General features: G+C 41.1%; 6 protein-coding genes across 15 annotated transcripts in view; 1 reads left to right on the forward strand and 5 right to left on the reverse strand.

Moving 5' to 3' along the window:
• Window positions 1-5,015, reverse strand: part of srrm3 (serine/arginine repetitive matrix 3) — a 72,229-nt gene extending 67,214 nt beyond the window's left edge. Inside the window, exon 1 of one of the 2 annotated variants that reach the window (XM_071460353.1) lies at window positions 4,831-5,015. The gene's annotated coding sequence lies outside the window, so the exon portion shown is untranslated. The remainder of the gene's footprint in view (window positions 1-4,830) is intronic. The other variant, XM_071460354.1, reaches the window with a different exon arrangement.
• A 649-nt stretch (window positions 5,016-5,664) lies between these two features.
• Window positions 5,665-25,939, reverse strand: LOC139607471 (carbohydrate-responsive element-binding protein). The gene is made up of 17 exons (XM_071460352.1): window positions 25,414-25,939; window positions 23,712-23,818; window positions 23,388-23,470; window positions 23,142-23,231; window positions 22,431-22,472; window positions 18,069-18,243; window positions 16,441-16,521; window positions 12,971-13,122; window positions 12,239-12,854; window positions 12,051-12,124; window positions 10,808-11,078; window positions 9,523-9,638; window positions 9,199-9,321; window positions 8,853-8,980; window positions 8,262-8,385; window positions 6,476-6,605; window positions 5,665-6,378 (listed from the first exon to the last, which is right to left on the reverse strand). The coding sequence occupies exons 1-17, from the start codon at window positions 25,758-25,760 to the stop codon at window positions 6,224-6,226; spliced, it is 2,814 nt and encodes a 937-aa protein (XP_071316453.1). The 5' UTR covers window positions 25,761-25,939; the 3' UTR covers window positions 5,665-6,223.
• Window positions 25,940-27,361: 1,422 nt separating this feature from the next.
• Window positions 27,362-30,530, reverse strand: c1qbp (complement component 1, q subcomponent binding protein). The gene is made up of 6 exons (XM_071461119.1): window positions 29,605-30,530; window positions 28,942-29,092; window positions 28,750-28,840; window positions 28,535-28,630; window positions 28,278-28,403; window positions 27,362-28,183 (listed from the first exon to the last, which is right to left on the reverse strand). The coding sequence occupies exons 1-6, from the start codon at window positions 29,855-29,857 to the stop codon at window positions 28,034-28,036; spliced, it is 867 nt and encodes a 288-aa protein (XP_071317220.1). The 5' UTR covers window positions 29,858-30,530; the 3' UTR covers window positions 27,362-28,033.
• A 1,012-nt stretch (window positions 30,531-31,542) lies between these two features.
• On the reverse strand, window positions 31,543-38,994 carry dhx33 (DEAH (Asp-Glu-Ala-His) box polypeptide 33). Its single transcript, XM_071461109.1, has 12 exons — window positions 38,623-38,994; window positions 38,187-38,347; window positions 37,502-37,729; window positions 37,117-37,287; window positions 36,636-36,821; window positions 36,367-36,478; window positions 35,100-35,259; window positions 34,753-34,841; window positions 34,536-34,663; window positions 34,158-34,361; window positions 33,957-34,043; window positions 31,543-33,060 (listed from the first exon to the last, which is right to left on the reverse strand). The coding sequence occupies exons 1-12, from the start codon at window positions 38,831-38,833 to the stop codon at window positions 32,752-32,754; spliced, it is 2,046 nt and encodes a 681-aa protein (XP_071317210.1). The 5' UTR covers window positions 38,834-38,994; the 3' UTR covers window positions 31,543-32,751.
• A 4,369-nt stretch (window positions 38,995-43,363) lies between these two features.
• p2rx1 (purinergic receptor P2X, ligand-gated ion channel, 1) lies at window positions 43,364-56,878 on the forward strand. 4 transcript variants are annotated; one of them, XM_071460401.1, is made up of 14 exons: window positions 43,364-43,858; window positions 47,769-47,913; window positions 51,160-51,231; window positions 51,612-51,669; window positions 52,950-53,037; window positions 53,229-53,309; window positions 53,763-53,904; window positions 54,096-54,241; window positions 55,113-55,203; window positions 55,307-55,372; window positions 55,476-55,571; window positions 55,941-56,030; window positions 56,175-56,219; window positions 56,314-56,878. In XM_071460401.1, exons 1-14 carry the CDS (start codon window positions 43,722-43,724, stop codon window positions 56,317-56,319), a joined length of 1,263 nt encoding a protein of 420 aa, XP_071316502.1. In that variant the 5' UTR covers window positions 43,364-43,721; the 3' UTR covers window positions 56,320-56,878. The 4 variants fall into 4 exon arrangements, with proteins under 4 accessions (XP_071316502.1, XP_071316501.1, XP_071316505.1 ...); XM_071460400.1 differs by having other exon boundaries at window positions 43,365-43,858; window positions 51,612-51,681; XM_071460404.1 differs by lacking the exon at window positions 55,941-56,030 and having other exon boundaries at window positions 43,369-43,858.
• Window positions 56,879-56,946: 68 nt separating this feature from the next.
• Window positions 56,947-121,613, reverse strand: camkk1a (calcium/calmodulin-dependent protein kinase kinase 1, alpha a). Of its 6 annotated transcripts, XM_071460397.1 has the most exons (18): window positions 121,007-121,613; window positions 106,380-106,455; window positions 96,376-96,829; window positions 88,974-89,021; window positions 86,547-86,600; window positions 83,155-83,206; window positions 81,718-81,851; window positions 77,017-77,053; window positions 76,609-76,630; window positions 74,525-74,613; window positions 71,668-71,867; window positions 70,238-70,291; window positions 69,863-69,936; window positions 66,737-66,824; window positions 64,285-64,413; window positions 63,058-63,161; window positions 61,850-61,897; window positions 56,947-61,460 (listed from the first exon to the last, which is right to left on the reverse strand). In XM_071460397.1, exons 3-18 carry the CDS (start codon window positions 96,706-96,708, stop codon window positions 61,388-61,390), a joined length of 1,539 nt encoding a protein of 512 aa, XP_071316498.1. In that variant the 5' UTR covers window positions 96,709-96,829; window positions 106,380-106,455; window positions 121,007-121,613; the 3' UTR covers window positions 56,947-61,387. The 6 variants fall into 6 exon arrangements, with proteins under 6 accessions (XP_071316498.1, XP_071316495.1, XP_071316496.1 ...); XM_071460394.1 differs by lacking the exon at window positions 106,380-106,455 and having other exon boundaries at window positions 121,007-121,612; XM_071460395.1 differs by lacking the exons at window positions 106,380-106,455; window positions 121,007-121,613 and adding an exon at window positions 108,835-108,980.
• Between the last annotated feature and the right edge of the window lie 283 nt (window positions 121,614-121,896).

The raw sequence follows: 121,896 nt of genomic DNA on the forward strand, positions 1-121,896 counted from the left end.
TCACCTCTGAATGTCAAGTGTAATTTCAAGAGGACGTGAGAGGAGGACGGGCTCTAAAAAGATGTGCTGAGCCTAATCATGGCATCTTTATCCCCGCAGAGGAAATTCACAGTCTGATTTAGTTATCGAAATGACTCTGTCATTAAACCAGCCTGCTCCAGTATTTTTTGTGGGTTTTTTGGATGCAGTGCAAATGGTAGAAAAAAAATTACAATCTCCCGCTGAGTTGAGTATTAGAAATACACAAAACAAAAAACTAAAACATACGATGATACACGTGCTCCTGCTGCAAGGTAGTGAGAAACATGATGGAAAATCAAAAGCAAACACCAAGAAGAATCAGCCACAGAGAGAGTGTGTGCTCTTGTTTGTGTGTGTCCTCAAAGGAGCGGGATTAAAAATGGATGCGCTTTAACATGGGAAGAGCAGTGTGCTGTTTTGTCAGGCTGAGTGCTGTAACACAAGCCCCGCTGCAAAGCCAGCAGCCGGGGTGGGGTGGGGTGGGGTGGGGTGGGGTGGGGGTGCTTTTGGGGATAATTCATCTCAGGTAACCTTAATGGAAGAGGGGAAGGTGCTGCTTTCTGCCTGTGAGAGGGCCGCTGCAGGTTCTGATGACGGCAACAACACACCACAACAACAGCAACAGCACAGAGCTCATAACAGCTTGTCAAGGACCGCAGCCGGTGGAGAGTGCGCTGGGTATCGATCTGTATCAGACCAGGGTCTCACAGCAGCTGCTAATAATTCAAGTACAAGATGGCTGGAGGTTACAGCATCAGGATATCTCCAGTGCTGTCTGATAGGATAGGAGGTGAAACTGTAAATGAACTTTCAACTAAACAACTGTGATTATTTCAACTGTTTACTGATTTGTTCTATTTTCACATCTGCAAAGATGTCAATCCCTCTTTTTGTACGAATAAAACATAACACCCACTTAATTTATCTAACTCAGACTTCTTAAGCCTCATGTAAACTTCAGATAAACATTTTTACAGATATGTGGACTTTGTCTTTTAAAGGCCAGAATGAACAGGAGGAACGATTACAGCGACCAAAACCTGTTTTAATTATTTATATGTGCATCTGCATCTTTTGTTATAAGACTTAAAACATACAATGAATCTGAGCTACAGGAAGTAATAACATAAAAGATTTATAACATTACAACTGGTTGTGACTGGAATAAATTAAATGATCTCAAAATGCTACACAGATTTTACAACATGGCTACAGGACTTCCTTCATGCTGTAAAAGGCAGGCCTGTGTATATTTGAGTTTTGTTTGATTTTCTCTACATCTGTATTTGTTCATTTTGTCTTAGTTACAGTAAAGAGGGAGCATAGCAGGGATGTTGACTGTGAAAAACACACTTAACTGCTTTGTTTATGCATCTGTAAGAGATCATTTACAGCTAGTCATTATCGTAGCCATCAATCATGAGCACACTGTGATTAAATAATGAGAAAATAGAGAGCTGCAAAACGGTGACAATGGTAAAAAAATATTAATATGGTAAATTTAAGCTTCTTATTAGCACTAAATGTCTCAAATATCTTTGTTCTGAATGTTAAAGGGATCTAATTTGCCCCTGGTGGTGTGAGGTCTAGTTCAGTCTCCTACTCTGACCACCATGATAACTTTGCTTCCAAAATAAAAGACAACTTCCTGGATGATTCGCTTTCTCCATAATAAAATGACACAGCAGTAAAACTTATCTCTTTACCAAGAAACACTCCCAAAGTGCATTTGGATTTGAGACAAGAAGACAGAAAGATGAGCCTTTTAAATGAGACATGAGGGAATCACCCCCTGCAGTGATATGGTACAGCCCGGCTGCACTGTGGCCCTTACCCAGCCGGATGAACTGCAGTTCCAAGTAGAATCAGCAGGTAACGTTTCAGCGTGATTTTCCTATTTCTTAAGCGTCCAAGTCGATTTGGCTTGGATTGCTTTGAATGAGCAGAGACACCCCTGCTGTGCTCCAACTTTGCAGCAATTTGTATATTTATTTTAACACACTCTCAGACCGCACTGTGAGCTTTGACACATGGTACTTGTCCGAAACACTTGAGCCTGATAAGAACTCTAACCTTTCCATTCTCCCTGTGGCACCCGTGCAACTGCCCCCCTCTCTGCCTCCCACCCCCGTCCCCGTGGCTTCACCAGCAGCAGCTTCGCCCTTCAGGAGAGCTGAAGAAGAAGGAAGTAGGACAGGAGGAGGAGCAGTGTGTGTCTGCCAGCGGGATGAGAGGAGAGCGCAGGGAGGCATGCACTGACAGTGGCTGCATGTGGCGAGGAGGGATAGCGAGGAGAACCACTGGGGGGGGGGGGGTTGTATCACTGCTCATCTTGGAACAATGTGACTGTAGAGGAGGCAGGAGACAGATGCTTTGTGGAGAGAGACAGACGGCAGAGGAAGATAGAGCGAGAGTGACTGACATTCCTCTCACACCTCTATGAGCAGACACATCCTAATACAAGCTAATCCCTCTATCAGCCTCTTACCTCACCTGGGCCTATCTCGCCAACAGCAGCGCCGAGACAAAATGGAAGACTGCTTCCTCAAGATACACTCAGAATCTGAGTTTGGCCAGACAAGCGCTGTGATGCTCCAGTCCCAGGCAGCTGAGTCTTTGGTCAGAGCCGTCACTGTCCTGTCACTCACACGGCTCCTGCTGACGCCTCCTTTTTAACCGAGCAGCTTGTCACAAACTGAGCTCTGACCACTGCTTCGTGGGGAGTTCATAAGAACCGAGCCAAGCAGTCATTTGCTACGTCGGCATGGACCGCGTGAGGCATTTGAATGAATTTTGTCACACCGCTGTCTATCATAGACTAATTTGAAGAAGCATAATGAACGGTGAGTTTTTCTCATAAATTAGAGCTGCAGCTAAAAATTATTTCCATTATCGATTAATCTGCTGATTATTTTCTCTTTTAATCAGTTAATCATTTGGTTTATACATCATCGCAAAATAGTGAGATTTCCATCACAATTCCCCAAAACTCAAGGTGATGTCTTCAAAATTTCTAGTTCTGTCTGGCAAACTCCAACATCCACACATATTTTATTTACAGTTTTATAAAACAGAGAAAAACAGAAAATCACATTTGAGAAGCTGGAAACATCAAACGACTGAAATGATAAATTAATTATCAAAGAATTGCTGATTAATTTTTTGTCAGTCAAGGATTTATTGACTAATAATTTTAGCTCTAGCATCATCATTTTGTGTCACAACATAATATTTAGTGAAAATATTAGGAGACAGGTCAGCAATACAAATATCACTTTACTTTCCCTAAAGGGATTTACTGTGTATTATAAGATATAATGCATTTTTTTTTTTACCTCCTGCATCATTACTTCTGTAAGATGCAAATACTATATTTCATATATAATATTTCACGTGTGTTTACACAACCTGGAAATACTGCAGAAACCACTGTGAAACCTTAAAATGTGATCTACATGTTTATGATTCTACCTTTGAGAACAGCATTAATCTGAGGATGCAACTAACAGACTCCTTAATTATCAGTTAATCTGCCTATTATGTTCTTGATTAATTACTAAATTTATTCAGTATCTTCTAATGACTTGTTCTGTCCAAATTACAGTTCACAATCACGGATGACAAAAACAAATGAAAAATCAAATCCTCACATTTCAGAAGCTGGAACCAGCAAATGTTTGGCTTTTTTTTTTTTTTTTCGTTTAAAATGTTTGTCTGAAATCATCACCAGATTATGAAATTAGTTTCTCATAAATTTTCTGTCTGTTCAATTAATCAGCTAATTGCTGCAGCTCCACATTTATCCCTATAAGATCTGTTCTTTTACTTCATCCAGAAGCTGTCAGTCTAACATTTCCTCAGTGCACACTGTTGTGCATCAGGAAATATTTGTGAGCAGTTCACAGTCTGCTCGGCTACCAGCACTGGATGAGAGGACTCACAAAATGTTAATAAAGTGCTACCAAGTGAAGCCTGTCAGCTGCCTCAGTTATAAACAGAGGATCAACTTCCCAGTTCCCCAGCGCCGGTGAGTCAATAAAAAAGCGGGTGTGAGTGTAGTGTAATTTTAAAGGATTTACTTTTCGTGCCTTTTAAAGGACAAACGCGGCCTCAATGATACAAAACAGGACAGGACCACACAACTCTTCAGGCTCTGTCCATTATAACAACAACTCACAAAGTGTTCAGCACAAAGGAACTAACGATCCAGCTCTAAACCAAAGTCCGTTCAAATTTCTGCCTCTTTTAGCAGGTCTCGTTTCATATAATGCACAGCCACACGCCAGACAAAGCTCGGTGTGCGTTATTATATTCACCGCCCTGTGTGTCGCTGGGTAATTCCGCAAATGACCACGGTGTGTAAACTGGGTGGAGGCTGGTTTCACCACACGATACGCCCTTCAGTTCACAACAGCAGCAGCGCTCTCACAGTGACGGAGATGTGAAATGCCCCGCGGCTAACGCTGGGGCAAACGAAGAAACGGCAGCTGCCGGCCGGGCTGCAGCGACGGGTACCGACGAGTTAAAAAACACCACCATCTGCAAAGCGAGAGGAGGCTGCCCAGCAAAAACACGGTCCCCGACCTGCTCTGTGGCCGAGGTGCCCCTCTGTATCTGTAGCGAGCGACCCCCGGGGTGGGAAAAGAGGCGCAAACAGCAGAGGAAGGAAACGTAAACACGGACTCTTCACGGTTTAAGAGTATTTACGGAGCAGGAGGGGAAGCGGGGCTTGCTCCTCTCCGGTGATGCCCGTTATTACCCCTGCCTCCACCAACTTGATCCTATCTGAGCTTCTTCGGAAACTCTTACCTTTTTCTGCAGTCCTCTGCCTCGTTGTCGTGGGCGTTTCTGGTGGGTATCGTCGGCTAGTTTTCGGTATTTTCAGTATTTGGGACCCGTGTCGGTGCTGGTGCTGATGCTGAGCTGCGTCCTCAGCTCCTCTTCGGTGTAAGCTAGCCCGCTGCCTCTGCTCGGCTTGTGGTGCTGAAGTGGACAGCGCACCGAGGAGCTCTGGGAACAAAAACCCCACAGTGCGCTTCTCCGCCGCGGCCTGCGGCTCAGCGCCCCCTGCGGGACCGGAGGAGCGGCCGCGGCACAGGGTCAGGAGCACCGGCAGAGCGCCACCTAGTGTGGTGTTTGCACTGTTTCTGTGTCAAGGACTGTGACCTAAACATGGGCCTCTGCTTGTATGGCACAACGGGTTAGCTCACTTTCTTATCTGGAAATCACATCCCTAACATGCTGCTGTCACTGAGGCCATTTTGACAGGTTCCAGCAGGAGAAGCACAGGTGTGAGTCATTTAATAATACTTCATAATTGCTGTGGCTGTCCCTCTGTCATGGTTTAGTGGCACAATAGAACTGGAGGTTTGTAAATGTTATTAGTAAAGCATCTGTGCTTGTTTCCATGTAGGTTTGTATATACAGTCATTGGTTTGTACATAATTCAGCGTTCACTGATTCTAACTTCTAAGTCAAATAACATGTTAGTTGTTAGAGTTTGGTACTAAACTGCACAACTGACCGACTGAAATGTCCAATCAAAGCAGCCATCCTTATTCACACATAATAAGTGGGTGGTAGCATATTATAATGAGCCCTGGTGGCCTGCAGACTCCACTTTGAGAGCCAATAAACTTCATATTCTAAATATTCTTTTATTTTTTCCTAATACTTGCTCTGGTGTGTGGTACCCAGTGGAGCTGAGGATATTTGTGAGTTGCATATTACATATTGCACCGAGTAAAGGTCAATAATTGAGGGCAATAATACACAGAAAAGATAACCTGAGACGTCAAAGTAATTGAGAATAAATGCAGTTGTCAACTGATGGTACCAAATTATTTAAACGGAAAATTGAGCCATTCATCATAGTCACATTCACTGACGTGTCCTTACACTCATCTGAACTTCTGCTCTGACAAAGAAAAACAATTTTGAGGCTGAGAAATACTGTAATCACAAGTACATATTACAGCTATGTTATACCTTAATCAGAATTTATGCACATCACATACGTATCCTATGATTTTTGGGTGTAGTGGAATACATTCTTTTTGCAGCTGGTGAGTTTTATTGGAATATGATTGTGACCAGAATAGTGTTGAGTCTTTTTTTTAAATCACTCCAGACTGCCTTCTGACGTGGTCTCCGTGCATGGTGTTGGACTTCAGTTAAGTTCCTCTGAGTCTGCTCTTCAGGGTCACATGGGGTGGACTGCGCCGGGCTGTAAGGAGTTGTCCGGGGCAGCAGCGGGGTCACCCTGGGTGACAGCGAGGGTGGCCTGCTCCGGCAGTAGGCTGGGGTCTGTCAGGATGGCTGTGGTGGTACTCAGGAGACGGAGTGAGCGCAGAACCACTGAGGGGACAGATAATGTGAAATGACAATGGGAAACACACAATATTATCAAACAGTGGGGAGTTGTAAAAATAAGAACCAGCTACACTGGACTCACTGGGTCTCAGGGCAGGCAGGGAGCAGTGTTGGTCCAGCCAGGACAGAGTGGATCGACACAGGTCCTCTACACTGGCAGTGGACACCATCCCGTTATAGGACTCAAACAGCGGCTCGATGATGATACTGAACTGACACTGAGCTCAGGAAAGATGTCTGTCTCATCAAACATATGACACATGAGCTCATACATTTTCTTCACCAAAGTGTTCTATAGTGTTTAAAAGATAAAGCTGGTGTTATTCTAGAGTATATCCCCCAAAAAAGAACAAAGCCGGGGCGACCCAGTAGCCAAGTGGTTGGGGCATGTACCACAAGAGGTACGCTAGATGCTCTTAGCAGGCAGTCACCGCTAGATGCTCTCTCTACCCCCTTTCCTGTCAGTCTCCACTGTCCTGTCAAATAATAAAGGCACAAAAAGCCCCCCCCCCCCCCCCCCCGCCAAAAAAAAGAACAAAGCCAAGTCCATCTCTCAATTATTTCCGACTTCACTGTCGATGGCACGCTGTCGATGGCACTCAAGCCAGAATTCATTAGCTTTTACTGCAGACATAAATATATAGTTTTAATTTTTAAAAGGCTTAGTAATTTCCTATAGCAGCTGGTCATTGCAGCTTTTAACAAATGTCACTCAAACAGAAGGAAACAGCAAATTAGTTTGGGACTATTTTCAGCTGTGAATTGATACATGCTAATGAATATTTACAGCAGCAGAAAAGTGTTTGTGTTCGGCTCAAAGTAAACTACAGTGCCCATGTTTGTGGTATTAAAGGAACATATCCAGTGCAAGTGTGGTTCAATGATGTTTGTTTAAAGATGTGTACACTGGAGCTGAAATACAGATCACGCATTGGATGCACTTACAGTACTTGTTATTGAAATCAATATATTGTCAGTTTTGGTCTTTTGTGTTACTTGTTAACAGTAAGAACAATAATAAGTGGCATTAAACTAGTGAAATAAATAAATAAAATTAGCGGACAAATATCTGGTAAAAGTTGTGATCTTGAGTCTATGCAAAGAGAAAATATCCTCATGGGAAACCTTCTTAATTAAGAATACTATCAGACCAGATAAAGATAAAAGCAATCTCTAGCGGTACCAAAGAAAATACCTTAATATTCATGGAGATGAAACACCCTCAAGGTGCTTTTATGCAACACACAAATATGATAAAATCCTTATCTTCTTATCTCGCCTGGAAGATAAGGGCAGCGGATTAGGTGATCATTAATGAGCTCATGTATTAAATTTACATACAATGCTTTTTTTTATGCAACACACAGATATTAGTTTTTTCTGTCTGATTACACTGACAGCCCCGAGATTAATTATGGACTTTTTCTGAATTAAAACTTAAACTTGTTAAACTTAAATCTGTACAAAACCCTGGTTTGGAAATTTACCCTGTGCACTGGACCAAAGACAAAATTTCAGAGGATGCTTTTCCTGCCATACTTTAAAAACACTATCCTTATCAGTATCTGTCCAGATTGGCAGAATGCTTGGTGTAATAAGCTCATTTGGATTCAAAGAAAAAGGTTTTGGGAGCAAAAAATAATTTGAAATTCCTCCAATGTTTGAAGAAGCCAACTGAGGCTGCAGCCAAATACTGTACTGAAACACGACGAACAACCCCACACAGGAATAGATGGGCACATTTAGCGCACAACACTTAATTATACTCGGCTAATTTTTTAATGCAAAGTAAGTACGTTTTTAAAATCACGTCTGTGGCAGTGTGATGTTTTAATCAACCTTTGGCAGATTTACATTCATAAGGATACGATCCAGAACTTCCAGTTCTGCAGAGTTTGTGCCTGGACGTACTCTCTGAACTTCTGCCTCATGTGGTCAAAGCGCTGCCGTGTGATGGGCACTCCGGTGGCTGGAAGCTGCTGCTGGCACGCACTGCATGGACAGAAACACTGAGTCAACAGTCCCCACACCACAACTGACAGCAAGCATTTTATAATCCATTTGTAGATCGACTGTAGTACTGTTGTACTTCAATTTACTGCAATTAGATTACAATAAGGATAAAGTTACAATATGGATCTGAGCATCTTGCAATTGATTTACCATTTACAGAAAATAGAGGACATCTCTTGAATTTCACTATCAGCTTCTTCAGCAGTAGAAGAGATTTAATTTGCCATACAATCACCTGATCACCACTTTACATTGAATAAAAATGATGCACAGGTGTGAACAAGTGTTTATCCTGCTCCACTGATGATAAAACATCTCTCTGTACTGAATACAAAGTGTTCTTCATCACTGCAGGATATCCAACCAGTCCTAGTGGAAATGCTTACACTCACACACACGCATACACACACACACACACACAGCATGTAGAAGGCTAAAGGTCTCACTTGATGGCAGAGTTGAGGATCTGGATTTCCTCTCGGAGTCTCTGAGCCTCCTCGTGCAGCTGAGCTCTCTCCTGCTGCATCTTACTGATGTACTCCGTCGTCTTCTGCAGTGTGGTGGCTTTGCTGATCTGTGCCAGCAGACAGAGGGATTACTGCGTCAGCCAAACACCACAATTATGATATATATTCCTAATAATAATAATAATGCAAGAAGGGCCCCGCATTATCATATTATCATTAATGATAATGATAATATGTGTCTTTCTGTACATTTCCATGTGAAAGACTCTGCCTCCACCTTCCAGCACATCTCTCTGTGGTGCAGCGGCACATCTTTTCACAGTACCTTTATGCTTGGCTGAGAGCTGAGTGTTGTCACAAGGTTATGTAAAGTGTCAAATCCCAGTTTGATGTTGAAACGCCTCTTCTGCTCTGCTGAGATGTGAGTTATCCTCCTGGTCTCTGTTTGCTGTAGATAACACAGCTTAGAAATGTGTTTGTCACACTGAGAGTGACCTGCTGGGTCAACAATCAGTTTTCTATACTTTTCACATATTTACATTCAACAAGGACTTTATGTATTAATATTGAAGTAAAAAAAAAAACAAAACTCAATGCCATGCTGCACTGTTTAAAACCACAGACTGAATGAGACAGTATGATGTCCTACCTTACTTGATTCTATCTTTCCATGTCCCGAGAAGCCGGACTGTGGGGACTCAGGGTTGGAGGCTTTGTCTAAAGGGTTTGGTGGTGATGTTCGGCCTGGATGTTCTGGAAAATTCACTAGAATAAACAAATATAACAACATTTACTTCAAATATTTGCAGGTAAATGTCCTTATACACAAATCACAAATTTTCATGTACTGCTAAAAAAAAAAATCTCTCCAGAACAACAATGTGATTTGGATTAAATCAATCATGTAAACTGTGGGTGTGGATGTTGACTTCTACCACAAGCTTTATTTGACATAACCTTTTTTTTTCTTTTTTTTTCCTTGATTCACTTGCAAATTATGAGAATGTGAAGAAAAAGCTCAAATCCTCGATTGGCTGAAACTTGCTATCATTTAAACTAGACACCATGCTGTGTGCTGTGTGATAATTATGCAGCTCTAAAAGTGACAAAAGGTGGTAAATGGTTTCCAGACAAGTCGCAAAGAAACAGAAAGCTTTTTTTTATTTCCCTTGAACCTCTATCAGTTGTTAAGAAAACAGAAAAAAAGCGTTTTATTTTTCTCTTAACCACTAACTACTGATATTTTACTCTTCTATTCATCTATTCATCTCTATTCATCATGTATTACCCATCTTCCCCATTAAGCTTTGGGCATTTTCCTCACCACCTCTTCAAAGCACAAAGCTTCGTATTTTCTATAAAGTACAAAGCTTTGTATTTGCTACAACACTCAATTTGAATGAATTAACTGTTCACAACTGAATATGTTCACAGTTATACCTGATTACCTTTCATTTTCTGAGCTGCACAAAAAAACAGAAGCATTGTCCTAATTAAGAAAAATGGCCTTTTAATAATACATTTAGTAATAATTATTTTCATTTATGTTATGGGACTGCCCTCTTTAAAAATGAATCATAATTAAATCTGTGGAGCTTATGTAACAACACTTATTCTTATTTTTTAAATTACTTTGAGTATAAAACAATTACTTATGTTGTCCATGTTGCACAATAAACATCTGTATTCTTGCTGCACGCCATTTATTTACATGAACAGCTGCTACAAACTCTCATGTACTGACTTTTGCCAGCACCATAGAGAGTTGGCTAAAGCACTAGGACTAGATACATGGACCATTTGTCTGCTTTCACATCACCTGGTTACTTAACATGTCAACATCCCTGAAATGTCCCACAGTGTATTTCTAGACAAGATGTGACACCTAAGTGCATTTGTAAAAAGTGATTCACTAGTGTTTGCTGAGGGTCTACCAGTTAAGGTGTTCCTGTCCGTGCCGTACAGCTGTACAGGAGATAGTTTCTCAGTCTTCGGAATGAGGAGGGTTGTGCCGGGATGTGTGGAGCCGTGGGAGAGTAGGGTCGACACTGCCAAGCCTCTGGAGGTGCTCGCTTGGGGTCCGCTGTGAGCCAGGGTGGCACTCTGGCTGTGCAGAGGCGTCAACACTGGGATCCCTGCAGGCCAGCCAGCCCCATGCTGCAGCTGCGATGAAGCTCCTCCAACGTGTGTGCTGCTGCTCGACGGCTAAACAACACACAGCCTCTGCTTAGAATGGCTTCTCACATAAAAATCATTTAATTAATACATCTTTTTGTTTTGTGTCTATAATTCTTTCACTGGAAAAAGCATTAATATTAATGATAAAGTTTGACAGAACCCTTCAGACAACTATGAGAAGACTTCATATATGTTAATGAACTACACTGTATGTTTCTGTAATTTCAGCCTGCATCCATTCAGGCTGGTTGAACAGCAGAGGTCACTGGAGCCCATTGAATCAAGTTTTTGCAATTATCAAGCTTGTTATGTTTATCTTCAACAATCTAAGTAAAGCTTTAAATTACTACCAGAAAATCAGTGCAAAGCTTTTTAAACCTGGTCTTTGCTGTCCCACAGCAAAGTCTTCTGACCTGATTCAAACCTCACGTATAGCGAGATCTAGATCCCTGTCAGACAAAATAACAACTAACTGATACCAAATAGATTTATTTAGGATGAGGGAGGGGTAGGGCTGTGGTAAAAGGACTGTCAAAAACAATCACAAATAGAGATCATTTAAAATCTATTTATATATAAATAATCTATTGTACTTATCTATATTTCACAGCTACAGAAATAATGTGTCATTTTCTGTTTTGTGAAGTTTGGGGTCCTAGAGACTCCAGATCCTCTTTAACAGTTCAAACAATATACCTAACTTTTTTAACTGTTCTATAGTTAATGATGTTTCCTGATTTGATGACAATTGCTCATAAACATGATGATGCCTGCAGCTGTAGCTTCATATTTACTGTTCAGACATGAGAGTGGTATCAGTCTTCTCCTATAACTCTTTACAAGAAAGCAAACATCCCAAAACGTCAAACTATTATTTAAAGTTAAAACCATGTGTTTAAGTAAATCAGTTATTCATTGTTGTGATGCTGTGCCAGAACAGTTACTGTATCAACACTTGTTATTATATTATAGTATTGTTAAACTAAAGGACAGACTCACCGCAGAGCTGGGAGATGTTGACCTCTGACCTTTGGTTGACCCTAGAGTAGTATCAAATCCCAGTGTTGGCTTTCCTGAAAGCACAAAAAACAATAGTCTTTTTTTCTGACCCCTCTCATTTCTTCTGATTAATAACTGATGTTATTATGTTATTATTATGGACAGAACGAGGGAGAGAACTGACTCACGTTCGCGGGCGCTGGAGGAGAGCAGTTTAGCAAGGCAGCTGGTGGATGTTGGGGCAGTGGGCTGGGGGCCAGACAGAGCTACAGAGGCACTAACTGTCCTCACCCCTCCTGTCTTCTGCTTGTGTTTCCCTCTGACCCCCGTGACAGCCACCTGCTCCGGGACTGAGAAGCAGTGGGGCGCGGTGACAGAGGGCAGCGTTGCCTGGACGAGGTCGGACACGGCAGCAGGGTAACTGAGAGAGTGGAAGGGAATCTGGGGGTACGTGTCCCCTGTGTGCGGGAAGCCGTGAGCCTGGTGCACAGAGCCCTGGGACCCCACGGTGGAGGCGGTGTGGGTAATGACAGTGGAGGTCACGCTGGTCGTTGTGTAGTAACCGAGCTTGGGGCATGGCAGCGGGTAGAGAAAAGGAACACTAGCAGAGGCCGGCTGCTCGATGCCGGTGGTGGTGAATGCTACGGAAACGGGTGGATCAGGGAACGACTGATGTCCATATGGCATGGCTCCTGATATGATGCTGGATGTGTGGTATTCACTGCAGTCCTGGCCTGGCCTGGTCTGGTCTGGCCGGGGATTGGATGAGGAGGGCTGAGGCAAACTGTCAGATGACAGATTGGGCTGGAAAAGAAAGTTTCAGTCTATTTTACTGATTAAAAAATAGTGCTATTAGCTGCTAATGAAACTCTTCAGCAGCGATACATCTTACAAGCAGCAGCTGTTAGCAGCAGCAGTACCTGAGCCAGCTGGCTGTCGATAAGTAGCTGAGGAGCTGTTACCACGGGGGAGGGGACTGGAGCGAACACCGTGCTGGATGAGCTCTCAAAATAACCACAGTCAGGAAAACCAGTCTCCTCTGAGGGCTGGCCCCTGTAGTTCATAAAGACATCTGAGAAAACCACACACACTGTTAATCAAACTGTTGGTAAGAAAGACACTCGGAGCACAGCTGGAGGGATGGAAATTACTAAAGGTCTCAGACTTTATGGGGAGTCCTGGTGTGAGTTTGAGCCGACACAACAAAATATTCCTTCTAACATGAAAAGTAAAAGTACGATGACATCACCTCACAAGATACTGGAAATCTACTTCCTTTCTCTTATATAACCAATTTATATTATCATTCAGATGTAAATCTCTCGTCATAAATCAAAAGTTACAAAAACAAGAAAAGGCCATGAAAATGTTTACATTGGAATTAACTCATAAATATATTCACATTGCTTTTTTGCTAAGGTACAACAGAGCCCTGCTTTTACTGGGCTCTGTTGAAATCATGTAATCTATTGCAGTAGTTCCCAAAGTGCGGTTTGGGGACTCCCTGAGGTCCTTGAAGGGGTCCCTTGTGGTTCCCAGCAAAAAGGGGAATCATTTATTTTCACTATTGTTCCATCCGGAAGTAACACAATGACAGAATGTACGACTGTTTTGTTTATGGGTTTCAAACACTTGGGGGGTCTGTGGTCTAATTTGTGTCAGTTTAGGGTCCTTGATGTGAAAAAGTTTGAGAACCACTGATCCACTGTATGTTCTCCAGAAGAACCTGTGCAGTGACCAAGTGACATTCACTACGAACATTAGATTGAAATTTTATAATTACAGTCATTTAACTTCAGAGTAAAAACAATGGTCAGGAGTCAAGTGTGCAGAGACTAGAAATAAAATACACTAAAATAACTGCTGTGGATGAACACTAGATCCAAAGCCTACTGGAGTTTTTTTTTTTCAGAATTAATCTTAACTTCAGTCTTTTGAAGAATTCTGTTGTCAAATCAAAGCTGATTATCAAATGCAGTAAAGTTCTTAAAAAAACTATTACTGTCAGTCTGCAGTTTAATATCATCATTGCTTCATTTTAGAAATTTAAACAACAAAACAGAGAATAATAGCACTGAGTCAAGACATCACAACAAGTCACCCTCCTATCTCCCGTGGAGCTCGCTGTATGTGCTGGACACTCACAGTATTTGCTTTTATATCTGCCAGGTCACATATTTTTGGAGCCACGCTGCTGACTGACTGTGGCAGGCTGCCATCTGTGATTAAAAACAGTCTTTCCACATCTGACGTTACTCAGTGTAAACCAAGTTTTGACCAGCTGACCAGAAAAATGCTAACTCACTTGCTTCAATCAATGAGAAATTGATCCAATCTTTCTGGAACCGAACACCGACCACGAACATGGACAGTATTCAGAATCCAGCACGAGACAAGCATTGTAAACACTGCACAACGTGTTGCACAATCTGCAAATACATACCAGTGTGTCTGTGTTTTCATCTCAGTAAGGAGAAACTAGTGGCACAGCGTGCTGACGAGTGATCAGACCAGTGATCTGTTTTTCCATTTAAGAGGAGCACTGAGGAAGACTCTGAATACATTTGATTCATGGCAGTGTCACTCTGACAGACACTCACCAGCTCCCCAGACCTTGTGACCAAACAAGAGGCAGACAGCTGATCCCTCAGGACACTGCCAATGTTGTGTCCTGAAGTTACACACACGCGCACACACACACACTTATTACAACAGTGGGCAGCAGGTTGTTTGTGAGTTACAAAGGCTGACTTGTAGCCAGAGGGCTGCTGGATTGCTTCACTAAAAGTAGCACACAGGCCAAAACAACCGCAGTCATTGTGCCCCTGAGCAAGGAACTAAACTCCAACCTGCTTCCTCCCTCCTGCACGGAGCTCGTCTGCCGTCTGTGTCTCGCTGCAGGCTAGCTGTTTGCTCTCAAGACGAACAGCCCCAGGCAAAAAACTCCCTGCCTCTCCTCTCCTTAGTATTATCCCTGTTAATACTTGTTGATACGTCTGAGGGAGGAATCAACAAGTATTAAAACTTATTCAGATTTGCTCAGCATTTTCTCAAGGACTTACTTTACATAGATGTTTACTTAACCCTGCACTGACTGATAGTTTTGCCCCCTGGTGGCAGCAGAAACAAAATGTAAACAAAACACTCAGATGTTATCACCTTTAAGTTGTTGCGTTAGCTAACAGCTGCCTATTCAGACATCCAGCAGATACAAAGCAACATTAGCATTGATCTGTAGTTGCATTTCTACCCAGCTGAAGAATGCTAGTCCAATATTCACTCTCCTTTTAGCTCTGTTTTTGGTCACCACCAACTCCTGAGGGAAATTTCCGCTAAGTGTTCCACTGCGTGCACCAGCTAGTTGCTAAATATGTTGTTTGCTGCTGAGCAGGCAGTGTACAGTGAGTTGTTAGTATTTTTTGCTGCCTGCTGCGGCTAAAAACAATGCTATGAGATGAGGGCCCAAAAACCAAGACAATAAGCTGAGAGTCACTATGAAACTCAGAAGAGGGGAACTGCATCATTATTAGTTAATTCTCTGTGGGTTTACCACTGCAAGCAACCCCTTTCATATGACACATTGTCATTTGATGCATTGTTAATACAAAAATATTGATAACAATCACTTGAATCAATAATCATATTCACTTGCAGGAATCTGTGTTCAGGTTAAAACCAAAAACTTTCAGCAAACTAAGTCAGGCTACGTTTCTTCTGTAGGACTTTAAACAAACCTCATCCAGAGGTCGTCTTGGAGAAGGAAACTCCACCATCTCCCAGCCCGTCGCTCTGCTTTATCCACTGCCTTATAGGTGGTTTCAGAGCCAAGTGTCATGGTTGAATACATCCTCTTCCACTTCCCCATTCTCCCAGCTCAAACCTGCCTTTGACCCCCCTTTAACCTCTGACGACCAAATAATAAACTGCAGACACAGCACATAAACAAAGGAGTGTCTTTCAAGAACAGATTTTTTTGATGCAACGCCCACAGGAGACATATAAAAATACAATATAAGAAATATCTTATGAAGTCATTTACTTTGATTTAAAGGTTTAATACCAGAATAAAATTCTCTTAATTTTGACTTTTTTGCAGTATGAGTGGGAAAAAAAAGAAAAAGTCCCTAGAGTTGTGGCTCTGCGTAAAGTCACAATATTTGAGTCTTTCAGTTCAAATGTTTTCTATGTGCTATAAAATATATTGATAATATATTACACTGAATCAAGTGCACATGTATCACACTGTTATCAAATAATTAACTATGCTGGACAAAGATGAGCAGCTGAAACCTGAAGATAAGAAGCTAAGTCAATGGGAAATATTGATCTGCTGCCATACAATGACAGACAGAAAGACAGACGGACGGACGGACGGACAGGTAGAGAGTACCTGGTATATCCATGAAATCCTCCAAATTGGGCTGCAGCGGAGTCAGGCCTGGCTGGATTATATCAGCATTGCTAGTGTACGCTGAGGAGGAAGAGAACACAATAAAGATACGAGTGAGTGCATCCGTCAGTGCGCCTTGCTGTGTGCGTGTTTTTTGAGAGGTCATCTTTCATCACTGGGAATTTCCTTATTTGTAGGGTGGGTTCCTCTGGCTGACTTGCTGAACCACGTGACCATCAGCTGTAGCAAGTGATGAAAATGTGGCACACAAGACCTTAAATCCCCTGAAAAAGTCTTTTCTATGAGATTAAAGGCTCATTCAGTTTCTTGCTGAGAGTTCAATGATTGAAACCGCTCCATTTAATGTCGATTGTGTTGAAATAGACTCTGTTTGTTCATCATTATAACATAGATGATCTGATCATATTCAAAGACTAATTAATACATAAATGTAAATAATTCGAAAAGGGTTCACTCACTTTTTCCTGCCAGTGTAAATCTACAACCAACAGCTGGTTAGCATAGCTTAATTAGCATAAAGACAGGAAGTGGAGAGAAACAGATGGACTAGTCTTCCTACCAGTGCCTCTAAAGATCACAAATTATTAATCCATACAAAAATTAATGTGTAAAAACAAAAATTAGTAGTATCATGGGAAGTTATTTGTGGCCTATTTGTTGGCTATGTGTTGACAGTGACTTCCTGGAGTCGTGGTGAGGTTATCAGCTAACAGTAGTCACTACAACCGGCTGGGAGATTGTCTTAAGCTTTCTTTGAGCTTGCTGCTGGTAGGTGGAGATTGTTGGACTGTTTCCCCTCCGTTCCCAGTCTCTCTGCTAAACTAAGATAACCTCTCCTGCCTGTAATCTTATATCGAATGGACAGATATGACAGTGGTATCGATTATCTCCACAAGAAAACAAATAAGTCTATTTCCCTAAATGACAACCGTTCCTTAAAAAAGTCATGACTAAATAAGCAACAACCCAGTTCATAGCTATTAAAAAAATCCATGGCTGTTATTTATTAAATCTTCAGGACTGTACTGGTGCGATTTGATCAAATTTGATTTAGAAAAACACAAACCCAGGGAAAAACCCACAATACAGATGTGTATCATGGGAAAAACACATAACTGTTCACACTTGGGCAGAAAATGTTCTTCATGTGAAACCCCATTGTTTATGATGAGACACTGAAATTTGGAAAACTGGTTTTCAGGAGATTTAAAACATTACGTATGACATATAACCAAAGACCAACTTATTATATTAGATAATATATTATATTCACACATATACAGCTGACCTGTCCTTAAGTTTATCCTATAGGCTCCTGCTCAATGCAGAGATAGTGTAAAGCTGACTTTATGAATTTTGAATGAATTTGATAAAAAAGAATGAAAATAAAATACAGTAGGTAGGTACAGATTAATCTACAGCCAAACTATGCATCCACATGATAAATGAAGACATGTTTTTATTTTGTCATGCAGCCCAGAGGTCACCAGTTGTTCATTCTTACCATCAATCATTTTTAATAATTTGATGCTGCATTTCTGATTTGAGATCAGTGCAAATTCACAGCTGAAAGTCAATCTGCCAACTTCAGAGTGTGGACTACTCACTGTTGTGTCGGTCAGTGGCCCAGGGACACGGCTTCTGCGTCATGGTGAACAGGGTGTCGGAGATGTCGGACAGAAGGCAGTCCAGGTCAAACATGTGGGCCTCCCCCGGTGCAGCTTCAGGCTGCTGGTACATCTGATTGGACCATTTCTCCAGCTTGGCCTGGCAGATCTGACCCTGGAGCGTATCAGCCAGAGATCAAAACATTTTACAGGACCAACTTCTATGAAGTGACATACTGAGTCAATCTCTGATCTAGCCGTTGGAGGGCTCCCTACAAACAGGACTGAAAAGGCCTGAATGTGAAATGATGCGTTGACAGCATTTGGTTCTCCTCACCTGTATACGTCCAGTGTTTAGAGTTCTATAGAAACACCACCAAAAATGCTACATAATATGCTAGTCATGTGCAAAATTAATGGATCCCTTAAAAATACAACTCACTAAAATACAAATATCAAAACAACTAACAAACAAATTACACCCACTTACACATAAATAAAATTACACAGCCATTATAGCTCCTCCATTATCATATCACGACAGCCAGAAACATAATGTCAAAGTTTTCCAAGTGTCCATTCTCATCTTGAAACCCAGTAAAAAAAAACTCACAGAACCTGAAGCTCTAGCCCCTGGTCTTTTCCCTCTGTTTGAGATGCTTTGCTTCACCCTGATCCTCTTGTCTTCACCCTCCACTTCCTCGTCTGAGGCCACATTTATAGGGAAGCCCAGATTGAGCCGGAAACTGTTTTCATTACGTCTAAGCATACGACATGCCCCCTTGTAATTTATTTATTTACTTCTCCATTTGTTTTCTTTGAGGAAGACTATAACTGAGTACAAGGAGAAATGAGGTAAGATTGTTGTGTGCATATGCGCGCGCGTGTGTGTGAGTGTGTGTGTGTGTGTGTGTGTGTGTGTGTGTGTGGTTACAGTGCATGATGAAAAAGCACTTTGACATATTGTTCAAAAACACTAGCCCCTTACAGGTTATCATTATGCCGGCTTTGTTCACTTCGTTATTTTGATGTCTCATCATTTCAATAAGAGCAGCAGCCTTTTGTCCCTGACCTAATTCTAGCAGTCACATTCACGTGCAGGCAAACAGGAAGACCTGAGGCCCGAACAACACAAACTGCTGTTGCCTTGCTGAAGAAAAAAATATACATGCATATGAGGCCTCCAAATTTCTCACTTCCGATGGGCATCATTTACCTTTTTCGAGGGCTTTCCTGCAACGAGATGGCTCATTGCATTAAATTTAATGATTTAATGTGAGATGAGATGACAGTGACAAGATGAAATTAAAGGTCCCATATTTGACACTTTTCCAGTGTTTTATTTTCAGTGTTGACATCCATAAGAAGACACCTCAGTGTAGTTTTACATCTCCTCTCTCAGGTTTCTCGTGGAGCTCTAGTAACAACAGGTCAGAGAGCCAATCAGAAGAGAAGCTCTGGGCCTCTCTTCTGATCAAATAAAAATATAGCAGATTTCAGGTGAACACTCACAGAAACCAAATCCTGCAAGGTTGGATGGTGGGGCCAGGTGGGCGGGGCTTGGGGCAGGGCTGAGAGCTGACAGCTCCTTTTAAGGCTCAGTCTCTGAATATGTTTATTTCTCTTTGGACTGAGCTTTGATACTTTCACAGTATTAATATAGAACCTAGACCTTCTTTATAATCAAAAAAAGACATGTGGGGCCTTTAAATCACATAGGCAGAAATGAAATAACATGAGGTTTTAATGTCTCCACCCATCTAGACTACTGTAACGTATTATTTGATCAGACTGCCCCAGAATTCAACCATCTCCAGCTTGTACAAAGCACAGCACTGAGGGTTCTGAAGGGAACCAGGAAATATGAGAAAACTATTCTCACCCACTTGTTACCTGTCATGTTCAGAGTTGATTTTATCTTGCCCCATCCTACATCGTTGACGTTACTCCTTAGGATATTGCGTATAGTCTCAGATCTGCTGAGCAGCTATTGCTGTTGCTGCCGAGGACGAGGGCAGAACAAACAACCACAACCCTGGAGCAGCCTTCCACTGGGAACTAGACAATCAACCACAGAGTCCTCTTCTATAAATCTCTTTTAAAGACTAAACTTCATGAAAACCTTTTCATTAATGTTTTTTCTCTCTTATATTTCTTTATATGCCTATCTATCTATTTTTCTAACTTGTAAATTTAGACGTTGCGGTGGCGTTAGATGAAAGTGAGCAAAAGACCAAAGACAATATAATTCATCCTGAGGGGACATGAATGCTGCTGAGACATTTCACTCAAAACTACAAATGTCAGCATCATGCTCATGTCAGAGGAGAAGTCAGGTGGTCACTAAAGATATTAGCACACCATATACTGTATATGTGCCAGATTTTGTGCCGATCTATCTTGCAAATGTCGAGATGCACACAGTGGCCACTTTATTGAGAACCCCTGCACAGTCTATTACAATCTAATAAAACTATCATAATGCCTAATCTTTATGATGCCTATAATAGTCAGCTTTTGTTGACACTGTGTTAATTCAATTATGTTTTATCATTAAGGTCATAGATAGTGATGTTATTGTACATATACAGAGGTGTTTCTAATATATTATATTCAGTATAATATAGTAAAACACTAAATTTCACTATGAACTCAGCAATAAATAGATAATAGAATGTACACTTCACACTTTTCCATCAATGTCGCCAGAAACTGGACATTATAAACATAAAGATTCAATCCATGCCAGAGCTTTTATAATGAATTTCAACTGATTGCACAGGTGTCCCTAATAAAGTGGCCACTGAGTGTACACTGTGCAAATACAACCGACAGTGACCTGCTGGTGGCACCAGATAAAAAGTCAGGGGATCTGTATTCATCCCCCGTGAACCATGAATGTCTGGACAAAATATCCTGACAACACAACCAAGAGTTGTTGAGATATTTCAGTCTGGATCAATGAGGTGGATCGACCCTTCAGCCAACACTGGCATCAACAGAGCCGTGCTGCTAACCTGGCTACAAACCAATAGTAATATTCCATCATTATCAAAGTACAAACTTCTCATTGGTTGCTCAGTCCACTCCCCCTGTGAAGCACAGCTTTCCTGCTCAGGCCTTTATTTATGACTTGATTCAGCAGCCTGGCAGGACTTTGTTTCACTCTTAAAATGACTGACCGAGTGAGAATATGAGGACTGACAGTGTAATTTGTTATGTAATAGAGTCTATAATAGATTTGCACACAAAATGTTTTTGTAATATGATTCCTGGTGTGAGTTGATGAAGCTGCACAAATCCGACTGTTAAAGATTCTATGAGAATAAGACTGATGCTAAAATTATATAGCCAGTTAAATTTCAAATGAGTCTTTGAGAGCTGGAAACTGTTATCAAGTATATCATATAAGCAAACATTACAACAACAACCTGTTACTGAGGTTGTTGTTTTTCAGCCACAATAATCTGTCAAAGGCGAGATAACACTTTGGGAACAACGAGCATAAAAAGCTGGTTTAGTGATCTTTGACCTGTCAGCTAGGTGCTGATATGTGTCCTTTTAAGTCTCACACACTACAGTAAACAATCTGCCCTACAGACAGACACTCAGATACAGTCTTATCATCGCAGTGGTCTACAGTTTGACCTCAGTTAAAGTGTGAGCTTCCAGTGACACAGAAAATCTGAATAAAACAGATTAATGGTGATGACAAAGGTGAAAGATGGGATAGTGGGACGGTCTGTGAATACTATCATGAATGAGGTGCTTCCCCAGAGTCTCTTCTTCTCTTTGCCTTTCTCCTCTTCCCCTGATCTTTTGTTTGTTTCTGCTACTGTGACGTCATGCTCGCTGTTGGAAGTAGGTCAGATTTGATTAAATGACATTAAATTCTGCAGCTATTTCACTTGAATAAGGATAAAGCCTGAAGAGATGTTAGAAGTATTGTCGCCACAGGCCGCATGCGTCAGTTGCCCACAAAAGTTGTTCTGCACATTTGATTTGTTTTTTTGTTTTTTTGTTTTTTTCATCCTCTCTCCCTCTCTAGTTAACCAGGGGAGGCTACATCTACGTGCTAAAAATAGCCACTTGGAGGACTTTGATGATGTTGAACAGCATTCAGAAGTAAACAATGCTACCAGGTCACCACCAACACAACACACACACACACACGCACACACACACACACACACACACAGAGGGCTGGGTCAATTAGCCAACTTCAGTGTTCAAGAGTCAAAATCAATGTTTCTCTTCATTAGTGTGTTTCTAAACCACACAGAAAGAGACAGACATTATATTAATAATATAATATAATATAATATAATATAATATAATATAAGCAGGACTGTTTTTTCCTACCTCTTGTAGCATTGATAGAATATCATCTTTCTTTTTCTGAAGCTGAAAAGAACAAAGAGAAACAGTTTGATCTGAAAATAAGTAAGGTAAAGAGTCGTGCTAGCAGCAGGTACTGTTTACCATGTTCTCCATTTTAATTCAGTGTTTTAGCATGCTAACATTTGATACTTAGCACATAAAAAATCAGCACAAACGCAAAGTGCAGCCGAGGCTGATGATGTCATTAGTTTTGCAGGTATTTGATCATAAACCAAAATATTTGATAATTTATCCTGAGGGGAGCATGAGTGTTTGTACCAAATCTGGTCCAAATTTCACAGCAATCCATCTAAAATAGTTACTGAGACATTACACCCAACACCATAAATGCCAACCTTGTGGTGAATCCAAAGGAATTATAAACTAGGATAAGATAAAACAGGATATATCATCAGGTATCCAATAATGTCTGTTCAAAGTTTTGTCCTAATTCATTTGGGAGATGTAGAAAGGATAAGTGAAAATTTGGCGCTATAGGAAAATCTTCAAAGGCCGTAGGCTTTATTGTCTGGGGACCTTGAATGTCTGTATCAGGTTTTATGTCAATCCAACCAATAGGTGTTGAGACATTTCAGTTTGGACCAACCATGTCCATCCACAGAGCTGCACTGCTAGCATGGTTAAAATATACAAGCAATGAAAGCGTGTGCTGTTTAAAAACTGAGCTCTCACCCTCTTCTTATAGTAAATCCTCCACTTGTGATACTCCTTGATCACCACCTCAATCCTTCTCTTCCAGTAGCTGCCCTCTAATACAATCGCCTGTTGACACAAAGCAGGAATCCAAAGCATGAGACAAATCACACACACGTCATCTTAACTCAGTAATACAGACAACAATATGTCATTAGGTGTCAGGTAAATTTGAAATAATGGGTGGTTCTTTGATTAAAAATGAATTTAACACAAATGACTCACTTCAGGCTTTCGATGAGCATCAGCCTCTGAGCCCTCCAGTGGGGTGACAAACCCACACACTGAGTTCTTCCTCTTCTCCACATCTAAACACAGCAGGCACAGAGCAACAAAATCAACAGCTACATAGCTGTTTGTACTGAAAAAAAAGGCTTTGGATTTACTCTGCTGCCTTCATGAAGGCAGCTACAAAAAGTAAAGTCCTGTTCAACTCTTCATTTATGTTTGGTCACTTAGTTTATTATTCCAGTTTCTCGCTGCATTTCCCAGTAATGCCCTTCTTCATCCTGAGTGGAGAGATGTGAGTGAGAGGAGCGGTGGACTCACACTGAATGAACCAAGCTCTCCAGATGGCATTGTTCAGACGGATCTTATCCCTCCACAGCAGCCGCAGACCCTTAAAAGACTTCCACTTTGGTGAGACTATCTTACCACTGCAACAGAAAAGAAGCAATCGGTTTGAAACTGTGTTGTCAAAATGTAAATATATATGATTTGTTTATGAAAGATGGGGAATGTTTAATGCACTGGTTTTTTTTCTTATGTTAAAAACAAGGCAGACAGAAGTGACAAGATACACAAGGAACCAGAGGAAAAAACAATCAGTGGGCTCACTGCCACCTCTGCTGGAAACCTGTCCTGATTTTGACTAATGGTGCCCAATCAGCTTATTCACTGCCTGACTGTTTGCGCTTTTTCCCCGTGCCCCTCAGCCTGCTGAGTGCTGAGAAGAGGCCTCACAATGTGAAGTGTTTGGGGAGTTGCTAGGAAGCCAGAGGGAATTATTTTCAACATGCTTTTAATGGAGTGACATCGCTGCATGTCAGACACCCCACGACAGCAGCGACAGCACATTACTGAGAACACCTGTCAGGAGAACACCTCATTAACAGCAGTCTGGTTAATGACAAATAGCTGTTCACACCTACCTACCTGCTCCATATAACGCTCTGTATACAGTAGGCTACATGAGAAGCTCTTGGGTTGATCAAAAAAAAAAACAACTCTTTGCTGCAATGACATATACTTTAAATTTTTCATGTCATTAATGTAGAAGTCCTTAAGCTAAATGTTGGTGTTGTGGTCTGATTTTACTGGTAACTGTCGTTCCCTCAGGGCTTATTGTGCAACAGTCACAAAACTATATTAAAAACAAATACAAAACTGGCACAAAGGGAATCATAGGGAAAACATTTTCTTTGGGTCAAAGGTTGATGGCAACTCTTTAAAACAGATGTTTTCTCAAGCACACGGAGAAGATGTTCCTGCAGGAGCAGGTGTTTCCTTTGTGAGGTTTGCTCCAGAAATCTGTGATTTTGTCTTGACACAAATCAAAACAAGGCATGAGCTACAGCCCTGATGTCAAACACCAGCTTAACATCACTTGTTTTTCGAGGAATAAAGCTAAACTGTAAATTAGCATGTTATATCTTTCCATTTAGAATGTGCAATCACATGCATTAAGAAAGGTTTATCCTGAAACCAGCGCTGTGTTCAGTCAAAGCAACGCTTTAAATAAATCAGGGGCATCATTTCAGGATCTTCTCTCCTTTCCCTCAGTTACACTGTAATCTGTCCTGCGCAGCCAACTGGAATCAAAGTCCAGTCTTCAGTGAAGACTTTCCAAGCTGTTGCACAAGAGTCTGCAAAACGGCTCTTTTCAACACATCCACTCATTAACAAAACCTTAACTTCACCTCAACAGTTTTAAAAGCTGAAACCTGTTGAAACATTTGCCAGTAGTTTAACATGGAGCTCTCTCTGTCTCAAAAATACATGCAGATTATGAACAGAGGGGATCAGTGCAGGGGAAAGCACATAGTTTTATCAATTATAGGCTGCAGGCTCATTTTCCAAAATACATGCTGTGAGCTTCAAGTGCGGCTCCCAACTTGTTTACAGACATTCTCTTACAAGTGAAAAGCATTCACCAGAAGCGAAGGGGGCGGTCAAAGAGGCCGAATCTGCAAATTATAAAGCAGCTATACTGAGCAGAGGTGGGGTTTCCACTGTCTCTGACAAGACCCACCTGTAGGCCAGGGACATGCACTCAAACAGGCGGGTCAGAGTGGGGTCGATGCTCAGGCTCCCGGAGCTGAGCGGGCCGTACCGGTAAGTCTGGCACCAGGTCCTGTTCACCGTGTCAAAGTCATATCTCAGAGACCCGCCGCTTTTCCTCCTGCGCGTCACCGAGTCGCTGTGGGGCGACGACACCATGAAGTGTCCGCTGTGGATCACCTGGGCGCAGGGGAAGGAGCCGGCGGACGGCCCGGTACCGGCCACCCGAGCAGGCTCCCCCTCCGGTTCAAAGTCCGAGTCTGAGGAGTCCTGGATCTGGCTCTGTCCGGCTGAGCAAACTCCCCCTTTCCCCGCCATGCTGCGTTTTCATTCAGTATTGACTTCTCCCCCAACGCACGGTGAACTCTCCTCAGATGACTCCTCCCCTGCTTTCTTCAGATGTCCCAGTGTTTCTTCAAACGGCCGCTGCCTGCTCACATCTGGCGGCTGCTGAGGCACCACTGTCTGCCTCAACACACACCTCTCCTCACAATGTGTGCGCACTGTTGTGTAACAGCATACTATCATTGTGTCAACTGGCTCAGGACGCTAATTATTAATAGACCAATACCAGTGGGAAGAAAATCATTTTTAAATAATACAGTGAGCTTTATACAGACTATGCTATATATTAAGTCGGCCTATTTTAATTTCCAATTAAATACTCTAAAAGGGAATGGATCATTTAAAGTATGTGTAAGCTATTCCCACCTAACATACCATTTAAACATTCAATGAGCCAGATGTGCAAAATAATTGAATACATTAACTCAAATATTGTACATTTCAGACAGAAATACTGCAAACTAAACTTGGTACTCCGCTAAACTCATTTCAGAGCTGTAGGTACTTTTCTGATTAGGATTCTACATATAAAACAAATGATAAGTTCATAAAATGTGATATATTGTGATAAATTAAACTATCCAACAGTAAATATGAATATATAATCCACTGATGTATACAGTGATGTGTACAAGTTTTTGAGACTTCAAACAGTCCTGCAACAGATGGTCGGGCCCCCACAGAGACCTGGTCTCCATGTTATGGAGTCAGTCTGGAGACAGTCTCCTGTCCCTTCCTGTCATGAAGGGAACAGCTTCTGATCTAGGTTTTTTTCTGTGCACTACACTTTGGATGAAGTTAACTGATAAATAAAAACTATTCATGTATTAGTTTACAAAGCGTAGTGCCATTTAGTGCTAAAGATGTCTGCAGTGTTGTGTATTATACATGTAACACTGACTAGTTCCATGTTGCATGAGCACTGTCACAGATTATTCTTATGCACTCTTAAGTAAATTTAGATATTTTAGTAAATAAAATCTATTTAAGACTCGGCGACATCAACATGCTTAACTCTATTAACTGTTAATAACTGAAATGTTTCAGGTCGCTCAACAACTGAAGCTGTGGGGTAGATGCACAGTTGGCTATAATTCATATACTGTTACATGAAAACGTGTTAACCTGGCCACAGCTCAGTCACTTTAGGTATGATTTTTATTACTGACCTGGACATTTTATCCAATAGTAACAAGAAACTCACCTATTTTCAGAAGTCACAGAAGCTTTGACAGTTGAATGGATCAATTTTTATTTTGAGTTTTATCAAAGATTAACAGAGAAAAGGCTGCAAATTGAATATTTTTACTGGAATTGCTTAAATATCTTAACAAAGGCCAACACAGCAGATTCCCATCTTATCTGTAAACACATAGAAATAATCTTGCTCCCTTGTTTTCCTTTGGGACTTGAAACCTAGAAATGTGAAAACTGTGATGGAAAGATTCACAGAAGGTGCCGATCGGTTTCAGTAAGCTGCCTGGTTCTAATCAATGTCATGTGGCCACCTCTCCAGCGTCACTAATGGTCTGATTTACTTGGCATTAAAAAAAAAAACCCATAAAATCTTCCACTCTTATCAAACTGTTTTAATGGACATTGAACTTCCATCCTCTCAACATACAATGACATATGCCATTCAAATGCAGACTTCATGTGTTGTAGTCTGACAGAGTCAAATCAATATTGGTCAACATGAACTCCCTCAACGAGCCGGCTGGAAGTCAGACTCAGAGCAGGATTGCCAGAAGCTGTCACACACATGTAAATGAGGAGTGATTTTGTAAACCGTTTTGTTTTGGGTGTTTTTGTTTTGAATTCACATCATGACAAATTCGCCCTTTATTGCTTTAAAGGAAAGTGAACATTCATAAGTGCTGACTGGACCATACCGACACACTGCAGTTAAGACAGGACTCTAAAATTGAGGGAAATTTCTTATAATGACGGTTTCTTCACATTGTTATTACCTACGTTATTTATGGCCTTTACATATTTAATTTAACCTATCTTGTTTAAGTTACAGAAAAATAAAGTTACATTTTACCAAAGGAAACACATTTCAGCCAAGTCTTTGTGACAGTTGCTGGCAACAAGGCTCACTGTCACGGACACTATCATCAGTCTCTTTCATGTGCTGAACACATCAATCACTCAGTGCTTGCTTTAGTCTTACTGTATCATCACTTCTTCAGCTTTGTCAGGCTTTGTACTGAAGAAAAGCAAAATTTTGCTTCTATCTAACATTAGTTACACTTGACAAAGCCTTGGAGGTCTTCCAGGAATTTGATGTACTCTTGATGCTCAATGGCAGTGCTCAGCTCCGTCAGTTCATCAGCAAAGGTGTTGTCGACCCCGCGGTCAGCCAGGAAGTCCATCAAGTGGTCATACAGAGCCTGAAAAACAACACAGCAAAGATTTAGTCATCAGTTATCTCTCATCAAGTGAATCAAATACTTATTATTTTTTGTTTCCCGTCTCAAGCCTCACCCAGTCCAGAGAGTCTGTGTTGAGTGTATAGCTGGTCTCCTTCCACTCTACATCTCCCTCAGGCTGGAAGCTGACCTCACGGATGGCGAAGATGTCGCTCTCCTCCTCTCCTTCACCGTGACTCATCTACAAAGGCAAATTCAGGTTTGCATTGTTACTTCACAACTTGGCTATCTCAGAGGAAGGTCTGCTGCCGACAACATCATCACACATCTGAAGTGTTCATTTCTGTATGATTGAACGCGGTTAAAACTTACCTCATCCTCAGGAAAATGGCAGTCAAACACCAGGGAATGTTTTGCAGCCTGTTTTGTGACTTCAACAACAAAGTTGGGTGTTGACACAATTTCTGGCTGTAAAGAAAGATATTATAATTATATTTAATGGTCAAATGTGAACGTTACTAGCTATAATTAGTCCGTTTTGTATGTACATAAACAATCAGGTGAATAACTGGTTTGTTGTGGCTCACCTCTTCCTCTGCTGACTTCTGCTGACCTTGCTCTACCTCTTCCTCAAAGTTAGGAGGAATGCTGTTGTTGACGTTGAATGTGACAGAGATTCTGTGTAAAAGAGGACACATCAAAAGCTCATTTAGTTTCCACTAACCATTTTCCCTACAGTCTTTGGACAGTGGTGGCATCACCAGCTGCTGCAGCCTTACTTTTCTCCAGAAACACTTCTTGTGAGTTTAGCCTCTGTGCCGTTCATCTCCAGCTCCCATCCTCCAGACATCTTAGGGAGGGTTTTGCTTTTCTGGATCTTCCTTTCTTCTTTGATTTCATCGTTCAGGAAATCACCAAAGGCTTTGTCACCTGTTTGAAGCATAACTCGGGTTATGTGACTTGATCACAGCACACCACCACAGAGCACACATGAGGCTGCTGAACTTTAGTGAGATTTCTTTAGTTCATTTTACAGACAGAAACTGAACCACATGTTAATCACGGGATGGTGATTCACTTAGTTTTATTCAATTTCATATTCTAACACAATCCACACAAAATTAGTTCTTCGTTTTTTTTCTACTTACAATCACTGACTGAATCTGTCAAGGTGAATGCTAACTGTTTAAAGCTATAGGATGCTATCACTACCAGCTTAACTTATCACAGGCATAAGACCTTATTTAGTTGTGTTTATTGATTAAATGTATTTATAATTGAAAAAAGGGTAATATTTTATTGAACTGAGGTTTAATGTAGAAGTAAGGTCTTGTCTGTACTGCTCCACAGCTTGTTGCTCTCTCGCCATGCAGTATTACCTCACACTACTGTAGCTAGCTTAGCTTAGCTTAGCTTGCCTTGTCTTCTACATCAAACGTTACCTTCTGTGTGCAGTCCTCCACATCCACACGACACCGAGGGGTGAGACACCTTTGAACTGAACAGTTTTGGCCTGTACCCTGACGAGGCTCCGCTGCTGTTCAGCATCCACAGAGACCGGGTGAAGGGCCGAGTTGTAGCCGAACATGGAGAGCGCAGAGTCGGGCAGCTGAGCGGCAGGGCTCGGGCTGTGGACGTGGTGGCTGAGGACAAGCGGACAGCGGCTCCCACCGTGCGGACTACCGACTTTAGCATATTAGAAATATTAACGTGTGTAACGACAGAATAAATGAGTCTGACAGCACCCGCCTACCGACCGGCTCCCTGTTACTGCTGCTGGAAGATCACAGAAACACACGTGTGGAAGGACACATTGACCTATAGTAACTACGACCTTTGAACCGGAAGTAATACTTTAAAAAGCAATTAAATAAAAATATTTGACTTGTATCATTCAAATTCCCAAATACGATATAGTTTTATATCATGTGAATAATTAATCTAAACTAATAAAGAAATATATTTTAAAGAAGAAAAGAAAGATATGCGTGGCTTTATTCAGGCAGTCAAGCTGCAGTGCGGAGCTTTGACCTCAGTATCGACTAGAAGGTTACAGCTTTTACATCTGCCCATGACACAACACCGCTTTTATATGGCCCCAACATTTAATAGAAAGTAAATACAGCATCTGTCCACAAGAGACGAATAGACACGGAAGTCTACATTAGGTCAGCATCATCACAACGAGGACCTGCTGTCAATGTCTGATAATGGTCCCTGATCCACAGGACCTGCTGTACTTTCACATCCAGGACTCACATCAGTTTCTGGGCTGTAGTGGACACTGAGGGGGGAGGGTTGCAGCGGAAACTTGTGTGTCTCAGTGTAATGAGGTGAATCAGTTGCATCATTTACACATGATCGTCCTGCTGCCAGAAGATGGAGCTGTTTTCCAACAAGTAATTCAGGACTGCACTGTTTCACTGCATCTACTGCATGGCTGGTCCCAGGGTGCTAATTTACCTGTTCCTGCATCCACTGCTCCTGCAGTTTAACACGTGGATGTGTTTTTTTAGCCAGTCATGGTTCAATATACAACTCACACAAATGTGATGTGGAAACATGAAGCCACCAGGTCACAAACACTGAGACTTTTCAATGAAGTAGGAGACATCTTGTGTCCAGTAGTTTAACTTCTAAAATGAACAATATGTGTTTATAGTTATTATGGCAAAGAGCAGTGGATGTCAATTTTCAATCAGTTATTTGATTTTTTTTTCTGAAAAGCAGAAAAAAATTATTATTCCAATCAGAGTATTTCTGTATTTCTTAAAACGTGTCTAGAATAGGTTATCTGTCTTAATAACACAAATAAGCACCATACATTGTATAAGTTGTCAACAGCATGGTGCTAAGTGACAGCCACTGGTAAAACTCTCAATAAGTTACTGTTACTTAGTGTAACTCATCAATGGCACTGCACTTAAATACAAACTATCATTTTCAAATATGTCTGAAACTGACTTGAACTCGGCCTTATGTTTTCTGTATAATCCAGAGGACTGGTCAACACTATGGTTTAAAAGCTTTCAGGTCTTTGACAAACACTCACACATCTGTGGGACTTTTACTGCCATGACCAAGCAGGGGAAAATTCCCATGTGCCTCTTTGAATCGTTACTCTCCATTTGTAGACTTCTGCTCTGAGGCAGTGGGTTTACTGTTTATTGGAAATGATAACAACTGTTATGTAAGACTGTAACAAATCATGTCAAATATGGTCATAATAAACTCATCAAAGGCATGCAATTCATCTTATGAAGTTTATAGCAGTACATGCAGATCTTAAACATCTACTTTCCTCATGGGCAGCATGATCTGTAAGAGTCACTGAACACAACCCGTATGTGACAGAGAGTCCGATGATTCTATACAGGAACTCCAGATGCATTTGGTGTTTAATATTTTGTAAAATTACAAATAGTTTATGTCATTTATTCAGGTTACAGTATATATTGTACAATCCTGAGTCCAGTATAAAAAAGACAAGAGGAGCATCCAACCTATTCCTCAACATGGTGTGATTTACATTCTACAAAGTATGAAAAGACCTGATAATCTCCATGCATTGCATACATTTGTTGTCATCATACACCTGTGGTTAGCCTGTGCAGAGTCTGCATTGGGATCTGTGCGACACAACAACAACAAAGAATAGAACCTGGAGAATAAGGCATGCTGCTTCTCCTGACGTGCATGTATTTGGGAAAGTGGTGATACAGTCGTAGATGTGAAAAAAGGTCATGCACGCTCTAACAAGACAAGTTCTGCGTGTAGAGTGAATAAAACCATGTCACTGTGACATGTGAAAACCTCAGATTTTAATTCTAGCTTTGGTGTTTTTCGTGTTTTCTTGTGATTACTTAATGTAATAGATTAAGACAAAGCTACTGTCCTCAAACATAGAAAACCCTTTCAGACCACTTTGTATAAACCCAAAACTACATAGTGGTAAAGTTTCAGAGGAGATTCCTTCTCTTAGCCTCTTAAAGGCTGAAAATATTCTGCAGGCAGAAATCAGTTAACTTGTCAGCATTATTCAAAAAAGAACAAAGAACCAGTCCACATTAGCTTTCTGAATTAACTTGATGGGAACAATTAACAATCAAGCACAAGAGTTTGTTAAAATAATTTGATTTTGACGACAAAATGAACAGATAAATCATATCAGACCGAGACATTGCTTATTATATAAAGAACTGTGCTCCAGTGAGGTTATCTGTGCTGTTAAAATGCATGCAAATGTTGAAAGAACTGAAGAAGAAATAACCTCCTTTTTAGGTGTGAAACATGTGGCCTGAAAGACAGATGAAAAATCAGGCTGTGGAAAGAGTTTATAAAATCTGAATACAGTCTGGAGGAGGTCAAAGTTGTGAGGCCTCAGTTTGCAGATTTCTGCTGCAGTGACACACGCCAGATGCTTGTCAACTGGGAGGTAGTGAAATTTACTGCAAGTTTACTGCACAGAAAATCTTCTTTTCTGATCTGCAACAAGTGTCTTTATCCAAAGTCACCTTTGCAAAGAGAATCCATGTTTCCAGTATTGTTGTCACTGGGTGATTTGATGGAGGTGTCCTGTTTCTCTGTTGTTAGCTCTTGGTGGGGTGGAGTTTGCGGCCAAAGTACTCTGGTGCTGCATCCAGCAGCCAGTCGGCATCCACCAGACAGAGGTCTCTCATGTAGCAGCGGGAGGTGTGCAGCAGCTCATTGAAGACCACATACTCCGGCTTGCCCTGGAAAAGGACAGAGGAGGGGTGGATGGCCACAGGCTGGTGGGTGTCCAGAGCTAAGTAGCTGCCGTCAGGTTGTAGCTCTGCAGCGTTGACAAACATCCCGTGGGCAAGGCAGCGGCGAACGTTTCCTGTCTCTGCCCCGCAGGACTCCAGCTTCACATTCAGCTGGTAAAACAAAAAAATAATTTAGTTATCAATACGAATAAGGAAATAGCTCAAATGAGACGCAGTCTCTGCTACTATGACGTTAGGCCTGAGTACACAACCAAGTCATGTGGACACGCTTTGACTTCGGTCAACATGATACCGGGCAAAACTAAACTAACTGTAAATACTGTTGGGGAACGGCAGCCAAACTGGTCTTGGGAGTGCCCAGTGCGGGGTGTGTGTGTGTGTGTGTGGTTTGTGAGCGACAGTGTGGCTGCGCTCAGGATTGAACGGAGGCATGTTAGCAGTAAAATGTGAATGTAACGTGTCAGTGTGCATTTTGTGAGATAACAAATGTTTGAGCTCCTCAAGAACCAAGAAACTTTTGTAACAGTGAGCCTGTTGATTCTGTACAGGAACCAGGAACCCAGATGCATTTAGTGTTTCATGTTCTATCACAAATAGTTCATGTCATTTATTCAGGTTACAGTCAATACCGTACAATCCTGAGTCCAGTATAAAAAAACAAGAACAGAGATTATGTTGTTTTTATTCCATTCGTTCTTCCTCTGTGTCCAAACCTAGTTCCTACATTGCCCACAATGCAATTCGACTGCTGACAGTTCAGTCTGTGGTTTGGCCATTTCACATTTGTATTGGAACCTCTCCACGATCTGGATATAGACTCAAACACTCACCTGAGATAACAGAGGCCATTAAGTGTTATCTGCATTTATGAGCCTCATATTATTTATTTTCATAGAATAGATGGAGAATCTTGTGCACAGGTGTATTATGTAGAATATTTCATTAATAAATGTGATGTTAATGTCAGGTGACATCTCCCAGCCCTACACAGGACATTCACATTCACACAGTGCAGTCTGTGGTCACAGGGATTGACAGATGTGTACCTTTAGGCAGATTTCTTTGAGTTGCGCCAGCACCTCCTTCACCAGACCCATGTTTCTGCTGTTGACAAAGTTCTCCCGACACCACTCCTGTAACAGCAGACATTACACTGCATTATAAAACAACTCATAACATAGCATCTGATTTCTGGGTTCTGCATAGTCACATATGTTTTCTTCCTCTACTCATCCAGACATACTCACCTTATTACCGCTGACTTTCTTGAACGCTCTGTAAATGTTGAGGAGCGTCATGTGGTCTCCTTCGCTGGAGGTGAACTTCTTGCGCGCTGCGAGCACCTCTTCCCGCCGGGCTGGAGGGTTATACAGCACAGTGTCCACTGACAGCAGAGACACAATGCTCAAAATCTCCTCAGAACAGGAGTAATCCGGGGACAACAGGATGGTCTGTGAGACGCAGCGAACAAGGCAGGAGGTGTTAAACCAGAGTCTGTCTGGGTTACAAGCATGTGGACTATGTGGCGCTGCGGGCAACAGGCTGTCACTTTATGTCACCTGTAAATAATATACAAAAATATCCGAGCAGGACCCCAGTATCTGTCAGTGTAAAGCACCGTTTACCTTGGCGTATCTCGGCTCCAGAGGGAAGCTTGCCATCTTCTTTCCCAGAGCAGTGAGGAAGACCTGCCCCTCCTTCTTCTCCACAGCTCCCAGCAGCTCTAAATGCTCCACAGCAGAGCGAACGGCCTCTGGGATAAACACAACAGCACACTATGACCTACCAACCCTCCCCGAATGACCAGAGGAGCACAGTGATTCATGATCAGGAGCATCTTACCTGGAGAGGGCCTGGACATGAAATCAAAATTCATCACATCTGGAATCCCTAGAGCCATTAACTGCAGCATCACACCAGCTAAGTTACACCTGCAGTGCGCGTGCACACACACACACACGCACGCACGCACACACGCACGCACGCACACACACACACGCACGCACGCACGCACGCACGCACGCGCGCACGCACGCGCACACACAGAGGAGAAAAAACAACAGACAAAGAGTCCAATCAATCACACTGACCTAAATGCATCAACATGCAGGAGAGAGGAGACTCAGACTCCTGCACATCAGCGCACACTGTACTGAGATTTATGAACGGGACCAAACACAGCGTCCTACCTCTGGATCTCAGGCACAGTCATGGGGATGAGGTTATCAAACTCCTGCTCGGTGTACAGACGATAGCAGGAGCCAGAGTCCTCCCTGCCGGCCCGGCCCGCTCGCTGCCACGCCTGCGCTTTAGAGACCCTCTGCACTGCCAGCACCTCCAAACCGCTGTCTGAGAGTCACACAACACATGTACAATCAGACGACAACAAAAATACACAAGATATTGTTTGTGTTATTATTATAACTCATTCTTGCTGTTATGGTTTGGACTACAGATAATAGAGGGAAATAGTTATAATCTTGAGAAGAGTGAGTAAATTAATTATATTAATTATTATATGAATTTAATTATCACCAGATAATTAGAAAAATAAGAACATTTTAACGATAGTATGAAATTTTAACACCTTGATTCTTGAAAGAATGGCAGCAATTAGTATCACTTTTTTAGAGACACTACTGTCAGTGTTGGAAGAAGAATTCCGATACTTTACTTCAGTAAAACTACCAATACCAAAGTGAAATTCACTAAGAAAAGAAAAGTCCTTCATTTGGAATCATACTTCAGTAAAACAACTTAAGTCAACAAGTGGCATCAGCTAAAAGAACCTAAAGTGTCACAGTAAAAGTGCTGGTTCTCCTCTGTCACTGATATATTATGATATAAGACATTATTAGATTGTGTAAGTAGCATTCTGTTGTTGTAGCTGCTCAACGTGGAGTTTGTGTGAACTAGTTTACAGATATTTTAGTCCAGTGTTTCCATAACCAATGGTTGGGCCCCTGCAAAGGGTCAAAAGATCAATCTAAGGGGTCATGAGAGGATTTGGAGAAGAAAAAACAAAGTTAAAATCCCTTTTAGGACGAAATGAGAAGTTTAGAGAGGAAATGTCTCTGTGGTGGAACTGCTGACAACTCATGGACATCTAACATGTGAGCCCACACTTTTTGTAAGAGGGGCACAAGCCAAAAAGGTTGGCAACCACAGGTTTAATCTTTAACTAGGTGTTGCATGTTATGATGTTATCATGTGCTTTTATGTAAAATATTAATCTGAAAAGTAACTGTCAGATAAATGTAGTGAAGAAGTGTTATATTTTCCTTCTGAACTGTAGTGAAGTAGAAATATAAAGTTGGATAAACTGTAAAATAAAGTACCTCAAAAATTACACTTAAATACGTTTAAATAGGTTTCATCATACATCAATAGAGTGCTGTTACATTTAATACTGAAATGACAGGTGTGCAGTGTGCAGTGTGCAGTGTGTGTACTCACCTGGATTGAAACGTTTGGCCTTCACCATCCCTGTGTCTATGACATATTTGATCCCAGAAATTGTAACTGACGTCTCAGCAATGTTGGTTGAGAGGATAACTTTCCTACTACCCTGCACAAAGATAAGATAACATTATATAAACAATGATATGCTAGAGCTTTACAATGACAAGAAAGCTAGTCACTATTAACTGGCTCTTCTTTTTTGAAGAAGCTAAAACAAATAACAGAAACACAGTTGAGAACAACCGTACAAGGATTTCCTTTACCTTGGGAGCTGGCTGGAAGACCCTGAGTTGCTGTGCCGGGGGCAGCGACGCGTACAAAGGGATAACTACCATGGGACCACAGCCGTCAGGCAGATGCTTGGCGATGTCTCGACATGTCCTCGCCAGAGCCTCGATTTCCTCCTGACCCGTCATGAAGACTAAGATATCGTGGGACGGAGGTGCCTCCTGTATGCACACAACAAGACCGTGCTCTACTCCAGTGTCAGGAAGAATCATCACAGTCAATGTTCTGCACCCAGGGAGCTGTTTACTCACAGCTCTGTGTTCCTTATATTGTTAAATGAAAGACTTTCCATTGTCTTTGGAAACACAACTTATTCAATAATAAAAATCTGATTTGTCAGGGTCCATTGTATTCAACTGAAATAAAAAAATACACTATATATTAGAAGAAGTAAGACATTACTAACCCAGTACAAGTAAAGTTTTGGTTTAGTTGAAGGTAAATGTTAAAGATTACCTGATGGATCTGGAAGACAGACACGAGTGCAGCCTGCAGGTAGTCCGACTGGGGCTGCTTGGTGTAGTAGATCTGAATGGGATGCTGCCTCCCCTCCAGGTACAGTACAGGTGATTTGTTGAAGTACTCAGAGAACAAATCTACATCCATCGTGGCTGACATCACTATGACCTGCAAGGGTTACAAAAAAATAGATTAAAAAATATATATATATAAAAAAACATATGCTTAAGCAGATCAACACAGTAGACGCAGAGAATGAGCTTACAGGAATTAATGTAGAGGAAGCTTTTGCATCTCAGCAGCAGTGAAGGGATTAGCCCAGTGTTTGCTACGAATGTTAAATATCTCATTGAAGCCACAGCAGCTACAACTGTCCTCCTACCTTCAGAGGAATCTTATTAAGTTCTCTGCGCCTGCGCTGAGCAGTCTTAACCACGCCGAACAGCACATCAGTGTGCACGGTGCGCTCGTGAGCCTCATCCAAGACCACCACAGTGTAGCGCAGCAGTAAGGGGTCTCCGATGGCCTCGCGCAGTAGCATGCCATCTGTCATGAACTTCAGCTTTGTCTCATGGGAGGTGACATCCTCGAAACGCACCGTGTAACCAACCTGAAAAAGAAGTTTGACTCATTTACTCTCAACAGCACAGATGTCAGCTCAGACATCTGTGCCAGGAATGTAACGTGTTGATGATAGCAATGAGAAAAATGAATTCTAGATATTATTCTACCTCTTCAACAGATACAACTCCTGTGGCTCAGGATATCAGTAATCAGAAGGTCAGTGGTTTCAGTCCATGTGTCAAAGTGTCCTTGGATAAGATCCCGAACCCCTAATTACCTCTGATGGCTGTTCCATCAGTGTATGAGTGTGTGTACGGGTGTGATGTATGTGTGGGTCAATGTGGCAAGTACAGTAAGGCACTTTGAGTGGTCTCCAAGACTAGAAAAGCATTATAGCGCTTATGTAGTGCTCTTCTAGTCTTAGAGACGATTCAAAGTGCACCATGTGTCTTGCCATTAACAAGCCTAAGAAGTCATGTGGGAGACGTGTCTCCTGTGCTTACCAGCTTGCCAAGCTGAGTCCTCTTCTCCTCTGCCACCCTTCCTGCCAGTGAGATGGCAGCGACTCGACGGGGCTGAGTGATGGCAATGATGCCCTGTCGTCCGATGCCGGCCTCATACAGATACTGTGGGATCTGAGTGGTCTTCCCAGAGCCAGTCTCACCTGATGAATGAGAGAGAAAGGGCCAAGTTAGGCATGGTGGGAGTAACACACTGCAAAATGCAAAGTGGAAAATACACAAAAATATTTCAGACATTTACAGAGGCTTATTGCTGTAAATCAGAAAAGTATTCAAAATCACAAACCGAACACAATATTGCAATATAAGAGCTGACAAGATAACTCATTTTTAGAGTGGATTCTCCCTTTAACTGGAGTTACACAGCGGCGGCTAACGCTGTAGCAGCATTAGCTAACAGTAGCAGTGAGCGCTTTACCTATCAGAATAGCATTGTGAAGCTGTCTCAGTTGGTTCAGCAGCTGAGGTTTCGCCTGGTAGATTGGGAGCTGTTTCCTCTGGACTTCTATCGGAGTGGCTGCATTTCCCTTTCTAGGCAGCAGCATTCCAGGTTTATTCTTATCGAGACGGAAAAAAACTGACCCCGGCTTGAATTTTTTAGCCGGAGGAGGGTCGGGGTCGTGGGGCATGGTCTAGAAAAAGTGACTCTGATAGCAGAACCTTTTCGGCTTTTTCTTCAGGCTCAATTAACGTCAAAAAGAAAGAAAAAAGTTAACTTCGTGCTCCCTGACAGACACGCAAGCGTCACTGCAGATGTTTTGCTCTCTCTGCAAAAACGTCCCCACGTTGTAAAACCAACTCGGCGCATATGTTTGACGTCACTGAGTGGAGGTAAAATTTAACCCGCGTCAAGACTGTCAGGTTCACTCTGACTCAACCCACGGATTACATTCATGATTTCATCATTTTCTCATGGTGCATAATGTCCCGGGCGCACCCTTTGATTGCATTGTAATTAAAAAAAAATATTTTCTTAAGATTTCTCATTTGTCTTAACCAATATATATGGAAGATTAATAATGATGAATAAAAACTAAATAAACAAAAAGATAAAGTGAAATACAACATGCTTTGTGATATGTATTGCCTTTATTGTGTGCATTTAGTGTGTTATAATGAAAACTAAACTTACTTTAAAAGGACATTTAAGCATTTTGTCTTTAAGAACTGGAAATAAAAAAAAAAGTTTTTTCTTGGGACAAAAATTTCAATCGAAATGAAATCGCTACACTTAAAGTGAAGAGGTGTATTGAATTTCATTGTGCCAACTCTAAATCTAAGTCATTTGAGGAGCTGCAAAGGAGTTTTTTTCTTCTTTGAAAAGGACTTAGATCTACATTGTCAATCCAAAATGAAATACAATGCCCTATTGTTATAATTATGAGTTACCGTTGACGTCAACCTCCGAGTTGTAACTGAAAAACCCAGACATAGCCGACCAGAACTGGCTAATTCATGAGCGCAAACATGTATGGACATTTCACAACCACAGTGGCCCCTAAAAGAGAGAAAGCACAAGCATTAAGGGAAACACACTCAAAATACAAAAATGCCACAAACAGATACAAGAGAGAAAGCACAAACTGGACACATGAGCCAAATCCAGAAATCCTCCAAACTGTTTTGTCTCGGCAAGCCCTTTGGTAATTTGCCACTGGCCCTGATGTCAGTGTAATTCCTGGAAGATAAAATGTGTTCTCAGAGTTGATACTTGTTGCTACCAGCTGTCTGAAAGTAATGCTGAATGTTTTATTGCATAGTTTAACAACAGCACTGGTTCTGTGGACTTTGTGTTCTAATATACAGATATATTGCCACATTCAAACACAAATATATCTATATTTAAACCTAAATAAACAGAGGCATTGTGGTCTACGTTAAATTTTTACTTTATTTTGTGATGTATACACACACACACACACACACACACACACACACACACACACACACACACAAAGTCAGTTTAGAAATAGGTCTAGCTGTACGGTTTTTATCCAAATCAAGCCCACCATCCAGGGAAACCTCTGGTGTAGTAATTTTTATTGAGTGTGTTTCCCGGTTTGTGTTTGTATGCGTTTTGGTATGTGTTGCACATTTCCCTTAACGTTTGTAATGTTAAGAGATAGATTGTAAAACAAGAAACATACACTTTTCTTTTCGGATGAATTTTTGACAAGCATTGACAGTTAGTTTTAGTTACTTAGCTTACAATAAACATTGAGTTGTTTCATGGAGGAGGATAAGCTAAAGCTATTAGATGTCAAGGCAGATATCTAGAATTACCAGAAGGGCTGAACGTGGTGTCAAAACAAAGTTGCAGTGACATCAGACTGTCAGTTGTCCTCATCCTTGTTGTTTGTAGCATTATTCTATCCTCCTCCATTAAACCACTCAGTGTTTACTGTAAGCTATAGCTAGCTAACTTATTTACATGTACATGTTACACTCTGTCTTTTTAATTTAATTATGACAAAATAAAATAAAAAATCTTCAACTTTTGGACCCTAATAAAAGTTTCTGATAATGCCTTTGATGCTGGATTAAGTATATTGAAAGCGTGGAAGTAGATAGAATAATGTAGCTGGAGAAAATTGTGAAATTTATATAAATTATAACACATTATGATCGATCATACAGTCACTATATGATTCCACCAAAAATCAATAAACTATGATTTTAAATTGTTGCCTGGCCCTACTAATAATCATAATGCCTGTAAGATTTCCACTTAAACATGCAATAACAACATGGACTAGCTATTTCTGACAATAGTTTGTGGATACCAAAATCATTAACATTTGTTTTTAGTTGTTGCTGGACAAACTAAAAACTAAAAACCTTTCAAATGTTTTCAGGAAACACTGTTGTTACTGTATTAGGGAATAAAATTTCAATTGTCTGGAAAATCTCTTATTTGATGTCATATTTAAAGCTATTATTTAAGAATAGGTGCTCCTCTTTAATTATTAGCAATTAGTCATATTATTATCACCCTCTCCTGCCTCTGGTCGGGGTGTCAACAGTTCTGATTTTAAACAAAAGGATTAACATCTGGAGGTGGGAGGAAGCGCGTCCTCAGACAACTCAGGGCAACACCTACCTACATCGCATCATACAGGCATGACCTGCCCTTTGAGGAAGTTCACTTTTAAAGGTCTTCTCAGCAAGCACCAACATGCCAAGAACAAAATGTGTCAATACACAGGAAATTATGCAAATTATGAGCGATGCAGAAGAATTGAGTCATGAGTGAAGTTATGTGATTTGCATATTGTTTGGTCAGGCCAGGCTTATAAAGCAATAACCAATGTTTATGATTTCTTCCTTTGGGAAATGAACTTCTTGGTACTTCTTAGGGAGAAAGTTCACATCCTGATTGGATTGTCTGAGTTTACATGTTGCTGTGGATGAACGCAGAGCGTGTTCAGTATACCTACTGCTGGAAGTCTTGATAGAAGCATATCAATATATAATAACAAAATCCTCCCCCAAACCTCCACATGGTTTTACTGATGGTGTTTTTTTTGTGTAGTACAGGTTTGCTTGTGACAAAATAAAGGCCTGTATGACTCTGTTGCATTTGTCCTCCACTGACCACAGTTTCTGCACATTTTGTAATTATTTGATGTCCCTTTTCCTCCATGCAGAAGCTGCACCTGCCACTGCAATAACCTCAGTAACCTTCACTTCTTCATTACAGATTAGAGATCCTCTTTTAGGCATAATCAGAGACAGTCATGGACAAACTGCCCGTCTGACGCTGCACAGCATAGATAACGTGGAAATAAATTAAGCTGATCTCCAACTTCATTACTGTATCTAATAGTCTGTCAACATCAACCAAGACATCAACCTGAGGCTTAAACTCACCACTTTGGTCTGGGCTAAAATATCTTAACGATCTTATAGATTTCAAATTGTTTTAGTGAAAGTTTTTTCAGTGAAACATCTCCACAACTAATGACTAATCACATTCCCATCAGCCCCAGCTGTACTGTGTCTTTAGTGCTAATATGCAAATGTTAGCATTATAATCTAAGATGGTGAATATGGTAAAGGCAGCTCAAATCACTGCTGTGCACAACAATAATATTAATAATAATAACTTTATTTGTAGCCTCACAGTGCAGCCTCACAGAGCTGCTGGCATGGCTGTCGACTCTGAGGCAGAAAGTGTTCATTGATTAGCCTATAGCTGCATCTCAAATCACTCCCTGTTTACTACGTAGTGCACTACATTTACTGTCTGCTGTTTCAAGTTAGTGCAGAAAAAGTGTGTAAACGTATCCACTACAAAAGCCTGCTGCCCTATAAAGTTGAATGAACTGCTGATAGTAACGACACAAAACGATGTGTAAGTGTAAGTGTGTGAAATCTTAATTTAATATTCACGATAGAGTATTAGTACTATTGAGGGTCCATCAGTGAATAAGCGACTAACATATTTTTTTTTGTTCCCTGCTATAATCCTACTAAAGTCTCGGCTTGGCCATTTTGTGACAATTTCCAATGTATATTCCTATCTCTGTTGGAATAGGCTTAACCAGATTTAGATTTGGATTTTATACACGATTCCAAAATATGATGTCCTATTCCCTAATCTCTGGAGATTAGAAAGCGCTGCACACAAGTGAGAAAAACATTTTTCAGATGGAAAACCTTTTATGTAATATTCTTAATGTTTCAACCTATTCATACTGAAATGAGCTGGTTCACTTTTATTATAATTAGGCATTTGCCACTTCCTTTCCTCCAAGAGTGAAGATTATAAATGCAAAGCGCCTCACAGTATATGAAAGGGGAGAGTGAATTGTTGAGTGGGGTGAGAGACCTAAATTGTGCCCCCCACACACAAAATGATGATAAAACGTAAGACGGCTTAATGTCTGCAAATGGTGACATGAGAGTAGGCAAACAAGCTAAACTGAGGCATAAGCACTGTGTGTTTATATCGAGCTTATGTGCCGTCTATCTCTGCCTAGCATGCAGGAAGAGAGTGTCAGTGGAGATGATAAGGTTTGATTGCACACACACACACACACACACACACACGGAGGAAGAGGTCCGGTGCTTGTGTGGCAGCTGTTGAGCTATTTGAACTTGAAGGGAATTCCACAAATGTCCACATTTAGTGTGTAAGAAAAGAGAGGAGAGGGGTGCAATGAAAAGTCAGAGGCTGCAGCGATGAGGTGAATGGGAGGGTGCACAGATGACTGGAGAGAGAGTGACCCCGTGAAGAGAGAGAGGAAGAGAGAGAGAGAGAGAGAGAGAGAGAGAGAGAGAGAGGGAGAGAGAGAGAGAGATAAAGCAGCAGGGGAAGGAGGAAGTCCAACACTACAGGACTTCTCATGAAACGGCTCAGACGTCACTTATGAGAGGAGGCAGAGGACCCTCGCCAACAGTGAGGAACGAGGCAGAGGCGACCAGGGGGAGAACAGGAATTGGAGTCTGGGTGCTTATATGCAATTGGGGTGAAGAGAGAGACCCTCCTCTCTGTGGGTCAGCCGATGAGAGAAGATGAAGAGCCAAATCACCAACGCACTCTCTGACTTCTTCTTTGAGTATGAGACCCCGCGCCAGGTGCTGGTGAGGAACAGGAGGGTGGGAGTGGTGTGCCGTCTGATCCAGCTGGGGGTCCTGGCTTACATCATCGGGTAAGAAACACACATTCACCCTTTTTTTTTTGGGCAACAGTCATTTGTTTGTGGAGAGGATTTGCATTGTCTTACATGTTCCAGCTTGCTTGGAGGGACAGAGTCTGTGCAGACACGACCCCTCAGTTTGACCCTGCAAATTCCAGCAACTTCTGGTCAGGTTGTTTAGAGTGACAAAACGCTGACATCTTCATTTTGCACTGCATTATAAAAACATCTGATAAACGTGAAGAGATCTTATTTGACTTTGGGATGGTGCCACCTTTGATCAGGATACATACAGTAACTTACAGCAAACAGACACTGCAAACCATAAATAAATCAAGTATTGACTGAGTGATGGCAGAATGTGCAAGATTATCAACCTACGATATTATCTGCCCTTCTCAAGTTGAGACAAAAAGCAGCATGCTTGTTAGGTTACGCACAATGACTCACTCACTCCGGACACTCAGCACACTTGCTTTGACATGTTCAAGTCATTCACTGGAAAGTCACTCTCAGGGAGGGAGAGCTATTTTATCTCACTCCACAGCACAGCATCTTTTTTTTTTTTTTTTTGCATGTGTTTGTGTGTGTGTGTACATGTGTGTGTGTCTGCACCTCTGAGCAGCAGAACCTGAGGAGCTGTGTGTGATGAACACGCTCAGGCATATGCTAACACAGATAACAATCAACTGCTGCCCAATTCACTGCCAAACAGCACAGAGACGTGTTACCTTCTGCTGGTGATGTTGATGGTGACCAAAAATGTAACAGAGAAAGACAAATTTAAGAACATCTTCTCTTGCTAATGGCAAGGTTATAAAAAAAAAGAAGAAAAAAAAAAGGGAGAACAGCTTGCTGATTTAAACTGATTTGAAATGGTCCACTGCTGATTTATCTTTGTGGTTCACAGTGTTTTAATCTTAACAATCTCCAGACTCAGAAAAAGTTTGTTATGATAATTTCTTTAATTTTTCAAACTGTGCTGCGATAACTGTGAAATATCCTTTTAGTTTGAACTGTGCACTGATAAAAAGAAGCAAGGGATGAGCTGCGGTGTGTCTCTAATGTGCGCTCTCTTCTCTTATCAAGGCTCTCTGTGCATGACAGAGCTGCCTCCCCTGCCTCCTGACCCCCATCACCTGCCTTTTTCAGCCATCAGGCCACATTAAGGTTGGGCAGTGATGGGCATGAGAGGAGATATGATTATAAAGCTGTCCAGATTCTCCTCTTTGGGATTGAAGCAGACAGGTGGGAGCAGCACTCAGGCTGTGTCCCTAAAGGCACCGAACCAGTGAAGCAGTGAATCCCTGGTTGTCTTGTCTGGAATTTTACATTTCATTTCAACCACAGACTTGTCACATATACATGTATTATTTTACTTTTTTGTAATTTAAGTCAGTAAATAATAGAAATGGGTTGAAGTTTTTGTACACTAATTTTATGGTCATATTTTTGTGCTTTCACTCTGTCAACATTTCTCCTCATTTATGAATGAATCCATGGCCAGGCACAGTTTGGGAGCACACATACCACACTAAAATGGCATGTTAATGGTTTTGAAAATATTCTATATATATATTGAAAATAAAGTCAAAAAGCAGTGAATAATTTAATAGAGATGAGCTTGTTTTTTTACTTAATTCCCAGATTGTCATCTTTCAAGTTGACTAAAAAAACACAGTGATTAGCTAGAGGTTGGTTTTTTGTCATTTTAATTTGTGTTCACTAAACGAATATTAATCTCAGCGCCACATTATGGTGGAAAGAAAAAGCCCTCCGCACATCAAGGAGCCTGCTCACTGCCTCCCCATTCTCCTTCTGTCGGAGCAGATACACATCTCACTTAGACTGCTGTTTCTGAACATCCCTCCATTATTTCATGCTCATGGGTTTCTATATTCTCTTAATGTGCTCTATTTTTCCACTTTCCCTTCAGTGTACGCTCCAACTTACATAATTTGATTTGCTTAACTGATAGAAGTTGTGGCTTTTAGCTCATTGTGCACCTTATTTCGCTCTGCTGTTTGAAAGATGTCTCTGTTCACCTGTTGCTGTAAGGTGCTTTCATTGTGCACAGACAAATGAACGCGTGCTGCAACACATGCTGCCCTGTAGACTTTCTGCCAGGGGATAATTGCTTTTCACACCCTACAGTATATAAAATAGTTCTCTCCCTGTCTCTCTCTCTCTCTCTGTGTGCGTGTGTGTATGTGTGTGCGTGCGTGCGTGTGTGCGTGCGTGCATGCCTGTGTGTGTACATACATTATCTGTCCAGTGCATACCAGCTGTTACCCATACCTCCTGGCCACACACACAGATTGAGCAACACAATGAGAAGCTTCACTCTGCAGAAATCAAAAAGTACTGCACCCGACTCTGAAGCTGGTTTTCTACTTGATGACAATCCTTTTATGTGGTGAAGGATTCAGGCATTTGTTCTTAATTTAGTCAACTCGACATTACTGCAGTTTTTTACCAGAACAAAACTGGCCTATTTGATATTTGGTGTATGAAGCAAAAAAAAAAAAACAGAAGTTCTGCTGTAGAACTTTGTCTTTGTTGAGATGGAAGAAATACTATTCAGTTATAAATTGCCAAAACAGATGCATTAATGTGTAAGCTTCATGTTACTTTTCAAGCTGCTCAAGGTGAACTTAGTATTAACCACTTTATATACTAATAGATAGTTTAGGCCAATGGTTCCCAGTTTAGGTGTTGGTCCAAGGTTCACAAGATTAATCTGAGGGGTCATGAGTTTATTAATGGGGTAGAAAAAAGGGGGAAAAATGTTTGTATTCATGTTTTTAAAGGAGCTATTTGTAAGTGTTGCTATTGCTACATAGTCAAAGTTAGCATTAGCAGCTGTTTACTTAGCAATCCTGCCGAGACCTTCAGCCATCGTTATGTTTACAATACCAATTCACCCTCTGGGTCACGTCAGGGCAGACTGGACGCTACAGTAACTCAGTAGTGGAAAGTGACAAGACAGACCAACAAGGCCAGGCCTAGCTGGTTAGCAGTAGCAAAACTTACACTTGCTCTAATCTTTGCTTTTTTGTGAAATACAGGATAATTTGACCGCCCTCAACTCTCAAGTTATTTATTTAAATGAAAGAAATGAGAGAAGCAAAAGACTTGGACCCAGTGATTTAATATTTACCAATAAATTGTATTGTATTCTTATGACTGTTTTTGTATGTTTCATGTTTTTTATATTTATGAAAAGTAGCTATACCCGTTAAACAAATACAGTGGAGTAAGAAGTAAAATATTTCCCTCTTTAATGAGAAATGTAGTACCTTAAAATAGACATACAGTGGGATCCAAAAGCCTGAGAGAGCAACTGATCATTATCAAAATTGGGAGTAATTACAGTAAATGACCTTAATATAATCAACATTATTGAGAGAGGAGAGAATGGTTTACATCTGTTTGCACTGATAAACATGCAAGATGACATTCAGATTACTTAGAAATGCTATCTGGTGATCTGTGCATCATCTGTGAAATTTGCACAGTAGCTCTACTGACCACAGCTGCGATCACAAACAGCTATTTTCTTGCTTAATTGACGTGAAACAGTTTACTGCAATCCTCTGACTATGTTGCCCAATATATTTTGAAACTGGTAAGTTGTCACTTTGAAAAAAATGATATAAAATGATAATGTCTGCACTCAGAGATTCAATATGTCCAGTTTATCCTAGTGATGATGGAGTACAACCACCATGATGTTGCATAACCACAATCACATGCACACGTGTCCCTCTGAGGTGTGCTGCTGGCATGTGGAATAGTTGTGCAGAAAGTCAACATCACCCATATACATGCCCTTGCCTGTGGGGTTAGATGCTTGGCTGGGGTGGAGTGGGAGTGTGAGGTGCTGACAGGCCTGACAGGATGCTTTGTGTGTCCCATACAGGTGGGTTTTCATCTACGAGAAAGGGTACCAGTCCACAGACACAGCAGTCAGCTCCGTCTTCACCAAAATGAAAGGTGTGGGCTACACCAATGTGACTGGCAGGGAGAGAGTTTGGGATGTGGCCGACTACGTCTTCCCTCCACAGGTAGGTGACTGGTTGGCTGAAGCCTTTCATGCCTGCAGGAACATTTAATATGTGCCCATCACATGACTCCTAATGGTCAAGCATTTGTTTTGCACCTGATAAAAAGTCACTGACCATTGGTGGGATTTTGCTGGATCTGGGGCAGAGTCAGATGCCGTGAAGTCAACTTGCACAGTCCATGATTCAAACTGTCAGAGTGATTAAACGTCACGCTGAGTCAGACAAGCAACATCACAACGCTTTGCTTCCTGAAGAATCCTGGTCACTGGTCAGATTCTGACAAAGTTCAAGGTTTGGTCACATATTTAAAACATCTGTGTTGGCTTGATTTTATGTCAGATCCAATAGCTGACGTAAGTAGGAATGGCATATACACAGGCTGAAAGTTACTGCAGGTTTTGACCCTCATGATAATATGGCTTTGTCAACATCAAGGTGTCCCTGCGCTTTCCAAAAGTCATTTCGTGAATCTTGCAAAGAACTGAGCAAACAATCTTCCAAAAGGGACACTGATCAAATATATTTCTTTGTTTACCTAAAATGTTGCTGCATCCTGTTATCTGTGGGAAAGAAATAAAGAATACACAATGAATGTTGTCATTGTTTGCTTTGAGGTGTGGGTGTGGGCCTTGTTTAATTCGGAGTGGGTTTAGCACATGGTTTGGGATGATAAACCCAACCAAGATGAAAAGTACACTTTGGTATGATGACTCACACTTTGATCAGGTAGGTATCTTTATTCTGAAATTCATCCCTTTGTCTGTGGAAATTCCCCTGATGGTGGTTGTTTTGCTTATTCAGTTTATCACTTTAATGGATGTTTTTTTGTGGTAGTGGTTTATTTTGAGAGAAATTTAATCTAATAGGCCATATTTCATGTTCTGAACATGGCCTGTGTGACAATTTGTTCCTTTGTACCTGAAACTGTGTTCAGTCAGAGGTTAGGACTAGTTGGATATGCGATACCACTGATTTCCTTTCCAATCCGATACCAGGTAAGACCCAAGCTGGTACCATCGAAACCAATACGATACCGATACTTTGTACAAAAGGTTAATATGTTCAGAGAAGGGAAATGATAAGTAGGCTATAACCATTTCAAATAAGACATCAGACTACTCTTTCTTATTCTCTAATAATAAAGAAGCATACATTAAGTGTACCATTTGGGACTTTCAAAAGATCAAAAGAAGATGTTCTACAGACCAAGAAACTCACAAGTTTCTGTTAATGAACGCTTCACCATCTGAATCAGGCTCCCTGGAAAACGCTTAATAACTGTGGCAAGCATGCTCTCCTGTTAGCATTGTTAGCATAGCTGAGCAGCTAACCTAAGACTAATTCATTTGCTGGCTAATTTGCTGGTGAACAAGCTAGGTAGCAAGCCATATATGGTGAGCGCAGTCACTGATATGTGGTAGTTAGAGCGAACAAATGAACAAAATAACACCAGACTTTCCAACACCTCAAAAAGCAGAAGCACAGACATTCTGTAAGTCAATTAACCGCAAGCCATATTAATTGTTCGATATTTGCATTAAAGAAAAACAAATCCTCCCAAAGGCACCGACACCACAAACATGGCCGAGAGGTCACGTTCAGTAACTCTGAGGTGACATTGAGTCCTGTGATTACATCTCAGGTGTTTGACAGGTTTTGTGGTGTTGCCACAGCACCTCGCAGTCTTCACACACACATCACAAACTGCTTGTTCTCAGATGTCATGGAGCAATAGTTCATTGGTATTTACTTTGTGGCAGAGTTAGATGAGAACATTCGTACCTCTCTCACGTGTGTGCAGCTGTAGCCAGCAGCTGATTAGCTTAGCTTAGCACAAAGACTGGAAGCAGGGGGAAACAGCTAGCCTGACTCTGTTTTATGGGCTGTTAATGCCAGAGACACACTGGACGCATGGCGCGTGCGTCTCGGCTGCTGTTGCTGATCTGCATCAGAAAAAAGGATGTTTGTCCACATCGGCTGCATGTCCATGCTCCATCGCTGCTACTGCCAGCTCGGACTCTTGCAGAATACTTGATTGTTGGATTTCCCTTCATTTTCACTTAATTTCTGATTTATTTTGATAGAAAATGCCTCTAAAATGCCACTGTCTCCACTTGCAGCTGCTAAAATGGTTCAAAAATATAAATATTTGTACAGATTTTTTTTTTTTTTATGTCTATGACATGTTCAGATTCAGCCTAGACAAGAAATATTTTTGGTTCATTATGAAACTGTGACAGGACTTGTTCGACTGTGGCAGAGTAGGTGCATTCACACTGTTAAATGAATGTATCCACATGTGGCCCAGTGTTTCTATTAGGGGGCGTTCAGGGGCTGCAGTATTGCCAACTGAGTGCATTTCTAACTAGATTTAGACTTTAAAAGGAACCTAGTGATAGATCTAGTCACTTTTTGGACAAACCTTATAGAAGAGAGTCCGCAGTAATGCCCCCTCTCTGTATCTACTCTGTTCAGTCAGTCATAATTTCACATGTAAATACAGCTTAAATCACAGCACAGTCTTTAATGTCTTTAATTAATGTAGCAGAGCAGAGCAGCAGCTTGGAAATGGCTTGGACGTGACTGCTGGTTAACATGTAGTCCCAACTTGTTCTTGTCTGACAACAGAAACAGAAAAACGTGTAAATGAGGACAGCTTTATTGAGGATTCAGCTGTATTAAAATACTGTATGTGTGAGCACAGAGAGGAGGAAGGAAGCAAACAGATAAAGGGCTGAAACCAGCTGACACTAGGCTGAACGCAAATGGGAAATGATGATGTCAGTTCTTTACAACGGTTCCACAACAGATTTCATCAATGTCCTCAGTTTCAAACATTGACCATGTGATATGTGTTAACTTAGTCTTGTTTTTGCTTCAGACAGAGCAAGGCTACTAGTTTTTATGCTAAGCTAACAGTCTCCTGGCTCTAGGTCAATACTTATCTACCATACAGATATGAGCGTGGCATCAATTTTCTCACCGTGGCTCAGAAAAAAAGCCCATTTTCCAAAATTAGCTATTCATTAAAGTTGTATACTTTTGGGGATGAACAAGATTTTGTTTGAATGTGTTTATGATATCAGCAGGGTCATCAGTGGAAACAGCTGATTAATGTTTGACAGGCTGCCTACTATAAACCTTACATGTTGTATATCAGCCGCTGCATTGTGTTGTGCCATTATAAGACATAACTAAATAAAATGAAATATATAACATGTTCCTTCTCTTAATCCTTAACCTTAGGGAGACTCATCTTTTGTGGTGATGACAAACTACATCATAACTGAAGGCCAGAGTATTGGAAAGTGTCCTGAGGTATGTGAAAATGCTCCCACTTGTTTCGTTTCATCTCTCCATCTCACTGATTTTCTCTTCCTCTATGTTTTCGCCTTCTCCCTCTAACTTATACACTTCCATAAATAGTAAAACAAAACGGAAACTGAGTCTCATTCCAAGACTGTTTGTGTAATTGGGTAATTGTGAAGCTGTCAAATTACAGAAAAAATGTCTTTTTAAACTTAATGGCTTCAAGATGACATAAACATGGTTTCTGTATCATGCTGAATATCAAAATAAATGCGAGACTTTATTTTCACTTTGTCGTTTTGTTTTCATGTTTAAATTGTCCTAGTTTCTTCACATCCACATTCCATACTTGTATACACACACTGACCCCGGTCTCTTGTTCACGACAGCTCAAAGGAAAGCACAACTGCAGCTCAGATGCCGACTGTGAAGGAGGGAGTTTCAAACGTACGGGACATGGTAAATCCTGACGGCCTGACAGTGTGTGACCTCAGTAGTCCTCACTGAGTAACCGTCTGTGTGCCTGTGGCCAAACTCAGATCAGTCCAGATCTCTGGATTTTCATTATTTTGTTTTGTTTTGCCAGAGACGAAAGCCCTTCTTAAACTTCTTAAAGCCAGTGACAGGGCTGGGCTGTACTGAGGGAGGTAGAGGATCATGTCAGGTTATGGTTATGGAGCAGTGTATTTGTAAAATGGGTTGTGGCTCACACACTAGAAACTAAAATACAGATCCCAACCAGATCTGACTCATCACTGTCACAGCTAAGGTAAACACCTTAGATACATTGCTATTGTCTAGCACATAGAAAAAAAAGATTAAAATCAACAACCAAAGTCTTAGCAAGCAAACACCTTGTGTGTGCACGTATTACAGATTGTTGCTCACTGAAGCGTGCAAGTAAAACCCTGCCTTAAGCAAGTTGACACATGCATGTATATATATATATTTATATATATATATATATATATATATATATAAACACAGGCACAGATGTGACATTAACTCTTGTGAATATGAGATGACACAACACAAGCACACAGAGACATTAAAATCAAATAACCTTCCAGACGACAGCTTTTTATTTTTCCTTTTTTAATAGGTCCAAACACATACAGCACTGACGGCAAGTTCAAAGAGCACTTATATAAATTTATTGTCCTCCATCTGTCCCAGGGTTAAATCCAGAGCCTTTCAAGTCCTCTGCGTCCCACATCACCTTCAATCAGTCAAAGCTTTAGATCTGTCTGTTTTAGACCAGTCACATTCACCTTGAGGTGCCAGTGTCCCTTAAGAGGCGGCATACTGTCTCTATGCTTGTAGACAAGTAAACATAGGGGGCGTCCCTGTAGCTACACACAATGGTGGGCTCTGATGAAAGGTCAGAGACTGAAGCAGAGTGACCAAACGCCTGCTGGAGAAGTGTCTGTGAGCCCATCCAGCACATGATGAGAGAGACTGATACTGACAAAACTAATCACATGGAGAGAAGTTATATATGTTAGGATCAGGGCGAGATAAAGGAAGCAGCTATGTCAGCGTTCGCTTTGCTTGGCTTTTCGCTTGCTGCTCGTGATGCTAATTCAAGATAAGGTGAAAAGTGGGGGCAGACGATGTTCAGAATTGCTTTAATGCCAAAGCTTGTGCCTTTTTTTGCTGCCTGAAACACATTTTCTTCAGTTTCACTTTGGTGTCCGTGATGAACTCTGGTATGTTCCTGTTTCAAGGGGAAATGACGGGAGTCTGTGTGAATACTACAAAGACCTGTGAGGTTTTGGCTTGGTGCCCTGTTGAGGATGATCACAACATACCAGAGTACGTGGAGACACTGAATTATTCTTACACTGCACGCTGGTACTGACTTTTAATGCATCTGACTATTGAATTTGTAGTGATTCTGTGCTGTTTTTGGGATTAAATAATAGTCTGTACAGGACAAATATAATTTAAATATGATTTATGCTGAATACTCCTCAAAATAACTTCATTTGTCTTTTCCATTCCAGTCCTCCTCTGTTGATGTCTGCAGAGAACTACACTCTGTTCATCAAAAACTCTGTAACTTTCCCCTTATTTGGCGTCTCAAGGTGATGGACCTCATTCATGTCAAATTACATTTAGCTCGGCAGATGCTACAGATGTGGTTAAATAAGACAGATTTTTGCTCCACCTTCAGCAAATACAGGTGGACAATGATAAGTGTCACACTTTCAAATTGATTTAAAACTTTTGGTAAAAGCAAGTGTAACATTTTGCTTTTACTTTTGGTAAAAGCAAAATGTTACAGCTTGTCTTTACATGAGAAAGTGCTAAAACGTCTGTTTAAATCCACCTCAGAAGGATAAAGGAGGACATCATGCCTTCAAGTGTACAAAATAGTGGCTCCCAGATGGTGTCAGTCAACAATATTTTTGGAGACAGTGTATTGCTTAAAGTTAAAAACAATCATAAGAAATCAGTAGAGTCCTTTTATTTATTATATGCAAGCAAATACAATGTTTTTGTGGACTTTTCTCTCTAACATCCAATCGTGTTTTCAGGAGTAATCTGGTGGAGGGTATCGATGCCAAATACATCAGCAAATGCCTTTATGATCCAAAGGAAGCTCCACTGTGTCCAATATTCAGACTGGGAGACATAGTTAAACTCTCTGGCTTTAATTTTGAAACAATAGCCCAAGTGGTAAGTTCGCTGGATAAGATCTTTACTCCATATTGAATGGATAGGACAGATTTCCAGGTGGATTTGAAGCAGATTTCTATTCCACTTAGTCACAGCTGCACATGCATTGTCTTTTGTTGTGTTTTGTTTCTTTTGTTTCTCATGTGGTAGCGGTGACGTCTATGATGTATTATGTGCTTGTGTCTTGACAGGGAGGGGCCATTGGCATTGTGGTCGACTGGACATGTAACTTTGATGTGGATGTAAAACATTGTAAACCAACGTACAACTTCCATGGTCTGTATGGAAACCCTGCTGAGACAGACAAAGTCAGAGCATCAGTGGGATACAACTTCAGGTGTGTAAATATACTGAATTAACACGGACTCAGGTGTTACACTGCAGGAAACACTGTGTTCTTGAGCCTGGCTGTGGTGCTCAAGCAATAGTTTGACATTTGGGGAAATAAGCTTTTTTGGTTCAGCTGTGAGGGAGATGAGAAGACTGATACCATTGGAATGGTTGTGAAGTGTGAAGCAGCTGGTTAGCTCAGCTTCGCTTAGCATGGCACAAAGACTGGAAATAGCTCTCCTAGCTCTGTTTTATGGGACGTTATAACACTGAATAAATGTGTTATAACATCCCATGTTGATGTACTTGCATCATATAGTACAGTAGCAAATGAACTATCTTTTTCTCGCTTCATTTCCCGTGAACCTCAGTCACTGTTAGCTCTTGATACTGCTCTGCTTCAGGTCTGTTGAGTTTGTACTGAGTGCAGAGAGCCTGAAGTTTATAATGTTTACTCGCCCTCGGTCAAACAGCTCAGCTGAGATTTGACTCAAACTGTCACATGTTTAATGCGTTCTGAGCATAGTCTGCTCTCTTTGTTCTCATCCTGTACGCATAGTCATTACCAGGCTATTATTTATATTATGGCACTGCTAATTGTTGACTGTAATTGCAATGGCAACCTTCAGTACTGTGCCGTCAGTGTTACCATTGTTCATTAATAATAGACAAATAATTTATTCCTTTCTAACTGGATAATTCAGAGAGGGAGTGTGAAACCTTTCATTTTTTCTCGTTGAATTCTAAAGATTTAAAAGCCCTGATGTTTCACAGCAGTTTATTATATGAGAAATGAGTGTCATTGTGCAGATGATTGGGGATATGTTGTAAAACATTTACCAAATGCCTTGTTAAAAATATTCTGTGACATATTTTAGGTATGCAAAGCATTATTTGGAGAACAACGTTCAGAAAAGAACCCTTCTCAAAGTGTTTGGGATCAGATTTGATATCATTGTACAATCACTGGTAAGCACTATATTTGAATATTTTTATTTATTTGAATTTCCAATTTGAGAATTTGGGGAAAAAAAAGGGGGATTTTGAATAATTGGCGCTCTGTCCTTCACAGGCAAGAAAGTTTGACATCATCCCAACACTGACAGCTATAGGCTCTGGAGTAGGCATTTTTGGAGTGGTATGTTGTAGCCTGACTCATACCTGCAATAATTATTTCTTGTCTGTGGAATACTTTGTATGCAAACTAATATATTTGTGCTTTTTTCAAATCATTATTTCAGGCAACTGTAGTATGTGACTTGGTGCTGCTCTATTTGCTGCCAAAAAGAGAATTTTACAAGAATATGAAATTCAAATATACAGATACACAGGCACAGGTAAGATGCACTCTGCATAAAAACTGATTATCTAATGTAAATTGTGTTGTAATCTGTCTGAACACAAGATGGAAGCAGAGAGGCATTTAACAGTTTTAGTTCCCATGGACACAGAACAGACATCAGCGAAGTTTTTAGCTATCTGAACATCTATCGGGTGGATTTCAGTTCTTGTGAAGGACTGCTACAGACCAGAACTAGAAACAACACCAGCACGCAGGAGCAGTAAGCGTCAGCAACTACCAGATTAAAGCTGTGTTTATTCCCATAACATTTGTGCCATTTATCTGATAGAAGATGAAATCTCCTCCTATCTAACTCAGACAGCTTCACTGTAACTGAAACAGGCAGAACATTTTGTATTTACAGCATGACAGCAAGTTGCTCCGTTTAGACACAAGTGCCTATTACACCCTTGAAGCAAATGCAAGACAAGTCCAAGGCACTGACAAGTCCAACGTGAGTGCATGTAGAAGTCTAGACAGCAGAGTTGTTTTTTTTTTTCAAAGTACTCTGTCATGTGATGATGAAGAAAATCTTTTGGCACATTATTTGAGAGGTCTAAATGGCTCCTGTCCTGTGGCTTTGACTTTTATTTTCTAGGATCCTGATTCGGAGGCAGGTAGCATAGAGACTGATTTATCTAAAGTAAGAGATTTATTTATATTTTGGATTAAAAAATAAGGCTCATTTGCTTTTACTTATGTGATGGCTGATCTGTTTATCTGTTATTGTTGTGTAGAAGTGACCTGGGGAAAAACCTTGAAGTCAATGGCCATGCTGCTTTGAAGCTGTACTGTGCTGGAGCCCTGCACAAGACCCTGCAAGAAAACACACATTCACACAGTGTAAATGGACTGAAAAGGGACTCAGACCGAAAAGGACAGCATCAAATGACAATGCTCCACATGCCCTGTATTTTTTTTTTTTTTTGATCTCCAGCAGCATCTTCTACCAACAACATCATCCCTCTCTTAAAACCAGCCTGAGTAACTGTGACTCTTGCGTTGCTCAGACGTATGTGTACTCTTTTGGGTGTAGCTTGGTTTACTTTTGTTCATAGACTCTGGGTGTAACCTTCACCTCGTAACTGTTTCCATATCCGTACAGGTGAAAGACCAATTTCTGGCACTTGGGTGCTCTTGTGTGTACACAACTCATCCATAAGTCATCCATTACCTCTGTCACTGTCTTTGTCACAGCAAGATTATACACACGACGTGTGGATGTGCCACTGTCAGAGTGATTCATCCCTTGTGTGCACCTTGTGATCAACAATTGAGTTCAATAAAAGACGTACAGTGATATTCCTGCATTTGCTTTTGTCTCACGGTGCCAACAGTCAAAGAGGAACACAGACACAATATCAAAAGGATTTAAATTTTCTTTTTTTATTGTCTCTGATTATGTGTAGGTGTACAAAAAGCATGCAAAAAATAGCTTCTTTATATATATTGGTACATATTTACATTGTAACAACTGCATTCCATAGCCATGTGCCATGCGTCTGTTTTCATATGAGCAACTGATGCAGGCGAGTGAGTACATTCAGAGAGATGCACAGGACAACACGAGACTGACGTCCAGAAACACGGAGACAACAGGCACCTTCAGCACACACGTCAGGACAGTCACATAAGATACACAGCAGTGATTCCAATCGTCCCTGGCTTCACGTACAGACTCGCTCTCCCACAGTCCTCCTCCTCCCCCTCCTCCTCCCCCTTCTCTGGATATAATAATGGCCTGAAATCATGAGAAATTAGTCCTGTCACTCACTTCTTGTGCTGCAACTGGAACCCATTCATTTTTCTTCTGTGCTTTACTGCTGTAATGGCGCTAAGCTTGAAAGAATTTCACGTGTGCAACCTTTGCCAAGGCTGCACAATCCAGTGTATTTTAAGTGTAAAGGCTGTGTAAGTACGAGGGTTCTCTACAAGGATGAACTGTGCCACGTTTCAAAAGAATCACATATGAGTTATGGCCATTTAAATACATCATGTGGTGCCACTATCAGCTGATTGATACAGTTGAAACTATGTGCAGAAATCTTTGAAAAGTGGTTGCAACTGCATCATGCAGTATGACTGGTATACCTATTAAAAACAAACAAAAACATTAGAGGTTTTGTTCTACAGCTGGGTTCAATCAGATGTGTTATATTAAAATTTAGTGAGAATTAGCCAAAAAAAAATTGTAGATTTTTGGGGCGGGTTTAGGAGGAAATGGGTGTGGCCTATATGGATTGACTGACACATGCTGGACCAAGCAATCCAGGGGAAAAACTTTCTGCTCATATACTTCAGTTCAGGAATTAGAAATCAAAACACAGAAAAAGCCTTTATAAATGGTGGTGTGTTCTTCACCAGGTCTTCATCAGCCCCAAAATGTGGGCTAATTTATGATCATTGAAGTAATAAAAAATATAAAACACCTTTTAACTGTTAAATAACTGTTGGCTGGGTGCATGAAAAGACTGTTCAAGCTGCACCTGCACTCTGAACCTGGCTCATGATGAGATTTACAGTGTGTTTTACCCTTATGCATCATTTCAGCAGTAAAACCCAGAGGTCTGCTGCCCCACATATACACACATTCACAATTATTTTATCATATAGATATGTACAACAAAAAAAAAAAACTGTTCAAAACCAATGTCGTTGCCGTAGCTATTAAAGCATTTTAACATGGACACCAGAATAAGTTACTGAAAAATGGAAACATATTTTGAGTTTCATAAGTAAAAACTGTCAAAAACCAAGCAGCAATGCTGTGGCATGCAGATCATAGCAAAGAGTAATGCATCAAAAAGCACAGGAGAAAAAACATACCGATACACAGTAAACATGGTCTTTTACAGGTGAACCACAGTTTTCCTCTTGATCATAAACTGTACAATGTGTCATAGCTGGCTGGTACCAGTAGTGTTATCTGTAATCACAATAACTTCAATATGCATCTGCAAGTGGAAAAGTGCAAATATTTAAATATAAGCAATGTTTTAGCTCAACTTTCAACAAGGACAACTAAAACACGCACACAAGGATGACTGGCCCGAGTGCTCTGACAGCAGGGGAGTGAGCCAATAATGCACTGATGATTAAGACGACAACAATATTGCACCTGTGTCACCGACAAAACATCTGTAGAAACACACAAATGTAAATCTGGCAACTCCTCACTATAATAAAGAGTGTTACACAGCTTTAAAGCAAATAAAATACAACACACCATTTTATACTTTTTGGTTCAATCAGCCCTTCATTGAAGGTTACTCTTCAAACAGACCTCAGGACTTCACCTTACATCACCCCAACCACAGAGAAAATAAACACAAGCATCATCACGTGAATATCCACAACCCTTATTTTTAAACTGCACACACAAACACATTGTAGACAATTAGACAAAGATGTTCACTTATCCTATACAAACAGATATTTTACCAGCTGTGTTCCTGAACAATAAGATAAAAAGAATATATAACGATCTACATTCTCCCACATGATAATAAACTTGACTTTCTAATGATTTTGATGCATTTTGATTCCCTGCCTCTGTGAATATAAACCCCTAAACACAGATTCCACCCATCCATCTTCAGTCAGTGTCCTTCACTGGAGGATACCGAGGGCATTAATAGAGGAAATGCAAAGCACTGCACTCCCTGTTTCTAATCAGCCACACTGAGGACAGCACTGAAGTGGATGGGGATCTGTTGTTGTTGTTGTTGGCAGCCTGTGCCTAATCGTGACATTGAAATGCTCCTTTTCACTGCGGTTCAAGTGATCCGAGCGCTCTGCCAGCCTAACATGCTTTCATTCATGGTATCAACGAGCCAGCCCAGCAAAAGAGGAGGACAGAATCCAAATGGAGTTATATAAACATTTATCTGAGGCAGAGCTGCTGTGGAGGCAGAAATGTTCTCATTGAGTTGAGTCGGTGGAGACAAAACCCACAGATTTTTTTCTAAAGCTAGCCAACCACTTTAAAAGGCAAACAAGGGACTCATATCACAAAAAAATGTTCATTCATTCTTTTCATACATCCATAATCCCAGCGGTGCTCAGCTCTATATGTTTGCATGTCTAGTTGAAACCTCAAAAGGTCAGCCAGGGAAACTAATTAGGGACTGTGCAAAAATTACTTGGGTGAATAGGGGGGTTCAAAAGCAAAAGCATGTTAGTAATAGTAATTTAAACCTATATATATATATTTTTATTTTTTTTTCAAAATAGCCACTAATGCCAATATATCAAGTGGGATTAGCAATTTCAAAATTTAGCGCAAAGATAGCAATCAGCCAATTTTATATAAGGCATTTAACTTTTTTTAGAATTTATTTTTGTGGGAAAAATAAATGTAGAGACCTTTTTGACCCACTGTGAACTGTAAATTTGTGATATTTTTTTTATCTATTAAGGAATCTTTAAATATAGATTTGTGTTGTTAAAAATAAAAAGTAAAGTCTCAAAACAGTCTCCCTCAACAAAAGAAAGTATACATAACCCTCCCCCCTTTCTGACCTCCCTTCCTATTTCAATCATTTGTGTACAGTCCCTCTGCTGTTGCATAAGTTTATTCAATTTCATGTGCAAGAGCGCTCGCCGATGTTAAACTTGGACAATGAGATTATTTATGCCTTTAAATCAGCTCTGCATCCATGAATCTTGTATAATACATTCTAATGTGGCATAGACTGAAATACGGACAATCTGAATAGTTTATAGTCATTTTTTCAGTCTGTTCACAGTCGCCATCAAAAAACATGCACTTCCAAATGCTCCATTTTTTGTCACAATGACCAAACATTATAGTGTGATATGAAAGGAAGGAGAAAGTGTTAAAGAACCAAAATCATCAGACAAACAACACATAACAGAGGAGGAGAAGAGGCGTGAAATAATTTCTGACCAAAAATAATAATCACACATCACATCGGGAGCGTCACTTTGAAATTTGTTCAAGCATAACAAAGCTGCCGCCCTTTCTGTGTGATCTCCTTCCGACAGCTGACTTCCTTTCCCTCCTGTCAGAGAAGTTCAACCAGGGCCGCGAGGGCATCACAGGAAGGACTTCAACCTTTATGATCTCGCTTCAAAATAAAAGCTACGGATGGCACATATAAAATAGGGCTGTGAGACGATAGCATTGAAGACATCTATGTACAATTTTAAAATGACTGATCACTGATCAGAAATCAAAAGCCCTGTACTTTGCTGAAGAGACAAAATAGTGTCATTTACATGCTGAGTCTGTGATGGGTATTGGAAAGGGGTTTCTTTTCCCTTCATCAGGGTGGCTCTGACTGTGACAGGTGGCTGTGGACAGCCTGATGATGAGGCATAACTATTCACCATCCATACAGATAAAAAAAAATTCTGAGTTTGACTGTTTTTTTTTTCCCACATTACAGTGTAATGCAAGCTGACAAACATGCTCTCATTGTTTTCTGCATCAATAACCTGAACTGTCAATGATCCAGAGAATTGGCAGAGTTCCACTAATCGGTTCACTGGTGCCAGTAAGTGGTTGAGCAGGTAAGACAGGCAACCTATGTAGATCAGGAACTCCACAGTGAAGAAGGAAATTTGGGGGAGCTGAGTGTAAGAAAGGAACGACTGGAAGCAAAAAAAACCAAAAGCAAGCCTGAGCGTATAAGTCTGTAAACAGAAGCAGTGAATCAGATTTAAAACCTCAAGTTTGTCCTCAGTAGTGTTTCGCTGATTTGAAGGAAAGGTGTGGATGAAGGGGTGAGTGCACAGTGGTTCAAGCAAAGGGATGGAGTTTAAGACAAAGCACTGTTGCCAGGAGACTTAAGAGGAAGGCTCGTCTTCATGCAGATCCTCCAGCTCTCCCTCTCTGGGCCCATCTCCTGTGCTGCACTTTCTGAGAGGAGGAATAAGAGAGACACAGAGAGAGAAATAAGTCAATATCACCACTTTTTACTCAATAATTTCAAGCTGGACACCCAGAGTGAAGACAGAGGTCTAAATGATCGGACTATTAAAAGCTCCAGATGCAGCACAGTCAGAGAAGTTCTTTCTCCTTTTTCCTTAGATGATGAATGTTAAAAACACAAAATGCTTTATCCATGAAACACAGCGTTATATGACAGCAGCGGGGAGATGGCAAAAAGCTCTGAGATGACAGCTGGGGAGGGGCTGATCCATCACTTGGGGATAAGCAGGAGTCGAGGAGTCTAAGATGATGGGGGGCACAGCGGCTGGTAGATACTGGACAGACAGTGTGCCAGACTGTGGTGCACAGAGTGTTACCTGAGAGAGGGGTGGAGTTTTAAAGAGGGCCGGAAGGGCCACGAGTCCCTGCAGCAGAGTGGGAGAAAAGATGGAGAAGTCACAAGTGAGAGGGAAAAGGTCACCTCAGGAGGTCAAAGACATGGTCAATGGTGGAGGTGACCTCCCTCCTACGTACCCCACCTCCTCAACATGAAGGTCATATTTTACATTTCAGTGTAACAGCTGAGTTTGCCAGTCAACTGATTAAATGCTTGAGTTACTGTTTCTAAAATGTGAAGGATTTACCTGTTTTCCTGCTTAACACTGATGCAAATCGAATGTTTTGGGATTTATGACAATACTGGTCTGGGAGATTGCTAGACTTCATCTCACAATGCTGCATGTCACAGTTATGACCACATTACCCATAAGTACACTTGCTAAAAAGGATGCTACTTGCTACTACTTGTCGGGTCTTGTTTTTGTCCTTTTCCAGCAGGGGGCAGTATTGCTTCAAGCATACAGGTCCTCTGAAAACACCTTCACCTTAGAAGGCGCCTCTCAGCCCTGACTGCCTGCACTGTAATGGGGAAACCTCGACCTACATAGAGAAGAAATCACCCAAAAAAAAAAATTCCCTCACAATAGAAGATTAGAGTCTGCTCCACATTCGGCATTACAGTAGTCCATCTTCATGATAGAGTCTGCTGGACACATAACACGGATTACTGTCCCAAGGACACCTGCAGTACAGCAGGGAACAGCTATTGATGCTCCAGTCTGCCCTCGGCTGTATACGTTAAAACTGCATGACGGGATAAGACGATTGCTTTCAATCCATGTAACAGAAAATCCAAGGTCAGCCTGAGGCACTGGTGGCTGTGTATCATTCAGTCTCACTCCGAATCTTTGTACCCTTCAAAGCTGGAAGCAACACACAAAGAAACACTCAGAAGCTGTGAGCTCCGCTGCATACAATGAAAGAATGAATTATGGTGCTATGGCAACACAAAGCAGCAGCTGCTGCCACAGGAATGAGTGCTAGTTAACCTGATACAGCAGAAAGAGGAGACAGGTGTGAAGTATCAATCTGTGTCACAATCTCAAGCAATCTCTGCAATAAGAGCCTGTGGGCCTGTGTGCTTTTATTTTGGGGTTTCCTCTCCATAGATAAGATATGCAACTAGAAAGTGTGCAAGGGAGGTGTGCACATGCCAGGCTGCTGGACAGAGTGTGTGTGTGCTTACATGAGCAGGCTGCCGGGTGCAGACATAGACCTCTCCTCTCTCCTGCTTGGACATTCAAAGGGGTTACTGAAGGAGCGCTTCCTCAGCATGGCTTTCACCAAGATCTGCAACATTCACAAACACAGGATGGTTACGAATGGGAATTATTTTGAGCTTGTGTGTGCAAAGAGAGTAGATGGATTTGCAAGCAATATCACTGTGAGATTTGCATGCAGGGGATGAAGAATAGAATATGGAACAGAATATCTTAGCTCTCAACATGTTGTTTTTGTGCAAAAGACTGCATCAAAAAAAGAACTTCTGTTAGCCCAGTGTGTAATTCACTATTTACTGTTCATCCCTGCATTTTAATAAGGTGGTGGATGGTTCTGTACACAAACTAGTGAAGAAGAAACATTTCATTTAAGCTAAACCGGCTCACACCTGCAGTGTGTTTATGTCTGTATGATCAATGATTTTGTGATCAGTTTGATGTGTGATTGAAGCTTCAGTGTGTGACCACTGATCGAGCTTCTGACTGATGGCTTTGGATGGAAAATACACCAAACTGTTATGAAAAACAATCACAAACAGGTGAACAGAGTCTCTTGACCAATGCTGTCAAATTGGTGAAGATGTTTTCTGAATTTTGTGTATGTTTGTGTATTTGTGTGTGTTTTGCAGTGTGTTGAGCTTTCAGGGCCACAGTACATATATAAGATGTCTTGACATTATGATGACATACCCTGCCCCCACTTCCTCAAATGTTAATGAGGAAGGATCAACAGTATTGATCATTTCAAATGTGCCCCTTATGAAGCACTGCTACCCTGTGTGTGCACATCTCCACATGAATATAACACTATGGTAGGGACGCGGGACATTCAGGGACATGGTTCCTTTGCAGTGGCTGTAATGGTTTATGTGAGAAATACCTGACACTGCAGTAAAGTTTTAACCTTACTGTTCTGTAAAGATGGGTTGAAAAAAAAAAAGGAAAGGAATACAGACCTTTCAAACTGGGACATCAAAGTGTTTTTCCAAGGTTTCATAGTTCAGCAATGATAAAAAACAACCTTGTCCTGCATCAGTGTAAACAAGGCTGTGCTAAATGTAAAATGACTCCTTTTTCTTGGTCTCCATGTTGCTTATTATTTTGTCACAATTACGGTTAACAGAGGAACTCAGCTCCTCTAAGTGCTGCTGATTGAAGTGCTTGGTGAATAGAGGACACTCTGTGCTTCTTACCACTGCAGAGAGGCTGGGAACAAACTTGACTGAATTCTGGATGTCCTCCTCTGTCACCTCCACCACAGAGCAGTGCTCCTCCTCCAGGGGCAAGGGGTCAGTGCCTCCCTTGGTCACCCACTGGTCCAGCTGAATACATGCACATATGGACATGACATATGACAGTGTCTAAATGTGAGAACCTATAATACACTGTTAGTTTGTTTGCAGTTGAACATCTCTGTAGGAAGTTTGGCTCACCAAACATCTACTCTCTGTTGTTTCATGTATAAATTATTCCACAGGGCAACTGAAGCTTTATTAGGATTTAGCCTTTGTGCTGCACAGCATCCGTATATTACATTGCTACTGAGCATTTTCTAAAGTAGGACATGTTTAGATTTATAAATGAGAATGCCCCGGCAGCTAGGCTGCCCTTTGTTTTGATTAATTTCATTATGCTCTGAAAATCCAAACGCAAAGACTTTAAAACTGCTGGAGACAGATGATCCATCAAACTGAACCAGCCTGAGTTTATTTTTGTCAAAGTTACTTCGTTATTGATCACACTGATTTGAACTCTAAGGCTGCAGATATTATATATTTTCTTACTGTCATCAAATCTTATGGAAAGACCAAAAACAACTACATCTGTCAATCAGGACTTTCTGACATCCCCAACCTGTCTGTAGCTTTCATCTCCAGCTCATTCCCACTGGAGACTTACATTTTTAAATGTGGAGATATACTTTCATTTTCTAACAGCTGGGCACTGTAGTTTTTAGCAAATGTTTCCAAACAGGAAGAAATAGTTGTAGTATTCTAACAGTACCTATGTTCATCATAATAAAGGAACGTATCATCCAGTGGCTCACTGGTGTATTAACTCTTATTAGTATGATCATTTCATTGGTCTTTTCATTGGCTTTGTTGGCAATAAGCAACATATCTCAAGACTTATCCTTTAAAGTGCCTGCAGAGACGTGTGTATTCACATACTGCCTGGGAGGCTCTGACATCCAGAGCATCATTATTGACCACTGCTCCTTCAGAAATGATGATTCTGAAACTTCACTTTCCTTCAAAATCAATCAACGGACAGTACTGTATCTTAATACCTACCTGAAGCAACTTTCAAATCTCTTTGTTTTTATACAATGACTTGAATTCAGAAATAAAGAAGTATAGTATTCTGTAATAATTTGACAGCAATAACAGGAAAATATACAGAGTAGCACAGGGCTGAAACAAGATTTTGATTTAAATTAATTTGATTTAAATAGCATTTAATTCAATTGTAAGACAACAACTTCTAACAGCGTCTCAGTAGATTTAATTATTGATTGATGAGTTTTTCTCACTTGCTTCTTGCAACTTGTGTCAGCTAAAAGATGTGTTTATGTGTGTGTGAGTGTGTGTGTGTTTGTGCACAAAGAGATGCATGATGCCTGACAGGCTAATTACTGTTTCTCTTGTTTCATAAACACAAACAAAGTCTCTGGTGATAAACCTACTCACTGACACATGATGAGACTGTGTCATGGAAACACAGTGGGGAGCAGGGAATGACATCTGTCATGCTCCTGGACCTCCCTACCCCTCTAATATTGGCTGACTCAGCTTCAGCCCAGTCGTCCATAGGGACAAACAGGTTTCATCATGCCCCGGAGCAACACAGCATGTATAATGAACCCTGCTGTACGTATCACAGTGAGGTCAGAGTCTGACGAACCAATCGCTGCAGAGAGAAGCGCAGTCCTGTTGTGTGTGGACAGTGAAATCCTCTTGTTATGAATAATACTGCCTCTTCTACAGAAATGGTGATTCAGAAAGTTCACTTTTATTCAATCTCAATCAATCTGATGATTCTGTGTGTTTGTGCCAGTGGAGCCAGAATGAGTTTTTAATTGGGGTCGGACACTCAGCTTTAGATGACATAATAGGCTTGTGTATGTTTTTTTCATGTCAACTTCTGTCCAATCTCAGCCTATCCCACTGGTAAATCTGGTAAGAAATATGAACCCTTTTGTGCAGTGGTCTACCAACCACTGGTGAGAGTGCAAGGTCTTCTTACATTAGAAATTAAGGACAAGTGGATGTCGATGAAAAATGAGCATCCTGGCTCCTGTTGATATAGACCCTTTCTGCACAAAGACATGCATATTTTCTGACAGCTTAATTACGGTTTCTCTTGTTCCATAAACACAAACAGAGTCTCTGGTGAGAAAACCACTACTGGCACAGATTCAGATTGTGTCATGGAAACACAGTGGGGAGTGGGAAATGACATCCGCCCATGGCTGGTCCTAGACCTCCCTACACCTCTACCCTTGTCCTCCACAGGGACAAACAGGTTTCATCATGCCCTGGAGCAACACACAATGCGCTGCTGTATGTATCACAGTGAGGTCAGAGTGTGATGAGCCAATCACTGCAGAGAGAAGTACAGTCCTATTGTGTCTGTCAACGTTACCTTGATCTCAGGGATGGTGATCCTGGTGTCTGGGTTCTTATCCAGCATCCGCAAGATCAGAGTCCGCAGCTCTTCACTGATGTTTGGTCTGCATGAAACACAAGATAATAATGATACAGAAAAGAAATTTCAAACTTGAGTTAAGTTTTGAGATAATGGATACCAAAGTCATTCATAGTTGTATTTAAACAAGATTGTTACATGCATTTTGAGCCTCTTGATGATATAATAAATGTTACATAAAGGCAGGCAAAAGGGTCATTACAAACAGGCTTGAATCCAGTTTCCTAAAACTGTGTTTCCCAGTCTTGTCCACTTGTAACCTCTAATCACATGTTGTAAATGTTTATGAGTTATGAGCAGTTCAACCAAAGAGTCAATACACTTTCTCAAATTACCATTTGAATATTTTTAGAGGCCACAAGAGGTAAAGCTATCTAGTATCTCATCAAGAAATAAACTAAGATTACAGTGGTGGTTCTCAAACTGAGGGCAGACAGTCACTGGAGGGGAGGTGTGGGTGATGATGATAATGGGTGGGTGATGATGATGATAAGCTGAATGAATATGATTTAGCTGAATGAATATGATTTATGTAGGGAAAATAAACAAACAAGAGTTTGCTGACACTATTGTGATGACCTTTATTTCACTGAAATTCAACATGGATCCTTTTTATGCCTCCACACTGGCGACAGCTGTGGCCAGAGGCGTTACGTTTTCTGTTTATCGTGAACATATGTCAGGAACACCTTGAGGGAATTTCTTTACATTTAGCACAAATGTTCACTTGGACTGAAGGATGAACATTTTGGTGGTCAAAGATCAAAAGGTCAAGGTCACTGTGACCACACAAAAAAACATTTTTGGCCATAACTCAGGAATTCATAAACTAATTATGATGAAATTTTACATAAATGTCTAATAGCATAAAATGATGAAGTTAATAATTTAATTAATTATTCAATGCTGTAACTCAGGAACAGAAGGGGGGATTGTGGCCATATTTCCTGCAACTTGACTGGGTGGTGGAAACAAACAACCTTAGGGCGGTAATTGTGGCTTATTATGTTATATTTATTAACTCACTCAGATTTATTTAGCAAAAACCTTGTGTTGGGTTCCAAATACCAGATTTAAGCATCCTCACTTTCAGAAAATGAAGAAATAAAAAAAGACATTAATTACTACTGAATACCTGTCTGTAATAAATGCTTCAGATTTAGGTTGTCCACTGTATTCTCAGTTTCAGAAAATCAGACACAAGTATAGTAACATTTTATAGGACCTTCATGGTTATCACTTTAAATGGTTAATCTAGCCTTGTTTAACCTGCTTACAGTCTTTATGAATAGTATGCCAAATAGCATATATTGTTATTAAAGAGGAAATATGTTTTTAATATTGTTACTGTAATGCATGATGGGTACTCTAAATTATAGCATGTTGTGAATGAAGCTGTGATGATTGATCTGATGCAGCCCTGACATGTCATCTTTGGAGGTCTTCCACTGGCTGATTCAGTGCTTGAGAGAGGGCATTATGGGCAGACATAATTGTAGTCCTTTACATTTACTATGTTGAGGAGTCACTGCAGTCAACACTGAACAATCACACTTTTAGCTACATTACAATGCTTTCAAGTACCACTTAGGGCCATTATTAAGGCCATTCAAAAGTGAAATGACTCACATTTGACTATAATATACAACGCGATCCCACATCAGGCTACATTCAAGGTAAGTGTAAAAGGGCCATGGGCATTTTGATTTTTTCGGTCCCCATTGATAATGTTATAGCATATTGTGGTGATGGTAGGGGACGAAAGTGAGATGATCTTTTTGTAAACTTAACTTTTAATCTAGGATTTTCAGTTTAAATATTCTTATAAAAAAAAAGAGAACTACATAACAATTTATTGCAGTGATTCCCAACCAGGGCTGCTAGAAGCCGAGGGCTAACTTGATTGATGGAGAAACTGAACTTATTTAAAAGAAAGTATAAATCACAATGTGAGAGTGTGAGAAAACTAGTTAACTACCTTTATCCATTACTTTTAGCTAACTAAATAAATGGAACAATTAATAAATAAACAATTGAAACAGTTAACTAATTGATAAACGGTTAAAATTAGCAGCAAAAAATAATTTTAAAATAGTTAGCAAGATAAGTTTATGCTAACACTACCAGATAAATCGTTGAAAGACAGTTATAATCAATGGATAAACAGTTAAAACAGTTAAAACAGTCAACTGATAAACAGTTAAAGCAGCTAAATGATAAACAGTTAAAACAGTTAGCTAACTGATAAACAGTTAAACCCATTTGATTGATTAATTCAGTCAGTCGTTAGTATCTCAATAAAATAAGTTTATAGGAGCTCAGCCATTTCTCATAACGGCAGTAGCAACAATAAATGCTCTACACCTACAGTGTAATAATAGCCCCATCAGAGCCGACAGAAAGGTGCCACTAACTGTCATTGATATGTGCAGTGTGGAGATGATTTCATTAGTTGGTGTGCTATTCTGTTCAGGAGGAGGGTGGTGTTTAATGAATGAGCTTTCCACACAGCCATGGAGTCTCTTGAGCCTGCTGGGGTAAGACACTTCCATTACTGATATGAACACCCCCCCCCCCCCCCGACACATACTCCAATTGCCACTCATAGGCCCTCCACACATGCTGTGTTTATACTTCATCAGTCTATCACCACAGCCAGCCTCTTCCTGGCTTTTTATCTCCTCATTCTCTCTTTGTCTTGTCAGTATTGTTCACCCAACAAGACCTCCATGTTTTTCTTTAACCTTTGAGACAAAAGGAAGATAGGGGAAGCACAGCAGCTTGTAATGTGTCCAGGCGGCTGATGCCCCTTGCTTTTTCTTTCTCAGTGCTTGTTTTGATCACATGACAGTGACATTTACTATGTGCTGGCACTGACTGACTGCTGCAGAAAACTATTCATATTTTTGTGGGTGCAATTTGTAACTGGAGAGGAGAATAAAATGGTTTTGTTATTGGAGATGCAGATGAGAAGATAGCATTCGGACTGGGGGTGGCTGGAACATCATTGCTGTCTCTTTTAATTAAGTGGAGAAGAGAGATGGATGCAGGAGATGGACTTACGTTTCTGAGAAATCCACAGGCTTGGTTCTTATCTTGTTGTGCAAAGCCAATATATACTCATCAATAAACGGGCACTGCAGGTGAAGCAGAAGAAAGTGAGTGAAAAACAAAAGGAAGGAACATTGAATTACTACTATGCCAGAGAAAATCCCTGTATCCCTGAAGACTGCCATGAAAAAACACAGCAGCAGCTTCTGGTAGGTGCAGAATGAAACATAAAAAACTGCTGATACATAGTGTGCCTTCTTAAGTGCTGCAGGGTGCTGTTAACAAGCATTGGAGTCTGTGAAATAAACATCTTCCTAGCCTTTACTGTTACCTTTTGTGGACCAGATTTTAATAAGTGACTGAGGGGCAGGAAATCTGCACACTTGCCTTCCCAAAGACGAAACAGTAGAGAGTAACTCCCATGGCCCAGACGTCCAGAGCCTGTGAGAGAGTGGCAGCAGTGACGTTAAATCCGACAATGTCAAACAGATTGCAAAACTGTACTTTTAGAAATGCACTGAAATGACCTGAACACCTGCTTACATAAACAAACACAATGACCTAAATCAATACAGACTGCCTATGGTGATTTATGAGAGATTTTAAATTATTTTCTGGGGACGTCTACCATCAGATACCTTGGAGATGGATGTGTGTGATCAACAGAGGCTGAACAACTATCCATCAGGCTTGTAGTCTTCCTCTCAGCCTCTCTCCCCCTCTATTCTGTATGACTAACTAATGCTCTAATGGCCTGGTGCACAACTGGGACTGAGCACTCAACTGACATGAGTGTCAGATGTTAAATATTTCGCTGATGACTTGCACCAAAAACCACAAATGTTGGTGAATAATGAACACAGAGCTATCTGGAACATGGCTTGAAAAAATCCAAATCAGGAAGAAAGCAAGACTAATCAGAGTAAAGGGGGGCACTGAGACTGCATATATTTGTTGAAAGCTCGAGGAAACAGTGGGCTGAGACACTTGAAGTGCTCTTACATCCTGATAGCTTTTTGTCTGCAATCAAATATTCTATTATGACCCCTTTTTTATAGACATGCAAGGTCCTTCCTGGAGCAAATCCATCAGTCTGCCTACGGTGATTACCACTGTAGAAAGGAACAGGACCTGTGGCGATAATGTTGGACATGAATAGGTTGCCAGGGTTGAGACCCAAGGCTTTGTGGTTTCTTTGTTCATAAATCACCAGGCAGGGTTGATTCACAAGCCTCAAAAAAAAAATGAAAATAAAAATAAAAAAAATCACTCATAATGTAAAAACTATTGAGGAATTACGTCAATCAGTTTTAATAAAAAATTAAAGTTTTATGATAATTTGGTTTGCAAATAATGTGGATTTAATGTGGTGGCAGGTGTATTCATTCCCACTATAATGGAAGAGTAACAGGTTATCCTTGATACACATGACTGATCATTGCTTGACTGTAAAAGAAGAAGCTGTTCTGTATGAGGATGTGAATCATTGCCAAATCAATGACAGATATGTAAAACCAATAGCCTTGTTCCATTTCTCTACTCTGGTAATGGCTTTGTTTTCTGTAATATCCTCGTTACTAATGCCAGATAACACAAAGGGGAAATGACTGACAATGGCAATTAGCTCCTCAGATTAGCAGGCCAGCAAAGGTCTTAAATCTCATCTTAGTTTATTGGTTCTCATTTTCAAATCATTTTGTTAAGGCTTAAGCCAGCACCTGCAGCTGCTGTAATCACATCTATTCAAATTCACACACACACACACACACACATACACACACACACAACGATAATATATGAAGATGGAGTTAACTCACTTTTCCGCTGAAGCTCTTGCGCTGATCTGACAGGGTCTCTGGTGCCATAAAGGCGGGAGTGCCGGCTGTGCTAGACAGCAAAGCATCATTGCCCTCGAACTGGTTGCTGACCCCAAAGTCTGCTATCTTGACATGGCCATCATCGCCAAGTAACAAGTTAGAGGGCTTGATGTCCCGGTGGACAATTTTCTGGTAGTGCACTGAGGACAAAGAGGAAGTCATTAGTCAGATTTTTAGAGCTACTATAATAAAAGCGGACAAACAACATTCTGATGATTTTGTTATTCTTGGACCATTATCAGCAGTGCGGCTAAAAAGCTGTGGTGTTGCAGAAAAGCACAAGCAGTATCTAAAAGGTTTGTTCTCTGGGGAAGCTTGAATGAACTCAGTAAACTTCATGGCAATCTGCTGCAGTAAGAAGAGTTTCTCTCTTTTTCCTCTGTATCATCCTTTGGGAACCATAATAAAAACTTTATATTTTTATATTTATTATTGAAATACCCTGTCAAAGAGCAAGATGGTGCTAGTATGAAAATGAAACAAAATATTAGTATAATACATAAATGAATAAATAAATAAAGAATTACATAAATAGAAATGCAAAAATACAGAAATAGCATTTTTCATTTTAAAATGAATCTATTTTGTATTTATTTGTATTTATTTTTATGTATTTGATTACACATGTCTGCATTTATTTATTTATTTATTTATACTTCTGTCATTTTTGTCCTTCATAATTATTCAATTGTTAATATAGATGAATTAATGTGTGTGTAGTATTTTACTGTTGTAGATGGTCAGACTGGAGCTAGTTTTAATTAAATTTAATTTTAATTTTGGCCCTTACACTGTGATCTAAATAAAACAATGTGAGAAAATTAATGACATGACAAGAAACCAAACACTACCCTACTGTTTTCGAAGGAGTCACAAGCCAAAAAGGTTAAGAACTGTTTTATTAACAAATGCATTATCTTGTATAAGTTTATAATATGCTTTGTAACCAGTAATTACAGCTGTCAGATAAGTGTAGTTACCTTCTACCACTGCAGCTCTCCACATATTTAATCTTTAACACACAATATTGTGTGATATATATATAACATTTACTTCCATTTGTATCATATTAAAATGAAATATGTGTGATATAATGCATAATGGAGTCTGTAAGTTGTAAGTAGAGAACATTTTTCTGATGTACAACTAAGATACAGAGGGATCTGTAATTTTCAAAATAACGTGTAATTAAGAAATGATTTTTTGACCTTGGTCTGATTGCTGCTCTGTCAGAATGATGTGAATACAGTGAACTTAAGGTCATCTGAAAACCGAAAGTTAAGTACATCTTCATGTCTTAACACTCACCAGCCGTCTGGAGCTAAGCCCTTGACGCTTCACTGATTGGATAAGTGCTGCCTTCTTGTCTGAAGAGGTCTTATTAAACCATGAGGCACTTGACTTATTAGAGGTCTTGGTGATTAAACATTGTGAGCTCTAATAATACTCAAATTAAAATTACACAACATCAGTGACCTACACAATGACACTGAGATTTAGAATTCAAGCTAATTCAGATTTTACAGGAAAATGTTTATATATAATTAAAACAACTCAGTATTATGAAAATGCTAATTCATTCTTATTTCCATAATAAGAATTATAGGTTTATAGTTTATTTTTATTTCATAATGTCACTTTTCATGATTGCAATGCTCAGACCCACTCACCCCTTCACCTCTCACTGCCAATCAAATGCTTCCTGACTGTGTCAAGCTTTGAATCTAAAACTGTTCCTCAGAGTCTCTCTCTGTGGTTGCCTAAACCAACAGGAGCTACAACACTGGCTCTTCAATCTGAAGCTGAGGAGGTTTAGTTACTGGGTGTGTGAACTGTTTGCCTACAGCAGCAGCCTCCAGCTACTTGATTCAGAATAACTTTGTCATTGTTGTTTCCCAAGACAACTGTCTTGTTAGTGTAACCTCTTAAGCACAAACACAGGAAAAAAAAAAAAAAAAAATTAACACAAAAATCTAAAAATCAATAATTTTCTATAAACAATAATAAGGCAGACTTTTAAAAAAGGGCATTTTTCAATTAGAATGTCTATGAAGGCTGAAAATGGTATTAAAAATAATCAGTTATTATGAAAATGATGAAATAGCATTTCATAATAATGATAGATTTTTAGTAATTGTTGGGTCATTTATATATTTTACACAATGAATTCATATAATTATTTGTTTCATAATGTGTTTTTATTCATTTGATATTGACCACATAGATAGACAGTTGTATTTTTAAGAGGGTCAGCGATAAATGTCAAGTGGTTTGAAACCCTTGTTCCTCTGACTGAAACATGGTTCATCCAACCCTGCCGATGTGCCCTTGAGCAGGAAACATAACTGATCCTCAAATGTGACCTATGACTCCTGAGGTGTATCAGGTTTAACCACCAAAAAAAAAAAAGTGGAAAAACTGGTAGTGAAAGTGTGTAATGAGTCTCTAGACCCCAGAGCTCAGAAACATCGATCACTAATCATTGGGCTCATAGCCCAGTGAAATGGATCCAGTCCAGCAAATGAGGACACAGCTGGAGAAAACACATTTCACTGAACAGAGCCTTGATACTGATGAGGTGGACAGCACACAACTGCAGCCAGACCCCAGGGGCGTGAAAACAGAGGGCGAGGAACACTTTGTTCTTTAAGACAGAAAAGGACACTACTATCATATTATTAAGAGCAGTGTCAGAGTATACAATAGGAGAGACACAGTGGTCCAAATGTTTCTACTCTTACATCATAATGGGGATCATAAAGAGGTAGAAAATCTAATGCTTTAATAAGGTACTTACAGTACTCTATGCCCAGGATGACGTCTCTGAAGTATAACCTCGACTGCTCCTCTGACAAAGGATTGTCTGCGGGCACTTCCATCACTGGACTACAAATCCACACAGGCAGAGAGTCATGGTTGTGTAGAAAAGACACAGATACACAGACAGCGAGGCAGACAAATCCACAGATTATGTGTATCACTTGTTTCATTAGTACTGGAATTTGACTCCAAATGTGATGACATTCAAGTGGCACACACATCTAAACAGGCATTACACATCCTGATCAAACAGCGCTGATACGCAAAATCTAACAGTAAAGAACATCTTTGTTTTCTTTGTATAAATCCCAAAGCCAACAGCACCAACGGCTCAGTATCTGTTTGACTCTCTCAGGACAGAAATAAACCACTAAATTAAATTACTTTTAGAAAGACATTATAGACCTGTTCACTATGCATCAACATCAGTATTAACATTCTGTCAGACTAAACTTCAGTCCTGTGGTTTAACCTTAAAAGGCTTAAAAAATATATTTATACTAACCCTCCAGCCAACTCCACCCATTTATATCAACACAAAAGGAATCATATTGTTTGAAGGAGAGATCAAAAATTCTAACAGCATGAACTGTATTTGTTCCAACTGCAGCCAGATTAACCTCCTACTGGACGCTGGGGAAAAAATTGCTCTTGGGGTCCTTGGACTCCCGTGGCAGTTTCATCACTTTCCTAGACACCCAGAGACCAACTGGTATAATAAATCTTAAATTATTAGCCAATTGGCAGAAACTGAATTGGCAACAATTCTCATAATTGACTCATTTTTTTATTTCTAACCAAACATCCCCATAATTCACTGGTACCAGCCTCTCAAGTGTGAATGTTTGCATAGACTGAACTCAACATTTTTAACTTTGTAGTTAGTTGACAGTTAGTGACCAGTTGACTGCTGGTCGGACAAACCAAGACATTTGAAGATGTTTCCCCGGGCTTCACAAAATAATGATGGGCATTTTTCAATATTTTATAAATGTTTTTACAGCCTCACAGTTTAGCCTCCCTGTGGATGTTACAATGCTACCTTGCCCTTGACACAATGCCCTTGCCCTTGCAATAAAACTGTTTATTGATTGTTTATTTAGTGCTTATGCATGTTAAATGCGGGGTTAGTGTTAGTATGTTAATATTGTCTATTTAGTCTGTAGAATGTCATGAGAATTGAAAAAGACATCGTCAAGACATTTTTTTTTAATGCTTGAAATATTTGCTTAATGTCCTTAATAAAGGATAAACAATTAATCTATTATTAAAATCATCTATAGATCAACTAATAGACAATTTAATGGTAAACCACATTCAGTCTATTCAGTAATTCACTACTAGTGAAGTAGCAATACATATAATAGTAAAAGCAACCACAGTACTAGTACTAATAACACTTATTATTGTATCACAAAGAGTACAAATATTAGTCCTGTGTGTTAGAAGCAGTAAAACCGGTTGTTGCGTGACAACAGAAACACTTTCAGTTGCATCCCATATATTAAAGAAGAAAAAGTTATTTTTTTAATGAGTCCCAGAAGACAGATTAATAGCAGCTGTATTAATCAGCTCGGCTGTCTATCATCTTTCTCCTGGGGGTAACAAGAGAGCAAACTCTCGTTATGACAAAGCAAACAAATAGCAAAGAGAGCATATCTTCCTATTAATAGGACAATATGACTTATTAATGCACAGATGTGAAATGATACCAGCTGCACCCTCCCACCGCCATTCACTTACAATAGCAGAAGGTCTCAGATCATTAGATTGTCACAATTTTTTTCACGATGAAGGAAGGAGCAGCTCGTGCATCAGGGCCTGAAACGCTTACAGGGCAGACTGCCACTGGTAATAACTGTGAAAACCTAAGAACATTATAAATCCCTTTGAAGCCTGGGATGGAACAAACACCTGCACTGAGTCAGCTTGGAGTAATGAAGAAGAACATTGCTGAAACCGAGGCAGGCATGGAAGTAGGCATAAATGAGGAGTGGAAGGTAGTGGCACAGAGGGGATGGGCCTTACATTATTTAAAAAAAGGACATGTTCTCTACTCACCCCTTACGCATCAGCTCAAACACTGTCAGAAAAAGGCAGGGAGAAGGAAATGGGAACATGTAAGACCACACAATTTATTCATTCACTCATTCAGCTGGGTTTGACCACTGAGGCAACACCCCAGCATCACATTAGTCACTGTCGCTGAATTAGCCGAATGTGCCACATTCAGCACGTAGAGTTTGAAGTTTTACATTAACAGGTGTCCTGACTGTGACCTGGCACAGCTGATGGAGGCTTTCTGCATAATGCGTGAGCCCTGAGGTGGTGTGGAGGGAAGCAAGAGATGATCTGAATTATGAATAAGTTATATGAATGCTTGTTGGTGGCATATGTGTCATTGCCAAAGGCTGAGGAAGGGCAAAAATAGAGTGAAAGATTTGGACAAAGAAAATGTGGTCTGCATACCCATGTGAAGGTTGTCCTCTGCAGGATCATCCAGCACCTGCAATATTCACATAAACATGATTAATGGAGGTCCTGAAAGTCCTATATGCACAGGTGGGTGTGGAAAAGGAAAAATTATTGTCATGTGATACTTCTTTGGATTATTTGAAGAACAGACACTCTGCATTCAGGACCAAAAACACTTTTCTCACTTTTCCTTATATGAGGGACCTGTGGTGACAGTGCACTGAAAATGATCTTTTGGCCATTTGGCTGTTTGTATTTCTCAACACTCAGGGCATTGGTGGAAGCTGTAATTTAAAACACCAGCTCTACATGATGAGTGTAAATTCAAATGTCTGCAGTTGACACTTGGCCAGGTTCATGGCCGGATTAACCTGCTGTGTGGCCCCTGGGCAAACAGAGTTGCTGGGCCCCCTTTTAGCCCCAGTTCTGAACTCCATTTTGGTCTAGTTTACATCAGTGACATGTTTGTCTCATTTTTGTAAAAAGCGTTTTTTTATTTTTATGTCTTCTAAGCATTTTGAGACTACGGCTTTTGATATCCTTCTGTACAGTTACCATGGTTACATGTATCTATCGTGAGGTATCCATGTCAGTCACTGTAATGCACAGTCTGACTCACCTCAGTAAATCCAGTTAGCATTTCCAATCTGTCTGTTTGAACAGAACTGTTCTCTCATCTATAATCTAGTGCAGTTGTTCCTGCTAACCTGCCATTACTGCAGCTGCCTGTGCTGATAACATCAATACTATGATACTATACATTAATACTATATTTAGCAAACATCTAGAGAACTATTTAGATGGTTGACTGCCAACATTCATCCTGAAACGTACTCAGTTCAACCAGCTAAATCATCTGCTGAACAAGAGGTGTTTTGTGCGCCGGAGGAAACAGTTTTGTGAATCAGGAGCTACATTGTGTGATTCCACAGATGCATGCAGGTCGCTATATAAGGCTTTATATTGAAGCATGTTTGTGTGTCGTCTTTTCACATTATTGTTTAATTTTAATTTGTTGACAAAAAAACATTAATACTCCTCATTTTCAAAGGTTACTTTTTAAATAGTTTTAATCTCATTTTTATTGTGAATAATAGGTACTACTATTATTTTTTGTCATAGTTTTTATTGATGGAATTAACATTGTACAAAGGTTTTTGTACTGTGCAAAGTCAGCAATCACTAGGGCTGAAATCCACCACTTTGAAAATTTTAAAAATCTGTACGTAGATTTATAAAGCTACCATAAAGTGCCTAAATCTCCAACCGAACTATTGGCTGTTGGGTTTACATTGTGGTTAATGTAGGTGCCATGTTTTGACGAGAAAGAAGAAAATGTGGTACAACAAAGAAGATATTTCTCATTCTGCTGCATCAGTTCTGATCATTTCCTGCTTTTAAAAAAAACTATATTCCATGAGTCTGAAATGTTACAGGAGTGCAATGCTAAATCAGTGGAGTATGCTTTTAAGTAATAATTGAAGTGGGACCAGCCTTGAAGCCCATCCTGCAAGTTAATATTATGCTTTAGTGGTGATCTTTTTCATAAATGCTAAATTAACACAAACCAAGCATGGAGCTTTTGAGGCCCTTGGTGTTCTGGGGCCCCAGGCAGTTGCCTGTTTTGCCTGGTCGATAACCGAGCCTCTGCCAGGTTAGTGAAAACAGGCGTTCCCACAGGACTACATGGCCCATATGCTGTGCTCCTGCAAGGCAACCGCTCCCAGTACAGACCACGGGACACACGGTCTATCCGGGGCATGTGTCTAAATACAACATCCTGGTCAATTCAAAAGACCACAGTCAAGGTAACGTCTGCCAAGGACACAGTGCTGGAAAAACAAGGGCAGGAAATCACCTCTAAAGCAACAGGAACACCATTTACACGTGTAAGTTTCAAGCCATGAAACAGTCAATAGGTATGTGTTTGCTAAAGTAAATACTGTTCTTTCTGCATCACACGTTGCTTTTCTCTTTGTTCTAAGTAAAAGGACAAAAAGCCACAAACAGTAAATGAGCTGTTGTTGCGTGCCTTGTCTTTTTACTTCAAGATGTTGAACGATGCTTAGACGTATTCAAATATCTTGATTAATGAGGAAATGCCATAACTTGAGCTTGGAATTTAAGCTCTCATAACAACAGCACGCCTTGGCAAGTATGGGGCCGTTTTCTCTGTCTCTTCCCAACCATCTGTGACAAATGACCATATCACTTTCATCAGTTTTAATCTGTTCCACTTGGCATGGGCTTTAATGTTTCAAACCGAGTGAAAATGTCTCTTCATAATTAGATGGACTGGACTGCAGTCTCACAGGAATCTGTTGAATATCCATAATGATTCTGACCCAGGCGCAGCCCATTTACACTGACGAGCAGAGAGAGATGGCGAGTGGGAGAGCAGGTCTTCCCATTGCCTACGTATGCCCATTATGCAAGTGAGGGTGGACAAAGAACAGAAGAGATGAGTGTGTGTATGTGTGTTTTCTCTCTGCTGGAGCGAGCACACAGGAGCAGGAGTGCTCAACTTACAGTTAAAACTCTATATTGCTGGCACACTCCACACCTGAACAAGCCAGACGGCTCCCTCAGCTTAACTCCCCGCCACAGCGACGCTGCCCCAGCCATCTGGCCAAGATTGAAAAATGCTCTGATAATATCGCAAGGGAGTGGCAGACATCTTGAATCACATCTTCAAAGCCGGCTATCATATTTCATAAACAGCCATCTCTGTAGAAACTGGAATCAATCCGTCTTCAAAATTTCCCAACTCAGTTTGAGAGCGTTGGCTGTTGTAAATATTGGAATCCGTTTACCAGGTGGAAGCTGTGGTTCTCTAGAATAGGTCACCCAAATATAAAGGTCCAGTGATAGATGTGCTGCAGGGTAAACAGTCTCTTATTTACCACCTGTTTCCTGGCAGCACAGAGTTTATCCATCTTTTCCGTCTGACATAAACTGATATGACATAAATACAAAGCATGAGTCGGGGCACAGAGCAAGAAAGGTTATCTGAAGACATAGTGCTCAAGGATAATCCACAACAAAACCTCCAGACTGAAAGAGCTACAAACGACACAGCTGCATTTTGCGTCTGGTGCTCTCTGTGGTCATTTAGTCTTTCTTTTTTGAGTCTTTTTAAGGTTGATTCATGACTCCCTGGAGTTATTTTACATCTGTTTGTGGTTATTTGACATACAGGGTGGTTGGTATTCTTGTCTGTGTGTCATCATGCACTGTCATTATATGTGGTCCTGGAGACACCCAGTTGTTCTCACTACACAATAAAGAAACAGTCGTGAAACTTTACAGGTGTGTAGTTCAAATCAAAATGAAGCAGGAGTTCACAGATGGGTGTGCTCTGACCACTGAGTCCTGGGTGCTCATGTAATGATGTAGTAATGACTACTGAGTGCTCGTGGGTCCGAACGTCATGTTAACAGGCATCGCTGCTGGTGTGATCCCAGCCAAAGATGGTCTCTAGTCTTGTAGTTGTTTTGCATCACTTTGTGGTTGTTTCAGTTAGTTTATTATTATCTTTTTAAATCTTTTTGGAGTTGTTTGCTTTATGTTTTGCATTTGGATTTAGGCATCTTGTTTTCAGTTGTTTTGTGCATCTTTGTCATCATTTGACTGTCTATCCAACGAGAAATGTTAACATTCACTAAACGACTACCTATTATTGTCTGAGTGTGGTAGACACAAACACAGACGCATAGTTTCATCCATGCGTGAGAAGCCTGCCGAGCCTCATTTGTGTGAGGTACGGTCATGACAGTCAGTGTCTGCACTCACTGCAGAGCGCAGATCAGAGGAGTGACATCTGAGTAACATCTGGACACTGCTGGACACAGCTGTACTGCTTGTGAGTAAATGGACATAATGCAAGTCCTCTTCATGTTTCCATAGTGTTTTGCTGTTTAAAGATAAAGTTATTTTACTGATGTAGCCTTAAATAGGACATAATTGCCGAAGTGTAGCAGAGGGGCACTGCATTGTTGCTATTTGTGCTGCTGTTGTTAGCCATAAATACTTATAATGTGTTTATGAACAGCGATGTGAAGTAATTTGTGGTAATGGCCTATAATGTTCAGAATGTCATGTGCAGCAATTTAAACACCTGCTTATTAAAAGCTGGGTATTCATGCTGGCTCATGAATTAAATGGCGACATTAAACAGCTGTACGGCTTTCAGTGTTAATTTCCATTTGTTGTAAATGCCATTTTTTTCCCTTTTCTAGAAGCCAAACACACGCAAGTGCAACATCCTGCTAGCGGCATGGATGTCTGTGCTCTGCTCTTTCTAAAACAAATTCACTGACCTCGATCCTCTTTCCTGCCCACAGTCCTTCACTGGAACCACGTCTGAATCTGCCAAAGGCCAGAGCCTCTATTACACATCTAATACTTCAGTCTGGACCAAAGTGGTGGACCAACCAGCTGACATTGCCTTTCTTAGTACTTTGCTTCTAACATGGCTAACAACTGCTAAAACTGCAAAGGCCACATTTTTATCCAAGTATGCCTGAACTTCTCCTTCTCATTGATCTCTCATTCAGTTAAATTGATAGTTTAATATAAAGAAATAAAAAAAAAAAATCTAAATATGGAAATACTACCATACATCATTTGACTCCATTAATGCAAAAACCTTTTACTGTTGTGTGTTCAACAACAAGAAAACAGAGAAACTCTCACCTCCACCAGCTTGACAATGTTAATGTGGTCCAGTTTTTTAAGGATGGCAATCTCTTGGTAGACCCTTTCCAGGGGTCCTAAGATTTTTGGCTGCTCTCCTTGGGCTGCCTTGGGTCCTCTTGGGGGTGGGCGGCCTGCAGACAGCAACACAAACCACAAACACAGCTTAACTAAATGATTTAATCATGATTAGTCTTGACAAGGAATCAGATACAGATATTTCTCTACTGTGTCAAAATATGAGCAAAAAGAAAATATGACAATACAGGAAGAAAATGTGTTTGGTCGTCTTCCAGCTATAATATTGACAGATTTTTTTTAAAAAACAAACTGCTCTGATAAAGCAAATATTTAAATAACTTGAAACCAGCATAAATGATTGCCAGAGAAAGGAAAGATTTCACCCATTTTCATTCCTCTACAATCTAATTTTGAAATGTTAGCCTATTTAAAGGGGCAGTCCACCAATTTTTTTATGCATGAAGTTCATTTTAGTCATCACAAGGGGCATTAGGCTTCCTACTGCAGCAGTACACTGCTGTTCCCCTTTGTACACCCTGTGCTCTCTGATAGCAGGTTGTGAAATAACAAACACACTCCCCAACGAGCAACTTCTCAAATGTTATATTTAGGTTAGATGATTCAGATGTTGGTCTGTCTTTGCATTTTTCACTTTCTATCACTAGAAATAGTCAAAACCAGAGTTCAAAGACATGTTTTCTAAATATATACAGACAAACCATAATCTGTTATGTTTAATACAGCACTGCAGACCAAATAACAAAAAGGCTTCTTAACTTTAAGTTGCAAACACTGTTATTAAACCAGCTGCTAATTAGCAGTAATCATCAGCCCCCTACGTTCTCTTAATGTCCATCATGTTGTTCCTCTTTGTCTATGAAATGTGCCTGTTGTTGTTGTTTGTCTCTTAGTGATTAGTTGTTAGTCACAGTGTTGAAACTTGCCTTACACAATCATTTTTGCAATGCACCTGCAATCGGCGGCAGATGATTTCACTCCTCTGGGGCCGTTTCGCTGAGAATCACATTATCAGTGTGCTGACTGTCAGACCTCTGTTGTTACTAGCATTCAACCTTCATAGCTCTATGTGTAATTGTGATGATGTTATTTCAGAGTGAGCAGCCTTTGTAATCACTCATAGAGACAATCAATTGTGTGTGTCTCGTCCAGTGGTGTGTGTCGTTCATTGTATGGCTTTGAGTGTCCTCACTTTCAGGAACATGTCATGCTGTTACCAGACAACAGACAGGGGTGCTGGTCCGAAGAAAATCCCGGAAGGTGTCCTGTGGCTTTATCTGGTATTAGATGGAATTGGTGGAGTACTCGCTGCCGGTCCCATCGCTCTCTGTGGGTTACTTCCTTCATCTCTTACCTGCTTTGTTTTGTGTCAGTGCAACAGAAGAGAAGAAGACTTACGTGGAAATCCACACTGCTTCATTAACTTCTTCTTGGACACCACCTTCATGGCCTAGGGAAGTGAAAATGATTTAGATCATACAGTGTGATCACATAAAGCTAGTATAAAGAGTGAGGGAGGCCATTTATCAAGAATTGTGTTACATAAGTGAACTAAAACAAGCAAGTATACCAATAAAACTAAATTAAATAAACCTTTAGCTTAGATTTAATGTAAATGGGCCCTTAAAGATATTCAATGATACAACAAACATCCTGAGGATTTAACTAACTAACTAGAAACATCAATGCAAATACAAGCCTCAGCAGCTGGATTTTTTTAATCTGTGTTACTATCCCGTGTAAGAGGTCAGGGGAGTCTGAGGCAATTGAATGTTGTGATTGGTTTCTCAAGGACAAACTGGATCAATGTGCTGCTTCTGACCTCTCCCTCCCAGATACAGAGGTGAAGTCTCTGTTTTATGCTGATGACGTGAGACTACAGCAGCAGCTGGACGCAGCAGAAACATGTAGCCGTAATTCCACATTTCAATGAACTATAAATAAGATCTCAAAATCAAAAATACCCTTATAGCAGGAGGAGGCAGGGCACATCCTGCTGCCAAATCAACATGCCACAGCCTGATGCTTTAGCAACAGTGTGTTTTTTAAACCGTCATTCCAATAAAGCACCTTTGAATTTGAGAGAGTGAACCAACTTTAAGTCATATAATTAACTGAATAATAAATAAATAACATTCACTGCATGTTTGACATGTCTCTAATTAACACTAGAACCTCTGTGCTGTCAGTGTCAGTGTGATTGCGTTGCTCATTAATTCATGGTGAGGTGGAAGATTTTCAACTATTCCTCCATAAACAGTTTAATTGATGCACAGCTCAGTAGTTTCTTTCAAAACTGTGGTCGTCGTCACTGTGACTGTGCGGACACCAGCAAGACAGCAGATCCTCCCCTGTGCCGTTTCCATGGTTTGCTGAGTGTGTGTGTGTGTGTGTGTGTGTGTGTGTGTGTGTGTGTGTGTGTGTGTGTGTGTGTGTGTGTGTGTGCACAGACTTGTGGGAGGGTGGTTTATGTGGGTAAATAAAGCCTCTCTCAACCACAGAGATGGCCAAACTAAGCAATCGGGGGAGAAGGGCCTTGGTAACAGAAGTGACTAAGTCAGTCTGGCTGAGCTCCAGAGATCCTGTCTGGAGCCTGGAGAACCTTCCAGAAGAACATCACCATCACTGTGACACTCCACTGATCTGGGCTTTATGGGACAGAGGCCAGATCTGTCCCAAACTCCTCAGTCCAAGTTTGTAAAAAAAAAAAAAAAAAGAACTCTGAGACTTTGAGAAACAAGATTCTCTGGTCTGATGAGACTAAGATTGAACTGTTTGGTCAGTTGGTTTTCCTTCTGGACATTTCTCCAGTCTCTCCACACAGGATCTCTGGAGCTCAGCCAGAGTGAGCATCAGGTTCTTGGTCACCTCTCTTGCCAAGGCCCTTCTCTCCTGACTGCTCAGTTTGCTGCTTGTGTGGCCAGATATCTGAATATTCACCTCTTTAAATTCATCTCTCTTCAAATTTGAAATGAGCTGAGTGCATGCTGCATGAAGGAGGCTCACTTTAGCCCCCCGAGGCTGATAAATGGCATCAGCATGACTGGATACCTGCCAATCAAGTCATGAGCAGGGAAATTATATTAAACAGGACAAACGACAAACACACGCAGGATTCAAAGACCTTTAGTAATCTGCTGATATGTCAGACAAGAAAACCGGTTCCAGCTCTCACTCGGACAAGATTCTTGTGTTCATACATAATACTGTGAAGAATTAGTCATCAGTTTATTTTTATCCCGAGTCACAAACTGTTCAGTTTCTGACCACTGCTGCTTCCCCAACATATAAATCCATTAGTGTTTTCCTTCGACTGTATGTATATGTATATGATGAGAGCTCACTGAAGTGATACAACCTAATATAAATGATTTCATTTCATCGACGCCTTATTATCTCCTCTTACTTTCACAATCATTGGAGCAAGTAAATACAGGTGAAGCTCTAGAGCTTACAGAAGCCTGTTTAGATATCATCTTTCCTCTGTATGGTATCTGTGTGTGTGTGTGTGTGTGTGTGATGATATATGCGCTGCCTCATATGCAAAAATCCAATCAGTTCTATGTGAAACCAACACTGCCAGGAAATAGGACCCTCTCATGCCACCATGACTCATCTGCTCCTCCTGATTCCTGTCAGTGTTATCACAGGTGAGTCTGTTATTTGAGCCGGCCTGTATTAACCTGCAGTCCGTCCTGGAAGGTAACATTTTCTATCAGTGTCAACAGTGAGAGTCAAATACAGGAACACTGTCATTTAAAACCGGAAACAAAAGACGGAAACTAGAAATCTAAGCGCAGACACTTGCGCAGTAAAACTGAAAGCCTCCTGTGCTTTAGATGTGGCAGACTGTCGAGGTGAAGAGTGAGCTGAATCTCAGACCTCACACTGGGTGATTCTCTGAGGCTGGACTCTCTCATACTACAACACTGTCTCCCACAAAATAGGTTTTTGCTGTGGCTGATTTGCAGTATATAGATGTAATATAAGGAAGGGTTGCACACTGCTGCATGACCAGTTCTGCAGGTCGGCATTTTTGGAGGTATGTGTCATTATTCCACTCCACAGGGCAAGTTTATATAAGCACTCTCTTGTAATAATATTTCACTTGTCTTATAAGCCTTGTCTGTGTCCTTATTTAAACTCCTGTTGTTTACTCAGCAACAGCACGCTTACAATCTCCCATTTTAATATTTAGTTGTGTTTAGCCCTGAGCTCCCACTGGCTCCAGTTCAAAAGTACATCTTAAACCCATCCTGAGTTGGCAGCTTAAGTCCACATGACTCATCCAAACACTTTCATTGTTGTTACTGTACAGGGAAGCTTAGTCGTGTTAAGACATAAAACAGCTTACACACAGAGGGGCTGAGGTTGCCGAGCTTTTACCGGAACAAAATCACCTTGATGCAAACAGATGAAATGACTTCACGTCAGTGTGTCGGCTCATATCCAGATTCACCCTCACGAACTGACCTCAAAGCAGCAACCTGATCTACAAAGCAACAGCAGAGCTGCTTTGGAGATAATAAAGTGTTAGATGCACCTTAAGTGGCACCAGAAGTCACTCTCATTTCCACTTTTCTTCTGAGGCGACTGATGCAATTTGAGTGGATGGAACTTACAGCTAAGCTACAAGGTGGAAACAGGAAAAAAAAAAAATCAATAGCCCCGGTGAGATGGTGTAAAGCTCCTGTGTCTAGACAATAGATGCAGAGAGAATGAAGGAAAACTCAAGAGAGGTGCGGCTGTGCGGCAGAGGGACTGATGATCAGAAAAAAGCTTTGACTTACATAATGTTTCTCATCATCCTCATTGTAGGCGAGCTTGACTACACCGTAGGAGCCCTGCAGTGCAACAACAGAGATTAGTTTTCCTGTATGGACCCACTCGTTCACAGCAATGCATGATTCAAGGTGTGGAGGTTCAGCTCAACATTTATGTTCAATATTGAATAAATAAAAAATGACATACAAATAAATGAACTATTCAAACTCAACTCATTATTGTGAAATATCATTTCGTCATTCCTTTTCATATTTCATTTTATCACTTTTATTTAATTATAGACTTGACATGAAATGTGTCACCAAGAAAAATGTCATTATGAAAAAAAAGCAGATTTCTGACAAAGGGACATTGTTAAATAAAAATGTCTGATGTGAAATAAAAATGAACTCATATAAAACTCTATTATGAGAAAAAGAAGGATCTAATGTCATTTCGTCAGAGTCGTATGATTTTGGAGCTCATTAAACTCATTAAAACTGAAGCTGATCGACTGAGGTGGTGGGCTGTTCAGGCTGTTCAGATTCCTAAAGCATCACTTGGAGAACAGACGGCAGCACCATACTGACAGAGTGTTTTGAAGCAGCACTGTTTCCATTCAAAAACAACATTTTTATTCTTTGACAGCACAGAATGGCTTCTCCCACACACACACTGCCAGGGGATATCATCTTACCATCACAGTCCTGTTTTTTCCCCCAGGTTTCTTCTTGATAAGAGCAAACTAGAACCAGAACTGCTTGAAACATTCACATTAATTAAAATAACCGAGTTATATCACCTTCGATGTCTTTGACAGCCAAAATCGCCAGCTGGCCGTTCATAAGTGACTCAGGGTTTAACCGTCCTCATAACAAAATTTCTTCTATCTTATGGGCAGACACAGATGTATTTGTGTTTAGTCAACATGTGGTCAGAGTGTGAATTCTTCCAGACGTCAACTAATATTCTCTGTATTCTCTTTTCTAATAAACATGGTCCAACTCTAATTTTTACTCTTTAATATCCAACAATGTGTCTACTGTTAATAAGCCCTTTTAATGCCTTTTGCTAAAGATGTCTCTATATTTACACCACTTTTTGCATGTGTCTGGCCTTGCTTCATACAATGAATGCATTTCACTTTTCAATTTGCCATTTTTTTCAGTTTTCATCTCTATTGCTGCCACAATGAATTCCCCAATGTGTTAGACCCCAAAGAATTTATCTCCAGGCGTCACTTTTGGAAAAGCAAAACTAGATCTGGTTAGCTGTCAGATTCACTGTAGTAATAACACATGCTGCACGTCAGGGTGACCTCTGTAAAGAATGAAATGCTGTAGATTACAACTCTAATTCTGACCTTCAAGACACTGATAACACAGACTTTGACTTTTGCCATTTCGCTTTTCATTTCCTCCTTACTTCTTACAGTGCCCAATCTAATGTTTTGTCCTGCTGTGACATTTTTATCTGATGCTGGCCTCAGACTAGACTCAAATATTGGTCTGTTGAAGTGACAGGAATAAAGTTTTGTTATAACATCCAGGTGCCTAAAGGAAGAATCCTAAGGACGCTGGTCATCTCCTGACATTACCTCTAGCACCACTACAAAGTTCAGCTTCAGCTGTACTTTGTGTTCAGTGGTGACTGGCAAATGTTACGATGCTAACATGCTAAACTGATATCATAGACACTGTAAACATATCAGCATGTTTGCATTATCACTGTGAGCATCTTAGCATGCCGACGTTAGCGTTTAGCTCAAAACACTGCTGTTTTGTTTGATAGTAGGATGTTAGTATTTTTCTAGAAAAGTTATACAGCTATAAAAGCTGTAGCTAACAATTTAGAAAATTGTATGATAAAATATGAAACAACATTACTGAGCTGAGGAACAAGAGGTAAAGTGTCAGGTTTTTAGACAACTAGAGAGTTGAAAAAGTGACCTTCAAACAGAGTGTCAGTGAGTTTTATGGACAGGTGCAAAAACATGTAACAACACCAACAACTTATTGCATTTTTGTGTGAGATGGAGTTTTTTTCTGTGCACAAAGTTAATTTTTTTGTTTAACTTTGTAAAAATCACAGAGGTTTCAGTTTCTAATAGCAACTGCTGTGGTGGATATCGATCTGCCCTCAAATATGGAAAGTAAACCCCAGGAGCATGGTTCACTGTCTCAGAAAGACTGATGTAGGAAATGCTGATTGATTGAGCTGAGGTACAGAGGCAGACACTTCCAAAAACAAACCCTCTTGTCTCTATCGCATGATATTAAATCTAACAACCCACAAGCCACACAAGACAAACAGCTCACAGGTGTTAGTGTGCACGTGCTGTGATGGTTTTGGTGCCCAGGTAAACTGGACAAAAGGTCAATTTCCCCAAACTACTTCTATTTTCCCAAACCACTTGAAATTTGAGTTAAATGGCAGAAACAGGAGAAACTCACCTTCCCAATCTCACTCTTCAGCTTATACTGGTTCAACTGGATACAGTCCTGTAAGGGGGGAGAGAAAAGGAGGGGACATGAGGAACTAAATCATCAATATAAACATTATCAGCACCAGAGCGAACGCTTCGAGAAACAGGACTGTCTTTGGTGCAGGAACAAAATGTTCCCTGTGTGTGTGTGTGTGTGTGTGTGTGTGTGTGTGTGTTGAAAGTCATTTATTTCTGAGATGTAGGTAACGATGCAGTCTGTAGTTTCTGTTTACTGTCTTCAAATCCATTAGAGTGCTACTGCTTAAATGGCTGATTTGCAGTTCCATAGCAACCGCTGCTACAGCACGGAGTCAGCCAGGGGCACGGCAGAGGAGAGGAGACCACAGCAGGACAGAGAGAGGAGGGGGGGTGAGAGGTGAGAGGAGAGAGTGGTGAGGGGGTAGGCAGCAGGGGGGGCAGACAGCAAAGTCAATAAGCCCAAAGTGAGCAGTGATTTAAGTGTGAAAACAAAGGGGATGGAGAAAAAGGATTTAAAGCAGTTCTCTGATTACAGTTGGGGGGGGGGGGGGGGGGGCTTAGTGTGAGCCAGAGCATACTGGAACATGTTTAAAGGATGAGAGGCGGTAGCAGAACACAGATGTTACAAAAGAGACTGAAAGTACAGCACCAACTGATGGTGCAGGACAGGACTCACTCACCATCAGGAAAGGCATTTTAAAAAAATATGACATTAAATAGTGGGTTACACAACATGCTGGTTATGTAGCTTGTGCTGAATATTCCTGTCGGTGCTGCAGGAGATGTGAGGAGGGTTATGTACTGTAGCTATGATGGTGTGAAGTACTGTGGGCAGGGATTATGACAAAGGGTGAGAGATAGAACAGAAGATTTGCTTTTGTGAGGTGAAGCACGCAGCGCAACTCAGAAAAGAAATGCTTTGATTTGTTTCAGGGAGAGAAAGAGAGTGGAGAAAATAGAGCAATGGAGGATAAAGGGAAAGGCAAATGAGGAGAAACCAAAGAAAAGAGCAATAGGAGGGATTGTCTGAGAGGGTTCACAGTTTGCTGGCACATGCTCAGTGGGCGCTGCACTGCAGTTAATACTCTGTCAGGGCTGACGGATAAAGAGGGCCAGGCAGAAAGCCTTAAATACATCTGTCACAAGCACACACACATAAATTAAACTCAAAAGCTTCACTGGGCCACGATAAATCCTTAGAGGGCTTTTTCTGTCAGATTGTCACGTTAGACTGTTGCTTTACATTAACAGTGCACCCCCCTCTGTCCTCCCTCAGCATGTAAACACACCTTTCTCTCCCGTCTGCACCAAACTCTCCACATCTCTCCATCCATTATCAACAACTGATCAATATCACTGCATAACAAATAGATCGCTGCCACTGTGCCATTAAAAAACAGTGACCACGCATTTCATTCATATGATGAATGACGAGCAGGTCTGCCTCAGGAAGTGTGTAATGAAAAGGGAACTTGTGTTTGATCGTATTTAGGGCCTGTAAGTGTAAAGTAACTTCCTCATCCTGTCATTTTAAAATCTATTTTGATAGATTGGTATAATGGCTGTGGCAAAATGAGACTGTTGCAGAGGAAGGTGGTTTATTCGGTTGTTTGTTTTATAGGTTCATGTGCAAGTGGTCGAAATGCGCAGAGCAGAGTTGTGGCAGAATGAAGAAGCATCAGCTAAAACAGGAAATACAAAAGACGGTCAAATATTTAAAAAACACATTCTGCTCTATGTGTGTCCACTATCAACTTCTGCTGTGCTTGACAAGGGTAGAGATAACCACATCATTGACTGTGCTAATGTACTGTGACGATGAACTAGATGGTAACATTCATTGTTGCTTAAGGGTTTGCAAAAGTGGCTAATTTGAAATTTCTTCTGCTCCTCGCTTTAACATACAGTTAGTCAGACATAACAGATACACAGCAAAGGGCTTTGTCGACTTCCCAAAAGACACTTCCAAAAGGCAGATCTGAAAATGAGTAATAATAGTGACAAAGAAAAAAGCTACAGATAACACAAGCATTTACAGCTAACATTCACTGTTAAAACAGTTAGCACAGTCAGTTCTCTGGCATATTTATTTTCAGTAACATGGTAATAACTATTTCTTTCAAGAAAACAGAGGAAATATTTCAGGTTTAGTCATTTTGTTGTAAAAACCTGCAAAGAAGTTGCAGGCTGTTCATCAAGCCACATCATCAAGTGACTGTGAATGTAAATGCAAACAGGAGGGAGACTCATCTGTATAAAGCTGCAAAAACCTACTTTGCAAACTGACCCTGGGAGTCCTCACAGAATACTACAGTACAGTATTTAATCTCAATTGGCCGACTCTCAGCATCCACCTGACCACACTACAATGACAGCTCTGGTCTTATCAGGCCCCTCACATTATTTCCTTTCCTTTATGTTTCCTGGTAAACAGCACACGCCTGGATGTACATTTACAGTATTAATGTACATTGTAATTGGTCCTCCTGTGAATGACGGGGACAAAATCTATGGTCCCATTTCTGTGCAAAAATGAACTCTTCAGCCAGAGCTAGTGGGGCTTTATCAGTGTTTTAGAAAAAGGACTGTGCATTTTGTCCCCATCACTCCCATTGAAAGTGATTCCTCTGCAGCCAGTATGGAAACAGTACTGTCAATGTACATGTCAGATGTGTGGACTGTTTTAAGAAATACTTGAAAGAATATGGTCCTATCCTTCAGTAAGGTTCATTGTGAGATCTTTTCCTTGTTCTCATTACTGGTTAAAGATGGGAGTTGGGGGGGTCATAGTCGTGGATCATTTTTATCTATTGTTTCATAACGTGGGTGTTATGGATTCTTGTGACTCATAGCTATATAAATAAACTTGCCTTCATATTCTGTTTTGACATAAAACATCATGCTCTCAAATATGAAGTCATACATTTAGCACCATTTATTTCTCTGGATTTTCTTAATCCTAAACTTAAAACACAAAACAGAGAAGTCATTATTAAAATTCATCTCACTCTAAAAGTATAGACACCATGTGTACAAAATAGAGTGAAACACAATAGCAAATGTGATGAGAAAGAACCCAGAGAAGTTTCCTGCAACACTGAGAGAAAACAAAAGAGGCCTCTGTGCTTTAGTTAAGTTGTTATACAAGACATACACACAGTATTTCCTCATATGGCTTAGTGCGAGACTTCCCACATGGCCAAGGAAGGACAATTTTCTGTAATGAGGGTGGGAATGTGAACATGCATGCGTAAGTCATTCTTATATATTTCCCACAGTGTTAACTGCTGTTACATTATCAGTGAAATACACAGAAAACTCAGTGTACCTGTCCAGACTGCAGAGAGGGGAAAACTGAGATTCCACAAAAAAGAAAAAAAAAAACATGTCAGCTACATCTAAAAAAAAAATCCCTTGCTGCTGCTCATTGCCTGGTATGTATTCCTCAAAGGCCTTATGAAATGTCAGTCATTACTGATGTTTGTGCAAGGGAAGAAAGAAATGTTGCTCTCTCTCTCTGTTGTGCCATACTGTAGACCCGGTGAGAGCAGGGAAATACAAGCAACATGATTCCTTTTTATGGTTCAGTGCAAGAGCTGCAACTCCATTTTCAGATAGGAAAGGACACAATGACAGGTCTGAGAGTCTGTGGCAGCAGTCTGTTAAATTCAGAGGGGTTCCACATCCTGGCAGATGTCATGAATTTTTAATGTTCACTCTGAATTCGGAAAAAAGTCAGAGAAAAATGGAAATTCAGGAGTCACCCACTCCCACATGATGCTCCTACTAGTTTTTTTCGAGGGTTAGCACAATCAGACTGATATTCCATGTTTTCAACTGCATGTATCTTCAATAATGATGATACTCATAATTATTGTAAATAAATCTATAGCTATAGATTTGAAGCAACTATTTTACCTAAAAATAACAGCTTCAAATTCATTTAGATGGTGCACTTACCCCCACTCCACTCTCTGAACGCCTATTCTTGCACTATGTAACTTGGGTTGAGCAGGTTTGATCTCCTGTGAGTACTGCATAACGCTTTGCAGGACTACGTCACAAACCACCAGGTCTTCAGCTAGCTAAAGTAAGAAACTAGCTTGTTATTCTCAGTATGGACAGGCAGAGACTAGCTCCTAGCATTTTCATTTTAACTCACAGCTGCTGTGGGTTCTGATGTTTTTGGTCAATCAGATTAGCCAAATACTGCTTTGGCATGAGTGAACAGTGTTATTGTTGGTTTGTACTGAGATGGTGATTTTATGTTTGTTGCCTTAGTGATAGATAGCCCTTATTTAATGTTTCTGAGCCCTAAGCCTCTAGGGGTAGGGCTCTTCTAGTACCCTTAACCTCTCTGAAATGAAACCCAACAGAATTTAATGCACCATTGTCCTTTACTTACAACTTGTGGCTGCTGCTCGGCAAAAGTTACATGATCTTGCATCAAATGAACAGTATATACGTATGAGTTGGTGGGGTTGTTCCACAGTGTGTGTGTGATTCATCAAGTTCAGTAGTTTAGAGTAGTGTGAGTAGTTCTACTGCTTCACATTTTCTGCTTCCAGTTGCTGGCCTACCCCAAATATCATCATCTGGCATGTGGACATTCTCTGGTGCCAAGCCAACCACTGCCCCAGATATGGGTCAAATAGCTCCCAGTGAGACTCCTCTCCCAGTCTGTGTCCAAATTGTGGGAGGGTTGTGTAACCAGCCAGCAACCCTCTGCAAAAAAAACCCCCAAACCAACACAGCAGTTTCACATCCAGATTGGTCAATTACTGACAGAAGTCTTGCTCTCTGCCAGTTCCAACGACCACTGTACCAATCACCGGAAGGCACTCAAGGTACTGAAGGTGGATATAGTCAAGCTCCTGTTCACCAAAACCAGGTCCTGTGTCAGAGTCAACAGGGAGCTGTGCCCTAACACTGTAGCCTGTGGATGACCACACTGATGATGTAGCTCAGCCGGGTGAGATTTTGGCTGTGGTGTAACTAACATTGGAAATGATGAATGAGGAGGCTGATCTCTAGGCCTCTCGATCTGGGATTAGACCAAGGTACAGTGCTTTAGCTCCACACCCTCACCGCTCACCATCACTGACCAAGAGGTAAAACCTGTCAACCATTTTTGGTATCTGCCATACCTTAGCAAGTATCAACGTATGAAAGCATAGACAGCTGACCCATTCTACCACATTGAGGCTGCACAACATCCTGATCCTGTCTCTCCAGTATGTTGAAGACTTGGTCTGTCCTTGGACCTCGAAAGATTGGTACCTTCAACAGCAGCTATCTGGGAAGGACAGAATGCCTGAGGTGGTACCATGGGGTCTTCAATACCTGACTGCATTACCAGTTTCAGCAATCATCAGGACTTGAAGCTTACTGCCACATCACCAGTTCCACATCTGAAACTACCCAACTGCTCTAGGAGCCACCAACCTGAGGATGGTACAGACCCCAAGTGCACCCAGAACAACCTGGATCACTCTACTGCAGGAGGACCGCAGGGGGTTGAGAGGCCCTGGAGACTGGCCCAAAGCCGTTTGGCCTGAAGGAAATACATGCTTTCCTCAACTAGCACTAGCTGATGAATATGTGAGTTGTGAGCCTGATTATTTTTTGGCTAGACAGGGTGACTTCCCAGAGTTGATACTATTTAAACAAATGATCAGCTGTGCCAATTAGTGAGCTTTAGGTGTGCTACTGAGGAAGATTTTGATTGCTAGCTTTTCAAACACTTTTCCAATCTTTGTGCAACACTAAGGAAATCATCTCCTGGTTCTAGCTTCATATTGAGCATGAAAACATAAGAGTTATCAATTTTCTCACCTTTCTCTCGGACTATTCCTTTAAGGTGCTAAAGACATGATAATTGCAGCAAATGCTGCTTACCCCAAAGCAATATTTAAGAGCATCTAAAAAGCTAATATAATACACAGTAGATCATCATCAGTGAAGGGTCAAGAAGCTTCAATTGTTTGTGTCTTTGTGCTAAGCTAGCCGTCTCCTGGCTCTAGCTTCATGTTTAGTGAAAATATTTTATCACCTTTCTCTTGGAAAGAAAGCAAATATGCATCTCTCTCAAAATATCAGACTCTTCCTTTAGGGTGTCAAAGACATGACAAACTAGATGCAAAAGCTGCTTACCCCCAAGCAATTTTTAAGAGGATCTAAAACACTAATATAATACAATGTATGAACGGTCAAGAACCTTTGATTGTTTGTAACAGAACTGTTGAAATGTATGCTGATATAAATATGCAACACCAAAGTGTAAACACATTTTGTTTGTATGTATAGAATTTGAAGGCTACAGGCTGCACCCACTGCACCTCCAGTTCTAATCTGGTGTGTGCATCAGTGTTGGTTTGTCAGCTCACTCCTGCCGCCCTGAAACCCTGGAAAGTAGGCGATGAAGCAGGTAGTGTCAGAGGTCTGACACTGTGAATTTCTTTTCATGTGCAGTAAAAATAGTCAGAAATGCAAAAGGCCTGTGGATGTTCCAGTACAACAGCCAGCAAGGGGAAGCCCTTTGGCATGAGAGGTGACCATGTAACAACCTGACCAGGCTACATCTAAAACTACAATGTGTAAATAACAACAGAAAATGTGTTAACCATCACCAAAGTTGCATAATATTTTATATAATTTATACCAATAGTCGAAATAGAAATTTACACGTGATTACCATGGCAAATTCTCACTTGCTCCCACTCCCACTCCTCTCTTTTTCCATCATGTATCCAGCAGCACAATGCCGGCCAGAATGCATGTCATGTCAGTCTAATGAAACAGACAAAAGTGCTCTTGTCAAAGCTAATCACAGAACACAATGCTTTCACATGTCATTACCACACACTCGTGCTTACAGTGCAGGGCATGGGGTATTATATAGGCTGCTCATCTGTGACAAAAGCTGAGGTAACGATGCGTTAACATAAATCAGCTAACAGACATTGGCATGTTTCTATGATGATGTGCTAATGGGAGACTAGTGTGCAAACTTTCTCACGCTTCTTTCTCCCTGTCATTTTCTCCACTGACCTCCTGCTCCTCTTCCTTTGGCGATAATGCAGATATATCGAGCTCTATGCTGCCTGCATCTAGTTATATAATTAACTCTCATAAGCACAACAGCGCTGCTTTCTCTCAGTTTGTGTGTCACTCCCTGCTATTGTGCCACCTGTCACACCCAACTGCAGAAATTCACGTCTGCAGTTCCAAATCAGAGGAAAATAAATGAAGAAAATAGAAGTTCAAGATTCTTTTCTCTTTCTGTCCCACTGTTGTTTGGAAAAAATATCATTTCTTACGTAGTTATGGTCATTTAAACAATTTAATGATTATCATTTCGAATAAAATATGAATAAAAATTACTTCATCACCTGAGAGTCTGATATAGACACACGTTTAGACTCCACTGTGGGCCTGCGAGCCACACGGGGGGAGATGTGTGTGTAGCCTCCCCCAGAGCCTGACGACAGGTAAGTGCCTCTCTCCTGCAGCGACAACTTCCTTCCAGTCAGGTGAGGCCGCAACGGATGAGTCCTCTTGGCCTGAGCCCCGTCCTGCTGAGCCCTGCCATTCCTCACACCATTGGCAGCTGAGCTGTCTGAGTCTTTTGTTGTCATTGCAGCCATGATGTCCGTGAGACTGCTGGTCTGTTTGTCAGAGTCAGGGTCCAGCCTCTCACAGCCAGGGTCATTGCTCGTAGCCATGGCGGGTGGGGAGATGGAAGCAGTGCAGGAGCAGGTGGTGGGGAGAGTACTGGGGGTTGCCCACCAGCATCAACGTGACCTGGGCCAGCCTGTGGTCACAATGGTCAAGGTCTCACCAGAGCTGGAACAGAAGGAAAGGGGCTATGAGCTCAGTCAGATCTGCATTATGTCCACATTTGGATCAAAAGAAAAACATTTTAACAGTCATCTTGGTTTCATACGCCTCTTAAATAAACTGGACTGGATTGACAGGTTGTTTGCACTGTTGTTTACACAATTAACAAGACTACAGCCATGTCAGTGGCTCTGTGAGGCTCAATGTTTGGCTGACATTAGCACACTGACAATGTTAATATGCTAATGTTTAGCAGGTATATTTACCAAGTTTATCACCTTGGTTTAGCATGTTTGTGTTAAACATAAAGAGGTGCAGGACAGAAGCAAATATAATGTATCCATCATAAACCATAATAAAAAAAGTGGTGCTGGTGTATTTTTTGAAATAATTCTGTAATTCACATGCCCCACTCCCCACCCTCAACACTTCTGAAACCAAACCCACATCCTTGGTCATTAGGAGACATTACCTGGGAACCGTGAATGTCTGTACAACATTTCAAGGTTATCGATCTAGAAGAGTTTTGACCAAAGTGGTGGACCGACTGACTGATATCACCATCCCTGGACACTCGCTGCTTTGGTGTCTAACTTTGTCTGCTGTTAGACATTCACGATTGTCTGACAAAGTTCCCTCACATTTGATAACTTAATTCAAAAGCTGTCATCTCATGAACTGCTTCTTTCTTTTTTTAATTTGGTATAATAGAATTTTTAATGTTTAATGGATACTGTGATGCAAGACTTAATGATAAGATAGTGATGAACATGATTTAACTTAGCCTATTGTCATTTAGTCTGGTGTTTAAGGCCGTGTTACATCTAATGGCATTTTCTGAGCTGATTTTACTGCTTCAGCTCAATAGCAACTGCACTAGCAACTTGCTTATTATGATCATTACATCCACATTATCATATCCATATAACAGTTTTCTTGTTCAGAATTACCAGAAGCTGCTTGTCACCCACAGAATATTGTCATTTTACACACAGGTTTATATGATTACAGAATCAGATTTTGTCCATATTTACAACGCAAATCAATGTGAAAATGTTTTTGATTTATGTAAATCAACACCTTTGACTTGTTTATAGATCTTTAACTGGCCACATCTTCCAGCCGGAGCAGCTGTGAGACTGAAGTTTAATCACGCAAACAGATTAAAGAGAAAATGTCATCTGAATGTGTGCGTATGTGTGTGTGTGTGTGTGTGTGGGTGTGTGGGTGGTCTGGTGGGTCAAGTTACCTACAGTAGACATGTGATCATAAATCGAAATAAATCCCCTGATAAAACCCTAATAAATGCTGCAAAACTAATTATGCTTTATTCCTTTGGCCATGGCTCCTTGCATCCCCATCAAATGCTTGTGGGTGGGCTGACACACAAAGAGATACACACATAAAAAAGACTGAAGGTATTGTGCACATTCAGCATGTGTGCGCATACACCTAGACATTTAGCAGGATTTGTTTATTGTGCTTTTCCCCTTTCATCTGTAATGAAAATCAAGTCAGCGGCAGATTGCCACAGAAAGGGAAAATCAAAGCTCTTTCATGTGTCTGGTTCAGGTTTTGTTCTGCAGGTGGAAGAACACAGATATGCAAAGTGCGCCTTGCACAGTCATCCAAGGAAAGGGGCACTTAAATCCCCCAAACACCATCTATCGACTGTATGTAAGGATATCAAGAGGAATAAGTGTGGTGGTTGATCCACCCCAAAAAGAGCCACCTGGGTTTGTGTATGTGCCATGAAAAGACAAAGACTGAAAATAAACAATAGTGTCATATAGAGTCAGGTCTGTGGGTATTAGACAAGAGGTTTTCGGTAAATGGGCCATGTTATGCTATTCCTGAAGTGTGTCAGGTAGGTAGAGCTTCACATTCAAAAATAGGCTCTAGTTCTACTTCGTCCAGGTGGGTCACAATCATTCATGCGTTTGCACAGCACGGCTTGCGGGGTGGCGATCCAGCCAGTCCAGCACTTTGGTCCAGACTGAAATATTTTAACAACTTTTCATCTAGCAACAAACATTTCTATACACTCGTAAAACTCAGGAGATTCTGCTTCAGATTTACTTTGCATTTAGTGCTAATTTCCAAATGTTAGCATGCTAACACACCAAACTAAAATGGTGAATATTATACCTGCTAAACATCAGCATGTTAGCCAGCCTTGTGACTGTGAACATGTTAGCATGCTGACCTTAGCATTTCGCTTAAATACTTCTGCGTCTAAGTACAGTGTCACAGAGCTGCTAGCATGGCTGTAGACGCTGACAGTGAAGACCCACTGAGCGCAGCACGAGCAGAGACTGTCAATAAAGATGGACATAGCCTCCGTGACGTCACCCATAGTTTTCTGAAGAGTGGTTTTCAAGCTTAGACTTGGCTGCTTTGCTATCGCCATCTTGGCAGCGCCTGGCTCCACCTAACTCCCGGCAGGGCATGTGCAGAGACAAGACTTCGGTTCATGCTGGTTTGTGACAAGCAGAAGCTCACCCACCTGTCACTCAAAGCAGCCACGCCCTCAATTATGCAGAACTCCAGGGAGGGACAGAAAGCTGAAATATGTCAACTTAATGCAAATGAGACTCCACAGTGATTGGCTGGGAAAAACATTACAGTGAAAAGGTGATGGCGCAGTGGGACCAGAAGCTTCGTCTTAATTTGCGGTGGATAAATGTCTGTGGAGGAGAAGATCTTCATTGTAATTTATAATTTATTTACAGTATATTATAAATCCACAAAATGTATTTTCCTCACAGACCACCAAGCAATATCTGTAAAGCTGCTGACAAGAGACCTCGGACAGCAAACCTTCTATGAATTTCACTCCATGGAGGTTTTATATTTGTAAGCTACAAAACTACTCTTAGCACTCGAAGCTCTTTACACTGCAAACCACATTCACCCACACATTCATACAGTGCTATTCTACCACCCACACGCACACGCACACACACACGCATACACACACACACAGATGATACATGGGGGGGCAATTTGGGGTTGCTTTCCAATTCATGAATGACATGCTCTACCTGCTGAGCCACAGCATTGGCACTGATTCTGTGAAGTGTGTAATGGTTTGTCATGAATGTCACATACTGTGCCTTGTATATGTCAGGACCACACACACACACACACACACACACACACACACGCGCGCGCACACCCCATCATTTGCCCACTCCCATTTGCATATTTCAGATGACTGTTATTCAAACTACATTCAGACTGCAGGAAAAACCTTTTAACTGTCAGCTGTGAGAGGAAGTGCATTGTTTGACTGCTGACTCATTTGAGCAAAGACAAAAAGGAACCGTCATATTTTGCTAATTCTAATCACAACTAGTGATTATCTGTCTCTTGAAACGGGTTTCTCTCCACTGTAGCACCAATCAGCCCAGTGCATGTGTGAGCAATATCCTGGGGGAAGTGGGAGGCGGGGGAGCAGCAGTGGACTGGTTATTAATTTCAGCTGCACTGAGACTTTTATTTGTTTACAGAAGCAGGTAACCACACATTTTCATTACAGAGGACACATTTTTTATTAGGTTTAATATTTTCTTTCACATCTAACCTTATTTGTTTCCACTGCATCCATCCATCTTTTCATATAAATATCTGAGATTAAATTAAACACAGTTTCCTCTTAAGGTTTAGACACGGCTTAACTGCTAAATGTCTTTTTGTAAAAGCTGCAACACATTTGAAGTTGTTACACATTTTCCTTCCTTCAAAAGATCCACTCTTTGTTTTAACTCTGCAGTTTTTTAGAGCTGAGGAAGAGGAGTAAATGTGATTTTACTTCAATGACTTGATATCACACACCTGGATCACTCTATCATCTTCCAGCTTTCACCACAGTAAAGGAAGAGTATGGTCTGCCAGCAATACCCCAATTGAGTGCCACAGGAACAAATCCTAAAACCCAGAAATTAGTTAGCATTTTAGCACTTTCTGTTTCCTGAATACCCCGGTCATGATTTCTTTAAGCTTTTACATCTCTTAAATAAGGGCGGTTGCTGAAGTGGCTAAATGAGACTACAGAGGTTGTCGGGGACGTTAAACGTCTTCAAGCCAAACATGAAAACCTACTCACCAGTTCACCTTTACAGCCTTGTTGTGTTTATACTCGCGCTCTTGCAAACTAGTACTACCTTTGTAATAGGAAAGGCTTTTGTAGAAGAGGTCAGCGCTAAGTCAAAATACAAGTTGGAAGCTTAGTGCTTGTGGCGTTAAAGTCATGTGACAGTGGTATAGTTACTTGATAGCCTAAAATTAGCTTTTTACTTCAGGCAATTGTATTTAGGCTTCGAAAACCATAAAGTGATGTTCATTCGCGAAGATTACCCTGCTGAACAAAACATATATGTATCATTAACTTTTGTTTGTCAGAGCTAATTTTCTGCAGCAATCCAAAATCCCATGTAAAAATCCAATTGACTTTTTGTTGAGGGAACCAGGGTGATGCTAAAATCTGGGTGGGCCTACAAGGTATATTCTTAAACCATTATTGTAAAAAAATAACTTCTGACTGGTCGAAGTGCAGGATAGCTTATCTGCATGATCAAACTGCCTTACATACATATACATATAATGTACACTCACCGACCACTTTATTAGGTACATCTATTCAACTGCTAATTCACACAAAAATCTAATCAGCCAATCACATGGAATCACAGAGAAAATATCCAGTGAGCAGCAGTTCTCTGGATGAAAATGCCTTGTTGATGCCAGACATCAGAGGAGAATGGCCAGACTGCTTCAAGCTGATAGGAAGGCAACAGTAACTCAAATAACCACTCGTGACAACCAAGGTCTGCAGAAGAGCATCTCTGAACGCACAACACATCGAACTGTCAAGCAGATGGGCTACAGCAGCAGAAGACCACACCGGGTGCCACTGCTGTCAGCTAAGACCAGGAAACTGAGGCTAAAGTTGACATGGGCTCAACAAAACTGGACAATAGAAGATTGGAATAACGTTGCCTGGTCTGATGAGTCTTGATTTCTGCTGTGACATTCGGATGGTGGGGTCAGAATTTGGCATCAACAACATCAAAGCATGGATCCATCCTGCCTTGTGTCAACGGTTCAGGCTGGTGGTAGTGGTGTAATGGTGTGGGGGATATTTTCTTGGCACACTTTGGGCCCCTTAGTACCAACTGAGCATTGTTCAAACTAGGGCTGGGCAATATGTCGAGTTTTTAATTTATATCGATATTTTTTCATGCACGATAGAGAATTATGTCATATCGTTTATATCGATACAGCGCTTATTATGCCATAAAGCAAGACGTAAGTTCATCACTGTCAAACTCAGCTTCTCCCGGCCTCTCTCTACGCGCATGCCATGACGCCCCACCCCTCACAACACATGCCACGACCCCTCACCTCTTCACTACCTACATGGTCCCACCCCCACCCCCCGCACACTGAGTAGACGGATGGCGGCGTAAACGAGATGCAGACGGAGAAGAGCAAAACGGATGCAAGGGACGACGAAGAACTGGTTAGCAAAAGAAAAACAACTGGCTCGGTAATTTGGAGGTGGTTTGGATTTAAAGTGGCAGATGTGGAACAGAAAGACGCAGCTAAAAAATATCGAGATATGAATTTTGGTCCATATCGCCCAGCCCTAGTTCAAACACCACAGCTGCTGACCATGTTCATCCCTTTATGACCACAGTGAACCCATCTTCTGACGGCTGCTTCCAGCAGGATAACACATCATGTCACAAAGCTCCAAAGCAGCAAAATCTCTGAGGAATGTTTCCAGCACTTTGTTGAATCTATGCCATGAAGAATTAAGGCAGTTCTGAATGGCAAAGAGGGTCCAACCCGGTACTAGAAAGGTGCACCTAACAATGTGGCCGGTGAACGTACATGTATATGATATACATAATATAACAGTGCAGCTTTCTTTAATTCATTAATTTCTTTAAACTGAGGAAAAATAAAATGGATACAATGTCAACCTTGAGAACTGCAAGTGAATATGAAGTGTTTTGAATAGCTCCATCTTTCAACTAGTTCAAATGGAAAGCAGCTTCAGCAGAGCCAATTACAGAAAGGGGTGGGGGGTGGGGGGGTCATAGAGGGTGAACAAATGAATCAATTTGTCTCCATTAGAAAACCATTTTCACCCTAAACCTGGCTTCTGTTTGTCTCTCCCATTATTGTGTTGTGTGCAGGCAGCAAACAGAGACGACCAAGGCAAAGAAAATCATTCATCAAGTGGTCATTCATTTATATTGCTCTTGTGTATTTGGATGTTTATTCAGATGTTTCTGTTCCTCCTCTGAGGACCTTGGCAAAGTGCAAAGAGCAGGCACAGAGTCTACAGTTTATATTAAAAAGAGAGCTGAAAGGCTCTGACCCTGAACTGCAGTGAGTTATGTTCTCTGAAAAATATAATCTTTACCTCCATAACTGCAGCATACAGGGAGATGTTGAGAGCAGAGAGCATGTCGGTACGGTGAGAGCATATGTTTGTGCTCTCCTTGTTTGACAGGAGGCAGCAGTACATTTCTTCCTTACTGCCTTATTTCTCACACCAGTGAAAGTGAATACTTTAAGTGAGGTGCAGCCTACCGCCTCGTTCAACAGGCTCAAAGGTAATCAACTTTGATTGCTCTCTGATTACGAAGATATAGGAATAGGAAGACAATCTGCATTGCAATTATGTAAAACCCAAACAGATTTTTTCTGGCGTGTGCATAACACATGAAAAACACGGGAAGGGGCAATATGTGTCACACACGTTTGTCAGGTTTTCTCTGTTGTAAGATCAGAGGCAGGTGCTCATGTGATGCTACTGACAAACTGAATTCCTGAGGTGGAACAGAGCACATACTGCTGGACAACATGCTGTGGCCACATGCTTACAGCGCTACACCAGTGAGAATCACCCTGTAATCATCTTGATCTTGAGTAGTGATACAAAATTCCTTCAGCTCTGTGGGAGAGTGTCCAACCCTGGGTAATAATCTCCTCCAAACACCAGTATGGAGACGTACAGTTTAGCCACGAGGATAAGTTGGTTGACTAGGACCTTGATGCAACGAGTGTGTGTTATTCAGGATTAATAAAGATACTTATATCGTTACTCTTTCACGTCAAATCATTCAATCAATCAACCATTAGGTAGCAACTATTTTGATCACTGATTAATCAATAAGAGTGAATATTTGCTACTTTCCATTTCCTATGACCTAGAAAATTGAAAACTCTGGAGTCTGAACTGTTGTTTGGACAAAAACAAATACTGACCAGTCCCTAAGGTTTGGACAATTACACATTGTTCTTCAGACTCCGTGCTTCAGCACATTCAATTTGCAATACAATGATGGACGCTACATTAAAGTGCCAAGTCTCACCTTGAATTTGAGGGGGTCAACACTGAGAGACCTGTATGTGAGATACAGCCCTTGTAAACACATATAGTTCCCAAATTGAAAGGGTTCAATAGTCATTGAACACCTGGCAACTACATGTTTATTGGGCAAATATGAGTAATTTAAACTTTGTTCACACACAAAAGAGCTCACATGTGGCTCAGAGGTGATCGAGAGCTGAGAGCTGCCATTCAGACTGAGGTGGAGTTGTCTGTCAACATGAGGAGTAAAGAGGTAACCATGCAAATGAAGAGGATAATAAAGAAGTAAGAGATATCAAAGGTCAGTGGTTGGCTGTGTTTGCTGTGTTCGGCACATTGTTAAAAAAAGCAGGAAAACAAAAAGAAAATAGCAAACAACCTGGTAGACTGAGAATGACAAGAAAGACGAGAAAAACACCTTTATAGCTGTACAGCAAGTCAAGAATGCTCTCCAGCATGTAGATGCACACGTGTCCTTGTCAACAATGATCCTGGTAAGACTGAAAGAACACAGGGACGCCAAGTAGCAGTTTGCAAAAACCTCCAAAAAGGAGCGTGCAGTGGAAAGTTTAATGGACAGATGAAGCAAAAATCAACCTCTATCAAAATGATGGAAAGAGAAGAGTGTGGAGGAAAAAAAGGAAAAATTCATGACCCAGAGCCCCCATCTCATCTGTCACACATGGTGCTGGTTCTGTTGTGGCTCAGGCATAATGGCTGCCAGTGAAACTGACACACTGTCCTTTATAGATGGTTTTGGTGCTGATGGAAGCAGCAGGATGAATGCAGAGGTTTACAGCAGCAGTCTGTGCTCAGACTCAGACACAATGCATCAAAACTCATTTGACAACATTTCAGAGCCTGAGGAACAAGAGATATGTAACTGTCAAAATACTTACGGTCGGGACTGTATCACCTTGGGAAGTTCTGAACATTTTTCACTATTTTCTGATGTCTCATACACCATCAGTTGAGAAGATAATCAGAAGATTAATCGATCATGAAAATAAATGCCAGTTGCACCAGTCGCCTTCTCTCTATGAGGGTTTAGGTTCGGGCAAATAGTAGTTATGGATATGGTTAGAGTTAGTCTACAGAAAATTAATGTAAGTCAATGTAATATCCTCTGAAGTCATGGAAACATGGATTTCTGTGTGTATGTGTGTGTGTGTGTGTGTTTGTGTGTCTCAGACCTGGAAAACACACTGCAAGGTAATCTCCCCACACTGAGTAAATGTCAGCTGATCAAAAGAAATGAAACAGGCTGCGTCTTATCTTGCGTTTGAAAGTACAAGCTCAGTCTTTGAGCTTTGATCCCTCCCGCTTCGCACAGAAAAGGGCAAATTGTAAACATTTACAGTCCTGCTGGAGGCAGTGTGCAGGAATTAGCCTGTTGGATATCTGTACATGCTATAGCCTGAGACTTTGCTGGGCGCCACTTGCATCTTACTCCTGATCAGAAGTTGACATCAAGGCCAGAGGGACCATTATGGAGGACTGATCCAGTGGATGTGCACAGCTTTATCTCCACCGTTCTCAACATTAAGATGAAACAGGCCAGGGACGAGCATGTGTGTGATTATGGGGCGCTGCAATCGAACTAATTCAATTTGTACTTTGAAATAAATAAATAAATAGACAGTTCGATAGACAGTTCACATACAAAATATCTTGTCTTAATGAGCGGCCATTTTAATGTCAAGCCAATGATAAAATAACAAGGATTCACTGCTCTCCATCCAGTATTTGCAGTCTTGGCCGGGTGGGAACAGCGTTTAAGTAGTTAAGCGATAATAAAGATCTCTTCTAATAAAATTCTTGAAGGCAGTGACCATCTAGTTAAAAGACAATAAAGAAAACACAATTTTACTGCAGAGTTTTACAGACTGCAGACACCACTCTCACTGGCTCTTATCCCATATTTAATAAAAGGCCACAATCAGCCCAAACTAATACATCCGCCGAACGCTTCCTAATATCAAATCAGAGCTTGTGTGCCTTTTCCCTTCCTGCCGCTCCACTCCCCGTTCCCATCGGTTGATTAGGGCTTCTCCCCTGGTGCTTTCTCCTGTCACATTTCATCCTACTCAAGCAATAGGTCACATTAAGTGCTGAGGAAAAGAAATGCAGGGATAAGAAGGGAGGAAAGCCCAGCGGGGACATTACCTGGCTGTTCCTGGTGGATGATAGAGCAGGCCTGGGGAACAGCTTGGATTTGCATGGCTTTTGTATGCACGCACACCTGCCCACACAAACAAACCCACACACACACACACACACACACACACACACACACACACACACACACACACACACACTTGATTTGTTTTTTTTGAAAAACGATTAAGGGAGACATCTCATCCCCCTATACACACAAAAGCATGCACTAGAGAATTAGCTTTTCCTCTTGTTGTGGTACCGAACAGTTGGCAGTGATTATGCCTCATCATCTTTGACTGAGTGAGCCTCATTCATATGGAGCAGAGAGTACAGCGTCTTCAGGGCCTCTGGACACAGTGAGAGAGCATAGTAATCAGCTATCTACTGTGATCAAGGGAAACTGTCAGCACTGTGAATGTTGATGAATATGTCTAATGTCGAAGAAAACTTATTCTTAGAGACAATAACAGATGCAGAACAACAAGTCAGAATCAGCTGCATTCACTGCACCACACCAGCAGCTGCATTAATCCATGAACCTAATTTCATGGGAATCCGTTCAATAGTTGTTGAGATGTTTCATGTCAATCTCGGCACCAAAGGAAAAGTCAGGGTTCCAAGTGGTGGAGTGACCAATGCTACAGCACAGAACTGAGCTTTAGACACTTGTTTAGATTCTTATCCTTCCCATAATACTATCAGAGAGGCATCTGATCTGTTCCAAATTCATTCTGCAGTACAACAATGAGATCAAACACACAGCCAGAGCCATGAAGAACCATCTTCAGAGACAAGACAAGAACAAGGAGTCCTGCAACAGATGGTCTGGCTGCCACAGAGCCCTGATCTCAACATCATGGAGCCAGTCTGGGATCACATGAAGAGACATCAGCTGTGCTCATGCTTGGATAATCTGCCAAGTACCTTAAAAAAAACTGTTCATGGCATTGTTTCTCAAAACATTCTCACTTATGCCTAAAATTTGCCTAAATCTTTTGCACAGTACTTAAATACTTAGATTTCCCTATAGGACTGTGGCAGAACGTCATAACTTGGGTTCAATATGAAATAAAAACATTTAGTATGTACACTTCTGGTCATACATTTTAGAAAACCCCCATTTTTCCAATTTTTATTGAAGTTTCAGCAGCTTAAATATAAGATAATATAAGATAAGAGGTAAACAGCCTAAGGTGTAAAAACAAGGAAAAGGGTCACCAAAAATTGAAAAATAATGTAAATTTAATAGAAAACAAGCCTTTTTCAGGGGTGAAGAAATTAGTTAACTAACCTGTAGCAGTGAAAGTTAATGAAGCCTTGAAGGTTAATGCAAACAATTCCTACAGGTTGATGACTTACAAACCCTGTGATGCATCATCATCACCAAAATGCTGTGCTGCAGGAAGTAGTTCTGTATATTTCTATCAGAATGGTGAGAAAAAGACAAGTAACAAGAGAGGACAGACTGGTAGGTTGGAGGTTCGTCTTACAGTGAGATAAGATAATGAGCCGCAACAGTGGAGGAAAAGAACCACATGATGAAGAGCAGCACAGTCTCCAGACTTAAATCACACTGAGCTGGTTCGGGATGAAGACAGAAGGTGACAGCAAAGCAACCTGCAGGTGCATCAGTGCAGGGACAAACGTTCTGAGTAAAGTTTGATTTCCACTGTAGAAAGAACGACACAAGTGTGTGCGGCTGCTGGATGAGTCGGAAATTTAGATTTAATTTCGGATTTAAGATTGGATGATTATTTTTTTAATCTTTATCATTTATAAGCTTATGCTTTCATTTCAGAAACACTGAGACACACAATGTAAATTACAGTAACACCTGGAAATGCAGGTGTTCTAAAACTAATTGATCGGTAGTGTCTGGACAAGAGAATCAATCAGAACTTGTCAAATTCAACACCCACTGCTACAGCAAAAACAGCCCAGGTCCGGGCTCACACAAAGACTAGTCTACGCAATATTGATGGGAAACAATTAAAACTGACAGCACAGAAAGTTTATCTGTCAACAAAACAACCTCAATAAAGTCCATATTTAAACACACAGGAACAAACACCTTAATTGCAATAACTTTCTGTGTGTTGCCGGTCACAGACTAATGCCTGGAACTCTTTAATTCAATCCACAGGATTAGCAGGCAGCTGTACAGTGAGACACAACTAGCCGTGTCCGTAAACCTGTTAAACACTTTCTTCTACCTTCAATCAATGAGATGTGATAGACAAAACAGCTCTGCTCCCCCGTCTAGACGCTGCACACAGGGTGCATGAGCAGCGATCAATCTGACTGGACAGAAATAAACTCTGGGACAATCTCAACCAAATCCAGGGCCACCCCCTCCGAGGTTGGCTGCCTCAGGCAATAATAAGCCCAGGATTACACAGGATATAAGAGTGCAAACTGGCAAGTTGGATGAGCCAATTATTTCTCCTCTACTCACACTCACAATGAGGCTTTGGTTTCCAGTGTGGCTGACCTTCCAGGAATTTAAAAAATGTCGCCTGACAAGGGTGCCTTAACGAGGACAGCGCAGCCCAGGAACACCCCCCCGCCCTCCTCCAGACAACAGGCAGATGAAAACTGATCTGCAGAACTGTGATGAAGAGGACACACTATATATCATGGTTGGGCGGGCCTTGACGGTGGCTCCACCCTCTGTCCTTGTGACACTACTCAGGCTGTCTGGGTGCTGGACCTGGTACTACTTGATCATCTATTTTTAGAAAGAGTTAGCAGCACAGGAAAAAATAGTAAGAGGAGCTGAAAGAGTTAATATAAGAGAGGAACACGGTGCAGCCCATCTTCCATCTATCCTCAGAATTCCCATTCAAGGCATTCGATATCACAATGCTAGAAAACTGTGATGATGTGAACCCGTAGAGGATTAATCTGTTGCTGCTGAGAATGAGAAGCCATCTATCTTTTCCAGTGGGACTGATACTCAGTGCCCTCTAAATCCCTCAGAGGGGCAGAATATCCCAATGATCTCTTTTCCATCTCGTTGCTGTTAGAAACCTGCGGTCAGGTGGCAGGCAGGCTGCCAGCTCAGTCCTGAGGCTCAGGTGCCGGATGCAGTTTACTCTCATCTAACTGACCAATACAATATCCACCAAGCTGTGAGCTGCAGGCAGAAAACAAGTCCAGCTCTCCTGCTCAGTACAGACTGAGCAATAAAAGATGCATACTGTACGAGCGGGTGCTGAACTGAATCCATACTGGCTTAATCAGGGGTTCTAAGGGAATGTATGGATCAGTGTGTCCATTAGCTGACCAAGGTTAAAGGTTAAATCTGTGAGGCTGTACTTCAGTACAGTAATAACTAGAGATGTTCTGATACATTTTTTCCTTCTCGATACTGATTCCAATACCTGACCTTGTGTATCAGCTAATACCGACTATCAGTATTGACATTGCTTTATTTTATCATGTTCTTAATTAACATTCTGGAGTAGCAAACTTCAACAGTTTTGAACAAATCGCTATTAATGCTCGTGTTTCCCCCCTTACACGCAAAGGACTTAACCATACTTTTGAACAATTAGCTCTGCCATTGTCCCTAAGGGCAGCGTGTGTGTGTGTGTGTGTGTGTGTGTGTGTGTGTGTGTGTGTGTGTGTGTGTGTGTGTGTGTGTGTGTGTGTGCTGCTCCAGCGTGTGAGACAGAGCTGCCCCCCTCCCTCACACACACAGGCTCACACAGAGAGAGAGGTCTCCTCTGCGTTGAGAACAGCAAAAATGCATCATAGATAAGTGACTTCATCAGAAGTGGAGTTGTTGAGATAAGATGTGAAAGATAACTTTTATAGCAATAATAACTAGGACATCTATTTTCTTAATTTCTCAAGCACGTCAGAGCTTATCGATGATATGGTCTTTATAGATTTAGCCCCAGGGCCTTTTCAGTACCTTTCCCTATGTGTGGCTCAGTTTAAATGCCATAGAATCTCTCTTTTATTATCTAATTTGACTGTCAGTACTGAAATAAATAACAGTTTCTACACTAGTTGTCCTGGCAGGCACGCTCACTGGTGTCACCCCTGAAAGTCCCGCATACTGTACACATCGCTGTTGGGACTTTCCCGTGTAACATGTTGCCAAATTATTGACGTTTTGCTAATGGCTAATGTTACACTGTTAAATAGCAATCAGTTCTACTATATTCCCAATCTTAGTTCAGCGTATGATGTGCTAACACATTTGCTAATTTGCTAACTCATACTAAAAAGTGAGGCTGCTGAGAATGCGATTAGCAGAATTGATCACTCATGCTTTTGGTGCGAGAGGCTCGGTCTCGGTCTCGCTCTGCGACACCATCAAACAAATCTCACAAGAAAAGAGACTGATGTTCTCTTTACGTGCTCTTCTTTCTACTGAGCATGTTAAATACCTGCGGCCATCACACAACAAGTCTAAGCTCCATTTCCTCCTAATTAAAATATTTTTTCGGACCCATTAAGTTTTTATTACAGGAAGTTTATAAGCTTCCTGCTTAACTGCTTAAATTATGTTTGCAGTGGTGGCATCACTGGGTACATGAAATTGCATTTACTTGATGCACCTTCTGTAATCTTTTTAAAAATATGGCAGGCAATAATGAAAAACACACTATTGTAGTTGCTGTCTCACTGTATATAGTTCAAAACTGTGGTCTCAAATCCAGGTGGATGAAGGAAGTAGGCCTGGTCATCAAGACATTTCACTAAAAGCCAAAACTGTCAACCTCAATTTGATGCTAGAGGAAAGGTTAGGGGATCACCAAAGTCAGTAGGATTCATCATCTCAGCATCATGAATGTCTGCATATTGTCAAGTGTTATCATGGCAGTCCATCCAGCAGTTGTTGAGATATTTCAGTCTGGCAGGTCTACATCACCATGCACAGATCCACACCACTGGCATGAGTAAAAATACCAATGAAATCATCTTTTGGACAGTAATCTTCATATACTGTGTCCTTTATGGCAACTTCAGAAGGTGTTGTGCAGATCTGATATTCTGTGAAAACACACTCTCAAGATCATCTACAGCAAGCGCCACTGGTGTGAAATATACTATAGCTGTCTGAAATGCCACCATGACTAACAAGATGATCACAGCCTCTCACTGTGGATAATAATCTAATGAATATGATTATTCGCATAATTAACCTAACTGTGTATGGACAGTTAGTCTAAATGAGCAAAGTCTGCAGTCAGCAGTAACTTGACTTAATACAGTCATTTTCTCTGTGACTTGGTTTGACCCTTGATGTTAGTCACATGTAATCATCACTACTGTCTGTACCGGCTAAAGAGTGAGTTCCCTCCCGCATTGTATTTCAGAGAATCATCGCTGCAAAAGAGACTGAGCAGCACTTTTCTCAAGCTAATCTGTCCCTGGCGGTACTTAAAACATCAAAACAAAGTGGTAATTTCTTTTAGCTCTTATCTGTCAGGAACAGGTTCCTAAATAAGCGTTTGGATTTGGTGGTTTAAGGAAAAGAGAGCAAACAAACTTGAAAACTCTCAGAAAACAAAACCAGACTTGAGGATGTGTTCTTTGTTTGGGGAAAGGTCACAAGCAGAGGGCTACGGAGGCTTCGCCATGACCAAGCTGCTGGTGTCACAGATGGAGCAAATGTTTAGCCCAGCAGCCCTTTGACGACTCATTCTCATAATGTTACTCCCTAAATACAGAGGATGATTATTTACATATTTTACAAGTCATTTGATTAAAAATGCTCATTTACTTTTTTTTTTATTATGAAACTGAATATTTGCAGCTTTAACTGACACTGACGAATGATACATTTCAAAAAGTCTGACAAAAGTTTACAAGTCAAAGTCAAATCAAAGACAAAGGTCTTTGATAATGATGTCATCCTAATTCTAAAGCAGCAGTGATTAGCTGATTAATCAATTAAGTCGGTCATTAGAAAAATCATTCTGATAACCAGTTAATCACTGAAACCACGCGTGCCAAAAGTTTGCTGTTTTCAGCCTCTCAAATATTAAGATTTTCTGCTTTTCTCTGTTTTACATCTCTGTGAACTGGTGTTGGTGGTCAGACAAAACAAGACATCTGAAGATATCAACTTTGATTTGGAGAAAGTGCGTTGGATAATTTTTTTTTTTTCTGGCTTTTTATGCCTTTATTTATAGGTACAGAGAGAGAGAGAGACAGCAAAGGGCCGCAGGTCGGATTCAAACCCCGGGCCGCTGCAGTCAGGACTGAGCCTACCAGGTGAGCCACTGAGGGGCCCTGCGTTGGATATTTTTAAGTGTTCTCTGACATTTTACAGACTAAACTAATCGATTAATTAAGAAAACTATTGACAAAGTGATAATGAACATAACTTACAAACATAACACATCTTACAAAGACCGGACTGGACAGAAAACCAAAGAGAACATACAGCACAGAGGTTTACATGTTCACTTTTTTAAAAATATTTTTGATTCTTTTTTTTTTTTTTTTTTTTAATTGCCGAACAATTATTTTGTCCTCTCCATGCTACCGTAGGAGGAACACAGAGCCACTACAATTGAGCAAGCCTATATTTTCCACTGTCCAAAAACAGCTGGTGATCTAATACACAACACTCAATTTCTCCATTTTAGAAGAGGGGGGCAATTTCTGACTTCTCTCAGCCCTCATCTGATGTGTCAGTTGTTTTTCTTCCCACAGCAGGAGGGCCAGAGAAATACAAGAATCTCAGGACTCTGGGCTGCGAGCCTCTTTCTCCTCTCATCAATAACGTTAGAAGCAGCATTGAAGACTCTCTTATTCTCCACCCTGGTGCAAGCTACAAAGAGAAATTTAGATGTGGGAGCCAGGAGAGGGGAGCCGAGGTTGGTCGATTCTCCAGAACTGGAATGGATTTGAGCAATGGTTTGCTCACTAAAATAGCCTGTTTTCTCAAAAGGAGAGCGCTGGCTGTCGGCTGGACCAGGGTCAGGTTCTGCTTCTCACTCCTCCAGGATTTCATCATAAAGACAACCAGCTTCTTTTAATTCCATCATCCACACTGAGAAATATTTCTACATGCCTACTGCGAGGAGAGCTGAGCAGAATTAGTAAAGCATGTCATATAGAGAAGCTGAGGAGGGGCATACTTAGCGGAGGTTTAAGCTCCTTCTCTTCAGCTGGCAGTACTCACTGAAATCACAAACCTGTCTCTGGAGCCATGAGAGCTGATTCCTCCCCCAGTAACACGGTCACTGCAAAGCACAAGCAGACAACCTGCCAGAGTCTCCTACACCACCACTGCCCACATACTTTATACAAGTGGAGAAAAGATTTTTTTCTTTAATGTATTAATTAGTGATTTTTATGTTGTCATTGCAGAGGGAGCACTGGAGAAATTCTTGTTACGTATGGTGGAATACACCGACAATGAGCTTTGCCAGATAGGCTGCAACACATATATGTTGAGTGTCACTGACTGACGACAACAAACAAAGGAAGTGGGCCTTACTTGGACCCGGTCCAACTCGCCTCCTACAGAGTAGCTGGGTCAAGTTACCTTGTACATGTCACCAACCGTGCACTGATTGCTCTCAGCTCAGCACTGGTCTCAGTTCATTTAGGTCAGCTTATAAACCCAGACAGAAACTAAACCCAGAGCTGTTGCTCATCTGCATCACGCCAAATGTCTTACATTGATGTTTTTTCCCTCCTGGCGTCTGCCACTGAAAATCATTTCCCAGCAAAGTATTGGACAAATTGAAATTTTGATGTGATGATGGCGCTAGATGAAAAGTTATTTCACTTCATCCTGAGGGGAACATGAATGTCTGAACCAAATTTCATGGTGATCCACCCAATTGTTTTTGATACTGAACATAAATGTAAACCTGCTGAAGGTTAGAAGAGACCCCAAAATGCATTCGAGGGTTCATCCTCTAAGGACCATGAATGTCTGTATCAAATTTAATGGTAGTCCATAAAATAGTAGTTCAGATCTTTCAGTCTGCACTGACAGACCCCCTATAGAGCCAAGGCACTATATGTATAGAAGCTACATTGTGCAACACACACCTGGTCATAATACAACAACTATCCAACACTTAACAAGTCCACCCATGTATCACTCAAATCAGATGTACACAAAGAAAATACCATCTGTTAATGCATATTTCATTACCACAGTAAGAAGTAGATCGTTTCAACATGTGGGATGGGTGGAAAACTACAAAGGTCTCTGAGTGTGTGGGCATTCACTGGAAATCACATAGTGCAGTATTTACCATTTTTAACTATGTCTTACTGAGGCTAAAATCAATATCTTTCTGCATATTGTCAGCCATCTAGAGAGAGATGAATCACTGTGTGGAACCAACCTGGAAAGGAGGCAAGGCGGAGGCTGTGTACAGTACACCCAGAGGAGTCCACGGTGACAAGTGGCAGCAGGGGAAAAAGCTGGTGTCAGGGTTTGAGGAGGAGTTTCGGACAGCGCACAGACAAGCCTCTCTAGAGGACAGACACAAACTCATCCAGCCATCAGTTATTTCACTTAGCTCGCCTGCCATATGGAAATAACAGCAGAACTCTGGGGACACACAGCTAAATAACATCTGGGGCTACCAGGAGATTTAGATCAGGACATTTAGAAATAAAGTTTACAGAGATTTAGGATGTTTCTCTGGACTGGCACATATCAAATGTTAAAGCTGACAGGGCTGGAATAGCACAAAGCTGCTATAGTGTCACTTTAGCTGACAAATTCACAGCCCAACAATGCTTTTAACATTGTCTTTTACCAATGTCATATTGAACTACCTAGCCAAAAATGCTGTATAAAGAAAATAAGTGTGCAGTCAGATTACAAAGCCAAATCTTTCACGCAGGTCTACGAACTCAATAAAGCAACAGGAAAATATTAATGAATACTTCATTTATTGGGTTTTACTTGTACCCCCTCAGAGCTCAGCCATGCTCTTCTTAAACATGTTCTGATAAAAGACATTAACTGGTGGAGGCTCCCACTTGGTGTCTCCTTCATGCTGGTGTCTCTCACACACAGGCTAATGAGAACAGGAGGGAAGTGCAAGTAGGGTGGAGAGTGGGCTAGCAATTGGATGAGCTTAACTAAAAGATCTGAGAACCCCCAGAGTCCTCACTGCTCGTGCTTTGAATAATGAAGGCTAATATGCAGATGTGATTGTGCGCCTGGCACAGTACAAACTAATGAGGACCTGTAAATATATCATGTATACACTCTCTATAAACACCCAATAACATTTTTAACTGACTCGTTTCACTTCCAGTTTCATAATTATATGACATGAGTCATATGTAGAATGTAATGCGAAAATACATGTGTGAAATGTGACCTTCAATCACAGCAGGATGCTCATTTTCCAAGGGATCAAAAAGATTATTAAGATCATTAGGATTTATCCTCTGGGAAGTTTTCATATCGGTACAATATCAGTGTCAATCCATCCAGCTCCCGCTGAGATATTTCACAGGTTTAAGTGAATAATTTGATCTACTGCTGGCTCTACTGGAAGGGACCATGAACAAACATGCATCCAACAGATGCTGAGATAAGTCAGTCTGGACCATTGTAGACTGACACTGTTCATAGAGCAATGTCTCGAGTACGGCTTCCTTAACCATCAGGGATGCATATTCATCATCATCATCATCACCATCATCATTATTATTATTGGATACTCATGTGAAATGTGTCTTTTAACCTTGCTATTTACCTGTTTATCAATAGTTAGATGAGAAGGTTGCTTTGAGTGGGGGGGTGCCCTGGATATGTGATACAGTTTTACATGCAAGTGTGTATTACTGTTTATTGTAAACAAGTGACCAATGTATTATAGTCTATCGTTGAATCAGAAGTTTGCATGGAAACAATGACAGTAAGCAGCAAGATCCATATGATCTTGCTCAGCTGCTGCTGACTCGCTCAAACCTGCAAAACTGAAAATAAGAAAAAAAGAAATATTGCTTTAACAGACAGGCTTAACACTAATGGGTTGATTACCAATTATTTTGCAGCATTTTATTCAGCATTAATGATGCATTGTCATGTTTCAGATACTGCAGATGTCTCATCTGTCTGTCCTCAGAATCAGCACCTATCTACTTCTCTGCACCATGTTTGCTGTCTGTACTTCCACAGGCTGGTGGTGGGTTTGTTGCTGCTCTGTGAGCACAAGAGGCCACAGAGATGCTGTTACAATAAAACAAGAAAACACTGGATTTACAGGAGAAAAGCTGCCAGGCAGCTTAAAAACCACAGTGTAAATTCTGCACAAATGTGCATGGGAATTTACAGATAACATGCAGCCTCACTCTCACAACTGGCAGCTGTGTCACCTTTTCCACAGAGCCTGTTTTTGTAGTTTGTCTTAGACTATTTCATTTTGAACACATATGCAAATGTCTGTAATTTTGTCTGCCATTATTTTGCCATGACCTGTCATGTTGAGAAGCTCCTCTAAACACTCAGTTGCGGTGAAGGAGATGAGGTGAAGAAACTCCTTCAAGTTTGCAATGTTTTGTACTTGAACAACAACAAAATAAAATAACACATCCATAAGAACAGAAAGTGTTAAAATCCCTTTTATCAAAGTATATATTTTCCACTGTGTTTCACTCTGGTCCTCTGGGGGGCTGTAGCCTGCCCCCGCTCCCACTCAGATGGTGCTTACTTCAATCAAGCCTAAATGATGAGAGATGCATGATGCAACTTGTCTGTGGTTGTCTGATCCTGCCATAGAGTCTACCTCTCTGCTCTAAAAACAATGTAAAGATGGCAGAGTGATGGCGAAGCTACAACTGTCATGGTTAGGAGGCAATGAGAACTATGTGGACTCAATCCCAGTCTTGCAAATCCCCCCTCACCACTCTTTGTGTTTCCTGTCCGCTCTCCTGCTGCTCTGACTGGGGGGGGATTAGAGACTGTCACAACTCCGAGAGAGTCTCCTCACACAGGCAGTTACCCCGCAGGGACATTATTAGCTGTTGCTCAGTACCATCTGTGATCTGTGCGTTTTTCCATAATGCTGTACATTACTGCGTCACGACTCTAATCATCAGGTGCTGAGGTTACAGGGCTACCTGTTACTGCGAGATCTGTCAGTCTGGTCATCTGCCATCACCACAACTGAACCCAGGACACAGAGACAGCTAATGCGAGGTAGACACCCCCTCCTCTGTATGATGCATGTTAACTAAACGCAAACTTTAGGGAGTTACGTAAATGCTAACATGCTCATAAAGGTAAACACACTGGTAGTAAGCAGGTATAATATAGTATCACCTCCTTACTTCTGCATTTTAGGACGCTTGCTTTAGTTATGAGCAGTAAATTAAAGAGGAAGTCAGGGGGTTACCAGAGTTTTTAAAAATTTCACATAAATGACATGTCAATTCATCCAATAGTTGGACTGAAAGATTTTAGTCTGGACCAAAGTGGCAGACCAAACAACCAACATCACCATCCTTGGAGACACATGGCTATGGCAAAAAAAAAAAGAACATTTAAAACTGATGGAGCTTCCCTGGTCTTTTCAGTCTCTAGTATGGGTCAGGACCCAAAAACACTAACACTGACATTTCCCATAAGGAAACCTGAAAATGTCTTTTGTTAGACTTGTAAATATCTTAAGACTCTACATCAGGTTGTAATACTGGCTTTCTGTTATATCTCCAACCTCAAGCTGAGCTAACCCTGGTGACAACACCATGACATCATCAGAGTTATCTTCTCAGACGTTGGAAATCTCCACACAGAGCCACAAAATACATTATACAATATTTTTACTCATCACGTCAACATGGCCTTGATGTGTAAGTATAGAGTCTCCTTGTAACGAGATCACATTGCAGGTTTTGTTTCTTTGAGTATTGGATAGAGACCGTGAACATGGAGACTGATGCCAGATAAAAACAATAAGGTGCAAGCAATTGACAAACAGTGTGTGCATCAACAAAAATGTTGAACGTTAACCTGCTATGTATCCATCATCTAAACCCTGTGGGAGAGATCGCCTGTTAACACTTTGAGTGTCAGTCCACCCTGAAACATAGTGCAAGCGCACACACACTTGACTGATGCCATGACAGTGGAAGTCGACAAACACACCACAAGAGCTTCCAGGAACTGGAGGCAGATTCCACGGAGGAGGTGGCAGATGTAGTGCTAACAGTACAAACAGAAACACCAGAGCAGGTACGGCTGCTACTCTTTTCTCACAGCTGTGACATGAAAGCCTGTTAGACATCAAATAAACAGCTCTTTACTGTGGATTCCACAGGGCTGAGCGTCTTAACAGTGCAGGGTGGAAAACACTTGAGTCACACACATTACAAGTTGTCTTACATATCTCTGAGGGCAGCTCTGTGAAAGTATTCACACTGCTCTCCTGCAAATGCTTTTTCAAAATGACTCATTAAGGTCGTTGCGTTCAAAAAGATAAAAAAAAAAAAAAAACACAAGTCAGATGACATTTTACTTTAATATTAGGCTGTCCTTTAGGGCAGCATTTGTGAAAATTATAGCCAGCGCCTTTAATAGATGCAAGACAAAGCATCAAATCCCACCAATGCTTGACCCCTCTAGGTCAAGGTCATGCATGGACCTCTATTTTCAGCCATTTTAGTGTGTGTAAATTTGTGTTTGTGTTCGTGGGCAGCCGCACCACCACACAGCAACACATTCAGAAGACCAGCCCCCTGACGGTGATCACTTAAGGATAAATCAAGATTTTACACATAAAAAAATTTAAGGGTCTTTTGGTTTGACTGTGTTGAAGATCAGCACTTCCTGATCTGAGTACAGCGAGACGATGACTGAAAACAGGAAATTGTTAGGAAAAGGCAGCAGCGGCGTCCACCAACCAGCGCTGACCAATCACGGTGCAGAGACGCTCCCTGTTCATTCTCTGATCCTCAGGGTGTAGCTGTGCTTGACATTATATGGGTGGATGATGTTCAGGCCTCCACATGAAACTGTTTATGACATCTATTAAAGACGCTAATATGGTTAGAACAATATACACATAAACCTACACACATTCACACACAGACACACACACACACACACTGCTGATTTCTTTCTCCACAAGCCTCGTTCAAGTGATTTCCCAGAGGGGCTGAAGGAGCTGGGAGCTGTTGACATGTCCTCTTTGTCAGTATCTCTGGTACGATTACCAAAGCCCACAAGAAGAAGTGTTAAGAGGGTTACAGCCGTCAGCACATTCAGCAACGAAGAGTGGCCAAGAGAAACAGAAGTGATACTGCTGTTTAATTTACACAGGCAAAACAGATGTCTTCAACATGAAACATGCAAACATAAGTCAGAATTACTAAAGATATGACATCAAATAATATCCTATTAAATCAAAATATTTTCTCATCCTTGCACATAACCGACCTGAGATTCAGCAACTGTTCAGGTTCAACAGGACAAAACACAAGGCAGCCACACGATGCTGAAAACCTCTTTCTCTTAGTCCTGACACAGCACTGCCATACTACAGTGTGTGTCACAGTCCCAATTCTGGTATTTAATGCCATAAAGTTGCATTTAGAACCAAACTATATGAACCCAGAGGAGGGAAGAGAGAGGAACAACACAAAAGCAGGGCTGAGTGAAGCCTCTGGCCGTTTCAGCAGAGCCCCTTTTAAATATTAGCATGTGAATATTCAAGTCATTACACGATCAACAAGCCAAATGTGGAACTGGTTTTCTCTTTGCTGACAAACACTAGGCAGGGTTACAAAAAAAAAAAAAAAAAAAAAGTGGAGATGCTGCAGTAATTTGTTGCTTGTCTTTCTGGTACTTGCTGACACCTTTGTTTTAACCAGACACCGAGTTCCAAACCAAAAAAACAGGGTTACAGGCTTTACCAAAAATCACAAGTCACACTGTATTAAAAAATGTTCCGCTTTTTCAATCAGATATCGAGTTTTTGTCCAACCAATAGTCCAAAACTTAAAGGTATTTAATTTGCAAGGAATTTGCAACCAGTGAAATTGGAACCAGCAAACATCTGCTGTATTTTCTCTTGGTAAATCACTTAAATGATTAATCAATAATCAGAAGCCTTATTGCTGGTTAATCTTCTATCAACTGCCTGATTAATTACCCTGGAAAACCTGTGTGTAGCTGGACTAATTCCTGAAGGGCAAAGTAAAAAGAAACCCTCCAATTACTGGGAGCCCCTTGTTATTTTCAAAGGTCCACGGTGGGACCCCGGACCCCAGTTTGCCACGCACCGCAGTTAAATGCCCTATGTCGACTGTGAGGCAATATGATTTCACGTCAGGTGCACGCTGCAGATCACTGTCGTGCACGCATGCTGCAGCTCAGTGCAGCTTCCAGTCTCACGGTGCTAAGTGCCCGCCCGTGTGTGTGTGTGTGTGTGTGTGTGTGTGTGTGTGAAGTGGTAAAAATCTAGTGCAACAAACTGCAGAGGATGCACCACCTTCATCCACGGAGCAGTTCACTGAGTGTCAATCACACACGGCGGGGAAACACGTGCAGTGACATCCATCTGCGGTGCACCGGAGCTTAACTCGGCCCCACTCCCCGTGTTTACACGGCAGCGACCGGCCCCTGCAAGCCCCTGCGCTGCAGGCACTGGAATTGAGGGGATCTTGAAAGTTTCACTTACCCAAACGAGTGCCCGGGCGTGTTTGAGCCCCTTTGAGCCCCTCAGTCAGAGGGATCGAGAGGGATGTCCCGTCACTCTGCTCACAGCCGATCACCCACAGACCGGGGACGCGTCCACACTGGCTCCTCCGCTAGATGTGTGGCAGGATCAGCCGCTGACCTGAGATGTGTCCCATGTTTCACACCCTCTCTTCCGGAAAACACGGGCAGACCAGCCCACACTACAGTGAAGCCGCGCAGAGTGAAGACACCCAGCGGCTGAGTGTACACACAGCCCACAGCAGGCTATTGTTGCAGCGCTGCGATGTGCACAGAGCAGCGGGGGGGCTGGCCGCAAACACCTGGAAACACACTGACTGACTGGTTTTGTCGCACGTCGACAGCTCGCAGATAACCCCAACTTTTATTATTCGACAAGAAACGACTCCACGGGTCCTAAGATCCGCCATGTTCCTGCACCATGACCAATATCCTGCCATTCCTGAGCTCCAGCACTGTGGGACAATGACTGCTTTATATTTTAAAGTAGCCGACAGCATTGCATCTTCATGTTATAAAGTAAAGCATCACACCTGCAGTGAAATGCATTAAACGTTCACAGATGACACGGGTGGAGTCTTCCACTGTGCTCCTCCATTACAGGCTGGATGTACCAGAAAGTGAATTTAGTGGGAATGTGACCAGCGCCTCTGCTGGTCACATTCCCACTAAATTCACTTCATTATCCAATTGACAAAATTCACATGAGCGTCTCAGTGATTAGTGAATTAGTGATCTAATTACTCACTCTTCATGTTAGCCTTCTGAACGTGTTGCAGGCAACAAATTCATCGACTACGGCATCAAAATCAATTTGATTCCCAAAAGAAACGTTTAACCTTTATTTCTCCA

Source organism: Trachinotus anak, unplaced genomic scaffold, assembly GCF_046630095.1.
Source record: "Trachinotus anak isolate AG129_WGS33_773 ecotype Australia unplaced genomic scaffold, CSIRO_AGI_Tana_v1 ptg000024l, whole genome shotgun sequence".
Lineage (NCBI taxonomy): Eukaryota > Metazoa > Chordata > Actinopteri > Carangiformes > Carangidae > Trachinotus > Trachinotus anak.

Coding starts and splice junctions, on each gene's coding strand:
- LOC139607471 (XM_071460352.1), bottom strand. CDS start 25,760: ATGGCGGGGAAAGGGGGAGTTTGCTCAGCCGGACAGAGCCAGATCCAG. Junction 12,125..12,238: donor CTCCTCCAGCGCCCGCGAAC/GTGAGTCAGTTC, acceptor TTGTGCTTTCAG/GAAAGCCAACACTGGGATTT. Junction 6,606..8,261: donor AGAACTGGAAGTTCTGGATC/GTATCCTTATGA, acceptor GCTCAGTGTCAG/TTCAGTATCATCATCGAGCC.
- c1qbp (XM_071461119.1), bottom strand. CDS start 29,857: ATGCTAAAGTCGGTAGTCCGCACGGTGGGAGCCGCTGTCCGCTTGTCC. Junction 29,093..29,604: donor TGGAGGACTGCACACAGAAG/GTAACGTTTGAT, acceptor TGCTTCAAACAG/GTGACAAAGCCTTTGGTGAT. Junction 28,184..28,277: donor ACACAGACTCTCTGGACTGG/GTGAGGCTTGAG, acceptor GTTGTTTTTCAG/GCTCTGTATGACCACTTGAT.
- dhx33 (XM_071461109.1), bottom strand. CDS start 38,833: ATGCCCCACGACCCCGACCCTCCTCCGGCTAAAAAATTCAAGCCGGGG. Junction 37,288..37,501: donor TTAATAAGATTCCTCTGAAG/GTAGGAGGACAG, acceptor TAACCCTTGCAG/GTCATAGTGATGTCAGCCAC. Junction 36,822..37,116: donor CTGTCTTCCAGATCCATCAG/GTAATCTTTAAC, acceptor GTGTGCATACAG/GAGGCACCTCCGTCCCACGA.
- p2rx1 (XM_071460400.1), top strand. CDS start 43,722: ATGAAGAGCCAAATCACCAACGCACTCTCTGACTTCTTCTTTGAGTAT. Junction 55,204..55,306: donor ATATCATTGTACAATCACTG/GTAAGCACTATA, acceptor TGTCCTTCACAG/GCAAGAAAGTTTGACATCAT. Junction 56,031..56,174: donor AAGGCACTGACAAGTCCAAC/GTGAGTGCATGT, acceptor TTTATTTTCTAG/GATCCTGATTCGGAGGCAGG.
- camkk1a (XM_071460397.1), bottom strand. CDS start 96,708: ATGGCTACGAGCAATGACCCTGGCTGTGAGAGGCTGGACCCTGACTCT. Junction 70,292..71,667: donor GCAAGAGCTTCAGCGGAAAA/GTGAGTTAACTC, acceptor ACTCTCTCACAG/GCTCTGGACGTCTGGGCCAT. Junction 61,898..63,057: donor GCACCCGGCAGCCTGCTCAT/GTAAGCACACAC, acceptor ACTCTGCTGCAG/GGACTCGTGGCCCTTCCGGC.